Source organism: Dasypus novemcinctus, chromosome 24 (genome assembly GCF_030445035.2).
Source record: "Dasypus novemcinctus isolate mDasNov1 chromosome 24, mDasNov1.1.hap2, whole genome shotgun sequence".
Classification (NCBI taxonomy): Eukaryota; Metazoa; Chordata; class Mammalia; order Cingulata; family Dasypodidae; genus Dasypus; species Dasypus novemcinctus.
The window spans coordinates 48,812,492-48,954,390 of record NC_080696.1 but is presented as its reverse complement, the minus strand read 5'-3'; the positions used below and the strand labels follow the sequence as shown (position 1 = coordinate 48,954,390).

Here is a 141,899-nt window from a genome sequence, read left to right as displayed (position 1 = left end):
ATTTCATTGCATGTAAATTTATAGCAAAAGATAAAATGCAAACAAACATTGAGTGAGCACCAGTTTATGATAAGCATGCTGAAATATTTAAGGTAAATGTACTGACTTCTTAGTCTACTTTGAAGTGCATAAAAAGGTGACAGATTAATGGACATGTACAGACAGATAATAGATGGATAGATAAATGATAAAGCAATTGAAACATTGAAAACTGGTACCTCCTCTGCCAGTTCCACTGAGAGATTTCAAGCTGGAATGGACCTTCATAGTTTTCTCCAATCAAGGCAAGGGAGTCAGATCTTTTTATTCTGTTATGAACTAGTAATTGTATATGGGTGAAATAGTTCTCTTTGGCTGAGGGCTATTTCCATAGAAAAACTCAGCTGTGAGCCTTCAGCAACCAACTATTTTAGCAACTAGGGAACTGAATGCCTTAATCCTTAAAGAGCATGTTGGTGGTCCTCCATAAACTCATATGTCATTAGAGATCAAGTGTGAGATTTTGTAGGCAAAGACTTACATCCTCTTTGAGGGATTTCCAACTTATATACAAAACAAGAGTTGAATGTCGAAAAAAGTACTCTTTCCTGTATTATGCAATCTAAACTCCCTCATTCTATAAAATATATAGGCAAGCACTCAGCACTCAGCACTCTTCAATGCAAGATTTTCTCATTAAAATGGAGTTGGAGCAGATGACTTCGGTTCTCTGCCCCATCCCAAGTCCAAATTTTGAAAGAACATGTTGAGGCATAGTGGGGAAAGCAAGAGATTTGGCCATATCTTCAATATAGATGAGAATGACTATTTAAATTTATCATCCAAACAGGACACTTGTGAGAGTATAAGGAGGTGCTATTAATAATTATATCAGGACAACAGGTATAAACCAAAACTTTCTATGGAAAAAACAGGATGTATGGTCACTGTAGTTATTGTTAGCTAACTTACCCATTCAATTGCAAGCCATAGAGAAAACATTAAGAAAATAGCAACAAGTCTCTTCCTTGCTTTTAACACAGCTTAAGAGCAAAGGCTGCACATGAATAATAATCTTAAATCCAAAGTAAACCTGTGCACTAGTGAAACTTGGTCAATACATTTCCTAAGTTCTGAGCAATATAATTAGCATCTCATCTCATGAGGAGGGAGTAGCAGAAAAACAGAAGCATGGGGATAGAGGTTAATAGCATTCATTTGCACACATGCACACACAGGTACACTATGCCTACACAAATATGCATACAGAGGTATACATGGGCATTGCATCTTTATAAAGTGGTAGAATTACACACATTTGAATTAAAGGCTAATTGGAAAGTAAATGTTGTGTTCAAGTTATTACCCAAGTAATGGCAGCCTATAGACCTCAGGTGATTCCTCTCCACAGAAAACAAGTATAAAACTGGATAAAATTGTAAAAAACAAATCAAGACACTGGAGATCAATGAACATTAAACAACAAATTGAGAAAAGCATTTGTTCTTGAAAAACACTTAGAACTTCCGTTCCAAGAAGCATAATGAATCCCAAGTAGGATAAACACAGAGCAAACCACATTTAGACACATAAAAATGACTAAAGGAAAAAGACTCATCATAAACAGGTGACCAAAAATACAATTATTGACTCTCTCTCATCAAAAACAATTGAGAGGAAAGTGGATATGGCTCAAACCATTGAACTCCCGCCTACCACATGGGAGGTCCTGTGTTTGGTCCCAGTGTCTCCTGGAGAAGATGAGCAAGACAGTGAACTGGCATGTTGGGTAGGTGTGGTGAGCTGATATAACAAGATGATGCAACAAGGAGATAAAAAGAATAAAGACAATGAGAGACACAACAAAGCAGGGAGCTGAGATAGTCAAGCAATTGAGTGCCTCTTTCCCACATGGGAGGTCCCAGATTTGGTTCCTGGTGCTCCCTAAAGAGAAGATGAGCACACAGCAAATGGACACAATGAGTGCAAACAATAGTGGGGGGAGAAAAATAATAAAATAAGATAAAATAAAATAAATAAAAATTGAGGCCAGAGGCAGTGGAACAAAGTGCTTAAAGAGAAAATGATTTAAAAAGAACTCTGTATTCATAGAACTGTTCTTCAAAAATAAAGCTGAGATCCTGAGAGCCTCCATGTTGCTCAAATGTGGCCAGTCTCAAAGCCAAACTCAGCATGTAAATGTGTTGCCTTCCCCCCAGTGTGGGACATGACTCCCGGGGATGAGCCTCCCTGGTGCCAAGGGATTACTACCAATTACCAGCTGATGATGTAACTAGAAAATGACCATGAATAAAAGGGTCAACTCAGACCAGCAGAATATCACAGTCTACATATAATACCAGGAGTTAAAAATGCTTTTTGACCTGAATCAAAGGGGGAAATGGAAAGGACAAATGAGTTTATATGGCTATGAGTCTCCTAAAAGAGCTGGGAGGTTATCAGAGGGATTGCCCTTATGTACACCTCAGCAGAGTCCCAGAGACAGATAAAGTAGATACAACCCCAGCTATTGGTTCTTCTGAGGGCTACAGAGACCCACAGGTTCTATGGTCATGGCAGATGGAGTTCAGTGCCATGTCAGTTGGCCTTACTTTGGAGTTTGTGTTTCTGTGTGATGGAGCTGGACTCAGATGTGATCTTTGTCCACAAACCTCTCCAGTTACTTTTACCAGATCTGTAGTTGGTGCTAGGGCTTAGTGTATACCCAGGGGACCTGAATTTCTGGACTGGCCATGTGATAGCCAGGCCCTGAGCCTCAACAGACTTGCAGCTCCTACACTCTGGTTTATTGGACTTACCCCACTCAGCTACCATGGAGGTGAAGAAGGTCAACCACCACACCAGGGAGCCAAGAGTGCCTACAACTGAAAGCAAGAGAATTGCCTCCAGCATCCATGTGGAATCTAAGTCCCCTCTTGATATAGATGTGGAGTGGACACAACCATTCTAAGGTCCACAGGATGAAGGAATAGAGTATGGATTAGACTGTACTTACTGATATTCTATTCATGAACTATTGTGATTAGTAATTAAAGAAAATGTGGCATTGATGTGGAGAAAGTGGCCATGGTGGCTGCTGGGGGTAGGGAGTGGGAGGAAGAGATGTGATGTGGGGGCATTTTCGGGACTTGGAGTTGTCCTGGGTGGTGCTGCAGGGACAGTTACCAGACATTGTATGTCCTCCCATGGCCCACTGGGTGGACTGTGGGAGTGTGGGCTATGGTGTGGACCATTGACCATGAGGTGCAGTGGTGCTCAGAGATGTATTCACCAAGTGCAATGAATGTCTCATGATGATGGAGGAGGTTGTTGCTATGGGGGGAGGAGTGGGGTAAGGGGGGTGGGACTATACGGGGTCCTCATATTTTTTTAATGTAACATTAAAATAAATAAATAAAGACAAAAAAAAAAAGGTGAGAAACAATATACCCAACTAAGAATTATTATCTATAATATATAAAGAATTCTCAAATCTCAACAATCTAATTAGAAAATGGGCAAAAGACATGACTAGATATTTCACCTAAGAGCAGGGGTTCTTAATATTTTTTGTTCCAAAGACCCCTTTGCCAGTCAGGTGAAAACCACAAACCCCTTACTAAGTCTGCACCATACTGCATATTGTTTAATAAATATATCACACCCACATTAACATGACCCCACAAGAATAATGTTTTTTTGACGTTCAATTCAAGGTCAGGGACCCCTGGTTAAGAACCCTTCCCCTGTCTAAGACGACATACAGATGAAAAATAAACACATAAAAAGGTGTTAAAAAAAAATTCTACACCATTAGCCATCAGGGAAATACAAACTGAAACCACAGCAAGGTATCACTGCACACCTATCAAAATTAATAAAATTTTAAAAAAAATGACAACAGCAAGTGCTGTAGAAGATGCAGAGAAACTGAATCACTTATACATTACTGTTGAAGATTTAAAATGGTATAGCCTCTCTGGAAAACAATTTGGCGTTTCTTGTAAAACTAAGCAAAATGTTCTTTCGACATTTATCCCAAAGAAATGAAAACTTACATACACACCAAAACTTGTATAGGAATGTTCATAGCAGCTTTATTTGTAATAGATAAAAACTGATATCAGCTTAGATGTCTTCAACAGATGAGTGGTTAAACAAATAGTGATATATCCATGGACTCCTATACAGCAATAAAAAAGAACGAACAGGGAAACGGACTTGGCCCAGTGGTTAGGGCGTCCGTCTACCACATGGGAGGTCCGCAGTTCAAACCTGGGCCTCCTTGACCCGTGTAGAGCTGGCCCACGCAGTGCTGATGCACGCAAGGAGTGCCGTGCCACGCTGGGATGTCCCCCGCGTAGGGGAGCCCCACGCGCAAGGAGTGTGCCCCGTAAGGAAAGCCACCCAGTGGGAAAGAAAGTTCAGTCTGCCCAGGAATGGCGCCGTACACATGGAGAGCTGATACACAAGATGACGCAACAAAAAGAAACACAGATTCCCGTGCTGCTGACAACAGCAGAAACGGACAAAGAAGAACACGCAGCAAATGCACACAGAGAGCAGACAACGGGGGGGGGGGGGGGGAGAGAAATAAATAAAAAATAAATCTTTAAAAAAAAAAAAGAACGAACGATTGATACATGCAACAACCTGGATGACTCTCCAGGACATTATGCTGACTGAAAAAAGCCAACCCCAAAGGATTAAATACAGTGTGATCCCATTTACATAACACTTTTAAATGTAAAATTTTAGAAATGGAAAACAGATTAGTGGTCACCAATGGTCACAGACTGGGGGAGGAGTGGGAAGAAGAGAAGTGTGGTACCAAAGGATGACACAAGGCATCCACGTAACGATGGAACGTCAATATCTTACCTATGGTTGTGGATACACAAATCTACACATGTGATAAAACTGTGTAGTACTAAGTATATATGTATGTACACCCACAAACACATTGTTGACACAGGGTCAATAAGAATTGTTTGATGAGTATAAGTGCTAGATAACTAGCAATTACTGCTTGCTAGCTTCTCTAATGTACTTTATATTTTAACTTCTTTGACTTTGTTAAAATAACATGTTCACATATTTATTAGCGCTTTATTTGATTTTTAAAATAATATACTTTTTTATGTCTTTAAAACTACCGAGATTACATAAATGATACATAAAAAATATGGGGGATTCCCATATGCTCTGTCCCCTACCTGTCCCACAGTTTCCCACATTGACAATATCCTTCATTAGTGTGGTACATTTGTTACAATTGATGATTACATTTTGGAGTATTGCCACCAAGTGTGAATTATAGTTTACATTGTAGTTTACACTCTCTCTCTCATAGTTTTCTAAATTATGACAAGAATATATCTTATTTTATATATATATAAAGGCCTGTATCTGCCATTACAATGTCATTTAGGACAATTCCCAAGTCCCAAAAATGCCCCCATATTACACCTATTTTTCCCTTTCCTTCCCCTCAGAACCTCCAGTGTCTCCACATCAGTGATAACAATTCTTCCATTGCTAGAATCACAATTAGTCTATAGTAGAATAACAGTAAGTCTACTCTAGTCCATCATTCATTTCCCAATCCTGAGGATTCTGGGATGGTAATGCCCACTCTGCCTCTACTTGAGAGGGGGGAGGTTAAATCCCATGGGGTTGATGGATGGGATTATCTTGCTTGCAGTTGCAGACTCTCTCTCCCCTTTGGGATGGTCGTTGTCCATCACTATCTCCTTGTTAGTTGTCCAGTGAACTAGAGAGTAGGTCTAATGTGCTTTTAACAAATCTTATACTTGTTCTCCATCTTCTGGAATTACAGTAACACTGTCAAACAGATGTCCTGAGGAAGTGCCAAGTCACTGAGTCATGACGAAAACTCCCCAGAGCAAACCAGGTACAGAGTGCCTGCTTTTCAAAGTCCAGCTCTTCCCACATCCACCCACAAGACCTGTTCAAATAAATAAGTACAGGCACACCTCATCAAGCATTGCCGTCCACTGCACCAACTCTTTATCACACTGTTAATGTTGGAAATATTTTTATAGTAAATAAAGTATTTCTCTCCATTACTCTTCTGTAGGGTGTCTCCTCAGCACTGTTGACATTTGGGGCCTCACAGTTCTTTGTTATGGGAGCTGTCCTGTGCGTTGTAGGATGTTTTGCAGTATCCCTGGCCTCTACCCACTAGATGCCAGTAGGCGCCCCCAACCCTCCCCCCAAGCCATGACAACCAAAGATGTCTTTAGGCATTGCCAAATGTCCCTTGGAGGCAGAATCACGCCCTTCCCAAGCTGAGAGCTGCTGTACTCCTGCATAGTGCGCTGAAAGGCAGTTTCTCACTTTCCAGTCAGCTCCTTCAAGAGCTGGGGCAAGCTGGGGCAAGCTCTCAGCAAGGAGCGCGAATGTGCAGCCCTGGCTTTCTTCTGCCTGAATGGCAAAGGCCAGTCTGTTCTGCCATTATTTTTGGTTTTGGGACAGCAGGGTACCAGGGATAATTCTGGTAGACCCAGCAAAGTGCATAAGAAGCTGTATCACAGGCGTCTTCAAGGAAATAAGGGCAGGAGAAACAGTAAAAATCAGCTGGGGAAGCAATAGCCCAGGAATATATTGACTTCATGGCTCTGGGAGATTTGAAGAGAAGGGAGAACAGCACTTGAAGTGCAAAATTAGGTAACACATTTCTGTAAGGACCAAGTCTGGTGCACATTGACTTAAGTACTCCCGTTTCCAAAAAGGCACCCTGTCCCACACGCACTTCTGCAGATGGCATGTACTTGTGTAGGAAGCATTTGAATATTCATTGAACACTTTTGCCAATTCTAAAAAATATCCTAAAGCAGCATAATTAAGCCCAATTTATAATTGAGAAAGCCAAGGCTTAGCAAGGTTAAAGGACTCACCCAAGGCCACACAGGGTGTAACTGGACTCAAAAGCACAACTTAAAACTGCAAATCTGAGGCTCACTAAATCCCGTTAAAGCATGCCAGGGGAGCTGATGTGCTCAAAGAGTTGAGCTCCTCCCTTCCACATGGGAGGTCCCAGGTTCGGTTCCCGGGACTTCCTGAAAAGAAACAAAAATTAACAACAAGCAAAGCGAATGAAAAAACCAACTCAGGGAACCCGATGTGGCTCAGTGGTCAAGCACCAGCTTCCCACGTACAAGGGCCCAGTTTCAATCCCCCGCCCCCCATACCTAAAAAAAAAGAAAGAAAGCATGACAGCCTTGTCTTTCAAAAATAAGATTTCTGGAAGACCCAGGAAAGAAGGTGGATGAGGAACATGCTGGACGCTGGTGATTCCAAGAGGTTATGTCTCCATATGAAAGAATCTCTATGACAATGACCCTGTAAATGAGACAAAGCTGGGTCCTCGTTCTGTACTGTGCTTTTAACATTTCTATTTAAAAACACTTTAAGTGGATAGCTTTTTTCTGACCTGCTGAGTGTTTTTCCCATAACTCCCTGGGAGCCTCCAAGTGGGAGGGAAGCAGCACAAAAATCTAGGCCTGAGGCATTGTGGGAACCTGAACAATGTTTGTTGAATGACTCCAATAGGGAAAAGTGCAAGGGTTTGGGAGCTGAACAGATCCAGGGTTCCTAGCTCTGAAACTCGCCACCATTGGGTCAAGTTAGTTTAACATCTCCAGGCCTGGGTTCTTCAGATATAAAATGGGGGTTCTAAGAAACACTTTGTTGGATTCCTGTGGGGATTCAAGAGAGATAATGTGTGAAGGGTATTTTGTATGGTGCCTGGAAAAGAAAGAGCACTCAACAAATGGCACTGTTGCTTTATCACCCTGAAAGTGGCTTTGGTGGCCAGATCAGACCATAGCTGGACACTCTTTTCCAGGGGCAGTTCAGCCCTGTGGACAGCAGGACTTAGGGGTGAAAGAGCTGGATGTGGGGCCAGGCCCCTCCCCTTCATCCCCTTTCTCCCTAAATGCCACCCTAGGCTGGGCCCCCGCCTGGTTGGTACCATGCAGCTCTGGGTCTTTCTCCCACTTCTGCTTCTTGCCCTCTGCCGGGAGCTTCAATCAGAATTAGGACAAGATTGGTCTGGAATGTGGGACCTCAAAGAACAGACTGGAATAGGGTAAGGGGACCAGACTCACAGAGGGTCCATTTCTTATCTCATTGTTCAGGAACTTGATTCATCAAATATATATATATATAGAGAGAGAGAGTGCACACTTTGTGCCAGGCCCTGTCCTAAGTGCTGGGGTTAAAGCAGTGAATGAAATAAAGACTCTGACCTTGTAGAATTCACATGCCAGTGGGAGGGAGGAGGGCAATACATGGTACACAATAAAAATCAAGTTACATTTTTTGTAGTGGAAGAGGTGTTGTAGAAGTCGAACAGGGTAAGGGGGATTTTAAGTCTGGGAGTGGAGCTAGTGGTGGGCAAGGCGAGACTAAAAGGAGGAGATAGGAACCAAAACTTGAAGAAGGTGAGGGACTTGGCCAAACTAGACCTATAGGACAAAGGATCCTTCCTGGACTACTGTTTTTGTTGACTCAATATCTGCAAATGGAAGCAGGGAGATTAAGCGCGGTATATCCAGGATGTTCCACTGGAAATGAGAACAGTTAGTAGTTGTTCCCAATATTACAGCAGCCAGTAGGATTTCCTTTAAAAAGAATGCATATTATAATATATGATTATAAAAACAATACATAATTTTTTTTTGAAAATTCAAGCATAATATGTAAAATACGTAAAAGCATAAGGGAGATAGTGAAATTTGTCAAAATCTTAACCTTCTAGAGACTATCACTATGAACAGTCTGGTGAGCATCCTCGCACATAAACCTCTCTGCATTTATACATGGAGCTATAGATTATAGATTCTTATAGATCAGTGGACTCCTATATCTCCCAATATCCCAAGAGGCCAGTGGTTCTCAAAGCTTGCTTCCCAGTCTGGCAGCAGTAGCATCACCTGAGTAAGTATTAGTTCCCAGCCCTATTGAATCAGAAACTCTGGAGGTGAGTCTCAAAATCTCTGTTTTAACAAGCCCTCCAGATGATTCTGATGCCTACTCAAGTTTAAGAACCTCTGTTGTAGGAAGAAGGTAATGTTCAAAAGGGCAGGTACATATGGAATGAGACACACCTGGGTTCAAGTTCTGGCTCCACCACTTAAACACTTGTGCCTCTGGAACATCATTTACCCTTTCTGAGCCTCAGTTTCTTTTTCTGTAAAACAAGGCTAATGACGTTACCTATTTTATTGATGAAATGATCTGATGCATGTAAATTAAGTATAAATTTGCTCTTAATAAAGCCTTGTAAAGCACTTAGCACAGCTCCTGTCACACTCAAAACACACATACACACACACACACAGGTATCATAATCACCATTACATAAAAAAGGAAATAGGTTAAATGATTTTCCTTTGGTTTGACAGAATGGAGAAGCAGGTAAGAAGGACTGAAAAAATTTAAAAGCAGGTGGAGACCGCAGTCCCTACAGAGTCAGCTGTAAGGTTTCTGGGTTGGTGATGCTGTGACCAAAATGTCTCAGGAATATTCCAGCCTACTCCGGGCCCTCTCCCATCTTAATTGGATAAACAAACTGTGGTGTGTACACATGACAAAATATTATGCAGCCGTAAGAAGAAATGAAGTTGTAAAATATATGATAACTTGGATGAAACTGGAGGACATTAGGTTGAGTGAAGCAAGCCAGATACAAAAGGACAAATACGGTATGATTGTGCTATTATGAACTAAATATATTGTGGAATCTTATGGCGTTAATAACTTGAATATGGATCACCAGAAAATAGAATGAGGTTAGAGAATGGAAAGCTGAGGGTTAACAAGTGCAGGGTTAACACACAGAAAAGGATGTATGTTAATCTTTGGAAATGAATGGAAAAGGTGAAAGCGCAACATAATGTTTGAAACTAGCAATGCTAATATATGGGTACAACAGTGATTGAAAGGGAAAGTCTAAGGTCATGTAAATTGCTAAAAGGAAAGCTAAAAAAATGCAACATGAGACTGTATAGCATAGTAAACCTCATGTGAAATGTGAATATGGGTAAAACTGCATATATAAGACTTTCTTTGACACAGAAAAAAATGTATGTTAATACTACAAGATGTTAATATCACACAAAGATAACATTATGCTAACTGAAAGAAATCAGGCACAAACTGTGACATATTGTATGATTCCATTTATATAAAATGTAAATATAAATCAATTTATAAAGATGAATTTAGAGTAGTGGTTATGTAGAGCTTCGGGAAGGATAGAGGATTGAGAGGTGACTGCTAAGAGACATAGAGTTTTTCTTTTCGGAGTAATGAAATTGTTCTAAAATTTTTTTTGGGTCATGACTGCACAGCATTGTGATTATACTAAAAGCTATTGATGTACACTTTGGATAGATTGTATGGTATATGAATATATCTCTCAATAAAACTGCTTAATAACTAAATGAATAAATGTGCAAGAGTAGCCAGAAAGAGCAGCTATGTACAGCAGAGGAAGCATAGAGAGATTGAGAGGAGATGAATCTTTTGTCTGTTTTTTGTTTGTCATTACTATTATTGAAATATTGAAATAATGCTCTAATAATTATTGAAGAGATGAATGCACAACTATGTGATTATGTCAAATACCATTGATATTACATGTTGGATGGATTGTAAGCTTTACTAATATGTATCCATAAAATTGATTTGTTTAACAAAAAAAAGAATCATTTCAGGGATTAAAGCCGCTCACATGGTTACAGAAACAAAAGAGGAAAATACAAAGAAACTCAAACCCTGCCTCAGAGGAGCTCATGTTTTCCTCTGTTAGCAAATATTTCCTGAGAACTAAGAGAAAGGACTGTGTCAGGTACTAGGGCTGCAGAAATGAGTATGATGAGGTCCCTGTCCTCAAGAGTTTCTTGGTGAAGGAGGGGAAAGAGCAGTTAAGAGCAGTTTCTGTTTATTGAGCATCCATCAATGCTTTCCACTGGTTATTTCTAAACCTTTCAAAATGTAAAATGTGGAGATTGCATCCCCATTTCACAGCAAAGGAAACTGACTGTCAAAGAGATAGGTCATTTTCCCAAGGTCTCATAGCTGGAAACTGAGCAGGGCAAGTGTGACAGTCTGAATTTGGTGAATCCCCAAAAAGTAGGCTATGGTCTTGAACTAATCCACTTCTGTGGGTGTGAGGCTCTTTTGATTGGACTACATCACTGAGGCAAAACTCAGGTTGGGTGTCTACCCTCTTACTGGAACTTTATGTAAATGGAGACACAGAGAGAAAGAGAGACAGAGAAAGGAAGCCACCATTTTTGACCCTGCCCTGTGAGAGAGGACTTGAGGATCACTAGCAGCCAAAACTTAAGCACAAAGCCCCAAGAGGCCAGGCGCACAGAGCAGCTCAAGGCTGAAGAGAGAAGCTATATACCTGATAGCCCACAGGTGGGCTCCAGGAATGGCTGGGACCTCAGCAGAGATCGGCTGCCATCTTGCTTCCCCACGTGGCAGGACACCGGGATCACCAGTAGCTGGCTTTGGTGAGAAAGCATCTATGCTGTGCTTTGATTTGGACACTTCATGGGCTCAGAACTGTAAGCCTATATCCCAAATACATTTTCTATTATAAAAGTTGAACCATTTCTGGTACTTTGCATTGGTAGCCCTTCGGCAAACTAAGACAGCAAGTTTGAAACCAGCTCTTTGATTTCTCTCTCTCTTTTTTTTTTAAGATTTATTTATTTATTTATGTCCCTCCCTTCCCCCCCACCCCCGCCCCAGTTGTCTGTTCTCTGTGTCTGTTTGCTGCGTAGTCTTTGTCCGCTTCTGTTGTTGTCAGCAGCATGGGAATCTGTGTTTCTTTTTGTTGTGTCATCTTGTTGTATCAGCTCTCTGTGTGTGCGGCACCATTCTTGGGCAGGCTACACTTTCTTTTGCGTTGGGCGGCTCTCCTTACGGGGTACACTCCTTGCGCCTGGGGCTCCCCTACGCGGGGGACACCCCTGCATGGCAGGGTACTCCTTGCTTGCATCAGCACTGTGCATGGGCCAGCTGCACACGGGTCAAGGAGGCCCGGGGTTTGAACTGCGGCCCTCCCATGTGGTAGACAGACGCCCTAACCACTGGGCCAAGTCCACTTCCCCCAGCTCTTTGATTTCAGTCACTCCTCCGTTCCCTGCAGAATGCTGGCTCTAGAATTGACTATGAGACAGGAAGTGGAAGCCTGAGAGATAGTACTCATCAGATCCTAGAAAGTCAGACCCAGAAGGGTTCTTGGAGATGATGTAGTTCAATTCCTTCATTTTAAAAATGAAGAAACAGAGAGTTAGAGCAGTTAACTTAACACAATACCACGCAGTATTAAGTGGCATTTCACCACATCAGGCTACTCCCAGAAGTGGAAACCTCAGCTTCTCTTAAAATGAATAAAGTGATGATAGGTGGGCTCAGTGGGAGGAGGTACAGGGCTCACTACTGTGGGCAGCCTCAGAATTGTGCCCAGGCCCATCGCAGCACCTGGTATATGGGGCTAACAAGGGTAAGATGATGGGTTTGACCTCCCTTTCCCACTTCCTCTTTTCACCCCTCACCTGTATGCAGAGTTCCTGGGAAGAAAGCCACTTGTCGGGCCTCATTCCAGCAGTGGTTTTACAACCCACAAAACTCTTGAACAGATAAAGTAGATACAACCCCCAGATATTGGTTCCTTTGAGGGCTAAAGAGGCCCATGGGTGCTATGGTCATGGCCGATGGGGTTAACTGCCATGGCAGATGGCCCTTCTTTGGAGCTGGTGTTTATGCGTGATGAATCTGGACTCAGATGGGATCTCTCTTCTTAAGACTTTCATGCTACTGTGCTGGAGCTGTAGTTGGTGTCGGGGCTTAAGATATATTTAGGGGATCTGAATCTCTGGACTGACAATGTGATAGTCAGGCCCTGAGCCTCAACAGACTCTAGCACCTACAATCTGATTTATTGGACTCACCTCACTCAGCTAAGATGGAGTTGAAGAAGGACAACCACCACACCACGGAGCCTAGAGAGCCTACAACTGAAAGCGAGAGGATTGCATCCAGTATCCATGAGGAATCTGAGCCTCCTCTTGACATAGAGGTGCAATGGACACAACCAATCCAATGTCCACAGAGAAAAGGTGGCATTGGAGTGGGAAAAGTGGACATGGTGGCTAATGGGTATGGGGAATGGCAGGAAGAGACGATATGTGGAGGTGTCTTAGGGACTTGGAGCTGCCCTGGATGGTGCTTCAGGGGCAATCACCGGACATTGTAAATCCTCACAGGGCCCACTGGATGGAATGGGGGAGAGTATGGGCCATGATGTGGACCATTGACCATGAGGTGCAGAGGTGCCCAGAGACGTACTTACCAAATGCAATGGATGTGTCATGATGATGGGAATGAGTGTTGCTGGCGGGGGAGTGGTGGGGTGGGGGTGGTGGGGTTGAAGGGATCCTCATATATTTTTTTGTAATGTAATATTTTTACAAAATCAATTTAAAAAATTAAAAAAAAAACCTCTTGAATGTGAGCTGTTTCTCTATGTAGGCAGCAGGGATAAGTAATGCCAACAGCTTCTTAAAGAAAGAGATATGTGGGAAGCGGATGTGGCTCCCATCTACCAAATGGGAGGCCCTGGGTTCGATTTCCAGGGCCTCCTTGTGAAGGCAAGCTGGCCCACGCCTGCAGAGAGCTGACAGCCAGCACCCACAGAGAGCTGGTGCAGCAAGATGATGCAGCAAAGGGAGACACGCAGACACAGAAGAACGCACAGTGAATGGACACAGAGAGCAGACAGTGAAGCAACCGGGGGGGTAAGGTGGATAAATAAATAAAAAATAAATAAATGCAAAAAAAAGAGATGTGCAACAAAGTCTTCAAGGTCAAATGATTTCCTGGTCAGAACATGGCCCTCCCCGGAGTCAGAACTGCTCTAAGATAATTTTTGTGAACAAGAGATACATTTCTCCACTCAAAATTTATTTTCCCTGCTTATTTTAGTTTCCTTGCCACGCAAGCAAATACCATGCAAGGGTTCGACTTAAACAATGGGAATTTAGTCACTCACGGTTTTGAGGAATAAGTGCAAACCCTGTGCCGTCAAGGCAATGCTTTCTCCCTGAAGACCGCGGTGACTGGGGACTGGCTACTGGCGCTCCTTCGTCCTCAGCTTGTCACAGGGCAAGGCACATGGCGGGGCTCCTGGGCTCTCCCTCCTCTTTCAGGTTCCACAGATGTTCAATTTCTGGCTGCTCCCTCTGGCTTTCTCTCTCTGTATCTGAATTTCATTCTTCTTATAAAGGACCCCAGTAACAGGATTAAGACCCGTCCTGATTGGGCTGGGCCACACCTTACCTGAAGTAACTATATCAAAAGGTCCTACTTAACAACAGATGCATGCTCACAGGAATGGATTAAGTGTAAGACCATGTTTTCCTGGGGTACGTACAACACCAAATCATCACACTGCTGTATTCCTAAAACCACTTCATCTTTGTGAAATTCTACAAATGTGAACGTGTTCAAAATCTCAGTACCTTCTTTTTATTTTTTATTTTTTAATATCTTCTTTTTAAAAATACCTACATACATGCAAATATACTGGAGAACTTTAAAGCTAACAGCCATTTACACCTTAGCTCATTGGAAGATAAAGATTTTGAAAGAGCGGGAGATGAATCTGGGGATCTGGGATAAGGTATTAGAAGTGTCTAGTTTAAACCACGAAAGAATTCCTGGAGGCCTGTCAAACAGGAGACGAAGGAACAATAGAAACCAGGGAAAGAAAGGAGAATGGGAGGTGGGGTGAGCATTGAAGATGTTAAGTCCACTTTTTTTTTTTTAAGATTTATTTCTTTCTCTCCCCTCCCCCGCCACCCCAGTTGTCTGTTCTCTGTGTCCATTTGCTGCTGTTCTTTGTTGTTGTCAGTGGCACGGGAATCTGTGTTTCTTTTTTTTTTTTTTTTTTATGAGCTTTTTGGTTTTTTTTTTTTTAATTGACTTTGTAATAATATTACATTAAAAATATATATGTGAGGTCCCATTCAGCCCCACCCCCCAACCCCCTCTCCCCCCCCCCAACAACACTCGTTCCCATCATCATGACACATCCATTGGATTTGGTAAGTACATCTTTGGGCACCTCTGCACCTCATAGTCAATGGTCCACATCATGGCCCATACTCTCCTCCATTCCATCCAGTGGGCCCTGTGAGGATTTACAATGTCCGGTGTTGGGGTTTAAGAGATATTTAGGGGATTTGAATCTCTGGACTGACAATGTGATAGCCAGGTCCTGAATCTGTGTTTCTTTTTGTTGCGTCATCTTATTGTGTCAGCTCTCTGTGCATGCAGCGCCATTCCTTGGTAGGCTGAACTTTCTTTCACGCTGGGTGGCTCTCCTTATGGGGCGCACTCCTTGTGCGTGGGGCTCCCCTATGCGGGGGACACCCCTGCGTGGCACGGCACTCCTTGTGCGCATCAGCACTGAGTGTGGGCCAGCTGCACACGGGTCAAGGAGGCCCGGGGTTTGAACCGCGGATCTCCCATGTGGTAGATGGACGCCCTAACCACTGGGCCAAGTCCGCTTCCCTTAAGTCCACTTTTAATACAATGAATGAATAGGTTACACCACATCTTCCTGCCATAGGCCCTATGGTTCTGGAGTAGCTTGGTTTGCCTTAAGGAACAACAAGTAATACAAACTGGAGGTAGAGAAGACATGGGGCTCATCGGCCTCAATTGTCTCAGATCTCAGAGAGAAAAAGGGAAGCCCTAAAATGTGCAGGGATTTCTCTAAAATCACATGGTAAGAATGAAACAGAGGCATCCCAGATCCTAGAAAAAATGCCCTTTTCTCTGCATTCTAATGGCCTCCCCCATGATTTTCCCAGACTTCTGCACTCAAGGATGGAAGGCAGAATTGAAGATGGTTCATTTGGGCATTCCCTTTTATCTCCCATTCTGATTCAGGATCCTCCTCTCAGATCCAAGTCAGCTGCGCCGCATTGCCCAAAGGGAAATAACTATAATTCATTGTGCCAGGCACTACACTAAGCTTTTTATAAGCAGCATATAAACCTCAGAGTAACTCTGAAAATTATATGCTACTTAAATGTGTGGTCCAGGAACTAGCAGCCTCCAGGTCACCTGAGAACTTACTAGAAATACAGACTCTCAGCCCACCCCCCAGCCCCTGAGACCTTATGAATCATAATTTGCATTTGAACAAGATCCCCAAGGGATTCATAAGCATATTCAAGTTTAGGAAGCAATGGTAAATGAGAAACAGGGATAAAGCAAATGAGTAACGTTTCCAGCTACACAGGTGGAATGTGGTAGAGCTGATTACTGAGCCCATGAGGTCCACATCCAAAGTCCATGATTGTCACTGCTGTGCCGCGCTCTTTTATGGATCTCAGAATTTCCCCCATAGGGTTGATTTCCAGTCACAGGATTTATTCAAGGTGTTGCAAGACACCACAACCCCTAAGGCTTACTGCCAAGACAACAGACACATCACACTCTTTCCTCCTCTGGGCCAAAGAGGGATCAGACAGGGCCATTGTGTGTGATGCTGGCCCATTAGGGAATGCTGGGAAACATGACTGGATTTTTCCTGGGAAGACTCTGAGACAGAATCCCAAATGTTTCCCGTGGCCACTGCTTTCTTTTCTCAGGCTGGAGAGGCAAAGTCATGCCATAGGTGATGCCAGATAAGGATGAAACTTGGACCACAATCTCAGATATGCTCAAAATTAATTCTTTTCTTTTTTTAAAGATTTATTTATTTTATTTATTTCTCTCCCCTTCCCCACCTCCCCCCACCCCAGTTGTCTGCTCTCTGTGTCCATTTGCTGCATCATAGTCTTTGTCTGCTTCTGTTGTTGTTACCGGCACGGGAATCTGTGTTTCTTTTTTATGTGTCATCTTGTGTCAGCTCTCCATGTGTGCGGCGCCATTCCTGGTTAGGCTGCACTTTCTTTCACACTGGGCGGCTCTCCTTATGGGGCACACTCCTTGCGCATGGGGCTCCCCTACGCGGTGGACACCCCTGCATGGCAGGGCACTCCTTTTGTGCATCAGCAATGCGTGTGGGCCAGCTCCACATAGGTCAAGGAGGCCAGGGTTTGAACCACGGACCTCCCATGTGGTAGATGGACGCCCTAACCACAGGGCCAAGTCCACTTCCCTAATTCTTTTCTTAAAAATGATACTTGGCCTGATTTTCAATTTTGAGTTCCCTTTTGACCAGATAATGGAAACTGATCAATCTTTCATTGTTTTGGCTACCACTACCCAAAAGATTGCTTCCTCTTTCCTAAGGATTTACTTAATTTCAAGGCATCAGAGGGGAGGTCATCATACACATACACCTCTTCATTCCTGCTAGATCTTTAGATATTGTTCTAGCAGGAGGCTAGTGAATCCTTTTCATTTTGACAAGAGCTCACTAAATGACTTGCATGCTCTGCTTCCTTCTACTTAGTGCTCAAGAAATATCTGGCTACTCTGCACTGCCTGGTACTATAGAAAATTCATAGGGTCTTCTTTAAAGACCCCATGCTGCAGTGCCCCACATCCTCATTTTTGCTCTACCCTGCAGCTGTTGTCAGTTTCAAATTTCTCTAATTGTGGAAGTATAGCCTCACCATAGTTGTCTCTTCTCTCAATTCCTAAATATACTTGGTACTCTATTGTCCTAAAGGACTTGTTCTAGGGTCCCTTCTCAGGGTTCCAAACCACTATTTATTTCTTTTTCTTCTCTTGTAACTCTCTTCCTCACATCTCTAGACAGGAGAATTTTATACATTCACTGAAGGGAACAGAAAGGGAGCAGAAGTTAGTAAAACCTGGTTCTGATTTAGTATATATACTTCCAAATCTTTGTCTTAGATCTGCACCTCCACTTTTGAACTCCACAGTCCAAGAACTTAAATATTTTGTGAACTATGTTCTGCTGTGCCACCCCTTCCCAAGGCATGATGTAGAATAACCTAGCTGCCTGGGGTGGGGGATGGGGGCAGGGGGAAAGACCAAAATTAAGTAGATCTACAATGATAAAACTTCGATTAGCATCTCAGAATAATATTCCTCCACATCTGCCTTTATTCACATTTTTCTTTACATGAAAAAAATCATGTAATACTGTTTCCTACCAGGATTTTTAAAATATAGCATTATAGTAGAAACATTTTCCTAGGTCAGTAAATATTCTTTGGTTTTATTGTTAATAGTTGTATAATATTCTAACCTACAAAGCATCATAATTTATTTGGACAATCATCTGTGGTTGAATATTTACTTATTTTCAACTTTTCATTATTGTAAAATAACACAAGGATAACACAAACATAGTTTTTAAAGATTTTTCAAAAATAAAACCCTACGAGCCTGTGAAGGAACAATTCCATAACAAAAGGCAGTTCTGTTCCAATAGGTACAGTCAGAGTGCACTATTCTGTGCCACCAGAGCTGGAAACTTGGGGAACTCTGCCAAAGGCAGGTCACAAGGACAGAGAAGCTATCCTAATCTGATTCATTTTCATTTATGCCCATCTCCTTGGCTGGATATAATGAATTGGCTCTCCCTGGGACAAGCCCATTAAATCTTTCATCCCCATCCCCACATCCCCATCCCCACTGTACTGGGACAAAGAAGGGAGACTCTTCTCTTCCCAACTAGGTTCTTAAGGAGTGAATTGAGAGAGGGAGGGGAGATCAATACACTTAACTTAAGGGACTCCAAGAAAGGGCTTAAATGGGGATAACTAAGGAATTAAGGGTTGGAGGGATCTTAGAAATTATTACATCATTAGAGTCATAAACTTGATTTTGGGAAGAAAATGATTTGACTACCTTAAAGTGAATGCAGCCATTGAGAGGAAATATTGGAGATGGCGTATCATGATAGATTATGGTGGATCCATTGAGAGCCAGATTGGAAAGACTGGATTCCAAGGAGTGAATAAAAGGCAGCCATTTTTGGTGGTTTTACCAAAAGGGGAAAAGGTCTAAAGTAGGACTGCCAGATAAATTTCAGGATACCCAGTTAAATTTGAATTTCAAATCAACAATAAATAATTTTTTAGTGTAAGTATGTCCCAAATAACTGGGTGTCCTATATTTTTATTTTCTAAATCTGACAACCCTAGTCAAAGTGATATTTCAGGAAGATTGATACAGCCCATTAGGGTTGAAAAAGGTAAGGGTAGAGTGCTGAAGTTTGGAAGACCTATAGGAGGAGCATTTTGGGAAACTGAGTCAGATACACAGTTGTAACCAGAGTTCTATCCCTGCCCCATCACTACCATGCTATATATTCTTTGGCAAGTGCTTGTTCCTGGATGGGCCTGAGTTTCTCCATCTATGAAATAAGAGATTTGGAAGAGTTTATCTCTAAAATGCTAAATCTTCAGTGACTTAAATCACTCTAAAATCTCACAAGACCTGGGTTTACTCCATACTCTGTGCCAATAGAATCATTGGTTCCCTGAAGTGTTTTAAATTCCAAATGTGAACCATTAATTCAATGTCAGCACTTTAAGAGTTCATATAGTCCAAACTCCTCATTGTACATACAGAACAAGTGAAACCCAGAAAAGGGGAGTGTTTTAGCTGTCTATTGCTACATGTCTCTTACATGGTTCATGAATCTAGGCATAGCTTAGTTGAGTCCTCTGCCTCAAGGTCTTTCGGAAGGCTGCAATCAGGTTCTTGGTTGACTGGGGCTGCAGGCATCTCAAGGCTCACCTGGGGAAGGACCCACAGCCTAGCTCATGCACATGATTGCTGGCAGGCTTCAGTTCTTCAAGGCTGATGAACAGAGGGTCTCAGTTCCTCATTGGCTTTTGGGCAGAGGCTGCCTCGGTTCCTTGCCACACTGGCCTCTCCACAGGGCAGCTCACAACATGGCAGCTTGCTTCCTCAGAGCCAGCAAGTGAGAAGAACCAGAGAGGGTGCTATCAAGATAGAAGCCATATTCATTTGTAACCATATCTCAGAAGTGACATCCCATCAATTTTCATTACATCATTATTCATTAGAAGAGAGTTACTAGGTCCACCCTACACTCAAGAACGGGAATTACACAAGGGTGTGAATACCAGGAGGTGGAGATCATGGGGGACCATCTTAGAAGTCTAACCCCCCAGAAACACCTTACCCGCAATCATGCAGCATTGAGTGCTTAGAGCCTCAGTTCTTGGGTCCCTTCCCTTTCCTCTTCTTACTCCCTAACATTTGTTCAAAAGGAAAAGCTTGAGGCTCATAGTGCCTGGTCCATGTGAGTACAAATACCCAATGGTACTATATCACCAAGTCTGGATTCTGAGTGCTGTTATAAGAGTTGCTTGGATGGAAGACCAAAATTAACTTCCAGAAGCTATAACAGAAGGCCACTGGGTGCCAATTAAGCTACACTCTTGATATAGTATGGAGGTCTCATTAAATTTCTCAATCTACACATGCTGGAGGAAAATCTTCCAAATGCCCCTTTGGCCAGTGCAAGTTCTTCAAGGCCCTTAAAAACTTTCTGGGAAAAACAAATTGAATCCATAGGGTAGTTAGAGAACAATTTAGAAGCATACATCAATGAAGATTTATAACCTGTTTTTACCAGTTAACAACATCGGGTGAACATTTTCCTATATCATTAAATATTCTGCGACATAATTGCTAAAATCAATAATACTTTCTTTGCATGGCTAGAGCATAATTTATTTAAGCAAACTTCTATGTTAAATATTAAGGTTTTTTATGGTTTCTCAAAATAATAAATAATGTCATGAGGATAATAAATCACCATGGGCATTTCTGTTGTTACTTAGGATAGAGTCTAAGAAGTGGAATTTCTGGGTCAAAGAGGACATGCATTTTTAAGGCTTTTGATACACATCACCTTCCGTTAAAATGTTAACAACTACCACTTAGGAAGCACTTATGATATGTCAGGAACCAAGCTAAGTGCTCTATAGACATTATCTTATTTAATATTCCCAACAGTTCTAGAGGAAGTTTCTATTAAGATCTGTATTTTACAAATAAGAAAGTTAAAGGTCAGGAAGATAAATTACCTTCCAAAATAACAAATTGGCAAGAAATGAAGCTGACGTTTGAGTCCAAGTCTGACCCAAGGTTCCATGCTCTTTTTTTTTTTTCTTTTTCTTTATTTCTCTAGTTGTCTGTTCTCTGTGTCCATTTTGCTGCGTGTTGTCGGCTTCTGTTGTCAACGGCACAGGAATCTGTGTCTCTTTTTGTTGCATCATCTTGCTGCGTCAATTCTCTGTGTGGGCGGTGCCATTCCTGGGCAGGCTGCACTTTCTTTCGTGCTGGGCAGCTCTCCTTATGGGGCGCACTCCTTGCACGTGGGGCTCCCCTACGCGGGGGACACCCCTGCGTGGCAGGGCACTACTTACGTGCATCAGCACTGCAGGTGGGCCAGCTCCACACAGGTCAAGGAGGCCCGGGGTTTGAACCACGGACCTCCCATGTGGTAGACGGACGCCCTAACCACTGGGCCAAGTCCGCTTACCTGTCCCATGCTCGTAATCAGGCTGCTCTCAGTAAAATCCAGCTCTGCAATGACCGACCTCATGCTCACTTACCTCTCCAACCCATAGGCTCCCTGGACCTCTCCAAGTGAATCAGACAGAGATATTCTGGGCTTGGCTGTTTCTACCTTTTCCATGTTGTATAGCTAGTATGTTCTTGAACGCTTGTATGTTCTTGCCTTATACAGTTCTTCCCTCACCAAACCAAGCAAAATGCTGAACACAGAGCAAGTACTCAGCAAGCATTTGTTGCTTAGCTTTGTGGAAAGTATACTGTGGAGGAAAGGAGAGACTTAGGATTTATTTTTCAGAGTTCAAGTTTTAAACTATGAGTCAGTCTATGATACTCATGATCTCTGAATTATGGAAGTAAGGAAGGAGGGAGGGAGGAGAGAAAGAAGGAAGGAAAGGAGAGAAGGAGGGAGAGAGAGTGAGGCAGCTTAGGTCTTGCGGGAAGCAAAACTGCCACAATTTTGTTCGCACCAAGTCCATGCTTCCGCAGGCTGCTTTGAACCAACAATTGAGAATGGCAGAGATACCGTGGCTGACCCATTCCTGGAGAATATGGGACTCCTCTAGTGAGCAACTGTGGCTTGGGACTCCCCATCAGACCGGTCACACCTTCTCAGAACCACGCTGCCATCTGGGACTCTTCCTGCCCAAACCCCTCCCTCCCTCCTTTCACAGGTGTCAGCTCTGGGGTGGCCTGAAGTCTGTGCCCACCCCTTGGCCCCCTCCCCTTTATCCTTCGCAGACATTTCCCCAGCAGATCTCTGGCACATCTGACCCCCTCATGGCATTTGCTCCTCAGAGACCCAGACTAACGCAGGAGAAACAGTGCACCTTTGGAAGAAAAGGTACAAATCTGGAGAATCCTGACCCTGCACCAACACAGAGACAGTGCTGAGAAAGGTGAGGCACCTCACACCTGGGAATTCTCACTCACAGTTCCCAAATGGGAGAAATTTATCAAACCCAGAGCTGTGAGGAGGCAGCCCTGGAAAAGGCCATGAAAGAACCCTCCAGAACAAAGGCCTCTACCCACTGCTGAGGGACCTCAATACAAATGACTGAAGCCACCAGGGGCCATCATTTTATCTTTCTGAACTGGGAGAAAAGTGGAGAGGGAACTCAAAATGTACTTACTAGGAACTCATTGTCTCAAGCAATAACCTAAACTTAACCAATACTAAAGATAAAAAAAATTAATACCAAGATAAAGAAACCTCCTCTTCCATCCTTGAACTATGACTAAAGGACCCAATGTACAAAGGTACGTTTGTGTTTTTTTCTGACACAAAGGTGAGGAAACTGGTCCTGTGGAGAGATGGTGAATGGGATGAGTCCGGCTCGCTTCAGTGGACAGCAGCGCTCAAAGCTCTACTCAGAACAGGTGGATTAACCTAGAGCCTAAAGGTAACTCCTTCTTGGAAATAAGATACTTCCCTAACTGGTTGGCGTAAACTCTGACACCAGGCATTTAACCGAAACTCAGAGGAAAGAGTCAGAGCCCAAAACCTCCAAAAGAGTTTATCCTCCTATGCCCACGATGCCCCAGGCTCAGAAAAGTAGATAGAACACCAGATCCAACCCTCATGCTGTAGCTAGAGCCAGGAAGACAAAAAAGGTTACATAAAGGTAGAGAAGGATCAGGGATGGAAATAGAAAAATCATTATTTAGCAACTGTTAAGTAATCACTGATTCAGGCCAGAATATCGGTGGTGCAAAAACTAGTGAGTAGGGAAGCAAATGTGGCTCGAGCAGTTGGGCACCTGCCTACCACATGGGAGGCCCAGGTTCAGTTCCCAGTGTCTCCTAAAGAAAACGAGCAAGATAGAAAGCTGACACAACAGGTTGGCACAGTGAGCTCATGCAAACAATATGACATTGTGAGATGACACAACGAGGAGACAAAGGAGGAAACACAACAACAGACAAAACAAGCAGGGAGCAGATGTGTCTCAAGCGATTGGGCACCTCCTTCCCACATAGGAGGTCCTGGGTTCGGTTGCCGGTGCTTCCTAAAAAGAAGACAAGCAGACACAGAGAGTACGCAATGAATAGACACAGACAGAGAAAGCAGACAGCGAGCACAAACAACAGGGAGTGGGGGAAATAAATAAAATAAATCTTTAAAAAAAAACCAGTGGGTAAATTTTTGAAAAGTATTAGAATAGTTACATAATCTCAAGCTATGTTCCACATGGATACTTATTTGTTACAAAAGGAAAAATAGGAACTTTAGAGTGGAGAAACTTAACAAACAGCACCTCAGTCAAGCAATCAAAGTTAACATCACTGATAATGAAGCAAACCAACCTCATGTGCCTTCTGACATGACACACAGTGAAGAACACAACATCTTTTATGCAGTACTCCTGCCAAAAAAAAAGAATAACATGAATGTAATCATGAGGAAATATCTGACAAGCCCAACTGAGGAACATTCTGTAAAACAGCTGACCTGTAATCTAGAATGCAAATGTCAGGAACACAGAAAAGACTAAGGGACTTCGTAGATTAAAGGAAATTAAAGAGGAACTATTATATATAACACAATGAATCCTGTGGTGGGAGACAGGCTGTGGTTAATCGAACAAATACGAGAACATTCTCTGATGAACTATAACAAATATATAATACTAATACCAGGTGTCAATAACGGACTGTGTTGGGTGAAAAAATGCACCAAATCTAAGATATTGGCTATAGTTAGCAGTAATGTTTTGTCGATGCGCTTTCATAGCTTATAACAATTTTTCACAACAATGGAAGGTGTTGGTGATAGGGTGATGTATGGGAGCCCTGTATGATGACATGCATGTTTGTTTTATAAGTTCACAACTTTTACTATACACTTATAGCTTATGGATGTTTATGTATGAATGACAAACTTCAGTTTTTAAAAAGGAGATTAAAGATCTGTGACGACTGAATGCAATGCGGGATCCAGGATTTTCTTTTGCTATCAAGGACATTCTTGAAACATCCAAATAAAGTCTGCAGGCAGGCTTCATGGGTGTGCCGCCTGTGCCAGCACATGGCACTCAGAAGGACCCTGCACTTGGGGTTTAATGCTCTGGGGTCACTGCCTTGAAGTTCTTAATAATTTTGCCTTTGAATTTGTGTTTTATAAGTGAAGACCAATGGGACAATAGGACATGTTCATCGGGGTTGGAGCCTTGGCTCAAGTGCATTGCCATCACACTGCCTCCCCACCTCCCCAGGATGGGTTCTCAGCAGCCCACTGCCCACCCCCTAGCACCCTGGCCCTACCCAGCCTCCCCATCCTGGCCTCTGCTGCACTATGGCTGGGTGGCAACCAGGTCACATTGGAGGGGAAACCCCATATTCTTCCCTCTACTCCTGGTGGGGCCTGGCGGTGGACGCAGGCAGGATCGGAGTTAGGTATGCACGCCTCATGGCATTTTGGGGAAGGGCATAACAGCTGCCGTCCCTGTCCTGGGCCAGCAGTTCCACAGCGCATTCAGCAGGCAGCCGCAGAGACTAACCTCACACCCGCCCCTGATCCAGGTAGCAAGCATGTCTCAGCACAGAGGTTGCAATCCCTTGGGAGTCCCTCATCCATTGGGAAGGGAAGATTGACTTCCCCACCCCCAGCTGGGACACAAAGCTTCAGGCTCCAAGAGAACAGGCACAACTGGCTAAGAGCCCTAGCTGGCACCCTACCGGTAGATCGCAGTCAGCCCCCACCACTCTGCCTCAGTGGGCTCGTGAACAAAGCAACCACAGAGGCAGTGGTGGAGATTAATCCCGGGGCCAATAACATGGATCTCTGCTTCAACACTGTTGATCTGGCTACCACCGCTCAGAACTATGCCAGCAGAGAACTTGCCAGCCCTGGTGGCCAACCTGAGCCCTGATACAATGCCATTACCTGGAGGAAATGAACCAGCTACCTAGTGACAGGGACATTGGACCCCTGCATGGAGAAGGAAGTGATTTGCCCTCACTGGAGTAAGCATCCTGGATTCAGATTTTATTTCCTTGCCTGGCATACTCTACCAGCACCAATATCCATGTAGCTGCAGAATTCCTTAATATCCCATATGATATTGCTTCTAGCAAAGATCTCCTTTCCATTCATTCATTTATTTCTTCATTGAACACATATGAGTGCCTACTGTGTGCAGAGCCTAGAAATAAACAAAGCAAAGATCCTTTCCCTCAGAGAACTTGCATTCAGGATGGGGACAATAAATAATAAGCAAAAATTATTAGATAGATTGATAGAAGGTGAAAGATGCTGTGGAAAAAAGTAGAGTAGGGTTAGGGGGAGTAGAAGGGCAGGTGCTGCAGTTTTAATAAGGGTGGTCAGAGCAGGTCTCCTTGAGAAGAGGCTTGAATACGGTGAGAGAGGGTTACCCTTGCAGGTTTCCAAAGGAAGAGTGTAACAGTGGAAAAAACAAGCAAGGGACTGTTAAGTCTGGGTTTCACCAGTCTTACCACATTCTCTACTACCCAGAAGCCACTGGATTTATGGAAGGGTGAGACAGTCTGATAGGGTTAGTGTCCCAGGTTGGAACTAAAGTGATCAAGGGGCTATCTTGCAGGGTGTTGAACATGCTCTAAACCAGCAACCAACACATGGTACTTTTTCTCCCATAGGCAGAGTATACGGGGTATGGCAACCTGAGGGTATCTCTTTATTAACCATAATGATTATGTAGTTGGCCTCCTCCTTCTGCCCACACTCAAGGAACTTTGCAGTTTGTCCTACTTAAGGCAGAATACTTCTCCGCTCCTTGACTTTGGAATTAGCATGTGACTTATTTTGGCCAACAATGTGTTCACAGATATGATGAAAGCAGAGATTTGGAATGTGCTCTCACTATGGGAACATGCCTCAGATTGCCTGCTGTTCCAAGAAGGACCAACAGAGCTCAGCCTAGATCGGCTGAACCCAGCTGACCCTGAGTGGGAATAAAGGTTGTTTCTTTAAGCCACTGAGTTGCTAGTTTTTTTTCTTTTTAACATTAAAATCCTCTTTTTTAAAAAAATTTGTTTCCCCGCCTTCCCCTCCTCCCACCCTGCTGATTTTGCTCTCTCTGTTGTCTTCTCTTCTCATTTTCTCTCCTCTAGAATTCACTGGGATTCTATCCTAGAGACCTCTGATGGGGAGAGAGGTTCCCTGTCAATTGCACCACCTCAGTTCCTGGTTTCTGCTGCACTTCACCTTGACTCTCCCCTTGTCTCTCTTTTGATGCTTCATCATCTTGCCTTGTGATTCACTTGACCAGGGCACTAGCTCACCACACAGGTACTGGCTCACCACGCAGGCACTCATGCAGGCACTGGCTTGCCATGAGAGCATACTTTCTCTTCTTCTTTTTCACCAGGAGGTCCCAGAGATTGAACCGAGGTCCTCCCATTAGGTAGGCAGAAGCTCTGTCATTTGACCCACATCTGCTTCCCTAAAATCCTCCTAACACTCAACTCCAGACCTCTGCACAAAGACAGTAATGTGGGAAGCCTCAGAGATTTGAGATGGCTTGTTATGCAGCATTACTGTGGTGAGCACTAACTGATACAATGACCCTCTTAAATGTATGGTTCCCACTTGTGCATCTCAGGGCCAGTATTTAGTGTAGAAGAAGTCAAAGAGGGAACACTTCCACCAAGGGACACAATGAAGGTTCATTTAAGGAAGCTGAGACTTTCAGTTGGGGGCCCTCCTACACCTGCTGAAGAAGCAGCCCCACGGCTACACAAAAGAGAGTGGCACGTGGCTAATGCACTAGGTATTCCAATCAAATATTCTGACCTGGTTCATACTATACAAGATTGTGAGCCCTGTTCCCAGCTTCAGCCATGAATGGGGCTTGTATTAGTCAGCCAAAAGGGGTGCTGATACAAAGTACCAGAAATCTGTTGGTTTTTATAAAAAGTATTTATTCAGGGTAGCAGCTTACAGTTACAAGGCCCTAAAGAGTCAAACTCAAGGTTACTTCTTCACCCAAAGTCTGTTGCCACGTGGTGAAGCAAGATGGCAGGCAACCTCTGTGAGGGTTCACCTTCCTCTTCCTCTTAGGGCTCCGGGAGCCCAGCTTCTTCTGCTCTCAGCTATAGGCTGGAGGACTCATTTATTTTCTGGCCATCTCAGCTGTTCCCTTCTCTTCACAAGGTCAGCTGTAAACTATCAGTCAAATGGTTCATCTCTTCCCGGGGCTCCAGCATCAAAACCAAGTTCTCTCCTCTCCCGTATTTTTTTCTGTGTATCTTCTGTGTACACTTCTCTGTGTAAGAGTCTGTTTTTTCAGCCCACCAAGGCAGCATGGATTCAACCCTGCATGCCCTAATGACGTGGTCAAATCAAAACCGTAATCTTGATTTAATCAAATAAACATAAAGTCTTTGAATTTAAATCAAAGGATATCATGCCCAGAAGAACAGACCAGTTTACAAACATGATCAGATATCTTTTTTTTTTTTTTTGGAATTCATAAATAAAACCAAACTGCTACAGTGCCTTACAGCAGTGAGCAGGTACACAGAGCCAACATTCGCTTATAGGCTCGGCAAATAGATTATATAGGGCCGTTGTCCACCAGTGCCAGTAAACGCTATGTGTTAACCCATTTGGATACCTAACATGGACCTTCTACAAGCCTTTCTGGTAAAACAAGCTACCCAACAAAATAACATCAAAGGGATAAAATGGCTTAGTAGGCTGTATGGCATACCCCATTGCATAGAGAATGACCAAGGAACACATTTTACTGGGCATGATATACAACAATGAGCTAACGAAGAAGATATTGATTGGCGTTTTCACCAACCTTATAACCCCACAAGGGCAGAACTAATAGAGGGGGGAAATGGCTTGCTAAAACAATAAGGCAACTCACTAAAAAAATACACATTTTGGGGTTGGACCTCAGTGCCAACTGAATCTTGTGCATATTTGGACCAGGCTCCAACTACTGCACATGGTATATCTCCATTTGAATTATTGGCATGGCCAGTTAATACAGCCCCTAAAACAATAAAGGTATCTGCTACATCACCTGGCCATGCTCCCAAAGTGGATGGAAACACTGCTGCTGAAGATTTCCTGTGTCTTCATCACCCAGCAATGGCTCAGTCTCTTTAGCTCTACAGTGGATATTACCACCAGACTGGCTCTCTTTCATGGTGATGGAGAGTGATAGGCAACAGGACAGTGGGACAATGGATTCAACCTTCCTGTTCTCTTGAGGACTGCAATATGTCAACTACACAAAAGACATACCAACAGGGGCAATAATTTCCAGAGTGTTGTGATCAGAACCTCAAGAAACACAACTGGCATTACGGTCTGCTCCTGTGGAGGGTCAACATGTGTGATATTGTAATCCCAGATCTCCCAACCCTCAGCAAATGTCCTAGGGCCTATGGGAGAAAGTTGCAGCATTATTTTACTTGATGTCATCTAATGCCTTCCTTGACTGGGCCACCACCTTGGCAAAAATACACAATCAATCAGACTGTTAGGTGTGCATACGTGCCAGCATCCAATAGCTCCAGTCTCCCCTGGAATATTTTTCCCTTATCTTTGACAAATTGGAATAATTGGCTAAAGACTGCACATAAGAGCCACGTTTCTACATGGCAACTCTGGAAATCTATTGATCCTTCTAATTATTCTGCCCTTGTTCATGATGTCTCTTCTGTTGTCAGGGAACATATCAGTAAGACCTGTCCATCTCTCTTATCATTTTGGGACAGCCTCACTTGGATGGTGGCTGAATATGGCCTTTTACACTCCTGAACCTGCTTTCATATTGAACGGACCAACACCTCCAACCTAGAAGCCCACTGCCACATGGGATGGTTGCCATCGCAAATGTGAAATCGAGTTGCCACCGCCCAAGACACTGAATGAACTGAACAGCAAAATGCGTCGATTCACCATGGAGCTTACATACCTCCACCGGGAGCAGGTTGGTTATGTGGGACCCACTTATGGCCACATCTTCCTTATAATTGGACAGGGATATGTCGTTTAGGTTATCCATTCTTATTAGGACACATTCATAAAACTTTACCCAGTATTCCACAGAATTCCCGTTTTACAAGATAGTTTTAGTTTTAGACTAAAATGCTGCCTTTCCTGGTGGTAATGGCCCCTCAGCATTTTCCTTCCCAGAGCTGGAGCTTTAGATACATCAACACAAGTTACAGCCTTAGCAAATTTGACTGTCTGAGCCCTTAGAGACACTAAACGTGGCATCAGCCTCTTAAATGAAGAAACAGCCCGAATGAGAAAAGTGGTCTTACAAAATCAAATGGCTTTAGATCGTCTCACTGCCACACAAGGAGCACCTGTGTGATGATTGGTACCATGTGTTGTGCTTACATACCTGGTGAACCTGCTAATGTAATGACACTTTAAATCACCTACAAAACTCTATCCACCATATTGGACATCTAGGTCTATGGACTCCTTTTCCTTCTGGCTTATTAGCTAGCTCTTGCATTGGAACTACATTTTACTTTTCAGAATCCTCAGAGTACTCATCATTTGTTCACCTGCTGCTGTTTTTATTAGAGCTGCGGTCTCTTATCCCATTATCACCAGCTCTAAGATTTACCCACACACACACACTCAGGGATCCATGCAGAAGAGATGGTGGAAAGATTGTTAAGAGCTGTGGAGCGGGGGTATCATGGCATAGGTAACTTAGTATTCCCCAACTCTTACTGCTCTTCCTTAAATTAAACTGCCAGCTAGATTCAATTAGTCACATGACATACCTCAGGACACAAGGCCCTGAGAATGGGTAAATCCTAAAGTCAGTAAAACTCTAATTATATGACTTTTCCCTCCTTGTGTAAACAATGTGAACATCTGCTTCTTTGAAGGTAATCAAAGAAGCATTCTGTAAAAGTCATGCCTCATGTGCCTTCCCATCTGCACATAGACGTGTACTACAAAAGACCCCTCCCCTTTTACTGTGAGTACGGATGATGGAGCTCAAAACTGTCTCAAACTCCATTACAAGACTCTGCAGTCCCACTGCTTATGGAGCCTATTGTTCATTTTCTGGCCAGGGCAGGACATGGTAGCCTCTGAGCAGAACAAGACTTGGTCTCTTCTCCCACCACCGAGGACAAGGACCCCATGTGAGTCCCTAATAAAGGCTCATTTACTTGGCAAGCTGGACATATCGAGGCATTTTTTGGTCTGACGTAACCCTCTCAAGCTTGGAGGGAAGCTGTGGTTCTATAGAGCTTCTCGCTATACTCAGAACAAGGCTGTTCTGGGAGGTCTGAGTCACTGCCATCGCTTCCTTCATCTCTCTCCTCCCTCTGCCCCAATGGCTAAATCCACAACTGAGAGATTAGAGGGAGAAATCATTGTAGTGGAACAAGCATGGGTTCTGATGTTGAATAATGCAGGTTCAAATCTACGCTCTTGAAGGATTGAAAACAACCTAAAAAATCATCAGTAGAGTGTGGGGAAATAAATATTGATAACTACAAACAGTGGGCTACTATATAGCCATAAGAAAGAATGAAATTCTTTATGCTTTAAAATAGAGTGATCTCCAAGGTGTAAGTGAAAAGGGCAAGGTATAAGACAGTGTGTTTAATATGCTACCATTCATGTAGAAAGGGGGAATAGATAAGAATTTTATATTTACATCTCCCTAAATAGATGGAGATAGATAATAGAGAAGGATAGGGAGAGGGATAGAGATAAAAGGGAGAGAAAGAGAGATAAGGAATGGGTACAATAGGAAAGGGAGAGGGAGAAGGAGAGAGGGGGTAGAGAAGATAAGGAGAAAGAAAGAGTGGGGGAGATATAGACAGAGAGGAGGTAGTGAGAAAGGGGGATAGAGAAATAGAGAAAAAGAGAGGGGGGGCAAAGAAGGAGGTACAGAGAGAGAGGGGAGGAGAAAGGCAGGATATAGAAGAGGTGTATTTAGAGAGAGGGCTACAGAGAGAAGGGAGACACACAGAGAGAGAGGCAAAGGATAAAGAGAGAGGGAACAGAGAGAGGAAATAAATAGAGAGAGGTATAAAAGGGGATGAAGAGAGAAAAAGGGAAGAGGGTAATAGAGAGGGGGATTGAAAGAGGAGATAGAAAGTGGGGACAGAGAGAGAGAAAGACAGAAAGGATAGAGAGAGAAAGAGAGAAAATAGGGGAGAAGGAGGCTAGTGAGAGGAGGGGATAGAGAGAGCGGTGGAGATGTCTCTGAAAGGATACACCTGAAACTGGTAACATCAGTTGCCTCCACAGAGAACAACCAGGTGACTGGGGATCAAAGGTGGAGGTGGAGAGTCAAGTATAAAATATAAAGTATATTCTTTATATTTTAGAATTTGAATGTGAATATATTTTGAATGTAAAATAAAAGTTTGATTTATAAAATATAAAAAGAACTCTGGCTTTTTCACCTTTTTTCACTCAGGGAGTGGTTTGAGGACCCACAGTATGACAGTTTGAAGGTCTTTTATAAATCCCCAAAAGAGAAAGACTGTGTTCTTAAACTAATCTATTCCTGTGGGTATGGTTCGCATTAAATTTGGTCGAGGGTCCTTTGATTAGATTTCCTGATAAGATGGATTTAGGCTTTTGCCTGGACTACATCAGTGAGACGTGAGCCAACGTGGGCCTCCACCCTCTGGTTGGGTCTGATACAAAGACGGAGAGAGACAGACATGCAGAAAGAAAGGAAGCCGCCATATTGAGCCTGCCACATGAGAGAGAGGACTAAAGGCAAACAGAAGCCCCAAGAGGCTGAGAGAGGGCCCTGAGTCTGGAGCCAGTGGAGCATGGACAGAGGCCCGAGGGGCTGGGCACAAAGCTTCCAAAGAGGCTGGGCCCACAGAGCAGCTCAAGGCTGAAGGGACGAGCCCTAAGCTGAATACCTCACAGCTGAACTCAGGAAGAAAGTGGAGCAGCCAAGACTGAGAGAAAGAGACAAGCCCTACACCCGGTGCCCACAGCTGAACTCCAGAAGACGGTGGGATCTGGAAGGCAAACAAGGGGCCTCGGCAGAGATCAGCAGCCATCTTGCTTCACCACATGCCAGCACCCTTAGAAAGCATCTCCGATGGTTCCTTGATTTGGACATGTCACAGCTTCAGAACTTCAAGCTTCTACCTTAAATAAAATTTCCGTTATAAAAACTGACCCATTCCTGGTACTTTGCCACCCTTTGATAAACTAAGACCCATGGTATCCCATAAGAACTCTCCGGGCCCAGGGCCCGGCACATTGGAAACAGCTACTATTATCACCCCCTCCCATAGTGACTCCGAATGACATTGGAAGTGCCCCGTTCCCTTCTCTGAGCCTCAGTTTTCTCATCCATCTCCCTGGGAGAAGAATGACCCACCTCACAGGGCTGGTGCCAAGGTTCACCCAGGAAAGTGAAAACATGGAGACATGAGTCCTGAAGTGCTTCAGAGCCGCTCCCGCCCTGGACTTGGTGCCTGGATGATCAGGTCACTCCCCACCCACCCACCTACCTTAAACCAGGGCCAGAGAGTCAGGGACAATGTGACAAGAACAGAGGACACAGCCCCATCTGTGCTAGAAGTGGTTGCTTTATTGGTTAGGAAAGGAAGCCGCGGTGGTCAACCCCAGGGGGAGCGCAGAGACCAGAGAGAGAGAGGAAGGCGGCAGGGCTGCGGCCGGGTTCTGGGTAAGGCAGAAACTGCCCTGCCCTGCTCCTCAGTCTGGTCGCGTAGAGCTGGAGGAAGAAAACCATAACAATGTCAACAGCAATATCCGTAATAATAGCAGGAGTATTGCAACTCCAGTGCTGGACTGCCATCCGCACAGCAAAGCCTCACCTCCTCAGGCCGGGCCCGGCTTCTGGCTGCGCTGACCTGCCCGCTTTAGCCTCCCCTCTTCTGCCTCAGACCATGCCCAGGCCATACCTGGGTATATCATGGCCCCAACTCACCACGAATCCCTAAGATTCCCTCTGCCACCAGGAAGAGCCCTTCATCCCTTAGTTAAGCCAGGATTAGCTGTTCAAATAGATAGTATTTATCCCCATTTTGCAAGCAAAGCGACTGCAGTTCAGAGGGGCAAAAAGGCTAGTTAAAGGTCAGAGTTGAAATGTGAGCGTGGGTTTTCCTGAGTGCAAAGCCCACCCACACTGTTGCTGCTTGCAGAGGCCAGAGGCAATCAGGGAGAGCTGAGGCCCTGGGCCCGTCCCTCCCTCCCTCTGAGCTTCGGTTGTCTCACCTGTGCTGTACTGGAGCCTCCACATTCCTTTCTGAGATCATATCAAAGGTAGCACAAGTCCCAGTGGGATGTCCAGGAAAGGGCACTTCCAGGTTCCTGCACGTTCCATTCCCTCCTCCTGCAGCCCCCTCCCCACTTCTCCAGGCTACCTACCTTTTACTCACCGCTCCCCCAAGCACTCCCCACCCCCGCCTGGGTGAGGCTTCCCTCCTTGGTGCTCCCGCAATACTTGGCGCTTCCCTCCAGGGAGCACTGATGACCAAAGCTGAGGATGTCTGTCTATACATACGCCCACTGTCGCCCTCGGCCACCAGCCTGCAAGCTCCTATCCCAGCACCTGGCACAGAGCCGGGCCACAACCGGATCACCCAAAGGGCAGACTAAGCCTGCACTCTGAGGATTGTTCTTTAAAATTCTCTTTACTTCCTTATACTTACTTTACAACTTACTATCGCTTAATTTTTAATTATATGGGGGAAGGGAGGCTCCACTACCTTTTCCTTTCAGGGCCCAGAGTCACAAAGGCCCTGGATAAGCGTTCAGGCCACATTTGGTTAAGTGAACAAGTTCACCGACCCCTACCATGTTTGCCCTGATTAGCCAAGCTCATTGGTGAAAATAAAGGTCTACAGCTTTCCTGCCTCCCATTGCCCATGCAAAGAACTTCCAATCTCCCCAGCCCTCCAGCCACTGTCCCCGCTCCCAGGACACAGCTGTTCTCCTCCAGCTCCTGAGGTGCCTGGCACACAAACAAAGGAGCAAACCTCGTTCTCTCTCAGCCCATTCCATCGGCAAAGATGGCCCTATCTACCTTCCCATATATTCCAAACCCAACCACTAATCTCCCCCACTTCCATCCCCATTCGTCATCTCTCACCTGGCCTCTTGCAGGAGCCTCCTACCTGGTCTCCCTGCTTCTGCCTCTTCCCCGCTACAGTCTATTCCTTGCCCAGCAGCCAGAGCACGTCCTTTTAAATGGAGGCTGAGCATGGCCATCGACAGCTCAGCACCTCTGAATCAAGACTCCACGTGACCCGAGCACCTCCTTGCCTCTCTGTTCCTGTCCCCTTACTCTCCCCTCGCTCCCTAGGCTCCAGCCACACTGGTGATCCAGCTTTTTCTGAAATGTGTCTAGCCTAGTCCTGTGTGGGGCCTTGTGCACCTGCTGCTCCCTCTGCCTGTAACACTCTCCCCAGGTACCCCCACTCACCTCTTTCAAGGCTTTGTTCCAGGGTCCCTTTCTCTGACCTTGTTAAAACTCACAGCACTGCTCTCTGCCCATCCCCACCCCCCCACGCCCGGGATGCCCAACGCCCCTTCTTTGCTTAGCTTTTCTCCATGGCTATTACCTCCCTCTAACAGATACAGAATTTACTTGTTCATTTTATTCATTGTCTGCCTCCTCCCACTAAAATATAAATCCCACCAGACAAAAGTCTTTGTCTAATTTGTTCACTCATGGAGCATCCCCTGGAGCAGTGCAAGGCACAGGACAGAGGCTTGTTCAATGAACAAGAGAAAAAATTAAGTAAATGGGCAAATAAGTGAGCAGCAATATGCTGGCCCAGGCCTTGCTTCTCCACATCTGGCAGCCACGTGCCTCCTTCCCCCACCCACCTACCTCAGAAGACAGGTGTGACGCAGGACACTTTCCCACAGCCGTTGCGGCAGCACTTCGTTTGGCCCCAGCACTCGCTGTCCGTCTGGCACTCATCATAGCAGAGGCCGAGCATGGGGATGCCAGGGTTTATCTCAGGGCAGGAACCCACCTTTTCTGGGTAGAAAAAGGAGGAGCAGGAGGTTGCCAGAGCATGACTCGCCACGGCCCCCACCCTGGTTTCACCAACAGTGGAGCGCAGGAAGAGCACCTACTCCAGACAGCTCTGCAGTCAGTCTGAGTCCCAGCTCTGCCTATTTCTAACTTAGTAGGCTTGGGCAAGAAATCTTTCCAAGCCCCAATGTCTTTAAATATTGTAGGGGATCAGTGCCACCCACATCAGGGGGTTGCTGTGATATTATCAAGCTACATTGTAATAATAATAATAAGAAATTATAACAGCTAACATTTAATTAGCTCCTACTATATACCACGTATTCTTTATATACATATAGTAACCCATCTTTTTTTTTTTTTTTAAAGATTTATTTATTATTTAATTCCCCCTCTCCCCCCGGTTGTCTGTTCTCTCTGTCTATTTGCTGCGTCTTGTTTCTTTGTCCGCTTCTGTTGTCATCAGCGGCACGGGAAGTGTGGGCGGTGCCATTCCTGGGCAGGCTGCTCTTTCTTTCGTGCTGGGCGGCTCTCCTTACGGGTGCACTCCTTGCGCATGGGGCTCCCCTACGTGAGGAACACTCCTGCGTGGCCCGGCACTCCTTGCGCACATCAGCACTGCGCATGGCCAGCTCCACACGGGTCAAGGAGGCCCGGGGTTTGAACCGCGGACCTCCCATGTGGTAGACGGATGCCCTAACCACTGGGCCAAGTCTGTTTCCCTAGTAACCCATCTAACCCTCACAATAATCCTAAAAGGGGTGGGGGTTACTATTATTTCCTCATGTTACAGATGAGGAAACTGAGGCACAGAGAGGATAAGTAACTTGCCTATGATCATGCAGGGTAAAGGCAGGATATGAACCCCAGGAAATCTGGCTCCAGAGTCTGTACCCCAACCATTATGTACTATGCTGCTTTGTAAACTATAAAGGAAAGTGCACATGTGAAGGGCTACACACTCAAAGTCCACTCACTCCCATACACCCACAGGAACAAACACACAGCACCAAGGCCTCTGAATACACTCCCTCATCCACACACCGACAAACCACAGTCTTTCACTAACACACACACACAGAGCTAACAGTGATGTGCCATTTAAGTCCTTTATGTACATTCATTATCTCTCTAATTCTTTCATCAAGTATCTCCTTTGTAGAGGGTACTTTTAAACCTGTTCATGTCACAGACGAGGAAAACCAGGCACAGAGCAGTCACAAGACTGCCCAAGACCACACTGTAGGTGAGAAGCAAAACCAAGCCCCAGGCTTCCAGCAATCATCCCAACACGCGGCCCCAACAGATCTGACCCCATTCCTCCATCAGCCACCATGGGAGGCACAGGCGTGTGCACATGCACACGCGCGCACACACACACACCAGGTTTCACTTCCGTGGACAGAAGGAGCTGCATTCCCAGAAGCCCCAGGGGCAGCTCCAGCCAAATGTACTAAAATGCAGTCACCGTGACTGGGTGAATATCTCCAGGGGGCAAGAGTTACTGACAGAGTCCGGATTTCTAGACACAAAAGAAATTCACTCCCTTGAAAAGAGCAGGAGCTCCCAGTACTGGGCTGTCCTGGGACAAAGGGAATAGGGTTTACTGACAAAACCAGCTGCTGTGTATACAGCATCTACTCTTTAATTATATACTTCACCTGTATTATTCCATTTAGCCCTCATGCCAGTTCTGTCAAGTTTGGGATTGTGATTCCCATTTCACAGATGAGAAAGCAGAGGTTCAGAGAGGTAAAGTGGCTCATCTAGTATCACACAGCAAGGAAATGGCAGAACGAGGATTCAAACCTCCAGCCTCCCTCCCTGACTCAGGCTCTTCTCACCTTGCCTCTCTTCCTGCCTCATGTGTCCATCTGAGACAAGGTGAAGCTTTAAGAGTCACCCCCTTCTTCTGCCTCCTCTCCCTTGTGTCTGCCCGCCTTTTGCTTTGTCTCCCTCGTCTCTCTCTGGTCCAGATTAGGGGCTTCCAGATTGATGGCCCAGTCCTCCTTCCAACTCCCTGCTCAGAACCGCCTGGGATCTCTGAATCACGAACCCTCTCCAGCCCTCCTGGCACCTTGGGGAAATAGCAGAGAGGAAAAGATACAGGAGCTATATTCTCTGTAGAGGCAAGTAATTCCAATATCTTGATACCTTCCAGGTCTCTCCTGCCTCTACTCCTCAGTTTCCCACTCTGTAAAATGAGAAACTTGGATACTAAGCTGTCGGAGGCCACTCCCTGCTCAGACTGGAGTCCCCAGAGCCTCGTGGGGAGGGTGGCCCTCCAGCAAGAACCCTTCCAGGGCACACATTACTTGTCTCACCCAAGCTTTGCGGGGTGCGGGTAGGGGGATCTTAAAGATGAGGAAAGGAGAATGGGGTGCTCTGGGAGACCTGACTTGCTTCAAACCACCCCAGCAGTAAAGCGAAGATGCAAAAGTTGAACCCAGTCAACAGGACAGAGGCCGAGCTGGGGGGTGGCGGTGTGACCTTGGACTCTTCCTCTCAGGCACTCACTGCTACATCTTTAAGATGAGCTGGTCGACCTCCTTAATCCTTCCGAGTCCCTTTCCACCTGGACAGAGAAATCCTGCCAGGCCAGGTGCTCCAAGGCCCTTCCCCCAGAGGTGGGGGAAGCCCCAGGGGAGGGGTTCCGAAAGGGAAAAGGCTTTGGGCACTCAGCTCTGACGCCAGCCCGGGCTTCCCCGCAGGCTCCAGCAGGCCCCAGGAGGAAATTGTGGCTCCGAGTTCCCCAGCCTCCCGGGAACAATGTCCCAGCTGTGCGTGCCCGGAAGCTCGTCATGCACCAGAGAATAGAACCGAGCTCCGGGTGGGGGGGCCTTCCGCCCCCTCCGCTTCAAAGACGCTGTTGTCTCCCCCGGATCATGTGGGACTGGGGGTGGGGATATCTGCTTCCTTCCACCTCACTTTCCCAGGGGTCCCTAGGCCCCGGGGAAGCTCTCTTCCCCGAGCGCGGGCGCTCCCGCCTCCTGCCAGCCCACCCCAGCCCCGCCCCGTCCCCCCCGCGCGGGTCGCCCTGCAGTTACCATCCGGCATGAGGCATCTGGTGGCGCAGCCCGCCCAGCAGCACTTGAGGTTGTCCTCGCAGTCGCTATCCGAGTAGCAATCATCTGTGCAGTTCTGCTCCCCCTTTGGATTGGGGCACAGGCCGCCCTTCACCTCCAGCGCGGGGACGGGGGTTGTGGGAGGGGCTAGGCAGGGGAGCAGGGAAGCGTCAGTGGAACCGAGTCCCAGTCCCAGAGATGCCCACCTCGGGCTCCAAGGCCCCAGATCTCAGGCTCCAAGGAATCCTCGAATTCAAGCTTCCAGAGGGTCTCACCTCCAGGCAGAGCCCCGACCCCTGGAAATGCAGGGGTTCCCTAACCCCTGGCCTCAAGACCCTCAAACCTCAGCCCGCCGGGGACTCCTGCCTGGCTGAGCGTCTAGGAGCTCCCGAGGTCTAAGCTCCAGCAAGAGTCTCTCCCCTCAGTCCAGGCCCCCCCCCCCCCCGCGACTTGTTTCAGCCCTCAGTGGGCTCCCCAACTCCGGCACATTGGCGCACGCACCCCAAACTCCAAGGGCCTCCACCTTTAGAGCCCATGGGATGCCCCAAATGTCAGCCTTCACGGATCCCCCCACTTCTGCCCCAGGAATCCCCTCCCCTCCAGCACCAGGACAGCCTACGCCTGGGGCCAGCTGTGTCCTGCAGCTCCTGGCTCGGCCCCTCTGGGCACCAAGCCCCTCCCCGCCCCACTCACTCGTGTGGTTCCCGACGGCGGGGAGGCGGAGCGGCAGCAGGCCGAGGAGCAGGGCTGCGGCCAGCGGGCCCAGGCGGCAGGGAGGCATGGTGCTGCGCCGGGGCGGGGTGCAGGTGTGCGACGCCGCCCCGCCTGGGGGCTTTAACCCCGCGCGCAGGGGGCGTGGGGTGGAGGCGGGACCCAGCCCGTGTCGCTAGAGGTCTCCGCCGGCGCTGCGGGCAGGCTGCCACCTCAGGCCATTTCACAATCCCCCGGGATCAGATGTCACTCTTGGCCCCGGTGGGAACCAGGAACCTAAGCAGCTTCGAGATCAGGTGCAGCTCGGCCAGCTGCAGCCGGACCCTTGCCGGCTCCCTCCTCCCTCCTGAGTCTGAGGGCCGGGCGGCCGGAGACCCGGCTCAGGTCGGGACTCTTGAGTTCCTGCTCCAAGCCTCTGGGGTCTTCCGGTAATGCCCCGGGGTGGAGGAGGAAAGGGGCAAGGGGAAAGGCAGGGCCCACGGGGAGGCAACAGAGACTGGGGATTAAGATGGACTTGGGGTCAGCCAGGTGGGAGTGCCAACTCTCTTAGGGATCCGTGATGGGCACCTAATGTGGTGATACAGGGCACATTGTAGGGCCAGAAATAGCAAATGTTATTAATAAGTGAACCCATTTGACTGAAGAAACTGAGACCCAGGAAGGTGAAATCCTGTTAGTCTGCGGCCACTCTGGGTGTGTGCTCCTGTCTTCCTCTTTTCCACACCAAGGCGCTGTCAGGCCTGAGGGCCAGGCGCTGTGCGCCTCATGGAATCTTAGCAGCAAACCTCTGAGGAGACAGTGTCACCAGCTGTAAATGATAATGGGGAGTTCAGAGCTTGTCAGAGGTCTCAAAGCTGTAGAGACAAGGGTTTGGACCTGGGTCTCCTTCCCTCCAAGGTCTCTTTTTTTCCCATTCTGTTACAGTGAACGTTCACTAGGTGTGAATGTCACAAAGTGACATGTATAGGACAGGACACTTGATGTAGAGAAAGGAATCCAAAGGAGCCCACCAGCACTGGCCGTGGGGTGACAGTGCCTGGGTTTGACCCCCACCTCCACCACTTCCCAGCTGAGGGACCTTAAAGGATTCACTTCCCTGTTCTGAGCCGCCATTTTGTCATCTATAAAAATGATGATAATGTACAGATTCAATGAGGACATGAAGGCAACGTCCCGCTGTGGCATAGCTGAGCACTTACTGAGGGTTAGGACACACTGACCAAGGTAGGAGCCCCAGTCTGGCACATAAAAGGTACTAGGTAGATGGCTGTGGGTGCTGGATGAATGGTGTCTACTGTTGCTAAGGAAACTGATGAGTATACACCAAACTTTAGAATCCAGGGAGATAAATACTCAGAGCTATCCAGGGACTTAGATAAGAGGTGCCTTCAAAAATCCTTCCTGCTCCAACAATCTGAGGTTCTGTAAGCCCCAGGAGGTCTTTGCAGCTGGAAGCTAGAGGAGGTCTGGGGAAGTGCCCATTGAGGTGACAGGTGAGTACATCCAGCCACTGCCTCCACACAAGGATGCTGGAAAAAGAGGCTGAAAACACCTCCTCCAACGTCCCAGGCCCAACCCAGAGACTGGAGACATGCCGTTGTTGGGAGGGGCCAGGGCTATTTGCTCTGAGCTCAGAACTGTCAACAGCAGTGAAGGCAGGAGCCAGGTGGGAGCACAGCAGGAGCAGGCAGGCTCCTGAGACCCAGTCTAGGGCAAGCAGAGGACACTGGCCAGCAGCCGGTTTTAGCCTGTGGACCCCGCTGGCTACTGGACATGCAGCCCCAGGCACTGCTGCCCACAGCTTTCTCTTTGGGACCTATCCAGCTACCCCACCAGGAGACTGCCCAGCCTCACCCCTCTCCAGCTCTCACTGGCTCTCCTGCTGATTGGCTCTCTCTTACAGGAATGTGGATTAGTATGAGGTTGAAGGGGTGGGGTGGGGTAGAAGGATGGAGAAGAAAGGTTCATTGGTCAAAGGCATCAGAGCCCTTGGAATGTGAAAGTCTTAGTTTTTGTGTGCCAGGCCCCGTGCTAAGTACATTCATCTATTTTCTCTAATACAGAAGGACAAAGGGCGGAGGCTTTACAACCAAATACATCCGGGTCCGATTCAGGGTTTGGCTACTTCCTGGCTATACGGCACTTTGCTTTTTTGACCTACGTCTTCCTCCTTTATAAAATGATTATTATTGTAAGTGTCATGTAGGATTGTTAAAAAGATTAAAGGGAAAAGCATAAGCCAGAAGTTGCATAGCTTACCAGAGCACATATATTCTTAGCCTACAGAGAACATTTTTAAAAATTCAAATTAGTTGCCAAGATTTTAAAAGTGGGGAATTTCACATAAAAATAAATTCCTAATTTCTCTCAGAAAAAGTAAAAGATCTAGCAATATCAGCCTGCTATCTTGCATAGCAACCATCAACCAGAACAGTGGGCCTCAAACTTGAGCATGCCTCTGAACTACTTGGAGGGCTTGTTAAAACAGTAGTTTCTGGGGTAAAACCAAAGAATTTGCCTTCCTAACAAGTTCCCGGTGCTGCTGATGCTGCTGGTCTAGTTGAAAATCACCAACTAGAGCTAAGTAGTTTCCCTTTTAAAAGAGGAAAACAGTCTCTCCAGTTTCCCCCACAATCCCCACCATTCCTTATTGTCTCACATGCCCCCTCCCCCAGCTACTTGCCTGTTCCCAGAGGGCATTTAACCTTTTTACCTCTGGTTTGGGCACATAGTACATGCTCAGTAAAGGGTGTTGTTTGTTTAACAATCTTATGAATTAGGTATTAATATTACCACTTTACAGATAAAGAAACTGAGATTCATCTAAGGCAAAGTGACTTTCTAGAAGAAGCTCAGCTAGTAAATCAGAAGGAAGACACTTCTGAAACCTTTTACTCATGATGGTTACAGTTATTTCAATGTTACACACATGTAAACACACACAGACACATATCTAGCTGAGGCTAGCTTATGATGCATACAAACATTTGGACATGAATTCATAAGTGTAAAATCATGTTTATCGAGGAAGAAAAGGAAGGTAGGATGTAGAAAAGGAAAGAGAAGGGAAGGTGTGTTAGTCAACCAAAGAGGGGATGATGCAAAGCACCAGAAATCTGTTGGCTTTAAAAAGGTATTTATTTGGGGTAAAAGTTTACAGTTACAAGGCCCTAAAGAGTCCAACTCAAGGCTGCTTTGTCACCAAAGTCAGTTGTCACGTATTGAAGCAAGATGGCAGGTGATCTCAGCCTGGTCTCTCCCTCCTTCCTCCTCTTAGGCCTCCATGAGCCCAGCTTCTTTTGATCTCAGCTGTAGGCTGGCATGGGCTCGTCTCTCAGGGCTTCCTGTTTCAGTCTGGCAGAGGGCTCCTTTCTTTCCAGGCTTTCTCAGCTGCTCAGCTGCTCAGCTGCAACTTATTAGGCGAATGGCTCATCTCTCCCCGGGCTCCAGGATCAAAACTGACAAAGTTCTCTTTTCTTCATCTGGTGTCTTCTTGAGTGAGTGCCCATTTATATCAGCCCACCAAGGGGGTGGGGACTTAACCTGAGTCGCCTTACTGACATGGTCAAATCAAAGGCTCTAAATTGATTTAATCAAGTAAACTTAAAACCTTTGAATTTAATACAATCAAAGGGTATCCTACCCAGAGGAACAGACCAGTTAACAAACCTAATCCTTCTCTTTTGGGGGGTTCATAAATAATCTCAAACTGCCACAGAAGGAAAGCAAAGCAAAGGAGAGGAGAGAAAAGGAAAGGAAAGCAAAGGAAAAATGGAAGGACTCAGAATGGGAGGTGATAGTAGTCAGCTGCAGATGTGCCCACTCTAAGATGACTGTAAACACTGAAGACTTGAGAAATTCCCAGGAACAAACAAGGTGTCTTTGACCATACAATGGAGCCTTGTTCCTCTGAATAATCGGACCCAGTCAAACTTCTTCACTCCACAGAAATTTCTCTCTCTAGGTAAATTCCCTATTTTGTTGCTTTCTCACTTAGCCTCCGTTGTCCTTTTTCTGATAACAATACCCTGATTTTACTTTGGGGAAATGACTATTCAAGCCAATTTCTGCCCCTTGTTCCTGCTCTGAGCCTACAGCATTCAGCACCTTTTCCATTCTTCATCTCTCTCTTTCACCCTCCATTGCTGGCTTTGCTTATTGCTCGGGATAGGGCATTTCCACCTGGGTGTCTCATCTTCTCCAACTCAACACCTTCATCAGAAGACTGGCAAAAGCTCCTGAGTCATCTTTGAGGGCAAGAGGTTCACAATCTCAGCATCACTCGTGCCTCTTTTCTTCCCTGTCCAGTGTCACTAAGTCCATTTTTCCATCCGAACATCTTTCACATCCATCCTCTCCTCTTCCTTTCGTTGCCTCCTCTGCCAGGCAGGCTCTTAGTACCTCAAGCCTGGATGACCACATGCACCCCCATTTCCTCCTCCACTCCCTCCTATCACATATCTTCCCTTGGATGTTGTGGTGGATTGAATTGTGTACCCCAGTTTGGATATGTTCTTAGTCTGCATTCTGGTGGGTGTGGACCCATTGTAAATAAGGTCTCAAGACATTCCTTCAGTTAAGGCGTGGCCCCACTGAATCAGGTTGGGCTTTAACCCCGCGTACTAAAGTCTTTTATAGCAGAGTGAAAGTTAGACAGAGAAAGAAGCCACAGGGAGTAGCCAGAAGCTGCAAGTCACAGAAACCCAGAGGAGAAAGGAAAAGATGCCACCATGTGTGTTGTCATGTGATGGAAAGGCCACAGAACCCCAAAGATTGCCAGCCAGCCAGAAGATACTGACCCTGGGTGAAAGCAAGCCTTCTTGCCACTTAAACCATGAGCCAATAAATTCCTGTTGTTAAGCTAACCCATTGTATAGTATTTGTTTTAGTAACTAGGAAACTAAAACAGATGTCTAACACTTATCCCATATATAACATTTCCAAAACCAAATTCTTGAGCGCTACCACCTCCTTAACCTGCTTCTCCCATGGTATGCCCCACCTCAGTAAATGACATCGCTACTCTCCCAGGTTCTCAGGTCAAAGCCTTATAGTCATACACAACTCCTCTTTGTTCATAACTCACAGCAATCTATCAGCAAACCCCATTGGCTCTGCATTCAAATATATAAATACATAAAAATTTCACTCATCACCACCTCTACTGTTTGCACATGGTCTAAGTACTAACATCTTGCCCCCTTCCAGCCCATCCATCCATTCTCCACATGCACCCAGAGGGATCCTTTTAAAATTTAAGTCAGCCCATAGCACTGCTCTGCCCACAGACTCCAGGGCTTCCCATCTCATTCACAGAAAAAAGCCAGAGCCATACAATGGACTGCAAGGTCCCATCCCAACTGACGTGGCCCTGCCATGCCCTCTTGACATTACCTGCTGCCACTTTCCCTCTCCAAAATTGCACTCACCAAACTGGCCTCAGGGCTCTTTCCAGAACCCACCAAACACACTCCTGCCTCAGTGCTTATGTACGTGCTATTTCCTGAAATGCCTCTCTCCACCCCCCTATCCACCCCAAAAAAAGATGCCATGGCTTACTGCTTCAATACTTCTCCTTGAGGCCTTTTCTGACAGCTCTATTTAAAATTACAATCTCCCTGACCTCTGCACAACCATAGGTCATTTTCCTCCTTATTAATTAGTAATTAATTTATCACCATCCGATGTAACACGTATTTACTTGTTTCTTTGACTCCAATAATCCCACTCTAGAATAAAAGGTCCATGAGGGCAGAGAGTTTTTCATTGTTTTGTTCGTGGCTTTATCCCAGTTCTGAGAAAAGAGCATGGAGTAGGCACTCAATGACTCCAATGAGTGGATAAACGATCTCTCATGGAGACTATTGCAATGGGGTCCTGCCTGCTCTCCCTGCTCCCCCTCCTGTGCCCCAGAGCCTGTCTCTTCTTCACACAGCTGCTACAGGCTGCTGTCAGATCATGTCACTTCTCAAATCCTCCAATGGGAGAAACAGATGTGGTTCACACAATTGAGCTCCCACCTTCCACATGGGAGGTCCATGGCTTGATTCCTGACGCCTCCTAAAGATGACAGCGAGCTGGCGTGATGGACAGTCACAGCAAGCCAACAGAACAAGATGACACGACACAACAGGAGATTCAAGAAGAAAAACACGATGAGAGACACAACAAAGCAGGGAGCAGAGGTTCCCAGTGCCTCCTAGAGAAGACAGGCAGGACAGCGAGCAGACACCACAGGGCAGGCGTGGCAAGCTGACGTAACAAGATGACGCAACAAGAGACACAAGAGGAAGAACATAGTGAAAGACAAAACCGAGGAGGGAACGGAGGGCTTAAAAGCGGTTAGGCACCTCCCTCTCACATCAGAGGTCCCAGGTTCAGTTCCCAGTGCCTCCTAAAGAAACAAAGGTAGGCAAACAGACACAGCAAGTACAAACAGCAAGGGGGTGGGGAGAATAAATAAACCTTAAAAGAAAATTCTTCAATGGTTCTTCATCATGTGTAAAATAAAATTCTAAGTCCTAACCTTGGCCTACAAAACCCCACCTAACTTGGCCCCTGGAGACCCCTGGTTCTACAGTCCTTCATCCTCTCCCCACACTCACCCCCTCTGGCCTGGGTCTCTGCATCCACGCTCTTCCTCGACACTCCAAGCCCCGGCCAGTCCCAAGGCCTCTGCACTTGCTGTCTCCTCTGCCTGCAATTCTCTTCCACCAGAGAGTCCTTAGACTCACCTCCCACTCTGTTCAGGCCTCCACTTAAATGTCACTTCCTCCAAGAGGACTTCTGTATATCCAATAGCAGCAGTTCCTACCCCTCTGCTTCATGTCCCTGAAAAGCCCTTACCAGCCACCAGCTCCAGATTACACACTGGTCTATGTAATTGGGTTTATTGGTCTGTTAACTCTCTCTCCCTTCTAGAACCCCAGCTCTGTTGTTTGGTTCCCTGATTTATCCCCAGGGTCTAACAGTTCCTGTCACATCCTGATTGAAAGAGCTCAACAAATATTTGTTGAATGGAAGAATGAACTTGTTTTAACAGTAACTGCCGTTTTACCAAGTTCCGCCTCTAACTTGCTACTTTACAGATTCTAATCCTCAGACAACTCTTCCCTGTGGCTCTTATTATCTGCTTTATGAAGGCAAGGGATCCAGATTCAGAGAGATTGTATCACTTGCTCAAACTGTGAAGCCTGAAAGTGGCAGAGATGGGATGTAAACCTAGCGCTGTCTATATGCTTTTCCAAAGACCTCATGCTGATTTCAGCACCAAGCTAAGTGATCTTCCTAAAACACTGATCTCTCCGTATTAGTCCCTGATTGTAAGCTCTAAACTTTGCTGGCTCTCCACTGCCTGCAGAATAAACACGGAGCCCCTCCGCCTGCCTTTCTTACTGATGCCAACATGTATCTCCAGCCAATCCTTCCCTCTGTGCTGCTTGAACCTCCCTGAGGGACCACTGTCCCATCCAACACCCATGTATTAAGCTCACCTCAGAATCTTCCTCTCCGATGATGCCCTGTGCTTACAGTCAACTTCCCCCAGGATGTGTAAGGAAAGTCCATTTTAGAGAAGAATTTATGCAACATGTAGCTTTCACACTCTATTTTCTATTACCTAACTCTGAGAGGTAAGGAAAAAAGGTGTGAAACAAGCTTCATCCTACATACCTGGAATTTTCTTTTGCCAAAGATTTTTCTTCCCGTTTCACTTATTCACGGAACATACTCATTGTGTTCTATGACATATCTGACACTGTTGAGAATGCTGGGGCTATAGTGTTTAGGTTGAATTTTCTAAAGCTAGCCACAACAATATCTCCCATCCCACAAGCTCTGCTACAATATGACATCCACTCCCCCATCAGTAGATACAATTCCTCTTTCCACTCACTTGCATCTGGGCAGGCCTTCTGGAGTGCTTTGACCAATCAAATATGGTGGAAGTTGCATTGTGCCAGTTCTGGGAGTAGCCCTCACTAGCCTGCCAGCTTCCACCTCCTGTCTCTTGGGATACTTGCTCTTGGGACAGTCCTCCCCAGAACCCAGCCACCACGCTGTGAGATGCCCAAGCCACATGGAAAGGTTACATCTGGGTGCTCCAGTTGACAACCCTAGCCATGCTCCCAGCCAACAGCTAGTATCAAATGCCAGCCTTGTGAGTGGGGCACCTTGGACATCCAGCCCAATCAAGCCTTCAGGTGACTGCAGCCCCAGCTACCTGGCATCTGACTGCAACCTCATGAAAGAACCCAAGCTAGAACTGCCCAGCTGATCCAAGTCAACCACAGGACTGTGAGATAATAAAAATTTGTTTTAAACTATAAGTTTTGGGGTGGTTCATTATCCAGCAATATATAACCCAAACAATGGTAAATCAGCTGAATAAGATATCTCATGGGTATACTTTCTATTGAGGGTGAGAATTAGTAAATAAATGAGTAAATAGAAAATATCATTGCAGATATGGACAGTTGCTATAAAGAAAAAAAGGAAGGTCATGTATCGTAGGTCAGGGATAGAAGATGAGGGGAGGCTTTCCAAGGAGGTGGGATATTGGAACTGAGCTCTGAATAATGTGCAGAATCATCTGGGGACTGAGTATTCCAGGAAAAAGTCAGTATAAGTCCAAAGGTCCTAAGACAGGAAGAAGATTGATGAATGCCAAGAACAGTTAAGAAAGCCAGCGTCATTGGAGCAGAGTAAATGTCACAGGAGATGAAATCAAAGAACCAGAGAGGGACTAGACTATGTAGGGCCCTGAAGGCTGTACAAGCAATATGGGATGTTTATAATTACAAAGGGAAGTCATGGGCTGGTCGAAGCTGAGAGGCTGAAGGATGAAATAATCTGATTTAAAATTTTTGAAAACCACTTTTTTTTGCTCTCTGAAGAATGGACATTGTATGGGGCAACTATGAATACTGGAGTAGTTAGGGGGTTTTGCAGTCATCTGAGCAAAAGGTAAATATTTCATATATTGAGCAAAGGACTGCTGATGTTTGAACTTTAGAAGGTAGCATGCTTTGACTAAGAAAGTATCAGCATGAACTTGGTCCAGGTCAGTCCCTCATATCTGAAAGAGAGGTCTGAAAGATAAAGTCACAGAGAGGTTACTGATTCATCTGATGCCTGAGCAAGATGCTCAACCTTATTTGGCTGACCCTTCCTGAGATGGAAAAAGTAAGGATCCACACAACTGTCTTATACCAGGAGGATCCAAAAATACGATGCCCATGAAAGTCATATCCACCTCAAAGGGAAAGATGTTGGGGACCCCTGAGATTCTCCCAACCTGAGACCAAGAGTGATTTGGCAGTTTTTAAATGTGGCTGTGCAAATTTTTTGACATTCCTCTCCAGAAGTGGGGTCCATGTTCCCTCCCCTTGAATCAGGTTTGTGATTGCTTCAGTCAATAAAGTTTAGTAAAAGTAATGCTATGTGATTTCCAAGGCCAGGTCATAAAAGGTCATGCAGTTTCTGTCCTTTTCTCCAGAACACTAGTTCTTGGAGCCCTGCTCTGCCATGAAAGATGCCTGACTATGATGAGGCTGCCATGTTAAAAGGAACCTCAAAGCACATGGAGAGCTCATGGGCAGGTGCTCTGACTAGCAGAACCCACTCCTTTAGTAATACCTTCCCAAGTCCAAGGCATGTGTGAAGAAGCTACCAGATGATTCCAGCCCGAGACATTCAAGTTCCACCCACACCACCATCGAGGCCCAAGACAGAGACAAGCCATTCCCACTGTGTCTTGTCTAGAATATTGGCCCACAGAATTCATAAGCATAATAAAAATGATTACTGTTTCAACCAATTTTTGGAGTGGTTTGTTATACAGCAATAGGTAACTGGAACAGGTGGAAAATGATGGCAGGGATATTTATAAGCCTGTTGAAGCCATGGATGGACTATAGAATTAGAATAGGCTGCCTGTAAATGACTAAGGTTAACCCACAGAAATCATGCTGCAACAGAAATGAACAAGAAACACCCAGAAAGCAGTTTCATTATTAGCCAAATTGCCCCTCTCCATACCCCACAAGGATAGTTAAGAGCCTGAAATTTGGAGTTAAGAAGACCTGGTTTGAGTCCCAACTCTACCAATACTAGCTCTGTGACCCTGGGAAAGTTATTTAACCTCTCTGAGTTTCATTTTCCTCATTTATAACATGAAGATGATACTTCTAACCTTATCATGTCAACATAGATTAGGAGAATTTTTTGCAAAGTAATCAGGAAAGCACCTGGCAGGAAGTGGATGTGGCTCAAGTGATGGAGCTCCCGCCTACCACATGGGAAGGCCCAGGTTTGGTTCCTGGTACCTCCTCGAGAAGACGAGCAAGACAGCAAGCCGGCACAATGGGCAAGCGCGGCAAGCTGATGCAACAAGATGACACAACAAAGAGACACAAAGAGGAAAGACAATAAGAGACACAACAAAGCAGGGAGCTGAGGTGGCTCAAGTGATTTAGCACCTCTCTTACACATGAGAGGTCCCAGGTTCAGTTCCCAGTGCCTCCTAAAGAGAAGACTAGCAGACACAGAGAGCACATGGCAAATGGACACAGAGAGCAGACAGCGAGTACAGACAATGGGGCGGAGGGTAAATAAATAAAATAAATTAAAAATAAATAAAGAGGATGAGCAAGACAGTAAGCAGGTGCAACAGACTGGTGTGGAGAGCTTATTCAACAAGATGGTGTAAGAGGAGGAAAACATAATGAGAGACTCAACAAAGGAGGGAGTGGAGGTGACTCAAGCAATTAGGTGCTTCCCTCCCACATGAGAGGTCCCAGTTTCAGTTCCGGGTGCTTCCTAAAAGGAAGGTGAGCACACAACAAGCAGATAAAGCAAGCACAAACAATGAGCAGGGGGGAGAAATTAATTAATTTAATTAATCCTAAAAAAAAAACCTGGTCCTTGATCAAGAGCTGTTGTCAAAATGCCGTATTGATGCCCTGGACACTCTCTACTTGGCCCTGCTTTGTCCCAGTGGGGTCTAATGATGTCATCTAATGTCATGCTCAGACAGCCTCAGGTTCTGGACCAATGACACCTGGTGCACCCCAGCCCTACTAATTCATGATACTTAAAAATATTTTTTCCTGGCCTTTTAAAATAGAGCATGGTGGTTTCTCTGCCTGGTCTCCACAGGGAAAGAGACTGGCAGACACCCCCAAATACCTACTCAATAGCCACTCCCCTTTCTTCCTTACTTAAAAAGAAACTTCAACTTTGTGGCAAAAAGTACCCTGCAAGAACTCAGGATCTCCTTTGCAGCTCTATATATAGGTGAAGTTTCTAGTGGATATAGGTGAAATTCCTGAGGAGGATATCTGTTTCCAAATATGTAGACAAAGACTGAAATAAAGAAGGTTTGGAGCTCTTCCTCCTCCTTTTTACCTAGAATGAGAACAAGATGCCCGGAGGAACAGCAGCCATTTTGTAACCTTGAGGTGACAGCATGAAGATAAAGACCTGCATGAACTAGAAAGCTGGAAAGTCCTGTTGGCCTCAGTAAAAAGGATACCAGATAAGAACTACCTAGCCCAGACTGTTTCTTCCCTAAGACAATTAGATGCTTCATTTATTTAACCCACACTCAGTCAGGTTTTCTACTGTTCACAGCCAAATACTTCACTAACTCATACAGAGACCAAGAACATTGCTCTATGTTCTCTGCTTGAAATTATTCCACTAGTTTTCTTGCATTCCCTAGGGCTGCCCCACAACCTACTTTCCGCTCCTGACATTGGCCCTGAGCCTTTCTATAAATTCAAAGAAGGGTGTCCTTTGTCCCCATCCTGCTGGTCACATTCTCTTCTACCACATGGACCTTGCTTCTGGCCCTCTGCCTCTTACCAAATGGCTTACCCCACGCAACCACCCATCACGACGTTCAGCAATCAACTTACTTGTCCGTTTTCTCCACTGGTCTGTGAGCTCCCCCAAGAGTAGGGCCTGGGTTTGATTCACAGCCCTGAAAAAGTGAATCCAGCTGAATATCTCAGTCCAGTTTCTGCCACGATTTTCAACCCCAGACCCTCAAATCAGACTCCCTCAAGTACGACATTGGCCTGGATTGGCCTTCGTCTTTAGCACAAGCCTGCGTCTATGGAGCAGGCATTTATGAGTACCTGCTGTGTACCATAGGCTGCCGGGCACTGAAGGAGCTGCCTTTCTTGTGAAGGTAAGTGAGAAGGCAATGGCAACAGAGTTCTTGTGTTTTGCATCAAGATAAAGATAGAGCACACAGAACTGGGGGCACCCAGCCAGGGAAAGCTGGGGAGGGCTTTCAGGAGCTGGTGGTGTCCAGGTGAGAAGGGGAGAGGGCATCAAGCGGGAAACCAGTACAAACAGAGACCGGGAGCTGATCTTAAGGAAGTGCAGGTGGTTTTGTGTGGCTGGAAGAAGGGCCAGAGAAGGAGGGATGGGAGGGAGGGGTGTGGTGGGCGATGACGCAGGAGCTTGCTCTGGCTGGATCCCTCTGGCCGCAGGAGACTGGAAGTAGGGAGGGCACGAGACAGGCTGTTACAATGATCCAAGAAGAGCTGGTGAGGAGGCCTGGGCTAAGTTCACGGCCGTGGGAACGGAGCAGGATGGACCCAGTTTAAGAGAAGTTGAAGAGCGAGTGGACAAACCTTTTCTGCCTGTTTGCCCTCCTTCCCGTGGGTTCCCAAACACACTTATCCCCAGCAAGCCTCGTGGCTGATGCCCATGTCAGTTGTAGCTGGACAGGTGAAAAACATACATGTCCCATAAAGGACACCAGAGTGTAATGTGTGACCTGGAATCTAACTTTAAACAGGAGAAACCAATTCCCTATGTGTGAGTGACTCAGGAGGTGTGGGCAGTGGATTTGGCATCCATTCAGCAGGCACATATGGCACTATGGAGTGCCAGGCATTGGAGACACGGTACCACCTGAGAAAAGGCATACTCAACCACAAAAAGGCAAAAGACCCCATTCGAAAATGAGCAAAAGACTTGAAGAGACATTTCTCCAAAGAAGATAGGCAAATGGCCAAAGAGCACATGAAAATATGCTCAGCACCACTAGCCATTAGGGAAATGCAAATCAAAACCACAGTGAGATACCATTTCCCAGCCCCTAGAATGGCTACTGTTAATATTTTTAAAATGGAAAGCTACAAGTGTTGGAGAGGATGTGGAGAAATAAGAACACCCATTGACTGCTGGTGGAAATGTGAAACGGAGCAGCTTCTATGGTAGACAGTTTGGCCATTCTTCAGAAAGTTAAGTATAGAATTACCATATGGCCTGGCAATCCTACTTCTAGGTCTATACCTGTGACAGTTGGAATTTGGTGACTGGACTATGTCAGTGAGGCATAACTCAGGTTGGGTGTCCACCGTCTTACTGGACCTTTATATAATGGAGACACAGAGAGAAAGAGACCGAAAAAGGAAGCCGCTATTTTTGACCCTGCCATGTGACAGAGGATTTGAGGATCACTAGAGCCAAAGCTTAAACATGAAGCCCCAAGAGGCTGGGCCCACGGAGCAGCTCAAGGCTGCAGAGAGGAGCCATATGCCTGGTAGCCCTCAGTAGAACTCATGAGGAAAGCAGAGCAGCCGAGACTGAGAGAGGAGGCTCAGAAAGAGACAAGCCCTAAGCCCGGCTGCCCACAGCTGAGCTCTGGGTGACGGTAGATTCTGGAGGGGAAGGGAGGACATTGGCAGAGATCCACTGCCATCTTCACCTGGCAGGACACCAGGATCAGCAGTAGCTGACTTTGGTGAGAAAGTATCCCTGATGGTGCTTTAATTTGGACATTTCATGGCCTTGGAACTGTAAGGTTTTACCCTAAATAAAATCCCCATTATAAAATAAAATAAAAAATCCCATTATAAAAGCCAACCCAGAAGAGCGAATGTAGTTCAGCCCATTGGGCACTCACCTCTCATGTGGGGGGTCCTGGGTTCAGGTTCTGGTGCCTCCTGGAGAAGGTGAGCAAACAAAACAATGAGCAGACAGACGAGCAAACCATCTGAGGTAAGGGGAGGAAAATAAAGTAAAAAAAATAAAATTTTTTAAAAAAGTAAACCCATTTCTGGTACTTTGCATCAGCAGCCTTGTGACAAACTAAGACAATATCCAAAAGAATTGAAAGCAGGAACTCGAACAGATATTTGCACACCAATGTTCAGATAGGCATTATTCACAATTCCCAAGAGATAGAAGCAATTCAAGCGTCCATCAACATATGAATGGATAAGCAAAATGTGGCATACAGTATACAATGGAATATTCCTCAGCTGCGAAAAGGAAGGCAGTTCACTGAACCTTGAAGACATCATGTTGCATGAAATAAGACAGACACAAAAGGACAAATATTGTATGCTCTCGCTGATATGAAACAATTAGAAGAGGCAATCTCATAGAGCCAGAATCTAGAATATTTCTAGAATATAGGTTATTGGGGATAGGATGTGGGTCAGGAATAAGGAGCTAAGGCTTAAAGTGTAGAGTTTCTATTTGGGATGCTGGAAAGGTTTTGGAAATGGATGGTGGTGATGGTAATACAGCATTGTGAACATAATTAACAACACTGTAGCTCTTTGATATGGTTATGAATTCCAAAAATAGATATTGATTATGTTTGTAATCCGGTCTGTATCTGGATGTGGTTAAATTATGATTAGGGCTTTGATTGGGCCACGTCATTAGGGTGTTGGGTCCCCACCCCTTGGTGGGTGGGGACTCACAGATAAAAGACATGGCAAAGGACAGAGTTGGGGGGTTCTTAAAGTTGGAGTTTTGGTGTTGAAGTTTGATGCTGAAGTCTTAAGCTGGCGCCCTGGGGAAAGAGACAGAGCCATTCGCCTGACAATCTACAGCTGACCTTGTGAAGAAAACAGAGGAGCTGAGCCCAGAGGAACCCAGGAAGCCTGAACCCTCACATGTCAGCAACCATCTTGCTCCAACATGTGGAAATAGACTTTGGTGAGGGAAGTAACCTATGCTTTTGGCCTGGTATCTGTAAGCTCCTACCCCAAATAAGTACCTTTATAAAAGCCAACAGGCTTCTGGTATTTTGCATCGGCACCCCTTTGGCTGACTAATACAAACACTAAGTAATATATTAGAATGTGGTTAAAAGGGGGAAATTTTGGGTTGCATATATGGTACTAGAATCATTTTTTTTTCCAAGTTAAGAAAAGACATAACCCCTGCCCTTGGGATCAGATGGTCCAGTGAAGAAGAGAAACAAGGGAACAGGCTCTTCAATGAGAGTTAGGTGACAACATTCTCTAGGAGCCCAGCAAGGGGCTAGCGAAATAGGGCAGAGCAGGCACCATCTAAAGTCACCCATTGCATGTGAGGAAGTGTTCTCCATGGGAAGAAGGACTGGAGAGCAGGTGGACACCCTCAAACAAACAATGAAAAGCAACCAGCCCCAGCTACATTTTTAAACATTTTATTAAACAGCAGGCAGCAAACCTAATGTTTATTAGATAAGATACGTAGAAAGTACAAAGAGTAGCAAAACAGCAAACCCTTGTGAAATTATTTGTGGAAGGTAGCTGCATGGGTGTCTGCCATAAGAACATTAATATTATCTCGAATGTTCCTTGTACTCCTTATGCCATTTCCCTTTCCTATCCTTTGGACAGAACCAACAACTTGAACTGTGTGTCTCTCAGTTCCTTGTTTTGCTTTATAGTTTAATCACACACATGTTTATCCCTGAACAATATGTAACATACTTATCTGACATACTTATATTCCCATTTGCCATCTGATAATTACAAAATCTGAAGTCTCTGGAAGACCTGATTACATTCGCTGTCATTTCTACCAATCCTAGGTTATCATGTCCTGCTTCCCTGTCTGTTCTGTGATTTTGACGGTGCACTCAGCTACCTTAGAAGCTTATCCATGGGAAATCTTTGGAGCCTAGCTAGAAGGTAAATTCCTCCAGACACTCCTCAATTCTTCCAAGTTTCTGGAGACACGACTAACCCCGGACATCTTTACATCAAATTTGCAGCTTGAGGTTTTGCAGATCATGCATTGAGCACTGGAGCGCAGACCCACAAGTGAGTCAGCATGTGGTTTCTAGTTTGCAAGGACGTTTTTTCCCTCAGCTCAGTGGCAAAATTCAAACTAGGTAATTTTTCCCTAAGGCAGCTGGTTGATATTTACTTCGTTTCTATTTCAACCTTGTAGCCCTTTGAAACCCCAGCTTTTTGGGGAGAGGGAAGAATTTTATTTTGTTTTCTGACCCCTGCGTTCCACCAGGCAAAATCCCTCAAGGTAAAGAGCTGGCTTCACTGCTCTGCTTACTTCTCTGGGTTCTACTCTTACTAATGTTTTGGCTTCTACATGCTTCTTAATTTCTTTGTCATCCTACCAATGCAATTTCGACATTCGTAGTTTTAACCAGAAGTTTTTCGTTCTTTTTTTTTTACACGGGAGAGTCAGTCACCCATACTCCCTCCTCTGAAAACAAGTGGCTCTCTCTCCCCCCTTTCCTCCCCCCTCCCCCTCTCCCTCCCTCTCTCCCCCACTTCCCCTTCTCTCCTCCTCTCTTCCTCTCTTTTGTCCTCTGGCGCCCCCTGCTGTGGAGAGGGGGCTACAGCACTTAGTTTGCATCTGCCAGGGCCTTGAAGAGAAGGCTAAGAGGTGCCTAGGGTAACTGAGTCTCGCCCCGTGTACCTGGTGAGGCCCAGCCAGCTATGACACTCTGGCAGCCAGCCCAGGAAGAAGGAGAGTTTCTGGGCTACATGGCTTGGGCCTTGAGCTCCACCTCCTTTGCTCTTCCCCAAACCCTGCAAAAGTTAGATGGGCGGACCCTTGGGAGGAAACCTGCCCCTGCTTGTGTTCCTGTATGACTTGGGCAAGTCGCTGAACCACTCTGAACCCCTGATTTTCCTCTGCAGCATGAGAACATGGAGCGAGTGTGGTGGGAAAAGAAATGAGATTGTGCCCTGTGCCAACTGGGTTGTCGCACAACAAAAGTTCTTTTCCTTGCAGGATGGAGCAGATAAAAGCTGATTTTTACTGATCAGTCCCCATGTGTGGGAGGCAAAATAATACCCCCCAAAAAAGATGTCCACATCCTAGTCCCTGGAACCTGTGACCATGTCACATTACATGGCAAAGTGTCGCATGGCAAGGCAAGAGCAGAGCTTCCTCTTCCCAGTTGTTGTTCCTCTACGCATTCTCCCTGGGCACATCATCCTCCTCTGGTGTCATTTTCCTTCTAGACCTCAGATCTCTATCTCCAACCCCGACCTATTTCTATTCTTAGTATGTTACAGACCTAGAGTCCATTCCGTTCATGGCAGCCGGTGACGTTTTTAAAACTAAACAGGTCATCTTACTCCCATGTTAAACCCTTCTGTGGTTTCCCACTGTACCTTGAATATAATCCAGAAGTCTTCCCACGACCTGGGATGGAGCTTCTGGCTATGTCCCCGGGTCTTCTCCCACCGTGCCGGCCTCTCCATTCCTCGACCACCCCGAGTTTGCGTGTGCCGTGGTGGCGTCCTTTACTCTTATTCTTCTTCTATACCCTCCCCCCCCCCCGACAGTCACATGGCTCCTGCCCTCCAGGAGCCCCTCTTCATCCTTTCCTCTCTTCATTGCAGTTTTCATGGTCTGAAATTACCTTGTTCGATACCGTCTCCTTGGGCGTTCCCTCCCGCTAGAATGGCCGCGCCAGCAGAGCAGGGAGCTCGTCTGCTTTGCTCACACATAGCAGGCACTTAATTGTGGCATGGTTACTGAGTCCTGCCTGTGTGCCAGGTACTGTTCAAAACTCGTTACCTGGATTAGCCCCCTCGATACTCACGAAAATCAGGTAGAGTCTGTTATTATCACCCCCATTTTACAGATGAGTGAATTGAATACGGAGCAGTTAAAGGACTTGCCCACATAACTAATCAGTTGGCAGAGCCAGAGCTTGAATCCACAGGGACTGGCCTGCGTTTTCCATGGCGGCACATGCTAGCCCTAATAAACATCTGCTGACTGAGCGGGAGCGGATAGATGAACAGTGGCTACTCAACAGCTCCGCTAGATGGTTTACAGGCACCACAGACTTCACAAAACTGACTTTGTCATTCTTACCCCAAAGACTTATTCCTCCTCCACCTCTTGCTTCTCCCTTTTCATCCTTGGTTCGCCCTTTTCCTCACCACCCCCTCCCATGAGCAATCCCGCAGCAAAGCCTGCTGATTCTACCTCCCCACAATCTCCTCTCTAGAGCTAAGCCTGCTATCCTCGCCCACCTGGACCCCTGCCATGGACGAGCTACCTCAGGCCCCCTACTCTCCATGCATCAGCCAGAGAGATTCTTCTAAGATTTATCTGCCCTTCAGATAAAGCTGAGGACTCTTTTTTTTTTTTTAAAGATTTATTTGATTTATTTCTCTCCCCTCACCCTGTTGTCTGTTCTCTGTGGCCATTCGCTGTGTGATCTTCTGTGTCCGTTTGCATGCTTGTCATGTGGCACTGGGAAACTGTTGCTTTGTTGTTGTTGCATCATCTTGCTGCATCAGCTCTCCGTGTGTGTGGCACCACCCCTGGGCAAGCTGCACTTTTTTCACGCGGGGCAGCTCTCCTTGCAGGGTGCAGATCTTGCGCATGGGGCTCCCCTACGCGGGGGTGTCCCTGCATGGCAGGGCACTCCTTGCGTGCAGCAGCACTGCACGTGGGCCAGCTCACCACACGGGTCAGGAGGCCCTGGGGATCGAGCCCTGGACCCTCCATATGGTAGGTGGATGCTCTATCAGTTGAGCCACATCCGCTTCCCAAAAGCCGGAGACTCTTAGCTTGTCTTCAAGCTCCTCATATCTGGTCCCTGCCACCCACATTCAGTATCATCTCATTCCACTCATTGTCCCAGACCTTCTTCATCTTCATTAAATCATCTCTTTAGCTTTTCTGTCTACTCAGAATGTTCTTCCCCTTCTACCTTCTTCTAGGTACTCATCCGTCAGGTCTCAGCTGCACCTTCACTTCCTCGGGGCAGCCTTCCCGGTCCATCACCACCACTGACACCTCCACATCTGGCAAAGTCCCCATAGCATCCTGCACCTTCCCTTCATGAACAGTCACCACGCTCCTTTTTTCTTCCTCTCCCCTTCTCCACCCACCCCCCAATTGTCTGCTCTCTGTGTCCCTTTGCTGCGTGTTCTTCTGTATCCACTTTTATTCTTGTCAGCGGCACTGGGAATCTGTGTCTCTTTTTGTTGCATCATCTTGCTGCGTCAGCTCTCTGTGTGTGCAGTGCCACTCCTGGGCAGGCTGCACTTTTTTTTTTTTTTTTGCACTGGGTGGCTCTCTTTATGTGGCGCACTCTTGCACGTGGGGCTCCTCTAAGTGGGGGACACCCCTGCGTGGCACGGCACTCCTTGTGCACATCAGCACTGCATGTGGGCCAGCTCCACACGGGTCAAGGAGGCCCTGGGTTTGAACCCTGGACCTCCCATGTGGTAGGTGGGTGCTCTATCCATTGAGCCAAATCTGCTTCCCATCATACTCCTTATTAACTACTTGTTCAGTTGCTGCCTTTCCTGCTAGAAAGTGAATTCCACAAGAGCAGAGACTGTTTCTGTCCTGTTTACTATAGGTACTATTTCACATTAATTCATTATTTATAACTCATTCTCTCTACCAAAAAAATAGCTGGTACCAAAAGAGTTAAATTTTCTGGCATCCCCAGGCAGGAGGATTTGTGCTCTTTAGAGGTGAGGCCACACTTCCTCCTGCTGCCACCAGGCGGGCGGAGGCAGTATCTCCCTTAGAGAGCGGTTCCTAAGGCGAAAGAAGAGGCAGCTGGTTCCAAAGAGAAGCAGATGTCCCTCTCACTCACCCTTTGGAGAGATCAGAGGGTCAAATAAAGGGCAGGTTAGAATGGGCAGGTTCTTGGGGGGGGGGGGATATATGGGTGAGGGCTTCTAGAAAGCAGCATTACAAAAAAATGCTATTTGCTCATTTCTTCAGTGCAGGAGACAATGTATTGAAAAAGCAGTTGGGTGCTAAAGAAACCAAAATCTGTGTGTTTTTAAACAAGTTGCTTTGGTCTAGGTTTTTCAAAGCATTTCAGCACCATAATCAATGTAGACCTCAAATATACCCAAACCTGTGAATTTCTTAGGGTGGCCACCATCATCTTTATTTTATAGAGAAGGAAGCTGAGACGCAGAGAGCTGAAGTGACTTGCTCAAGATCACACAGCAACATTCGAGCTATTGAAGCCAAATTCTTCTAATTAGTACCAAGCTTGTTTCCATTACATTCTTATAACCTTATTAATATTATTATTTATTTATTTATTTATAATATTGCTATTATTGTTATCAGAGTTATCATTCATTGAGTGGTTACACTGCCAGGCATTTGTATGAAGCACTTTACAAATATCGTATCCTCACTATAATTTCATGAGATTGGTATGAGAAAGAGAAAAGCAGTCCTTGACTTCTGAGAGCTGAGCTGGCACTCTCTTGTTGAATATGAACAATTTCATGAAACGTCAGCATTGGACAAGGCCCCTCTGTGTCCATGATGGAGCAAGACAAAAACATGATCTCTTTATGACGAATTCACAACACTGTGATTATACTAATAGCCATTGATTATACACTTTAGATAGATCATATGGTATGTGAATACATCTCAATAAAACTGCTTAATAAATAAATAAATAAATTTTCAAGAACAGCCAGAAATAGCAGCTACGTACAGCAGAGGAAGCATAGAGAGCTAGAGAGGTGAAGAATTTTCTGGTTTGTCTGTTTTTTTGTTTACTATCATTATTTTTGAAATAATGATGATGCTCTAATAACGATTGAAGTGATGAATGTACAGCTATGTGATTATACCAAATACCATTGAGTGTATACTTTGGATGAATTGCATGCTTTATTAATACATATCAATAAAATCGGTTTGTTTAAAAGAAAAAACATGATCACTTTGTAATCGTGTCTGAACACAGACAAAACCTGACTGACCCCTCAGCCTCCTAACCTGGCTAACACGAGTGACTGCTGCTTTGCCAACCACAGCTTTAAGCTCTACCCAGTCTTCCCCTCTTACAGTCAAGATCTATTAAGAAAGCCAGGAATAGAACGGTGCCCCCTTCCTGGCGGATCCAGTCCAGTGCCTGGACGGAAGGTGACACCAGAGCCCTGGGCAGGGAAGTGTCAGTAAAGAGAGGGCTGTGGATTCAGAGACAGCCTTGCCTACCCGGAAGCTGGCTCTTCACCTTTCGATAAGCAAATCAGTTAGTTCATGCCCCTCGAGAGCTTTCAAGAGGAGTGATTTCTCTGTTATCCTTGGGTAGCAGGATTTGGAGATCTTTATTTCTTCATACATTTTTCTTTATTTTCTAGATTTTCTCTAATGAGCCATGTTACTGGGCTTAGATATCAAAAAACCACAAAGACGTTTAATGATTTAAATAATAGGATCATCCTCAGCAAAGCGAGGCATTCAGGCTATTCAGGAGAACTGGGACACTCCATCCTTGTTCGCAGACCCAGTCTGCTCCCTGGTCCTGCTGCCACCACCCTTGGTCCCTACAGGCCACTCTCCACCCTGCAGCCAGAGGGATCTAGTTAAAACTCGGGTCTGTTCCTCTGCTCAGCGCCTCCAGGGAGGCTCCATCTCTCAGAGCCACGATCTAAGTTCTCACAGAGGCCTACGAGGCTCCGAGAGGGTCCTGTACGCATCTCTGATGTCCACACCTCCCCCCTCCCTCCCACACGGGCTCCGCCGCTCCTCAGAGGCACCGGGCACGACCTTCCCGCAGGCCCTTTGCACTTGCCACCGCCTCTTCCTGCACCACTCTTCCCCCAGCTAGCCACTTCCTACAGACTCTGCTCCAGCGTCACCTTATCCAGGAGGCTTTCCCTGATGGTCAGTATAAAAACAGCTCCTCTCCCTAGCCCCCTTCCATTGCTGTGTCTTCAAAACACCTGCCAGGACCCGGACTATTTTTCCCTCACGTGTCTGCTATGTCCACTCTTGCTATGCTTTGTTTATGGCTGTGTCCCCATGCCTAGAGCAATGCCTTGTAGGTGCTCGGGAAATATTTGTCAGAGGGATTAATCTCCCATCCCGCACTCACACTGGGGAACACAGGTGCTGAATAGAGGAAGTGTGATTAAGTCCACGTTAGCGAAATGTGTATTTGTTAATGGACACCTCTCTAGCTACGACATTCTGTAAATGGTCTCTAAATGGGAGGTCAGAATAAGAAGTGATGATTTCCAAGTCGGGAATCAGGAGCATCTTCTCTGGGCCGTGGCCCTAGATGGGAGCCCTGAAGCCTGGGAGGATCTGAACAGAAGAGGGTGGGAGGGCAGACTGAGGGCTCAGCATGCGCCAAAGCAGGGTGGTAAGAGGGGCGTGCTGCTTGGAGGCTTAGGGCACGACTCCAGCTGGGAATCTTTCAGGTGGGGTGCTCTCCCCTGAGTCACTGGCTGTGGAGAGGGAAGGGGCAATGCCGGGGGCTTGGGGAGGGAGGTGGCAATCGAGATGTGCAACTAAGAAGCAGCCCACAGGACTCTGGAAAACTCCAGCCTCCACCACACTTCCCTCATTCCAGATGTCTTCATTTCAGCCCCAGAACCAAAGCCAGAAGGGACTTTCTAAACTTAGCAAACTCGGGAGGGGCTCTGTGAGCTCGACCAACCTGTAAGGACACTCAGAAATCCCCAGAGGATAAGAATAGTCAAGCCAGAGGGGCGAGGGGAAGGGCCTTGAGACGTTCCTGATTCTCTAAGGACCTGGCAGCAAATCTCCAGCCAACGCAAGGAGGTGTTGAGTTCCTTGTTCTGCCTGCGGTTACCTCCACCGGAGCAGAGCTCTGTTCCGCTGCTCCAGACCTTTCTGATGAATATTTATAATGGGAAAATAAAACCCTCTTTTGACCCCGGAAATTTTTTTCTTGGGAGGATAGAGAGAGATAGACAAAGGCCTTCCGAACAAGATGTCTTAAGGGAAATGAGTGTGGTGCCACACAAAGTGTGATGAAACTCTACTTCTTTACCTGTAATCCTTCCAAGATCGTCGGTGGCAGGCACCCCCTCTTCACAGGTGAGGAAACTGAGAATAAACGTCTTGTCCGAGGTCACACACCTAGGAAGAGGTGAAGCAAGACGCGCCTGCATTTAGCCACGCTCCAGTGGATAAGCATCTGGCCTCTACGGGAACCTCTTTGCAGCTAACTGTTGGCAGCGGAAAGGGGTATGGTCTCATCCTACTGGGTGCCGGCCACCAGAGCTCCCTGCAGAGAGCAGAGCCCTGCTCCCCCTCATCGCCCCAAAGGGAGGGAAATTGTGGGAACCTAGAGGTTTCCTGGGGTAGGGAGAGGGGACAGGGAGAGCTGGGGTCAGTGTCCATCACCGTCCACTGCATAATCCTCCCTCTCCCCAGTCTTCCTGCTTTCGCCTGCAAGGCCAGGACGCTCAGGAAGAGCTTCTCCAACGTTCCTGTGCCTGAGGGTCTCCTGGAGATCCTCGGGGGATGCAGAGCCTGCTTCTGCAGGTCTGCAGTGAGGCCTGAGCCTCCAGTGTCTCACAGGCTTGCCCAGGTGCTTCCCCAGCCCCAGTTCCCTCTTCTGTAAAATGACCCCAATAACCACACTTTTAGCAGTAAGGCTGGGGGACCATCAGGGATGGACAAAGGAGAAGGCGGGGTTGAGGAAAACTGCATTTCCCACGCACTTTGGGGACGCTGTGGGACCTTGGAGGAGCAGAGGGAAAGAAAGCAGCAAAGGAAATAAGATCTGGAAAAGGTGAGACTCAGAGAACCCCAATATCTCTCTCCTGCCAGTCTGCCACTCTGCCTGAACTTTCACCATTGTGTCACTTTTTGGAAGTACAGCAACGCCCACCAAATGATCAGTGCAAGCCATTCCACTTCTTTGAGTAAAACTGTACTTCTGCGGAGTGGGTGGAGCTCAGGGGTTGAGCGCCGGGCTTGGCATGTTCGAGGTCCGGGTTGAATCCCCGGTACAGCCTAAAAAAAAAATCCCTCAGGGGACTAAGTGGGAGCGGATTTCAGCACACTTGAGCCTCCCCAGGCTGAGCGCACCAGCTCCAGAGCATCGTCATTACAATGCCCCCCCCCCCCACCCAGCTTCCACAGAGACGACTGAAATGCCAGAACCCACTAACACGTCGCAAATAGCCTTGCGAAAGGAAACACCTTAATTCCTGTCTTGCGCCCAAGGGGAGCCCTCCACAGCGCGCGCTGGGCACCGCGGTGCTTAAGGCTGCACGTCCGTTCCGGAGTCAGGGTCACCTGGGCGGGGCAAATGACTTAGAGATCCTGAAGCCTCGGGTTCCTTCTCTGTGAAACGGGGTTGATAAAATCACCATCCATTTCTTAGGGTTGCTGTGAGGAGTGTGGGAAATTAACGAACGCCGAGTGCGCAGCTCTGGGCGGGGCGAGTAGACGCGATCGGTAACTCACGGTTGCGGTTGCCATCGTGGTAGAGGCAAGACCAAGATGGTCTCGGGAAGGCTGATCCCCTGAGGACCCCCGCCCCGTCGTGGCCCCCTCTCCCCCCCCCCCGCCCCCACTCCCGGGGCGCGCCGCCGGGGGCTTCAGAAGCTGCAGTTCCCGCGTCCAACCACGCGGGGGCGGCAAATACCGGGAGGGGCCGGGACGCGCGGCCCCAGGGCCTCCCGTCGCGCGGTGCCGCCCACGTGGCGAAGTTCGGACTTCCCGGTGCTGCCCTGAGGCCGCTGACGAAGAGCCTGTGCCCCCGGGGCTGGGCCACATTCCCAGGGGACGAAAGCTTGCCCTGGGCGGGGCGGGGGGTCCTTTGTCCGCAGAGCCTGCCGCGCGCCTGACCTGAAAGCCGGTTTCCCAGGGGCCAGAATGAGGGCAGCTGTGGCGGATTAGGACAAGTTCCCAGAAGAGGTGCAGGGAAATGAGGAAATAAATGCAAGCATCCTGGGAATTCTCACGAATTGTTCCAGTTGCTCTTGTTGCCTAACAGGACCCTGAGCTCAGTGGCATAAAACAAGAACTGTTCCGTGGTGCTCATGGATCCTGCCGGTCGGGAGGTCAGGAAGGGTTCAGCTGGGCAATTCTTCTGCTCTCGGGGGCGTTGTCTGTGGTCACTTAGTGGTACTTAGCTGGTGGCCGGGCCGGAGCTCCCAGGATGGCTTCACTCGCATGTCTAGTGCCTTGGTGGAGTGGATGAGAGGCTGAACTCAGCTGATCCTGTTGACAGAGCATCTAATGCATGTGTCCTCTCCAGCACGGTGGTTTCAGGGTAGGTGACTTCTCACATGGCAACCAGCGTCCCCCAGAGGCGCATCCCAAGCAAACCAGATGTGAGCTGTGTGGCCTTTTTTTTACCTAGTCTCAAAAGTCACTTAGCATCCTCGCACTGCATTCCATTGATAGAGATCAAGTCATCAAGTCCAACCTGGATTCGAGGGGAGGGCACAGAGGCCCCAATTCTCAGTGGGATGAGTGTCAGAGAATTTGCAAACATATTTTTAACTGCAACAAGTTAATTTTTTCCTAACTGCAAAATACTGTCATGCCCTTCCAAGACCCGCCTCCCTCCCTCCCCCAATTCATCCTATTTTTGGTGTCAGGCTCAAGCTCCAAGTCCAGGATCTCCTCATCTAACTCAAATCCAAAAGCAGACAGGTTCTTGGGTTCTATGCATGGGCAGACTTCCTCGTGATCTGAAGACCTGTAAAACTAAAGGAACGTGTCATCTGCCTCTCACACACCCAACCTGGTAGGACAGGCACAGACAGGAGACCATTGAAGACACTGCTGTTGTAAAAGAGGAAGTGGGAAGCTCAGAGCAGGTATTGCTTCATGGCAATTCTGAAATCCAGGTGAGCACCTGTTGCCAGAAGCCTCTTTTTACTTTGCACTCTCTGTCCCTTTTAGTCCAAGCTGCCAGTGCTTCCAAGAATACAATTCTTTTCAAAACCTCTGTGAGTTTTCCATGAATCTTCTGAGGACCCCTCCCATCTGACAGAAGCCACAGCCATAAATCTCTTCAAGACAGGCCCTTCTCTACCTTGGGCCCTCTGTGAGTCTGCTGAGGGACTCTTGAGGGTCTTACCACCCTCTTCTTTAACATGGTTTGTCAGGGTCTAAAAACATGCCCTGAAGATTCCTAGAAGGCCCAGAGCATCTGCAAACAGCCTCTCCACAGCCTCGGGGAGGTCAGCCTTCCTACCTGTCAGCACAGGCTCCAAGCAGAAAGGTTGGCCCAGTACAAAGCCTCTGCACGAAAAGCTCCTAAGCTTGTATTGATGTATTGATAAGCTGCACATAGAAATTCAAGATGAACCTCTGGAAAATGCAAGTCTCTATTTGTTGCCCAAGCTCTTAGGAAGGATCTCAGCAAAGAAAGACCCATAGAGCTTGCCATTACCAAAGGCTCAATTAAAAAAAAAAAAAAAAGTTATAGTGATAACATATATATGACCCAAAAGCTCACATTTTAACCTTTCTTAAGTATACAATTCAGTGCTATCAATTACATTCACAGTGTTGTGTTACCATCACCACCATCCATTACCAAAACTTTTTCATCACCCCAGACAGAAACTCTATAGCCATTAACTAAGCCTCGGAACTTGAACTGATGAACTGATCCAAAGCTCCAGGAAAACTCCTATGAAAAGAGGTTAGAAGAGGTGAACTGTGGCCTTGGGAATTTATGAAGATCTCCAGAGAGCTGAGCCCATGTGGCCCACCACAGTCAGACCAGCACTCCAACCAAGCCCACTTCCTCCCTCCACCCCAGCCCTGCAGGCGACATAAAAGTGGACAGAAGCAAACTTCACACTGCAATTTAGGACTGAGAATAACAACAGACCTCAGATATGGTGAGAAGAAAATGTCCTGACATTGAAGGGAGTAAGTGAAAGGGTGGGGCTGCTCCCAGCAGGAGGGAAGGCCGGCTGGGTAGCTCTGCACCAGCTGTCCTTAGAAGGGGGGGGGCAGAGGGAGAAGAAAGCCGGAGGGATGCTGTAAGGTAAAACACCCATCAGATTTCCAAGACTTGGCACATAAAAATAATGTACAACATGGCATTAATTTTTTTATTATATGTTGAAGAACTATTTTGGATATATTGAGTTGAATAAGCTAGAGCATTGAAATTAATTTGACCTGTTTTTTTTTTCACTTTTTTTTTTTAATGTGGCAACTAGAAAATGTAAAATTATATTTGTAGCTTGCGTTACATTTTCATTGCACAGCACCATGATAGAATCTGGGGAGAGATTCTGCTTCTTGTTTGTATTATTCAGTATAGCTTAATCTTTTTAAATAAGCATGATTATTTCTATGAAACAATAAACTCATTATTCCAAAATTGAATAAATAAGCCAGCGAACAAAGAGCTCTGCTTTCTCTCGTGGGATGTTGAGACAACTAGAGGGGAGGCTCTGGCAGGGAACCAAGAATAATAGAATGGAGAACAGCTGTGCTGGGTCCTTAGGGACCATTTGATCCAGGCCACTAGTTTTAAGACAGGGAAACTGAAGCTCCCAGGGGCCACTTAACAGTCCAAGGTCACATGGACTCAAGTCTGCATAGATGAGACGGGACTCGCATTCCAGAGGTAGCAGAAGTCCCCAGTTGGGGACTTAGTTCCCAAGAGTCCTTCAAAAGTAAGTACCACTGCCTCCCCTGCCCAGGGTGCTTCCTCTTCCAAGCAATTCAAAGCAAGACACATCCCTCAGCCCAGAACAAGCCCCACTTCCTCTGGGTGCAGAGGTGAAGGCCCAGCCCCCTGGTCTGGCCCAGAACTCTTGGACATTGGCCCCATGAAGCTCAGCAGGCTCCTTGCCCTCTGCCTTGCCCTCTACCTGGTGGACCTGGCCAGCTTGAAAAGGACTTCAGGTGAGCTGAGGGGTTGGCAAGGACCCAGTGGGGAAGGGGCTGCTGTGCCAGGCCACCTGGCCATCACTTCCAACTCAGTGGAAAGGCCCAGGTACCAGAGGGGCCCACCTGCGGCACCATCCAGTCTGTGGCAGGCCTGGGGCCAGGATTCCCCAATGTCTATTTGGTTTATTCAAATCCTCACCAAATTTTTATTCTGATTACAAAAGCAATACGTACCTTTTGTTTTGAAAAGGCAAACCATGCATAAATGTGTTAACTTAAAAAGTGGGTGCCCTGTTTTTACACGCCTCCAATAATCCAATTCCCCAAATGTATCCAGTGTTAGCAAAATTCTTGAGAGAAAAAATGTTTTCACACTGTTTTAAAAAATAAGACCCAGTCCTCAAACTTGGGTGCCCCCTGGAGTTACCAGGGAACTCTCTGAGTCCCACCCTCAGAAATTCTGGTTGAACAGGTCTGGGGTAAAGCCTGGGCATCAGGATTTTTTAAAGTTCCCCAGGTGATGCTAATGTACCACCAGGGCTGAGAACTGCTGCCCTAACAGAAGATCTTGGATTTCCTTCCTTCAATGGACTCTTCATTCTAGAACTGGGATTTTTTCCCAGTATATCCAGCATGGCAGGTTCACCTCCATTGAGGATTCACCAAATGATAAGATGAAGCCGTGTCAACCCATGTCTTTATTTTAAACTGAGGAATGCTGTCCTTGTCATGTCAAAATTGTGTATGTGGCATTCCACGAAGGAATACACTGGGCTCCTCAGGGCCCAAGGCTAATGATAAGGAGCATGTGTGCAGACATGCACCTTTGATAAGCCACTTTAGTGATAGCCAGGTCCAGGTGTGAAAGGAATTAAAACTAAGCCATTCAGTGAAAGAAGTCAGTTTCCTTATCTGTTGATGACCTATGGATAGTAAGGATTTTTTAAATGCAAATACCTTTTACCTAGTTTGAAAAAATGAGACTTGTTCAATGTGGTTCAGCTGTACAGAAAAAGGATTTTTAGAAAATTAAAACCAGCTGAATTTCCACCACCCAGAGATAACCACTCTAAACAGTTTGGTGAACAACCTTCACATCACCTGTGGGTCAATACATATACATTTTACGTCAGCGGGACCAGATTATAGCTCCTCTTTTGTGATTTGCTTTTTTAATCAACAAAATATGTGGGCATCTCTCCATGTTGCTGCATCCAGATCAACACTGTGCTTTTTAGTGACTGCAGGGTATGCCTTGGAGCCCTTGTTGGTAAACATTTACATATTTCCCTTTTTTTTTTTTTTGGAAGCAAGGCAACCACAAGCCTCTTGATGCTAGGTTATAAGAGGGAGTAGGATGCAAATCTTATGACTTTGGGAGAATTTCTGAACCTCTGTGAGCTTCAGTTTCCTCATTCATGAAATGGGGAAAGCATTACTGTCTTCATGCAGTCATTTAAATACTGTAAAGGTGGCCAAAACCTAGCAAGGAGGAAGCAGATATGGTGCAAGCCCACCTACGATATGGGAGGACCCAGGTTCAGTTCCCAGTGTCCCCTAAAGAGGATGAGCAGGACAGCAAGCTGGTGCTATGGGCTGGCATGGTGCGCTGATGCAACAGGATGACACAGCAAGATAATGCACAAAGAGACACAGCGAGGGAACATGAGAGACACAACAATCAGGGAATGGAGGTGTCTGAAGTGATTGGGTGCCTCTCTCCTACATGGGAGGTCCCGGGTTTGGTTCCCAGTGCCTCCTGAAAAAAAAAAGAAAAGACGACGAACAAAGAGCAGACTGTGAGCATGAACAGCAACAGCAAGGGGGGGGCGGGGGAATAAATAAATAAAAATAAATCTTTAAAAAACTAGCAAGGTGCTTGGTGAAGCATAGGTGCTTTGAAAAAACCATGTTCATAAAAAGGATGCCTAGGAAAGTTGTTAAAATAGGAAATGTTGTGTATGTTACCACAATAAAAATTAAATTTAAAAATGCTGTGGTTATAAAAAAAGCTTTGTGCAAAAAAAAAAAAAAAAAAAGACATGTAAATGACAGCTTTTTCTTTCTTACCCTGCACCAAACTCAACAAGAGGCCCCCCAGGAAACATCTCAAAGAATCCCTGTTCAGCTGTGCTGGCTCCCCCCAGCAAGGGGCCACTGCAAAGTCTGTGTCAGCTGATACTTCTACAACTGTCTCCAATAAATACGAACACTTTGTCTATGCTGGTTATCGGGGCAATGCCAACAATTCTGAGACCACCAAGATCTGCTTGAGGGTCTGCCACCCCCGTTGAGTCCTGTCATAGACACGGGGACAGTGATGGTGGTTCTAAGATGATGCACCTGTGATGGGAGGGTGCTGGTGATGATGGTGGCGAAGCAGCTGATGGGGAGTTGGTGATGACAGTGATAATGGGAATGAGGGACACGCTACCGAGGGGTGGTGGCAACGGTGGTAATGAGGGTGCCTGAGGTGTAGGTGGCAAGGGTGGGGCTGACGGTGGTGGAGATGGGAAAGCTGCAACTAATGTTGCTTATGGCTGGAACACCAAGATGGGAGCTGTCGTCTCTACCACCAGGCCAAGGTGAACACAGCTGAAGACCAGCCCTGCCCAGCCCTAGACTTGCTGAAACCTGCCTCTGCCTCCATTCCTGCACTGACCTGGGCCCATCCTGTCTCCTTCTGGGACAGGTCAGCAGCCTTCAAAGCCGCTGCCGGCTGAAGTCACCGCACAAGGGCCAGGACCTGCCCTGGAAACCTGCTCAGGCCACCCCAGCGCCCAGGCCTGGTTCCCTCTGAACCTCAGGGTCAGCAGTGGAATCAAACCTGCCTCGCCCTCCTCCCACCTCCTGCGGCCCTCATTCCCCCAGGGTTGCCAACAGAAGGGCAAGGGCAAAGGGCGGCAGCTCCCCGAGTGCCAGCAGGTCCTCGTAGAGCCAGGCTGAGCTGGCCTTTGGGGAAGCCCATGCGCCTGACCCACTGCTGCTTCCCTCCTGGGACTCCACACAGAGCCCTGGGAGGCTCTTCCTGTCCTGCAGGAACTGTGTGCTTGAGGAGTGCGGGAGGGGGAGAAATCCAGGGGATCCTGGTCAGTCCCCTCCCAGTGATCCTGCACGGATGAGGACTTCAGGGAATTTTCTGGCACCGTATCCACCCCCTCCCACCTCTCTGTTCTCCCTCCAGTCCAACTCCTCTCCTTACAGAATGGGAAACTGCAGCCCAAGACCAAATAGCAAAACCTGAACCCAGAAGCCAGGATGCCCCACACCCACATCAGAACTCTGCGCCTTCTCCAACTCTATTCTTGGTGGCAGGGGACTGGTTCTCAGGCAGGGGATGACTCATTTTCACAGATTATGCTTACATAAACACTGAGGAGGCTTTTTCCCAGCCAAACCCAGGGAGTCTGGGGAATTAGTCAGATGAGGACGGTGGGGGAGTAGGAGATGGGATGGAATTTCTGGCAGGAGTGGGAGGAGGTAAGGGGTTTTATTTGCTTGGTTTTTTGGTGGGGGAAGGGGAAAGACCTACTCAAGCACCCAGCAAGGCCCCAGGGGCAATAAGCCAAGAGCCCAGGAAGCAGCCTTCTTTATTCCCCCGCCAGTAAGTTCCACCTGTCACAGTGCTCCGCATTCTCAAGCACACCCCACTCTCTAGATCTGCAGTGATGGAAATGCCTTTCTGTGCTGTCCACGACAGCAGCTACTAGGCACATGTGGCTTGAAATGTGGCTCCTGTAGCTGAGGAAATGACTTTTTACATTAAATGATTTCACTCCCATCAGCCCCAAGTGGCTCGTGGTGACTGTCCTGGGCGGCACGGCTCAGGACCCTGGCCTCGTCCAGGGGTAATTTGGCTCAAAAGGCAACTCTAGGCTCTGGCAGGGAGAGCAAGTGGCCACTCCTCCCCACCCCTCCCCACCGCCACCCCCAAGCCAAGAGAAAGAGCAGCAATCGCCGCTAACGGGGGCACGCCTCAGAGCGGGGGGGACACCACGGGCGCGCCGGAGCAGGTTGGCAAGCCGCTTGGCCAGGCCACCCGTGCTGGGCTCCTCGATGTGGAAGGTGCGGGTGAGGAGGTTGTAGAAGGAGCCGTAGCACACGGCCACCACGGTGCAGGTGAGGCAGATCACGTTGTAGGGCATGCTGAAGTCCGGCGTCGGCAGGCTCACTAGCAGCGGCTCGGTGTAGAGTCGCACGAAGTAGGTTGAGTCATCGGAGACTGGGAACCTGCGGGTCAAGGGAGGAGTGGGAAGGTGGGGCCGGGCTGCGCGCCCTGGTCTCCCCGATTCCTCCCTTGCGGGCTGCACGGGGCCGACGTGCCATGATAAGGGTTTTCAAAGTCTTTTTGGCAGAAGACATAAGAAAGCTCAACATGTAAGCCTTATCAAAGGAGAGCATCTTGGTTGCACTGGAGGAACGGGGCCCTGTCCCTTTCCTAGCCTTCTGCTGTGAGCCTAAATGTCACCTCCTTGGAAAAGCCTGCATGGATAATCCACTAGATTACCCCCAACGCCCCCACAGCCCCATTATGCTCTAGACAAGAATCTCTCTCTAGACTGTAAGCATCAGGAGGCAAGTCACAAGTCTGTTTTGTTTACTCTTGTACATCCAGTGCTTCTAGAAGTACCTGGCATTTGCTAAGTGCCCAATTAAATATTTGGTAAGAAAATAAAGGAATAAATATAAACTATAAGTACTGCTAGTCTCATCTACTTATTCTTCCTGCATCATTCAATCAATCAAAGTTTTCAGAAAGATTGACCCCTAGAAATTGTATTAGGATTGAGTTGAGCCTGCACATTATTTCAGAAGAGGCAGGGGCTTGATCATGTGCCTTAAAGCCCCACCCGAAGAACGTAAGTGCAGGTAGTGGTCACACTTACAGGGTGCTGAACAGGGGGCTCTCTTCCAGGTCGACTGGCTTGGCTGCCACCATGCTGGGCACAAGGGCACTGAGGACAGACGGGCTGTAGAGACGGAGACAGATGGCTCATGCTCCTCACTGGCTTCCCCACCAAGGAGTAAGTGGCTGAGAGGGTGGGTAGAGGGGGAGGTTGGGAGGCCAGGGGGAAGGCATGGGGGTGGGGCACACCTGACATAGAAGCCGTGGTTGGGGTCTGGGGTGTATTCAGTCCACTTGAGCAGGGCCCGCTCAAACTGGATGGACACTTTGGTGACTGAACTGGCCGGCAGCTGAATCAACATCTCCAGGAAGTGGGGCTGCAGCCGGTCCTGGGCAGGCTGGTAGTGAATGTAACCTGGGGAGACAGGCAAGGGTCACCCATACCTCTTACCTGGGGTCAGACCACCTACACCTCCTGTCCCTACCGCTGGCCTTGGGGCCTAGAAGGTGGGGGGCAGCAGGCTCCGGGAAGGGAGCAGGGTCTTGTGCTTCCAGGACAGCCATCCGGGAGCCTGTTCACAAACTTCACATCGCTAAACCTGGAGCACCAGACATCAGGAGCCCTGATGGGATGCAACAGGAAGTTCACAGAACCCCCTGTGGAGCTTACCTGACAAAAATATGGGATCTGATTCTAATCAGTTTCTAACTCTAACCACCAATATACAAGAATTACAGTGGATGGAAGAACATGTTAAAACACCAGCAAAAGGCCAAACCCAGAATCTAGAACATTCGGTACAATAAACCATCCAGTTTCTCCAACAAATAACTGGCATTAAAAATAATAATAAAAGAGTAGAAAAGGTATACAGATTTTTTATTTTTAAGACTTAAGAGACATATCGAGCAAATGTAATGTGAGGACTTATAGATTTCAATTCAAACAAACCAACAGTAAAATGGTTATTTTTAAGACCACTGGGGAAAACAGAACTGATAATGATATGGTTGGGTTTTTTTAAAGTCCTTTATCTGTTAGAGATATAGACTGAAGTATTTAAAGGTGAATTGATATAATGTCTGGGATTTGCTTTTATATTACTCTAGCAGAAGAATAAACAAAAAAAAAAAGTGAAGGGGCAAATGGAAACAAGAATAAGCAGAAGTTGGAGGCTGTTGAAGCTGGGTGATAAGTATGTGCAAATTATATTATTATATTTGGGTATGTGTTTGAAATTTTCCAGGGTAAAAAGTTAAAAAAAAAAAGATACAGAAAAACCTAGAGAACACACAGGTAGGTCCTTTGAAGTAGAAATTCTCAAGGTGGGACAAACAGTGGTACTGAAAATAAGTAAAACTATTAGCCACAGACTCGAAAATATGGGAAACAACAGGGGTATTTAAAGATTTTTGAATGTTTGGGATGGGATAGAACCTCTTCTAGGAAGTCTTTTCCTTTATTATTAGCCCTCCCTCTCCCCCCGTCCTCAAAGAAAAACAAAGGCTTTAGTGCTATGCCTGGCCCCTAATAGAAACCCTCAGTAAATACTAACTCTCCTAAAAATATAGATTTTAAGCTGTACTTCCTTACCTCTCTCAAGGCAGCAAAAACTCTCCACCCCAGCTCTGTTATCTTCTTTGCTCCCCAAACCCTAGTTTTTTTGCCAACCCTTTCTCTACCTTAAAGGTCCATGAATCATCACAAAACACAAGGATGTGCCCAAGACTTCAGAAAGGAGAAAATGGAAAAGATAGAAAAGCTGCTACCCTCCTACAGTCCTATTAAAAATCATCAGTACTATGTGTTCTAATTGTTTTTGCTTTATAAATTACTTTCAAATCTGGCACAGCAAAGCCACTCTTTTTTTTTTTTTAAATCAAACTGCTCCAAACTCTTTAAAAAGCCTGTATGTCTTCAGATATACTCCCGGGTCTGGGGCACCTGTAGAGAGAGCAAGCTGGCGGGTGGGGGGGGGGTTGCCCCAGACTCGGCTCCTCACTTGGTTTGTTCTCCTTGCCCCTGGAGGTGATGGTGAGGGTGTGCACATACAGCCGCAGGTACCAGGGCACGGTGTCCAGCAGCAGCACGGGGAAGGCCCGGTACGGGTGGGTGTTGTAGAGCAGCGTGCTCAGCTCCCCCTTCTGCAGCCCATAGCCGCTCACGTACCGCTGGGCATGCAGGAAGGGCACCGGTGGGGCCTCTGCGGGGGGGAAAGTTGGCAGTTAACAGCTCCTCCCCATCCCTTCCCCACACATTGTTCTGGGTTCCAAAGCCAGGGAGTAGATGGAGAAATGCTCAGCCACCAGTACTGGGAACCCGGCTCTGGAATTATCCTTGTCTTCCCCACCCACAAGCAATGATCAAAAAATTACTGTCATTTTCTGAGTACCTATCATGTGCCAAGCTCTGTGCCCCTAATGCAAGCCAGGTGCTCTCAGGAGAGCCTGCGTGTTTCCTCAACTAGCAGACAATACCCGTCCTGAATGCAGACTGTCCTGTCTCATTTGCCCCTCGATGCCTGGCACAAGGTACAAATGCCAGAGTATTGTTGATTAAATGAATGCATGAACAAACTCCATGTTCTACATTAATTCATCAGTCCACTAGGCATTATGGTCCCCATTCTCCAGCTGAGGACACTAAGGCTCACAGGGGCCAGGGGCCTGCCCCAGGTCCCAGGGCTTGGAAGAGGCAGAGGCAGAACTGGGAGCACCCGGCTCCAGACAGCTGGCTCTAAACACAGCCCAACTATCTGATGGCGAAGAGGTGGGACTCTGGGCCTTTTCCTCAAGAGAAGGAATCTCCGTGGCCCACTGGGGCCGGCCCAGCCTCTCACCATTCTCTGGGCGCCTCTTCCACTTGAGCTGGAGGTTGAGGCTGCGGGAGTTGTTGATCAGGGCCGTGTCAAACAAGTCATAGACGGCGTAGGTCTTTCGGGAGCCCAGGATGACGCCCTCGTAGGCGGTGGTGGGGGGCGGATTCACCTCCACTGTCTCGTTGTCCTGCGGGCAGCGGGGGACAGATGCCAGGCTGACAGGTGAGCAGAGGAATGAGCTGGTTTTGGGGGGTGGGGAGGGGGACGTGTGGCCAGAGACCTCTGTTACCTGGTTGTAGTTGGTGACATCCACGTAGACTCGGCTCTCCGAAGCCAGGGGGCAGGGCTCCGTAAGAGTTCGGGAGAACATCCGGAAAAGGGACCAGTCTGAGGAAGCGGAGAGGCTGGAGGGAGCCCGGTCCACACAGACAGGGCAGGGCCAGGGCTGGCTGGGTAGTGATGCGCTACCAAGGCCGCTTACCTTTCTTCCCTTGCCCCGTAATGAAGGCGCCAAACACAACCGTCAGGGTCTGCCGCAGCTCCCAGGAGACGCGGGTACAGCGTGCATTCTACCACGGGCCAGAAGGCAGCAGTGAGGGTGCACCACTCCCACCCGACCACCCTGCCCGAGGACGCCCCCTGGACTCCAGCCCTGTCTCTTTATTATCTTCCCATCCACTGATGTGCTACAATTACTGCTGAGCACTTCACTCTGTGCCAAAAGCTTTACATGCATCAGTTCAATGAACCATCACAAGACCCTAAGAAGTCGCTACCCCTCTTCTTCTCATTTGGCAGATGAGGAGTCCAAGGCTCGGGGAAATGAAGTGACTCACTCGCCAGCTGGTGAGTGCCCGGGTCAGGAGTTGCACCGCACACTCTTAACCGCTATGCTCCAAGACATGTATTTGAGTGGCCACCAGGCAACCACTTGGTTCCCTTGGTGTATGGCCAATGCCCAAATAATCCTCAACCCCACTCGCTCGGCCCACGCCAGACCCTGGGCTCCACGCTTTACCTGCACCTCCTCTCAGAGCCCCTGACGGTACGCACCCCCGTTGCCCATGACTCACTCTGCAAATAGGGCGGATATGCACTGCCTGGGAGTGGTAGCTGGTGTGGAATAAGCGATCAGCCTTCAGCAGCACCGAGAGGCCTGCCTGGAGGAGGCGTGAAACAGGGAAAGTTCAATGCTCTGTGGGGAGCACCTGGGTGTAGGGCAGAGGTGACCTCCAGACGCACCCTGGCGGTGCGGCGGTGAAGGGGCATCTGCCGCTCCCTTCATTCTCAGGGGCCTCACCTTGGAACTACAGGGCAGGAGCTTCTTCCACGGGGTGAGGTTCTCGGTGCAGACGACCTCCCGCGGCAGCACGGCATAGCGCAGGAAGTAGTGATCCGTGTCTGAGGAAGGCAGAGCCCCACTCCTCAGGACCCACACTCCCGCGATGCGGATGACCCCCTCCTGCTTCCCAGCCAGCTCTCCAGCACCCTGACGGTCCCAGCCAAGGGTGGGGCTCCCTCGACCCTTTGGGGAAGGCAATGCGGAGAGAGCACTGTCTCCGGAAGCCTTCTTCTCCGGCCCACAAACCAGGGGATTAAGATCTGGCCCCGTCTGAGGAAGGAAGCTGAGCAGACAGGACACAAAAGGGAGGGCAGGAGGAAAGAGAAGGAAGGGGCTGCAGGGGCTATCTCACCATTGGCCAGCCCCAGGGGTTTGAAGGAGGCAGTGGGAGTGACCGTGTTGGTGGAGTCGATGAAGTTGAGGGAGGCGCAGAAGATCCCCGAGAGGACGTTACTGAGCTCCTTCCAGGATTTATCCACACTGGATAGAGACACAAACCCACTCACTGTCCCGAGGCTGCTCGAGTCTCTCTCCCCAAGCCTGAGCTGACTGCCAAACCCACGGTGGGAGAAGGCAATAAGCGTCACCGTTAGAAAGGCCAGTTGATGGAGGTGGGGAGAGCATCGTCGCCCGCCCCACCCCCTAGCCTGCTTCCTTCGGCTCACACTATTCAGCCTCTTCTTCCTCACTGTCCTCTGGACACCCCTGCAGCTCCCCAGTCTTTGCTCAGGCAATCCCTCCAGCTTGGGAATGCCATGCTCAAGCCTCTCTGGCTACCTTCAAGGTACAGCTCCAGGGCTGGGTTCCTCCTCCAGAAAGTTTCCTGCCCCCTCAAACACAGCTGTGGCTCCCACCATCCAAGCCTCTCACTGGGCTCCTCTCAGGCATTGTTAGGTGATAGCGTCTTTTTTCCCCAACTAGGCTAAGAGCAACTTCGGAACTGGGACTAAGTCTGGGTCATGCATGTAGCTCCCACAACACCATGTAATGTGTCTGAAACAATCAAGCATTCCCACCCTCTGAATACTGTGGACATGAAGGGAAGTCCTGTTTCTACCCTCAAGGTGGGAAGTCTTCTATCAATCGAGTCTCACTGAACAAGGAGGAAAAAAACCATTCTAGGACCCCACAAAAGCATCAAGTTAAACTAAGTGCTCTTTTCTTAGAGAAATGTCAAAGCAGATTTGTTCTCTATGTTAATAAATAGGAAGCAGGTTTAATTTAATAAGCGCCAGAATTCTAAACATCAGCTCTACATTATAGCCAGCTATGGGCTGAGGGGAGACAGTGCCAGCAGGGAGGAGGGAAAAAGGCAAGTAAGTCAGAGCTCAGGCAAGAGAGGAAGGTTTGGCTAGGTTGAGGGTCACGGCTTGCTCCTCACTTGGCATCACCTCTTAAAGCTGTCCTGTTTTTTGTTGTTTGTTTGATAATTCACTGTTCACAGCTCTTCAACTAAAGATTGCACACCTGAAGGCTGAGAACGCTACCAAACCACCACCACATTTCATTTGGTGTGCACAAGTATTTCTTATATTTCAAATTCCTTGCCGATATTTAAATTTGCCAATTTTCACAATATAATCCAGATATCTGGTATCTCTTTAAAAAATGAAAATATCTGATGACATTAGGCCTCTACTCCTATATGGCAACAATCAGTGAGAGCTGAGTCACAGCTGTTCTCTTTAGACTGGTGAACAAGCCTGCCATAGACCCCACCATTCCCTATTATACCCTAAAATGTTTTTTATCACATTTGCACTATTGCTTTTTAAAGTCGGATTAAGAAGAAAATTGGATATATTTCTCATACCTGCGTCTCTATCAATGCTTTTACACCTTCGCTCCCTAATGTTATTTCCCTGGTCTTTGAAGATATGAGTTTGCAACCTCTGCATATAGAAGTTCTGCTCTAAATAGGACAGCCAGAACAGCCACTGGGAAATAGTTTTCTAGTGACAAGATCTCCTCCCCACCTCAAACAAAGGCAATTCATCTAATATGACCATAAATTAGTAACCTGTGGAACAATTCTAGCCCACTAATACATTGTGCCTGGCCTTCATGCTATTTATTATTATTACTAAATCTGAATACCTTTTAAATGGCTCTCCAGTTTGCCAGTTTTTTACTACCTTATGCCCAAGTAAGCTTCAATTATGTGTTATCTGCCTCTGAAGGGACATGCATGTGCTACTCTATACCTGGGAGTTTTAGGAGAGGAATATATTCAGGAAATTAAAGAATGCCACTCAGAGGTAATATATATATTTTTATTTCTAATGCCATCCTTGCTCCCATGGAATTGCTCTCTGCTGGACCTGCTGTCCCACGTTCCCCACATGCCCTGTAACAGGACCCAAGGTGGGCACTCACTCAGTGACAGTGTCTTGGAACCAGACCCAGAGCTCGGCACCTGACGGGGCCTGCAGGAAGGGTGGCCCCCAGTATCGGGTCCTCCAGAAGCCTTGTGTGAGGGAAAGGTGCAGCTCCCGGAGAGAGTACTTGGAAATCAGCTGTCCCAGGGCTTTGGGGAAGAGCCTGTAATGAGACACTGGGGGAGGGAGAACAGGTGAGTTATGATGCTAGAGGAAAGGTTCTCAGACCCCCAGCACCACTCCAAAAAATAAAGAAGTAGTATATCCCAGGCTCTGAGGTCAGAGATATCTGGATTCCAGGCTGTTACTAGCTTTGTAATCTTGGACAAGTCCCTTTGCCTCTCTCTAAACTTCAATTTCTTCCTTGTAACCATTTACAGCACTTAGCGTTGTGCCTAGCACCCAGGACAAATAATAACTGCCAATAGCAACATCACCATCACTGCTCATGACAATGGGCTCTAACTAAAGGTTCAGAGTGGCTGCCTGGAGCTGCGGAAAGAGCACTGGACTTCAACTCAGGAGTCACTGACCCTCTCCTGGCCTCAGTTTATCATAAGTAAAACGGGGCTCTTTAATAACTACCTACCCCATGCTTCCCCCAATAAACCAACTCATAGGGCCTCGAGCCCGGGGCCAGGACCCCACCAGGGATCAGGCTCCAACCCCAAGATTTCCCTCCACCTTACGCCCAGCAGGTGCCACCGAAATCTTTCTCGGGTCAGATCTCGAGTCCCCTCACCTCCTTCCCGCTGCAACTCCGAATCCCACCGCGTTCGGAATTGGAAAGTGGCAGCTACGTCCCCGGAAGGCAAGGGCGTGATCACGAGCTCCTCCCGTAGGCTGTCGCGTGGGGCCTCTGCACGGCTCCAGCCACCCAGCCCCAGGAGAAGCAGAACAGTGAGAACTAGCCGCACTGCCGCCGCCATGCCTGCGGCTTCTTCCGCCCTCCCAGTAGTGCCCGCCCCCACGAAAGGCCAGCATCCAATAGGAAGAGAGAATGAGAAGTGACTTCCGGTGCCATCCTGGAAACCCGGGTGTAAGGCTAGAGCTTTGGTCTGGGCTCGCAGGGAGTGGGTCGCGGAGATTCATTTCAGGGCTGGTGGGTTACTGCGGTCGCCGGGAAGGGATGTCGGGGAGTGGGCGCCTGGGCATGGGGTGCGGCTCGAGGTATCATCACCCACCAGGAAGTGCTTAATTATGGAAAGCGCCACTACTCCTATTGTACTCATTTGATAGTTGAGGAAACAGACTGAAATGGTTGATTACTCTTGAGAGGTTACACAGCCGGACTCGTGCCTCCTGCTCCTACTCTCTCCATTTGTTGGGTCGTAAGCTCAACCAGCTCCTTTGGTGGTGAAAGCCCCAAATCACTGGCCCTTTTATTATGAAAGTTTTCAAACGTACAGCAGAGTTGAAAGAATCTTAAGTGAACATGTTGCCCCACCACCTAGATTGCACCATTAACATTTTACTATACTTGGCTATACAGCCATCATCTTATGTTCTGTTCCATTTCAGAGCGAATTGTAGACGCTAGCTCACTTCCCCCAATTTTATAACTTACGTACATATATCAGCTACAGTTTATATGTTAGCCTTTTTGCTGATGTAAAATTACAATGAAATTCTCAAATCTGAAGTGCAGTCTCTGCGTTTTAACAAATGAATATACCAGTGTAGTCCAAACCCTTATCAAGATAAACATTACTAAAACCCCAGAAAGTTCACTAATGCTCCTTCCCAGTCAATTTCTGCCTCCATCCCACCTTCCAGAGGCAATCATTGTTCTGATTTTTTCCCACCATATATTAGTTTAGCTTGTTCTATAACTTCATTTAAACGAAATCATACTGTGTATGCTGTGTATGGTACTTTTTTCACTGGGCAAAATGTGTTTGAGTATCATCCGTATTATTAACATATATTAGTAGTTTTCTTTGTATTGCTGTGTACTATTAAACTGTGTTAATATACTATAGTTTATCCATTCTCCTGTTGATGGAAACCCAAGTTCTTTCAAGTTTTTGGTTTTTATGAACGAAGCTGTTGTACCATTTACTTTGTAGACTTATGTTTTTCATTTCTCCTGTATAAATATTTAGGAGTGGAATTGTTGGGTCAAAAAGTAGGTATATGCTTAATTTTATAAGAAACTTCCAGACCTTTTTCCAAAATTTTATACTCTCACAAACAACATATGAGAGTTCTGGTTGCTCCATATTCTTATCAACATTTGTTGATGGTATTGTTGGTCTTCAGTTTTACCCATTTGGGCATATATGTGGAAGTATCTTTGTGTTTTAAATTTGCGTTTCCCTGGTGACTAATGATGTTGAGCATCTATTCATGTTATTGGCCATCTGTGTATTTTTTTGTGAAGGGTCTGTTCAAATCTTTTGCTGCTAACAACACCCCCTCTCCCCATTTTTTCCTGGCTTGTTTTTTCAAGTTTAGGAGTTCCAATGTCAAATTCCTTGCTTTGGTTTTCCCACCTGCCATATGGGGAAGACATTCAGAAGGAGTTTGTGGACAGTCTTTTGGTAAAACTCACAACCCTACTTCCATGAAGAGCTACATTTGGTTACAGGCAAGTCTAAGTTAGACCCCAAACAACCAAAGAAAAAGTGCCAAAAAGATGTCTGTTTCATTATGCCCTCATTCTACCTACTTCCAGTGCTCCTGCTTCTTTAGATATGGGATGTTAAGAAGGCCATGAACTTAGAGGTCAGACAGACCTGAGTTCAAATCCCCACCCCAGCCTTGAATCCTTATGGGCATGTGCAACCTGAGTGTCACTTTTCCTCATCTGTAAATTGGAAGAATCTATTTTCAGACTTGTTGTAAGGATTAGCTGTATATGTAGGATTGGGAATATAGTAAGGGCTTAATAATAACATTTACCAACACATACTCAAATGATTCTATGAGGTAAGATACTATTGTTATCTCTACTTTCCAAATGAAGAAACTGAGATACAGAACTGAGATAACTTGTCTAAAATCACAGAGAGTGATGGACCCAGGACTAGGGGAAAAAAAAGTAGCTGTCAGCATCATGATTATGATTATTTTGTATTTCTATGCTTTCTTTTTCTTTTAAAGACTTATTTTACTTATTTCTCCCCCCCCCCCCCCCATTGTTTGCATTTGTTGTGTCTGTCTGTTGTGTGCTGGTCTTCTCTTTTTTCAGGAGGCATTGAATCTGGGACCTCCCATGTGAGAGGGTGGGGCCCACTCAATCACCTGAGCCACCTCTGCTCCCTGCTCTGTTGCATCTCCCATTTTGTTTCCTCACTGTATCTCTTGGTTGTGTCATCTCACTGCATCACCTTGTGTCAGCTCACTGCGCCAGCCTGTTACATCAGCTTGCTGTCTTGCTTGTCTTCTCCAGGAGGCACCAGGAACGGAACCTGGACTTCCCATGCTATAGGTGGGAGCCCAGCTGCTTGAACCACATCTGCTTCCCTGCTTTTTTTCTTTTTGAAATTGCCTGTCCCCATCATTCAAGAGGCAGTTCCAGGGAAGCGGACTTGGCCCAATGGATAGGGCGTCTGCCTACCACATGGGAGGTCCACGGTTCAAACCGCGGGCCTCCTTGACCCGTGTGGAGCTGGCCCATGCGCAGTTCTGATGTGCACAAGGAGTGCCATGCCACGCAGGGGTGTCTGCCGCGTAGGGGAGCCCCATGCGCAAGGAGTGCGCCCCGTAAGGAGAGCTGCCCAGCATGAAAGAAAGTGCAGCCTGCCCAGGAATGGCACCGCATACATGGAGAACTGACACAACAAGATGACGCAACAAAAAGAAACACAGATTCCCAGGCTGCTGACAACAACAGAAGGGGACAAAGAAGAACACACAGCAAATAGACACAGAGAGCAGACGACTGGGGGGAGGTGGGGGGGGGGGAAGGGGAGAGAAATAAATAAAAAAAATAAATCTTAAAAAAAAAAAAATCCAGTTCCAGTGAAGACATACCTTCTCTTACTCCAGTGTGTTACAGTCCTTTATGCTCTACTGCTACAAGCCTTCTCATACTATATTTCATTTATCTGTGCCATGTCTGTTCTTGGAAGAGCTCCATTATCTCTTGCCCAAGCAAGGTGACAAACATAAAGTAGGTGCTCCATAATGTCTGAACAATAAAACACATAGCAGTTCCATGAGGCCCCATACTGCCAAGCAAGTTCTGTGTACCCCTGGAGATTGCTGCAGTTGTGTGCCTTCCAGGAATCCTTTCCCCAGCTATGGTTCCTTCTATTTCCTCCAGAGCATAAGGTTCTACAAGGATGAGTTTGTCTTCTTTATCTTATGTCCTCTCCAGAGCCTGTCAGGATTTCCATCCTATGACAGATGTATGCTAAAGACAGAAGTCACACTGTGGCTCCGAGACTGAAAGCTGGGCTCCTTGCCAAGGAGTTGGCATCAAACCATCCTCCCATTTCCAAGGGCACTGTGTGGCCTCAAAAACCAGTCAGCTGGAGATGCTGGCTCTGAAGATGAGCCAAGCTCCTGTGGTTTGGCAGGAGGAGAGGTCATTGTCCAAGCCAGGAAGTGGTCCTGGGGTCTGGGCTCACTCTAGACTTTTCCAAGTAGGGGCTGGGGCTCATGGCTGCTGAACTGAAGGCTCCCCATAGGCCCAGAAACAATTCTACATCTTATCTTGAAAGGGCTATAGATCCCTCTCCCTAGGCAGGCTCCCTGCCCCAAACCGCTGATCTTAGCACTGTGTGCCTGGGGTACTAAAGCATTTACTAACATGTTGATGACAGCGATCAAGCTAGTCCAGCTTCCTGTCATTCACCCAAGAAGTAAGGGGGGAAGGTAGGCTCAGGAGCTGGAAATCCCTGCAGAGCAGAACCGCAGAGTCATGGGCTGTAGCCCAGAAGGCTCAGCCACAGACAGGTGGTAGAACCTTGCTACTCCCAAGAAAAAAGTGTCTGCCAAAGTCAGAAGAAAGACCAAATTGCCCCAAAGGTCAACATGAGACTGGCCCTGGCCCAACTTAGTGGATGCTCTCAACTGGACGCAGATGCTCGAGAACAAAAGATATTCACTGCACAGCTTCCTGGAGACAAGGAATACTTCCACTTCCCTGGCGTTTCTAATACTAGGAAGAGCGCTTAGGGGCACTCACTTACACTGGCCTCCGGTGAGGGTGAAAGCAGGATGGAACCATGAGAAGACTGCAGTCCTGCCACTCAGCCGGGGTGGCACAAAGAGCTTTGGGATTTAGGGTGAAGATCACTGATCCCAAGGGTGGTGTTTGATATGTAAAGGAAGGTGATTTTTTTTTTTTCCAATATGAGAAATGAGTTGTTGTTCCTTAAACTCCTTCTTTCATCCCACACTCTCTCTTCTTTGGAAACTCATTCACACCAATGGCTTCAGTTACCACCTATACTTTGATGACTCACCTGTTTCCCAGCCTAAATCCCACACCCCTGGGTTGAAGTACCTACACAACATGTCCTCTTGGGTGTCTCAAAGGCATTTCACATTCCACAAGTCCAAAATCAGATTTTTCACCTTCCCAAACCTGGTTGTCTCCTTGTATTCCCCATCTGGGTGAGCAGCCCTCCAAATCATCCTGTAGCGATGGCAGAAGTGGTGGCACCCTTAACCCCTTCCTCTCTCACACCCACTCATCAAATATTTTGGAATTTGCCTCCTAAGAATCTCTTCATTCCTTTTCTCCATCTCCCCTTCCTCCACCCCAGTCCACTGTTTATTATCTAGACTGCTGCCATCATCTGGTTGCCAGGCATCCACTGTGGCTCCCTCCAGCCAGTACTCCACAGGGAACCCTTCCAGCCATTCTTCTAGTTTACTCATCCTTCAGAGCTCAGCTCCAATGCCACTTCCTCAAGGGCAACGCCCGTGACCTCTCTGAGTAGGCTATTAACTCCTTCTTAGCACTTGTCATATGTCATAGCTGCAATTTTATATTTGAATTCCCACTAGACTATAAACTTCCTAAGAGCAGGAACCACGTCTTTTTTTTTAAAACTACAACTGCACCCCCAAGGCCACACTCAGTATTTGAATGTAAGACACTGACATTTAACATTATCAAATGAGTAATGCCATTTATTTGTTTATACCCTCCCTTGACACAATTACACTAATCATTACCACTGTCTTCTGGCTATCATTCTCTCTTGCATGGATTACTGTGCTCTGTGGCTGTTTTCAGTCTGTCCTCCTCCAGAATATTCTCTACACTGAGGCCAGACTTACCTGTTTAACAAGCAAATCCAATCACTTTGTAACCTTTCACTACTTCCAATCAAGTTTAAACTCTTTAATGTGGCCTTTAATGTATCAACTGCTAGTTACCTACTCAAAGACTACTATCCTCTTTTTCCTTAGTAAAAGAACCTTGATTCTATTTAAGACTGCAGTATGCCCTTCTAAAGGAGGATCCTGGCTTTCCCAGTAGACAGGATGCTCCTGAGAGGTTTGGTAGGTAGGACAGAAATCAGATGCATTGGTAATTTTATGACCTAAAAGGGTAGTCTTTACAAAGGCCAGAATTTCCCTTTTTTCCTAGATAATGCTGTGTCCACATGTCTATAAAATGTCTGCAAATGAACGATTTGCTGTTACTAAGCTCTAGCCAATGAGATGAAAGTGGGTGCTATTGTTAGAACTTCCAAAAATAAGCTTCTTACAGTAGGAAAAAAAATGACCTTTTTGCCCATCCCCAATCTCTTCTGCTTTCTGCCAGGTTCAAGGGCATGATGGCTGGGGCTCTGACAGCCATCTTAGATATGAGGTATCAGTGAGAATGCCAGCCATGTGCCATGATGACTGAGCAAAAAGTTCTGAAATGAAGCCCAGGTGCCCAATAACTACAGAACTGCTTTATGAGAAAATAAATTTGTATTTGAAGTCACTGATATTCCTAATCCCTCTTATTAGCAGCCAAACTGAAACCTAATACAGGTTTCAAACTATTTCACAACCTGACCTTTGTCAGCCATACCTCTCCCTTCACTCTTACTATTCTCCTCCTCAAATTCAACAATTCAGCTGCTGAATGTTTTCCCATTCTCCAGGGCTATGCTCTCTCCTTTGAAAGTCTTTTGACAGGCAGTTTTCTACCTAACTCCTACAATAGCTCAGCTTAAAAATGAGCCCTTCTGTGATCATACAGGCTGTTCTCTGGCACCACAGAGGTTCCTCCTCTAATACTGATAGTGCCATGAACTGTGGCATTTACTTGATTTTCTCCTCCATGGAGAGTAAACTTCCTGAGGGCAGGGATACAGCCTGTCTTGTTCAAAACTGTATTTCAAATGCCCAGCACACAGTAGCTGTTCAACAAATATTTCGTGAACAAATGGAGTAAGTATGTGATGAGGATATCTCTGCAATGTAAAAAAATGAAGTGGCATGGTTGGTGTATTATTGTTTATTATTTATATCGTGCCCTGTTTGAAAAAGGATGTAAGTTGTCAGGATGGCTGGAGTACCATCTCCCTGGGAATGCTAAGGAGTTAATGTCCATTTAGAGACAAAGCTTTATGAGAGCTTATTAAAAGACTACAGGATAGCCTGGGGAAGAGAGGAGTACAGAGAAAAGCAGGGGCAGCTTGTCCTAACTCATCTTTCATCTCTTTGCTTGCAAGCCCTACCTCAGGAGTAAGCCAAAAACCAGTGGGAAGGTTGCAGTAAGAAACAGTTAGCAACAAAGCAGGAGAGGGTTAATTCCCAGAGAGGCACACCATCCCAGCAGCCCTCCCTTCCTCCAGTGCCTCCTGCAAGTAAAGAGTCTGGTGTCTCCCCAAGGGCCCCAGCTGGGCCTAGGGTCTCAATGTGGAGCATGCCAGTTCCACCCAGTCAGTCTGTAGGTAGGGGCCCACTGTTAGCTGCAGATCCTGGGCTCTGCCCCTCCATCACTCCCATCTTCCTCCTCATCAGACTGTGCCAAGGGTGTGTCTGCTCCACCGTCACTCGGGTTTGGGCTGTGCAGGCTGATGGAGGAGTCAGAGGACGAGGAGGACGTCCTGGATGTGGTCCTGTCTGACAGGTTCGGCTCCTCTGTATGGCCGTCTCCCCCTGCCCAGAGAGAAGAGCTGTCAGGGCCACAGTCAGCACTTCAAAGAGCGAAGCAGCTCAGAGGACTCTTAAAAGATTATCTGGCCAGCATCCTCACTTTGCAGATGGGGTAACTGAGGCCCAGCATGGGGCAGGGACCTGTCTGAGGTTATTTAGCCAGCCCAGCAAAAAAAAAAAACAAAAAAAACCAGGATTAAGATTTTAAGATTAAGCTCTCCTGCCTCCCAGCTCCTTCCACTTCACTACACCATGCCTGGGCTCTGAAGTCAGGCCAGTCAATCCAAGAGATGGAAGTGCTACCTACAGTGCTTACTGGTGCTGAGAGTAGCTTTGGGGAAGTCACTTTCCCTCTCAAGGCCTCTGTTTCTTCTCTGTAAAGAAAAAAAAAGGGGGGGGGGGAGGGGACCTACATTTTGGAGTTGTGGAGATGAAATCTAAGAATGCTTATGAAATATCTGGCATATAGCAAGTTGTCAATAAACAGTAGCTATTGTAAATGAGGGAATATCTATATTATAAGTTAAGCACATGGACTTCAGAATCTGATAGGCATGGTTTGAATCCCAGCTTTTCTACTTCCTGGTTGTGACTTCACTTCTCTGAGACCAATTTCCTTTTCATAAAATGGGAATAATTCCACCTACCTGATAGGACGTTGTAAGGATGGTGACAATATATGCAAAATACTTAGCAGAGTATTAGGAACCTAGTAAGTACCCAATAAATATTAGCATTATTATGACAACTAGAACTGTTTAACCTGTCAAATGTAAATATTAAATTTTATGTTATTTTAACTGCGTTAATTTTCACAAATATAAAATTAACAATGGCTAAAGAGGTTGCCCATTTGTAGAATTTGAGATTGAGGATCTGTAACCCAGTTCTTCTCATGGTCAGCCTCCCTTAAAATCAGAACAGGCAGTTGTTTTGTTGGTAGAAACACCAACTTCCACCCCCTACTTGTGTCTCCCCAGCCTTGCAGCCTCACTTCAGAGCCCCTGACATCCGGTTCTGGCTGACTGGTGCCCAAGTCCCCAAAGTAGAGGGGCATACCAGACATCTGGGGGGTTGGTGGAGGATCTTCACAAGGCAAGAACACATCTGCACCATCCTGATCTCCAAGGTCAATAAGTTCCACTTGCTCCAGCGTGTCCACATTCACTTCCATGGATGAGATACTACCTATGGGGGCTTCAGATAAAAAAGGGGAGAGTTAGGAAGACCAAGGCTGGATCTGACAGGACAATCAGAGATAGAGAGCAGGTCCTGACATAGCAGTTTAGAGGGCCAAAAAAGCAAGAGGGAAGGGGGCCTTTGAGAATCCGGATCCGTAAGACTTCCTTCTCACCATCCCAGTCCCAGTCCTTCCCTCCCCTAGGACTTACGTCTCTGCGACTCAAGATGCAGGTGGGACAGGGGGAAGACAAACTCCGTCTCTGGTTGTAAAATGTCCTCAAAGAATTTCTGTCGCTCCCGAAGGCGGAGCTGCTGGCGCTCCAGGGCTGCGCGAGGATTTGGGTCCATGTCAGCTTCTGGAGGGTGGAGGAGGGAGACAAATAGCTGTGAAGTTGAGAGTGAATGCAGTGGAGACCAGGGCTTGGGGAGCTCTGCTGCAGCCAGCATTCCAGCAGTAAGGCCCCTGTTCCTGCCTGGATACCTCTGGGCTTGCCTACCTCCTTTCCCCTCCCTGAAACCAAGCACATCCCACAAACTTCAAGTTTCCTGCAGTAACGGGGCTGGTTGTATCTCCACAAAGGGGATGCCAGTTCCAGGCACAGCAAGAGAGGCTCCTCTGTATTCAGGGAACACAGCCAATGGCCCAGTTTCAATATCATGCCCTTCTGGGAAGAGATGGCCCAGTCCAAATGGGGGAGGTACTTTCTCCACTTAGTGGTTCCAGCCTTCCCATGGAAGGCTGGGGAAGAGGGTCGGAGAGAGGTTCCAGGTGGGCAGTGCTGTTCCTCCAGCATTGCAACTCTGGTTCCTGCCCATCCTTCAAAAATCAAAGCCACTAATGACACTCCTTCCCTTCCTCTCTCTCCAAACACATTCATCTTTTTGCCACCATCCCCTCCCAACCCTTGCTCTGAAGTCACAAAAGCTGACTTCCAGACTTGCCTCTACTCCTAGGCAAATCATCTTTCTAGCCCTGGTCTCCTATATGAAAATGGCATAATCACCCTACTGACTTCAAATCAAGACACTGCTTGGGAAGGTGTTGTGTAAACTAAAAAGCTCTGAAGCACGTGCTACCTAAGGGAACAGGACCTCTTCTCTGAACTCCCACTCCACTTTCTTTGTTCCTCTCCTGACACATCTCACGGGGTCTTAGCTCCACTCTGGTCAGGGAATAGCAGCTGGAAGGTTGGATTCTGGGTCCAGCGATGAACAGGCCTCCTGACCGCCAATGCTAAGAGCTTTCCGGAACACCAGAGCTTTGGACCAGCCCAGGCTCTGTGATTCACTCCCATCCACTCCTTCTGTTGTGAGCCCATCACCAGAGGCGGCCTTGAGTTTGTTGCTTAAGGACCAGACCGTTAACCTCAGCAGACTGCCTTCCCTGCCCCGTCTGGGTTCCGCATACCCGAAATCCTGGCTCCACAGGCGCCAAGGATGGTTGAGAGGGACCCAAACCTGGGCAGGCCAAGGAGGGCAACGGAAGTGTGGGGGGACCTTGTGGCCGCGAGCGCGTCGGGCCGGCGGAGGAGGGAGGCGCTGACGCTGATTCCTGGGAAAAGCTTTTAGAGCTGCCGCCCAGGTCACGCCGCTAAAAATACTCGGGGCCCCAGAGGCCGTCCGCTCTGGCAGCCGGGCGGGGACGAGGGGGATGGGAGAAGGGATGGACAGGGTCCAAGGCTCCGGACGCCCCTCCCTTATCCCCTCCCTCTAATCCCACCAGACTCACGAGATTGAAGGGGCTGCCCCCGGGGGTGGGGGTGGGGGATGCAGAGCCGAGAACTGGAGAAGAGAGTTGTTTACACGACTGAGGGTGCTGGGGACCGGGTGGAGAGATTTGGGGGTGAGGGGGCGGGCGCGGCCCCGAATGGGAGCCAGTGAAATGGAGAACTCCCTCTCGATCTCGGCCCCACCCGCACTGGACTAGGAAAGAGCGAAAGAATTCCCTAAAAAGGGACGCGCTGCGTCCGTGGGGGAAGGGAGGAGAGGAGGAGAGGGAGCCCCCACTCCCGCCCCGCCTGCTCCCGGCCCCCCGCCCCTGGCCGCGCCCGCGGCACCTGCGCCCGCCGCCGCCCCTACCTGCAGCGCCCGGCGCGCCCGCTGACTCAGCTGCCGGCTCCGGCGAGACAGCGGTGGGGGCGTGCGAGCGAGTGAGCCGCGCCGGCCGGGGTGGGGCCGCGCCGCCGGGTCTCCCCCGGGACGGACGGGCCCTGGGAGCCGGGGACGAGGAAGAGGCGGGAGGCGGAAGTGGAGGAGGGGCGGCGACGGGCGTGCTCGCCCGAGTCTCGCCCGGCGGCCGAAAGGAGTCCCGGCAGGCGCGGCCACTTGCACCGCCAGGACCTGCAAAAAGTTACCCGCACGCATCCCGCCTCCCTGGAACCAGCCGGACCCCTCCGCACGCCGCCCTGGCCGCGGACGCCGGGCGCGCGTCTCCCCACGCTCCCGCACACTTGCTGCGCCCCCGCCGGCGCCGCCCGCGCAGACCCGCTGGGGGGACACGCGCGGGCTCTCTGCTGCGCACACCTGGAGCTCTCCAACTCCTGGGCCGCCCGGCGCCACCAATACGCACCCGCACCCTGACTCCCGGGCGCCTTCGGCCACACTTGCCACGCTTTTGCGCGCACATCTCGAAGAGGCGCACTCTCGGGAAGGGAGGGTGGGAGCGCGCCGGCGGAGGGGTGGGGCACCGGCTCGGAGCCGCCGGTCAGGGCAGGTGCACAGCGGCCGAGGGCTCACCGCGCAGGGACTCACCCGGCAGCCCCCTTGTCCCTGGTGGCCGCGCTGGATTCCGCCGCTGCCCAGGCTTCCAGCGCCCTGGGCGGGGTGGGCGCCAGGACGGGGTGGGTCAGAGGTGGTGGGGTGGACCGCTGCGCCGCACCCCCAGGCGCCGGCAAGAAGCCAGCTCCTCGGTGATGAGGGAGGTGCTACAGGTCCGGGCTGGCAAGGTGAAGGGGCGAGAGGGGAAACGCTTGCCCCCTTCGCAGAGCCTCTTGGCTCAGACCAGCGCCAGAAGTTACCTATCTAGTAGATTGCTCCCGGGCTGGGACTCGGTGTCCATTCTCTTCCTCCTCCCTTCTACGGATACCCTTGTGCTCATAGCTCTGGAACTCGTGGGAGGGTGGAGGTAGGGTGGGGTGGTCCATTCCAGACACCTCTGCGTGGGGTCACCCTGTCATCCATTCATTCAACAAACATCCGCAAGCAAGCCAAGACTTTGGAGTCATCTTTGGCACCTGCCTCTTCCTTGCGGATCACATTAAAATGAACCTCCTCTTGCTGTCCATCCTCTTTTCTGAATCTTTCCAGTCCATCTTTCCTCTTCATTTCCACCACCATCTCTCTTTCTTGGGCTCCTACAGTAGCCTTATATTTATTTTTCCTGTACTAACTCGGGCTCTGCTACACGCCTTTTCCACACAGCAGTCAGTAACCACTTAAACAGCAAGTCTAATATGCCGCCTCCTGCTTCAATCTCTCCATTTTTGGAATAAAATCCAGGCGAGGATATCTAGTTGAGTCTTTTTTTTTTTTTTTTTTTTTTTTTTTTATTTGCATAGTCCCCCATCGTCGTCCCCCTTGCCGCCTGCGCTCGCTGTCTACTTTCTTCTGTGTCTGTTTGTCTTCTTTTTTACTCCTTAGAGGGCACCGGGAACCCATCCCAGGGCCTTCTGAACTGGGAGAGAGGCACCCAATCACTGAAGCCACCTCAGCTCCCTGGTCTGCTGTGTCTCTCACTGTCTCTCCTCTACGTCTCCCTTTCTTGAGTCATTTGGCTGCGCCAGTTCTCCTCTCCACTGCACTATGCCAGCAGTCAGCTCACCAGGAGGCCCTGGAAATTGAACCCCGGGCCTATCCATATGGTAGATGGGAGCCCAATTGCTTGAGGCACATCTGCTTCCCTCTGAGTCTTGAAGAAAAGAGTTGAACAAGCAGGGAGAAGGGTAAGGGCATGTGGATGGAGGTGTGAAAACTCATGACACATTCAGGTTCCCTGTCAAGAAACCAACACTACACACACACTGAAAGCACTGCCTCTTTTATTATATTACCCAAATCTCAAAACAACTCTGTGGAATAAATACAGCAAGCAGCTTTCCCACTATTTTACAGGTATGGAAACTAGTTTATGGGAGGCAACAAATAAATGCACAGGCATTGTAGTGAGACCTTCTTGGGTTGTAAACCTAGCTGCCTCACACCAGCTGTGGAAACACTTAACTTCCGAGCCTTAACTTTGTCTATTAAACAGGTATAATTAATCCCTATTTCTTATGAGGTAATTCATATAAAATGCTCGAGCACTTTGGAGATGCTCAATAAACATGAGCTGGTTTGATTGCTCTCTTCCACAATTTTCTGAAATTAAGGGAGTGTGCCTTAATTATCAAAATTCCTACAGAGCTTATTGTGTGCCAGTCACTAGTATAAGTGCTTTACATAATATTAATTCTTTTACTCCTCAACAATCCTGTGAGGTAAGTACTATTATTCCCATTTTATAGATATAGAAACTGAAATACAGAGAAGTGAAGGAATAAGGTCATATGGCTAGTAGTGGTAAGCCAGAATTTGAACCCAGGTAGTCTACCTCCAAAGACCATAAAACTACTCCCAACCTCTTACCTTTTATCTTCTTGCAGTTATTATCTTCAAAGAAATGTTCCAATCACTTTTATTTTTATTTCTCACTAATGGATGAATTAGATACTCGGCCCCACTTCCTAGTCTAGAGGGCCAAGGCCAAGTCAGAAGTGCACTGGATAAGAGCTCAGCTCCCAAAGTCACTTCCTTCATTTCAGGCTTATCCCTGGGAATGGGATTTCATGGATCATTGTGAGCTATCCCCAGGATGACTGCAGATCAGGACCCTCTGTCCCTTCTCTGCCAGATATTTGCCTCCAGAAGTGCTATACCAGGGAGAAGCATTCTAAGCTGGAAATAATTCAGGGGCTAAGTTAGAAAAGAGTTAGTCAAGAGAAAAATAAAGCAGCAGGACACAGGTGGAGAACCTAAGGAGTCAAAAGGAACAGTACAAAAAGTAGATAACTTGATACTTTGGCTTTCATCTATGTAGCAAACTAGGAAATGCATAATCTCAAAACACCAACAACTGAAAAAAAAACAAAAAACACCGAAGTAAAGTAATGTACAAAATCATAACTTTTTAAAAAGCCATCAGAGAGCTGAATTCCAAGGAAAGGCCCAGGCCTCCAAGGAAAGATGGAATACAGGCACTGGCTCACTTGTGGAATAGGAGGAAGATGAGGTTTTCATGCAAGTGGGTAAGAAAAGTTCAACTAAAATTTGTATTGAATTGCTAATATCCCAGTGCATCTAGCATGAGAGTATAGCATTCTTGGGAGACACAGACAGAGAAAGCAGTCATAGAAACAACAAAACCCAAACATAGTTCAACTTCTGAAAAGATTGACTCAACTCTCTCCTATACTAATGGTCTAGCAGAAGAAGAGGTGTGCTGACTGACCTCAGTCCCTACTGTTCTACATATTATGTCCAGAAATCAATTTAAAAATTACACACTTTGAATAGATTGTATGGTATGTGAATATATCTCAATAAAACTTTTTAAAAATATTACAAAACACACAAAAAGCAATTAAAAAAATAAAAACTACTGTTAAGAGACAAAGCAATCAAAAGAACAAGACAAAGAGATGACCCAGAGGTTCTATCTGGCAGTAAATTTTAAAGAACTGTGATTGGGGAAGTGGATGTGGCTCAAGCAGCTGGGTGCCCACCTTCTACATGAGAGGTCCCAGGTTTGGTTCCTGGAGCCTCCTAAAAAAGATAAGTGGACACAGTGAGCAGACACAGTGATAAAACACAGCTAGCAGACAACAAGCAGGCAGACAAGGGAGGGGGAGAGGGGACAACAGTATGATTAATATGTTAAAAGTTCTGGTGAAAATGGTGGACAAATGCATAAACAGAAGGAGAATTCTAGCAGAGAGAGAAAGACTATAAGAAATAGTCATATGGCTAAAGTAAGGGGGAAATGGAAAGGAGAAATGAGTTTATATGGCTACGAGTTTCTAAAAAAGAGTCTGGAGGCTGGCAGAAGGTTTGCCCTCATGCACAACTGAGCAGAGTCAGAGAGACAGATAAAGCAGATACAACCCCCAGATATTGGTTCCTTTGAGGGCTAAAGAGACCCATGGGAGTTATGGTCATGGCCGATGGGGTTAACTACCAGGGCAGATGGCCCCTCTTTGGAAATGGTGTTTATGTGTGATGAATCTGGACTCAGATGGGATCTCCCTTCATAAGACTTTCATGCTAATGTGCTGGAGGTGCAGTTAATGTTGGGGTTTAAGATATATTTAGGGGATTTGAATCTCTGGACTGACAATGTGATAGCCAGATCCTGAGCCTCAACAGACTCCAGCACCTACAATCTGATTTATTGGACTTACCACACTCAGCTAAGATGGAGGTGAAGAAGGACAACCACCACACCATGGAGCCTAGAGTGATTACAACTGAAAATGGGAGGATTGCATCCAGCATCCAGGTGGAATCTGAGCCTCCTCTTGACATAAAGGTGCAATGGACACAACCAATCCAGTGTCCACATAGAAGAGGTGGCATTGGATTGGGAAAAGGGGACATAATGGACAAAGGGTATGGGGAAAGGCAGGAAGAGATGAGAGGTGGAGGCGTCTTCGGGACATGGAGCTGCCCTGGATGGTGCTTCAGAGGTAATCACCGGACATTGTAAATCCTCACAGGGCCTACATGATGGAATAGAGGAGAGTATGGGCCATGACGTGAACCAATGTATATGAGGTGCAGAGGTGCCCAAAGATGTACTTACCAAATCCAATGGATGTGTCATGATGATGGGAACGAGTGTTGTTGGGGGGGGGGAGAGGGGGGGTGGGGGGGTGGGGTTGAATGGGACCTCACATATATATTTTTAATGTAATATTATTACAAAGTCAATAAAAAATTAAAAAATTAAAAAAAAAAAAAAAAAAGAAATAGTCATATGGAAATGTTAAAATTAAAAATACCTAATAGAGATGAAGAATACCTGCAACGTGCTCATCAGTAAACACATCATAGCCAAGGAAACAGTGCACTTGAAGATAAGTTAAGAGAGATTACCCAAGCTGAAACAGAAAAATGGTGAAACAAAACAAAAGAACAAACAGAACATTCAAAAGCTAATATATGTTGTGGCAATTTGATATTATTTATGAATTCCAAAAAGAGATATTGATTATGTTTGTAAACTGGTCTGTTCCTCTGGCCATGATACTCCTTTGATTGTATTAAATTCAGCGGTTTCACTTTTACTTTATTAAATCAAGATTAGGGCTTTGATTCAACCACATCATTAAGGAATGCAAGGTTGAGTCCCTGCCCCCTTGGTGGGCTATCTAAACGGATGCTCAGTCAAAAACACAGAAGTAGATATGCAGAGAATAAAGAGGAAGAGAGACAGTACCAGAGGCCCCTGAAAGAGAAATGAGCCTGATAGTTTGCAGCTGAGAAGTCCTGAGAAGCTGTATGCCAGCCTACAGCTGAACTAGGAAAAAGCTGGGACCACAGAACCTTAAGATGAAGGAGGAAGGCTGAACCCTCGTGGACAGTGCCCACCATCTTGCTTCAAAACATGGCAAATGACTTTGGGTGATAAAGTACCTCTTATGGTATCTTGAGTTGGACTCTTTAGGGCCTTGTGATTATAAGCTTTTACCCCAAGTAAACACCCTTTATAAAAGCCAACAGATTTCTAGTACTCTGCATCAATACCTCTTTTGGCTAACTAATACTCATGTGTAATTGGAATTCCAGAAGGAGAAGAGATAAAAAATTAGCCCCCCACCCCAATATATAGGTATATATGCATACCAATGATTTTCTTTAAAGTAACAAAAGGTATCAAACCACCAAGCCAAGCAGTTAAAATCCCAAAAGATTAAATATCAATAAACAAACATAAATGCACACAGACACAATTAGATATTTCATATTCAAAATGCTAAAAATCAAAGGTAAGGAGGAAATTTTGAAGACATCTGGAGAAAAAAAGACACAAGACCTGCAGGAGAACAAAGATAAGAATTATAGCAGAATTCTCAGCAGAAATTATATGACCAGAAGACAGTAAATTGATCACTTTAAAATGCTAAAAGAAAAAATTCTTATACAGAATTCTATATCCAATATTCCTTACTAGCAAAAATATCCTTCAAATATGAAGAAGGCACAAATGCTTTTCTCAGGTAAATAAAAAGAATTTTTTTTTTTTACCAGCAGACCGTCACTACAAGAAATGATAAAGGAAGTTCTATATGCAGAAAGAATATGATATCAGAGAGAAACTGGGATCTATATATATAAAGAAATAAAGATCTTTGGAAATGGATAAAATAAATAAAAAGTGTTTCTGTTTTTAATCACCAAAATAGATCTTTGATTGTCTAAAGCAAAAGAGTAGCAAAGTATTGTGGGTTTATAGCAAATATAAAAGTAAAATGTAGAGCATAAACAGTGAACTTTATGTAAACAATTAATAGAACAATTATAACCATATTGTTTTATCAACTGTAACAAATGTACCACACTAATGCAAAGCATAAAATAAGGAAAAACTGTGTGTGAGGGGGATATATTAGAACTCTGTACTTTCTGCAAGATTTTTTCTGTAAACCTACAACTTCTCTAATAAAAAAAAAGACAAAAATATATAGCAAATATAAAAGTAAAATACATAATAAAAGCAAAAAGAATGACAGAATAAACTGTTAAAGGGAACTTATAGGGAAACGGACTTTGGCCCAGTGGTTAGGGCGTCCGTCTACCATATGGGAGGTCCGCGGTTCAAACCCCGGGCCTCCTTGACCCGTGTGGAGCTGGCCATGCGCAGCGCTGATGCGCGCAAGAAGTGCCGTGCCACACAAGGGTGTCCCCCACGTGGGCCGCCCAGCGTGAAAAGAAAGAGCAGCCTGCCCAGGAATGGCGCCGCCCATACTTCCTGTGCCGCTGACGACAACAGAAGCGGACAAAGAAACAAGACGCAGCAAATAGACACCAAGAACAGACAACCAGGGGAGGGGGGGGGAAATTAAATAAATAAATAAATCTTTAAAAAAATAAAAAAATAAAGGGAACTTATACTATACAAGAAATGGTATGCTATTATTTGAAGATAGACAGTAATAAATTTAAAAAGTATATATTATAAATGCAACGGCAACTGCTAAAAGTTTTTTAAAGAGGTATAAATGATAATACAAGTCAATAGTGGGGATAAAATGGAATAAAAAAATGTTGGGAGGCATCTCCCTGGGCCTCTTACGTTCAACATGTCTTGCTGAGTATATCAAGACTGTAAGGCCCTGACCTCTTTTTCACCTGGACCCTTGTTTAGTATCATTCATAAAAGCTGGCAGTCTTGAGAGATGAGGTAATGTCTTTCTCCAGACAAAGGCAGACTTGCTCACTGTTCACTACAAAAAGCACAGAGTCTGCATTCCTCAGGTACAATGCAAGACCACTGTGTACAGCACACATCAGGGCTCACTGCATTACCTGTTGGACTTAGGGTCAGGGAAACCACACAACTATGCTGATGTTCATGCTGTTTGTTGTGCCATACTGTCTTGCTCTGATGCAATAAATCTCACTGCCTACTTTTGACACTTAGGGAGTAGCAAAAGGTTACTACTTGCCCCAACGGAATATGAAATTGGGGTTTTTCTCTGACAAAACATAATTATTTCAAATAAAGTACTAAAAGAACAAAGCACAGATGGAAAACAGAAAATAACTAGCAAGATGGAAATTTTCAATCCAATCATATTAATAAAAAGACAATTAAAAGACAGAGATTAGCAGATTGGGGGAGAGAAGCAAGATGCAATAATATTCTGCCCATAAGAAAGCTGTTTAATACAAATAGAGAGGTTAAAAGTAAACATATGGAACACGATATCATACAAACACTAATCATAGAAAGTTGGAGTAGCAATATTAGTATCTTTTTAAAAGTCTATCAAGAGTAGACTTTAGAAAAGGAATATTAGCAGGGATGAAGAGAAGGACAATACATAATGGTAAAAGGTTCAATTCATCAAAAAGACATAACAGACATAAATGTATACACACCTAATAACAGAGCTCCAAAATATATGAAGTAAAAGCCAACAGACCTGAAGGAAGAAATGGAAAAATCTATATTATACTTGGAGAATTCAATACCTCTCTCAGTAACCAATAAAACAAGAAGACAGGGGGGAAAAGTATGGATATAGCTAACTTAGCACTATCAACTAACTTGTCCTAATTGACATTTTTGTAATACTCAATCCAACAACTAAAGAATACAGATTCTTCTCAATGACACATGAAACATTCACCAAAATACGCTGTCTTCTGGGCCATAAAATAAATATCAACAAATTTAAAAGATTTAGAATTGCACAAAATATTTTATGACCATAACAGAATTAAACTAGAAACCAGTAACAGAAGGATACCGGGAAACACCCCAATACTTGGAAACTAAAAGCAACACTTCAAAATAAACCATGGGTCAAAAAGAAATTCCAAAGGGAAATTTTTAAAAGTATTCTGAACTGAAGTGAGAGTACTGCAACTTCAGTCTTCTTTTTAAAGACAATTTTGGCTATTCAGGGCCCCTCAACCTTCCAAACAAATTTGATAATTGGCTTTTCCATTTCTGCCAAAAAAGAATGTTGGGATTTTTATTGGGATTGCAATAAATCTGTAAATCAGTTTGGGTAGAATTGACATCTTAACAATATTTAGTCTTCCAAACCATGAACACGGAATGTCCTTCTATTTATTTGAGTCTTCTTCAGTTTCTTTTAGCAATGTTTTATAGTTTTATGAATATAGGTCCTTTATGTCCTTGGTTAACTTTATTCCTAAATATTTTATTCTTTCAGTTGCTATTATAAATGGAAATTTTTTCTGATTTCCTCCTCAGATTCTACATCAATAGTGTATAAAAACACTATAAAAACAACCTGGTATCCCACCACTTTGCTGAACTCAGCTATTAGTTCTAGGAGCTTTGTTGTGGATTTTTCAGGATTTTCTAGATATCGGATCATGTCATCAGTGAATAGTGAAAGTTTGACTTCTTCTTTTCCTATTTGGATGCCTTTTATTTCTTTACATAACCTAATTTTGCTCTACTAGAACTTCTAGCACAATATTGAATAACAGTGGTGACAGTGGGCATCCTTGTCTTGTTCCCAATCTTAGCAGGAAGCTTTCAGTCTTTCACCATTGAATACAATGCTAGCTATAGGTTTTTCATTTATGCATTTTACCATATTGAAAAAGATCCTTCTATTCCTATCTTTTGGAGTGTTTTTGTAATCAAGAAAGTGTGCTGGGAAACGGACTTTGGCCCAGTGGTTAGGGTGTCCGTCTACCACATGGGAGGTCCGCGGTTCAAGCCCCGGGCCTCCTTGACCCGTTTGGAGCTGGCCCATGCGCAGTGCTGATGCGCGCAAGGAGTGCCCTGCCACACAGGGGTGTCCCCTGCGTAGGGGAGCCCCACACGCAAGGAGTGCAAGGAGTGCACCCATAAGGAGAGCGAAGGAGGGAGCAGCCTGCCGAGTCATGGCACCGCCCACACTTCCCGTGCCGCTGATGACAACAGAAGTGGACAAAGAAACAAGACGCAGCAAAAAGACACAGAAAACAGACAACCGGGGGAGGGGAGGGGAATTAAATAAATAAAAATAAATCTTTAAAAAAAAAAAAAGTGTGCTGTATTTTGTCAAATGCCTTTCCTGCATCAATTGAGAGGATCATGTGATTTTTCTTCAATTTATCTATGTGGTTTATTACACAAATTGATTTTCTTGAGTTGAAACACCCTTGCATACCTGGGATAGAACCAATTTAATAGTGCTATATAATTCTTTTTTTTCCCCGTCTTCTTTTTTTTAACTTTATTTTATACATTTAATAATTGAAAATATAAACAATTAAAAACTATAAAGAAATCATACTTGAATAAAAACATACATTTCTCAATTAAATATATGGGATACCTATAAAAAGTTTTTAATCATACAATATCTTACACAATATATTTGGTTCATAGTAATGCAATCATACAGTATTTGTCTCCTTTGTATCTTGCTTGTTCCACTCAACATAATGTCCTCCAGGTTCATCCATGTTGTCATAAGTTAAAGACTTCATTTCTTCTTACAGCTGCATAATATTCCACTGGGTGAATAGACCACAGTTTGTTTATGTGTTCATCTGTTGATGGACACCTGGGTTGTTTCCAACTTATGGCAATCATGAATAATGTTGCTATGAACATTGGTGTGCAGATGTCTGTTTGTGTCACTGTTCTTAGTTCTTCTGGGTATATACCCACTAGTGATATGGCAGGGTCACGAGGAACTGACAAACAGTCCTTCACAGTGGCTGTACCATTCTGCATTCCCACCAACACTGAGTAAGTGTTCCTGTCTCTCCACATCCTCTCCAACACTTGTAGTTCTGTCTTTTTAGGAGTGTCAAATCTGATAGGTGTGAAATGATATCTCATTGTAGTTTTGATTTGCATTTTCACAATCATTAGTGATGTTGAGCATTTCTTCATGTGCTTTTTTGCCATTTGTATTTCTTCTTTGGACAAACTTCTTTGTCTTTTGGCCATTTCTAAACAAATTTATTGAACTATATCACTCATACATAAACATACATAAACAAGTGTATAATAATAGTTGTGAATTTACAAAACAAACATATATAACATCATACAGGATTCTCATAACTCACTCTACCACCAACTTGCATTGTTGTTAAGCCTTTTTAATGATTAAAGAGCACTGTCAAAATTTAACTACTACACAAAGTATTTTTCCCCCAACCAATCCTATTATTATTATCTTTATATCATTTATAGATGAACATATATAAACAATTAATTGTATAGTAAAAGCTGTGAACTTAGAAAGCAAACATGCATAACATCATACAGGGGTCCCATACATCAAGCCTCCACTGACACCTTGTATTGTCATGAGACATTTGTTACAAATTATGAAAGAATATTGTCAAAATCTTACTATTAATCATAGTCCTTATCTTACATTTGGTGTGTTTTTCCCCCAACCCACCCTATTATTATTTTTTACGTTTTTAGTTTTATGACAGAGGTTGTAAACTTATAAGACAATCATGCCCATCTGCAGAATTCCCAAACAACACCCTCCATCAACACACCACAATATGGTGTGTCATTTGCTACAGAGAAAACAATATCATCTGATTGTTACCATGTCCATAGAGTACATTTGGCTCACATTTCCCATACTGCCTCAGTACCTACATCTTTCACATCTTTCGCATAGATGCAAGAATATTAGATTATTACTACTAGCCACAGTCCATAGGTCACTCCAGCTGTATTTTTCCCATGCTTCTCCACATTCCCAACACCCTGCAGTAGTGATATACATTTGCTCTAGCTAACAAAGGACACTCTTGCATCTGTACCATCAAACACAATTCTCGTCCACCTCTTGGTTTACTGTGCTACCCAGTTCCTAGATTATTCTCTAGCGTTCTGTCAATTGGCATTTACATAATTAGATTACCATTTTTAGTCACATCCCCATTTATAAACTAGATGTTACTCACTGTGTGTTACCATCCACGCTATACATTTCCACACTTTTACAGTAAAGCTACTTAAAACTTCTACATACATTAAACATCAGTAGTCCTCTAAGTCCTCCTCTTATCTCCTTTAAGAATCCACCACCTACCACCAGTTCTTGAAGATATTTTCCAATAATTTCTTCTAGAAGTTTTATGGTTCTTTTATTTTTAGTTTTTTGATCCATTTTAAGTTAATTTTTGGAGAAGGTGTGAGATAGGGGTCCTCTTTCCTTCTTTCAGCTATGGATATCCAATTCTTGGGCAGAATGGACTGTTCTGCCCAAGCTGTCTGAATTTGACAGGCTAGTCAAAAATCACTTGACCATACCTGTGAGGGTCTGTTTCTGAATCATAAATTTGGTTCCATTGGTCTATTGTGTTTGTCTTTAGACCAGTACTATGCTGTTTTTACCACTATAGGTAGGTATTATAATTTAAAGTCTGGAGATGAGGTTTCACATTTCCTTTTTATGATGTTTCTGGCTGTTCAGGACCCCTTACCCTTCCAAATAAATTTAATGATTGTGTTTTCAATTTTTTCTTTAATGCTGGTGGAATTTTTATCAGGATTGCATTAAATCTGTATAAAAACATGCACAGAATTGACATCTTAATGATATTTAGTCTTCCAATCCATGAGCATGGAATGTTCTTCCAATTATTTAGGGCTTTTTTAATTTGTTTTAATATTAAGTTGCAATTTTCTGAAAACAAGTGCTTTACGTCATTGGTTAAGTTTATTCCTGATTATGTGAATTTTATGTCATTTTTTTTAAGATTTTTTAAAAAATTTATTGAAATGTCATATATTTTTTTCCACCACTCTTTTGACACTTTTACTTTTATTGATATAATCTTCATTTCAAGAGTCTCTTGCAGGCCCCTCTCTACTGTGTTTTCTTTTCAGGCACTAGCACACCCTTTAATATTTCCTGAAAATCTGGTCTCTTGCTTAGAAATTCTGTTTCTATTTATCTGTGAATATTATAATCTCACCTCATTTTTGAAAGACAGTCTTGCTGGATATAAGATTCTTGGCTGGAAGTTTTTCTCTTGTAGTATCTTAAATATATCAGACCACTGTCTTCTTGCCTCCATGGCTTCTGGTGAGAAATCAGCACTGAGTCTTATTGGATATCCCTTACATGTTATGCATTGCTTTTCTCTTGCTGCTCTCAGAATTCTCTCTTTGTCGTTGGCATTTGACATTCTGATGAGTATGTGTCTTGGAGTTGATATTTGGATATTTTTGGATCGGAGTATGTTGTGCTTCTTGGCCAGGGATATTTACATCCTTGAATAGGGTTGGGAAATTTTCTACCATTATTTCTTTAAATATTCCTTCTGCCCCCTTTTCCTTTTCTTGTCCTCCTGGGACTCTGAAGACACATATGTTTTGCACATCTCTTGCTGTCATAGTTCCCTGGGACCTTGTTCAATTTTTCCACTCTTTTCATCTGTTCTTTTGTGTGTTCACTTTCAGAGACCATTTCTTCAAGCTCACCAATCCTTTCTTCTGCCTCCTCAAATCTCCTATTATATGATTCCAATGTTTTTTTAAATTTCATTGATTGCACCTTTCTTTCCCATAAGATCTGCTATTTTTCTATGCATGCTTTCACATTCTTCTTTGTGTTCATCCAATGTCTTTTTAATAGCCTTAATTTCTTTAGCCATCTCATTGAATTTATTAAGGAGATTTGTTTGAACATCTATGATTAGTTGTTTTAACTCCTTTATGTCATCTGGAGACTTATCTTGTTCCTTTAACTGGGCCATAGCTTCCTGTTTCTTGGTGTAGATTGTAATTTTTTGTTGGTGTCTTCGCATCTGGCTTACTAGAGTATTTATTCTGGGTGCAGTTTTTCCCTTTCGATTAGGGTTTCCTATCCTCTCTCCCTTGCTAGTTGTGCAGTAGGAGTCAATCATGCATTTGGTCCTGTAAGACGTGGAGGCTAAAGCTGCCCTCATTGTGCCAGGGATCAATGAAGCTTCTTCCAACTTTCTCCTTTGCCAGGGGTAGTCAGAGCTGTGTGGAATAATCCAAGTGTAGGCCTAGACTGTAATTGCCCAGAGAAACTGAAGAAACTTCACATTCCTTTCTCCTCTGCCTGGGGCAGGGATGGAGCTGCAGGTGTGGGCAGCAATCTATGCAGTGCAGGTCCAAGATGACTGCAGTTGCCCTGGTAGACTTCTGATTTTTAGTCTATGCCAGCCAAAGTTACCTGTATAGGCTGGTGCAGGGCTCCTCAGCCTCCTCCCTGCCAGAGGCTGGGCTGAAGCCTAGGCTAGGGCTGCAGGCTGATCTGCGTGAAAGAAACTGGTTCCTGCTGACCAGGCTTCCCCTCAGGCTGGCGTGGGGTAAAAATGGCGGCTACTGGCCTCTTTCTGATTTGGGCTGGTTCACACCCCCCTGTTCCCAGGGTTATCTCTTAGCCAGCAGAGTCTACCAATCAGTAGCCGAAATCGGCAGCCAACTGTCTCCTCCGCTGATTCTGGGAAATGGAGCTTCCAATTCCAGCCACAGAACAGCTCCTGAGGTGGCTCGTGCCGCCAGAGTAAGATAATCACCGGCCTCCAGAGCCTGGCTGGTAGTTTCCCGGATAGGCTGGTGCAGGTCCCCGCAGCTTCCTCCCTGCCTAAATTGGCACTGGGGCTTAGGCCACGCTGCAATATGATCTGGATGGAAAGAAGCCGGTCCCCACCAGCAATGTGATTTTCAGTCCACCTTGTTTCCCCTCACACCAGGTGCAGAGTTAAGATGGCGGCTCCCTACCTCTTTCTGACTTGGACAGGCTCAAACTTTAGCTGTTCTCAGGATTATACTGTAGCCCTCAGAATTTACTCATCAGTAGCTGAAGTGGGTGCTCAAGCGTCTTTTCTATGCCCTGTTTTGGGGAAGTGGAGCTTTCAATTCTTGCAGCAGAACAGCTCCTGAGGCGGCTTGTGCCTCCAGTGGAGGATGAGCACAGGCCTCCTCGGTGTGGAGCGCTCTATTTATGAGTCTTCTCTGCAGATGGGCAGTCTTCTCCTTCCACTCCTTCAAGGATGTTGCAAGATGCTCTTCTGGTCTCCTGGAACCCCCAAACAGGTGCTTCAGCTAGCTCTAGAGAGCTCTGGGTGTTTGCTAACTGCCCTGTAAGCAGGAGCTAACTCTAGGAGCTCCTTACTCTGCCACCATCTTGCTGGTTCTTTGGTCATTTTTTAATTGGGTCATTTATCTTCTCATTTTTGAGTTGTAACTTCTCTTTATATATCCTGGATATTAAACCCTTATTAGATATGTGATTTACAAATATTTTCTCCCATTGAGTTGGCTGCCTTTTTACCCATTTGACAAAGTCTGGTGAGGTACAAAAGTGATTAATTTTGAGAAGGTCCCATTTATCTATTTTTTCTTTTGTTGCACATTTGAGTGTAAGGTCAAAAAAACCACCACCTACTACAAGGTTTTGAAGATGTTTCCCTACATTTTCTTTCAGTAGTTTTATGGTCCTGACTATTATATATAGGTCTTTGATCCATTTGGAGTTGATTCTTGTATAGGGAGTGAGATAGGGGTCCTCTTTCATTCTTTTGGTTATAGATATCCAGTTGTCCCAGAACTGTTTGTTAAAGAAACTGTTTTGTCTCATTAACTTTGAGTTGGTAGGTTAATCAAAAACCAGTTGGCTGTATAGGTGAGGGTTTATTTCTGGGTTCTCAGTTCCATTCCACTGATCACTGTGTTTATCTTTATGCCAGTACCATGCTGTTTTGACCACTCTAGCTTTGTAATATGTTTCAAGGTCAGGCAGTGAAATTCCTCCCACGTTGCTTTTCTTTTTTAAAACGCTTTTGGCTATTTGGGTGTACTTTCCCTTCCAAATGAATTTGGTAGTTGCTTTTTTTAATTCTGTAAAGTAAGCTCTTGGGATTTTGATTGGTAGTTGATAGAATCTACAGATCAGTTTGGGTAAGACTGACATCTTCACAATATTTATTCTTCTAATCCATGAACATGGAATGTTTTTCCATTTGTTCAGGTCTTTTAAAATTTCTTTAAGCACTGTTCTGCAGTTTCTGCATATAGGTCCTGTACTTCTTTGGTTAAATTAATTCCTAGGTATTTGTGTCTTTTTGGTGCTATTTGTAACAGTTTGATATGGTTATGAACTCCAAAAATAGATATTGGATTATGTTTGTAATCTGGTCTGAACCTGGGCGTGATTGAGTTATGATTAGGGTTTTGTTTGGGCCATGTCATTAGGGGTGGGGACTCACAGATAAAAGACATGACAAAGGACAGAGTTGGGGGGTTCTTAAATTTGGAGTTTTGATGGAGTTTGATGCTGAAGTCTTAAACTGGAGCCCCGGGGAAAGACACAGAGTCATTCGTCTGATAGTCTACAGCTGACCTTATGGACAGAGGCAAAGCCTAGAGGGCCTCATAGTCTATAGCTGACCTTGTGGAGGAAACAGAGGAGCTGAGCCCACAGGAACCCAGGAAGCCTGAACCCTCACAGATGTCAGCAGCCATCTTGCTCCAAAACGTGGGAACAGACTTTGGTGAGGGAATTAACTTATGCTTTATGGCCTGGTAACTGTATGCTCCTACCTCAAATACCTTTTATAATGCCCAGCAGATTTCTGGTATTTTGCATTAGCACCCGTTTGGCTGACTAATACATTATTTAAAATGGAATTTTCCCCCTGATTTCCTCCTCAGATTGTTCAGTACTAGTGTACAAAAACATTACTGATTGTGTGTTGACCTTGTATCCTGCCACTTTGCTGACCTAACTCATTTATTACCTCAAGTAGCTTTGTCATGGATACTACAGAATTTTCTAAGTACAGGGTCATGGCATGGCATTGTAAACAGGGAGAGTTTTACTTCCTCTTTACTTATTTGAATGCCTTTAATTTTTTTTTTTCTTTTCTAAGTTTTCAACCTTTCCCCATCGAGTATAATGTTGGCTGTGGGTTTTTCATATATGCCTTTTATCATATTGAGGAATTTTCCTTCTATTCCTATCTTTTGAAGTGTTTTTATCAAAAAAGGATGCTGGATTTTGTCAAATGCCTTTCTGCATCAATTGAGACAATCATGTGATTTTTTTTTCCTTCAGTTTGTTAATGTGGTGTATTACGTTGATTGTTTTTCTTATGCTGAACCAGCCTTGCATACCAGGGATAAATCCCACTTAGTTGTGATGTATAAGTCTTTTGATATGCTGTTGGATTTGATTTGCAATTATTTTGTTGAGAATTTTTGCATCTATGTTCATTAGAGAGATTGGTCTGTCTTTTTTTTTTTCTTGTAGTATCTTTATCTGGCCTTGGTATTAGGGTGATGTTGGCTTCATAAAATGTGTTGGGTAATTTTCCCTTCTCTTCAATTTTTCAGAAGAGTTTAAACAGGAATGGTGTTAATTCTTTTTGAAATGCTTGGTAGAATTCACCTGCAAAGCCATCTAGCCCTGGACTTTCCTTGGCTGGGAGATTTTTGATGACAGATTCAATCTCCTTAAATGTGATTGGTTAAGTTCTTGTATTTCTTGTAGCATCAGTATAGGTTGGTTGTGTATTTCTAGGAATTTGTCCATTTCATCTAGGTTGCCTAGTTTGTTGGCATACAGTTTCTCATTATATCCTCTTACGATTTTTAAAAAAGATTTATCTTTTATTTATCTCCCCCCCACCCCCACCCCCCGGTTATCTGCTCTCTGTGCCCATTTGATGTGCATTCTTCTGTGTCTGTTTGTCTTCTCTTTAAGCAGCACCAGGAACTGATCATGGGACCTTCCGGATTGGGAGAGAGCTATTTACTCTCTTGTGCCACCTCAGCTCCCTGGTCTGCTGCATCTCTTTTTGTTTCTCCTCTGTTTCTCTTTTTGTTGTGTCGTCTTGCTGTGCCATCTCTCCACATGGGCCAACTTGCTGCACAGGCCAGCACTCCTGCACAGGCCAGCTCACCACATGGGCCAGCTTGCCTTCAGCAGGAGGCCCCAGGAATTAAACCCTGGACCTCCCATATGGTAGACAGGAGCCCACTTGCTTGAGTCACATCCACTTCCCTTATGATTCTTTTTTATTTCTGTGGGATCAGATGTAACTTCCCCATTTCATTTCTGATTGTACCTCTTATTTGCATCATCTCTCCTTTTTTCTTTGTTAGTTTAGCTAGGAGTTTGTCAATTTTATTGATCTTCTCAAAGAACCAGCTGTTGGTTTTCTCTATTTTTTTTCTCAATTTCATTTATTTCTGCTCTAATCCTTATTATTTCTTTCCTTCTGCTTGCTTTGGGATTGGTCTGCTGTTCTTTTTCTAGTTTCTCTAGTAGTTTATTTAAATCCTTGAGTTTAGCTCTTTCTTCTTTTTTAATATAGGCATTTAGGGCTATAAATTTCCCTCTCAAGACTGCCTTTGCTGTATCCTGTTAAGTTTTGCTAAGTTGTGTTCTTGTTTTCATTTGTCTCAATATATTTACTGATTTCACTTGCAATTTTTTCCTTGATCCTCTGACAATTTAGAAGTATGTTGTTCAAACACCCACACATTTGCAAATTTTTTTCCTGTCTATTATTGATTTCCAGTTTCATTCCATTATGCTCTGAGAAGGTGCTTTGTATAATTTCAAATCTTTTTCTATTTATTGAGAGTTGCACTATGCCCTTACATGTGGCCTACCCTGGAGAAAGATCCATAGGCACTTGAGAAGAATGTATAACCCACTGAGTTTGGATGCAGTGTTCTGTATATGTCTGTTAGATCTAACTCCTTTATCATATTGTTCAAGTTCTCTGTTTCCTTGTTGATCTTCTGTCTAGTTGCTCTATCTAATAATGTGAGTGGGGTATTGAAGTCTCCAATGATTATTGTAGAGATGTTTATTTCTCCCTTCAGTTTTGCCAGAGTTTTTCTCATGTATTTTGAGGTACCCTAGTTAGGTACATAGATATAGATACTCATGACTATTATATCTTTGTCCCTTTTATTAATATACAATGGCCTTCTGTATCTCCTATACCTTTTCTGCATTTAAAGTCTGTTTTGTTGATATTAACATAGCTACCCCTGCTCTTTTCTGGTTACTATTCACATGGAGTAACTTTTTCCAACCTTTCACTTTAAGCTGGTTTGTATCCCTCAGTCTAAGGTAAGTTTCTTATAAGCAGGATATGGATGACTCATGTTTTTTTATCCATTCTGTCAACCTTTATCTTTTGACTGGAGAGTTTAATCCATTCACATTCAATGTTATTACTGTAAATGCACTATTTACTTTCTCCATTTTATTCTTTGGTTTTCATATGTCATATTTTTGTCCATCTTTTTACTCTTTTGATTATTCTTTCTGCTATTTTTTTTTCTACACTCTCCCCCAAGCCTCTCTCTCCTGTCTTTTTCTTTCAGATTTAAGGCTTCCTTTAATAATTCCTGCATGGTGGATTCTTTTTTGCAAACTCTTAGTTTCCATTTGTTTGTGAATATTTTATACTCACCTTCATATCTGAAGGACCATTTTTCTGGATAAAGAATGCTCAGCTGGCAGTTTTTCTCTCTCAGTATCCTAATTGTATCATACCTCTGTCTTCTTGCCTCTATGGTTTCTGAAGAGAAATCTGCACTAAGTCTTACTGGACTTCCCTTATACATGATAGTTTGCTTCTTCCTTGTTGCTCTGAGAATTTTCTCTTTATCTTTGACATCTGACATTCTGAATAGTATGTCTTGGAGTAGGTCTATTTGGATTTATTCTGATTGGGGTATGGGATGCTTCTTGCACATGTAAATTCATTTCTTTCATGAGTTGGGAAATTTTCAGCTATGGCTTCCTCAAATATTCTTTCTGCCCCTTTTCCCTTCTCTTCTCCTTCTGCAACTCCCATGACATGTATGTTGTTATATTTTGTGTTGCCATGCAACTCTCTGAGCCCCTGCTCAATTTTTTCCATTCTTTTTTCTCTTTTCTTTTCTCCCTTCAATTTTAGCTGTTCTATCTTCAGTTCATTTTTCTTTCTATCATTTCTAGTCTGCTGTTGTATGCCTCAAACGTGTTTTTGATCTCACATATTGTGTCTTTCATTCCCATGAGCTCTGTTACTTTTCTGTTCAGGATTTCAAATTCTTTGCACTTGCTCAATGTCTTCTTTACTTCATTTATCTCTGACCATATTGTTTTGCAACTCATTAATTTGATTTTGGAAATTTGTGCACATCTTACTGATTAGTTCTCGCAAATTCTGCATCTCTTCTGGGAGTTTGATATATTCCTTTTCTTGGGCCATGTCTTCTATTTTTCTAGTATGGCTCATAATTTTGCTGATATCTAGGCATCTGATTAGGATGTAGTTTACTCAGATGCTCAATTTCTTTCTCTTTTGTAGGGATTTAGTGGCAGTAGGCAATGTATTACCACTGCTCTTTGATTCTTGGCTTGGCCTGGATTGTTAGGATTGTTCTGCTGGTTGCTCAAAACTGGGCATTGGACCGAGTAATTGGTTGTAGAGTCACTTCCTAAGGCCTTGGGGAGGGCAGCTATAAAGCCCAGAAAAACCATCTCCTACTTATTTTTTATTTTCTTGCATGCACTTCCTTGATCTGCCAGCAGATGATGCTCTTTGGCAGCTCTCAGTTCAATGCCTGGTCAGAGAATATTTGTTGCAACACAGACCAGATCAATATAATAGAGATTCCTGTCTGGAGGCTGGGAGCCTTGTAATTCAAACTTTCCCTGCGACAGTTCTCCAGCCTCCTCTGGCAGCCCTTTTCCCAGGTCGGAAGTATTTCCACTCCCCTCTGAGTCCTCAGCAATCAGTCCCTATTAGTAGAAGAGAAAATTGGGAGGATTGTATATCTTTAGCCTCTTGCTGGCTTCAAGGCAAAAAACAGCACAGCCCCTCCTGGTATAGAAGGGCTCCTGGGACACAGTAGAGCAAATCTGTGAGTCAAAAGCTGAGTCAGCCTTAGGCTGTTTCCCTCCCTCTCCTCTTTCCTGGGGTGTCATCAACAATTGGTCCCATTTAGAAGAGAGGGAGGTTGCTGTGAGGCGTAGATTTCTCCAGTCCTTCCCCAGCTCCCAGGGCAAACCAAGTGTATGGTCCCACCTGGCCTGGAAGGGCTTGTGGGGCACAGCAGACCAAATTTGTGGGTCAGAAACAGAATCAGCCTTAGGCTGTGTCCCTTTCTCTCCATTTTCCTGGGATAGTAGATCCCTGGAGCCCCCTTTGTCTGTAGTTGCAGGCCTAGAGGCCTGAGAATTCTAAAGTATCTTTAGTGTGGGGGATGGTGCTAGCAGCAGTTGCCACTGGTTTCAACCCACAGTTCTGTGGTCGCCATTTCTCTCCTTTGTCCCTCTCTCCTCTGGGTGGTGTTCAGCCTTTGCCTGGTGTCCTAAACCCTAGATCTTTTTCTAGGCTGTTTCAGACTGTCTTCTAGTTATTTTTCTGGAGGAGAAGAGAGTCCCATATTGTTCTAGTCTGCCATCTTCCTGCAGGTTTTTTTTGTGTGTGTGTAATTCTTGTAATGTGCTTTGGATTTGGTTTGTAAGTATTTTCTTGAGGATTTCTGCATCTATATTCATTAGCGATACTGGTCTGTAATTTTCTTTTTCTTTTTCGTAGTACTGTTATCTAGATTTGGTATGATGGTAGAATGAGTTTGGTAGCATTCTTTCCCGTTCAATTTTTTTGAAGAGCTTGAGCAAGACTGATATTAGATCTTCTTTCAGTGACTGGTGGAATTCACCTGTGAAGTCATCTGGTCCTGGGTTTTCATCTTTGGGAGGTTTTTAGTTTCTGTTTTTGTTGTTGTTGTTGTTTTTTAAAGGCTTTTGAACTGACCAGCAATTTATTCAATAAGATCATACATAAGTTTTTTTTTTTTTAAGGTTTATTTTTATTTTTATTTATCCCCCCACCTTGTGCCTTGCTTGCTGTCTGCTCTCTGTGTCCATTCACTGCATGTTCCTCTGCTTGCTCCCTTTGTTGTGTCATCTTGGTGTGCCAGCTCTCTGCAGGCGTGGGCCATCAGCTCTCTGCAGGCGTGGACCAGTTTGCCTTCACAAGGAGGCCCTGGGACGTGAACTCAGGTCTCCCATATGGTAGGCAGGAGCCCAATTGATTGAGCCACAGCTGCTTCCCCTTTGGGAGGTTTGTTTTTTGTTTTCATTCTAGGAGGTACAGGGCATTGGTCCTGGGACCTCGTACATGAGAACAGGCACTCAACCACTGAGCTACATCCACTCCTCTTTGGGAGTTGTTTGATGACTGCTTCAGTCTCTTCACTTGTGATTGATTTGTTGAGTTCTTTTTCTTCTAGGATCAGTGGAGGTGGTTCATGTTTCTAAGAATTTGTCCGTCTCATCTACATTGTCTAGTTTTATGGTGTACAGTTGTTTATAGTATTCTCTTATGAGCTATTACTTCTCTGGGGTCATTGGTCATGTCCCCCCTCTCTTTTCTGTTTTTTTTGTGTCTTCTCTTTTTCCTTTGTCACTCTAGCTAAGTGTTTTCCAATTTTGCTAATCTTCTTAAAGAACCAACTTGTGTATTTGTTGATTCTCTCTATTGTTTTTCTGTTCTCAGTTTCATTTATTTCTGCTCTGATCTTTACTATTTCCTACCTTCAACTTGATTTGGAATTCATTTGCTGCTCTTTCCTAGTTCCTCCAGGTGTGCAATTAGATTTTCAATTTTAGCTTTCTTCTTTTTAAATGTAAGCATTGCGGACTATAAATTTCCCTCTTGGCACTGCCTTTGAGGTGTCCCATGGGTTTGTTTTGTTTTTATTTTTAAAAGATTTTATTTATTCCCCCCCCCCCCCCCCCCCCCCGCCACACACACACAACATTATTTGCTGTGTCCATTTGCTGTGTGCTATGTCTGCTCCTCTTCTCTTTATGGGGCACTGGGAACTGAACATGGGACCTCCCATGTGGGAGAGAGGCACTCAATTGCTTGAGCCACCTCCACTCCCTGCTTTGTTGTGTGTCTCATTGTGTTTCCTCTTTGTGTTTCCTCATTGCAACATCTTGTTGTGTCATCTTGTTCCATCAGCTTACCATGTCAGCTCACTGTCTTCTCCATCTTCTCCAAGAGGCACTGGGAACCAAATTTGGGACCTCCCATGTGGTATGCAGGAGCTCAATCACTTGAGCCACTTCTGCTTCCTGTCCCAAAGGTTTTGATATGTTGTGTTATTTTCATTTGTTTCAAGACATTTTCTGAATTCTCTTGCAATTTCTTCTTTGGCCCACTGATTAAGAGTGTGTTGTTTAATCTCCATATATTTATGAATTTTCCCTTTTTCCATCCATTATTGATTTCCAGCTTCATTCTTTTATGATCAGAGAAAGTGTTTTGTATTATTTCAATCTTTTTAAATTTATTGAGTCATATTGAGTCACATATCCTTGTGACCCAACATATGATCTATCCTGGAGAAGGATCCATGAGCACTTAAAAAGAATGTATATCCTGCTGTTTTGTGGTGCAGTGCTCTATAGATGTCTTTAAGTCTAGTTCATTTTTCATATTATTCAGTCTATTTATCCTCTGTTCAGATGTTCTCTCCAATACTGAGAGTGGTGTATTGAAGTCTCCAACTATTATTGTAGAGGCATCTATTTCTCCCTTCAGTTTTGCCAGTGTGTGTCTCATATATCTTGGGGCACTCAAGTTAGGTACATAAATATTTAGTATAGTTATTTCTTCTAGGTGAATTGCCCCTTTTATTAATATACAATGACCTTTTTCATCTAACAGTTTTGCATTTAAAATCTATTTTGTCCAATATTAGTATTGCTACTCCAGCTATTTTTTGGATACTATTTGCATGGAATATCTCCAGCCTTTCACTTTTAACCTGGTTGCGTCCTTATGTCTGAGGTCTCTTGTAGACAGCAGATAGATGGCTCGTATTTTAAAATCCATTCTATCAGTCTATGTTTTTTGATTGGGGAGTTTAAGCCATTAACATTCAATGTTATCACTGTTAAGACCTTAATTATTTCATCCATTTTATCCTTTGGTTCTCAGTTGTCATATAGCTCTATTGTCTGTCTTCTTATCCTCTTGTTTACCCTTCCTAATAATCTTCATTTCTAAATTCTTCTCCAAATCTCTTGCCCTTGTTCTTTTCCTTTCAGGATGTGGCACCCCATTCAGTACTTCCTGCAAATCTGAACTTTTGGTAACATATTCTATCAGTTTTTCTTTGTTTTTTGAAGACTTTGAACTCACCCTCATTTCTGAATGACAGTTTTGATGAATGCAGAATTCTTGGCTGGCAGTTTTTCTCTCTCAGTACCTTAAATACATTATACCACTTTCTTTTCATCTTCACGTTTTCTGATGAGAGACAAGCACTTAATCTTATTGAAGTTCCCTTGTATGTGATGCTTTGCTTTTCTCTTGCTGCTTTCAAAGAATCCTATCTCTGATATTTGTCATTTTGAATGTAGAAGAACTCTGGTGGCATTCTTCCTGTTTGATCTTTTAGAAGAGCTTGAGCAAGATTGGTATTAGGCAGCAGACTTGGCCCAGTGGTTAGGGCATCCGTCTGCCACACGGAAGGTCCGCAGTTCAAACCCCGGGCCTCCTTGACCCGTGTGGAGCTGGCCCATGCACAGTGCTGATGCACGCAGGGAGTGCCCTGCCACGCAGGGGTGTCCCCTGCGTAGGGGAGCCCCACCCGCAAGGAGTGCACCCCATGGGGAGAGCCGCCCAGCAGGAAAGAAAATGCAGCCTGCCTAAGAATGGCACCGCCCACACGGAGAAATGACACAATAAGATGATGCAGCAAAAAGAAATACAGATTCCCGTGCTGTTGACAACAACAGAAGTGGACAAAGAAGACGCAGCAAATAGACACAGAGAACAGACAACCAGGGTGGGGGGGGAGGGGAGAGAAATAAATAAATCTTAAAAAAAAAGATTGCTATTAATCATCTTTCAGTGACTGACAGAATTCACCTGTGAAGACATCTGGTCCTGGGCTTTTCATCTTTGGGAGGTTGTTGATGACTGTTTCAATCTCTTGTGATTGGTTTCTTGAGAACTTCTATTTCTCCTAGGGTATAGCCACTACAGTGGACTTTTTGGCAGTTCCTAAGGAAGTTGCATAGAGATTTGCCATATGACCTGGCAATACCACTACTCCACTATACCTAGATTAATTGAAAGCTGTGACATGAACGGATATCTGCACACCAATGTTCATAGCTTTCTTATCCAAAGTTGCCAAAAGATGAAAACAACCCAGTTGTTCATCAACCAATGAATGGATAAACAAATTATGGTGTGTATATACAATGGAATATTATTCAGCTTTAAGAAGAAATGGAATCACTAAGTATGTAACATGGATGAATCTGGAAGACAATATGTTGAGTGAAGAAAGCCAGACACAAAAGGACAAATACTGTATGATTGTGCTATTATGAACTAAATATATTCTATAAACTCATGAAGTTAATTGGAGAATGGAAAGATGAGTGTTAACCTGTGCAGAATTAATAAAACAATTGTTTATTAATCTCTGGAAATGAATAGAAAAGGTGGAAGAACAACATAGTGTTTGTAACTAAGAGTGCTATTATATGGACAGTAATTGAAAGGGAAAGTCTACAGTCATGTATATTACTAGAAGGAAAGCTGAAAACTGTAACATGGACTGTATGGCATAGTAAAACCTCATGTGAAATAAGAATATGGGTAATATTGCATATATGACTGTTTTTCTTTGAAACTGAACAAATGAATGTTAATGTTATAAGATGTTAATATTAGGCAAAAAAAAATAACACATTATACTAACTGAAAGAAACCAAACACAAAGTACTACATATTGTATATTTATATAAAATGTAAATATAAATCAATTTATAAATATGGAATTAGATTAGTGCTTATGTAGGGCTGAGGAATGGTGACTGCTCAGGGGTGTGGAGTTTTTCTTTTTGGAGTAATGAAATTGTCCTAAAATCTTTTGTGGTGATGAATGCACAACACTGTGATTATACTTAAAGCCAGTGATTACATACTTTGGATAGATTGTATGGTATGTGACTATATCTCAATAAAACAGTTTTTAAAAATATTCTGATTTGAATAAAATTGAAACATAGCAGCCAGTCAAGATGCTCCCTTCTGTTATTCAAGCCCTTGTGTGCAGTCCCCTCCTACATGGTATCAAGGTTAATGAATCTATGTGACCAACAAGATGTGGCATAAATGACAGCAGTCACTCTCAATATTGGGTTTAAAAAAAGACTGCACAATAAGAGATGCAGCAGACCAGGGAGCTGAGGTGGCATAGGAGAACAATCGCCTCTTTCCCACTCCAAAAGATTCCAGGAGCTGCCTAAGGAGAATATAAGCAGACACAGAAGAACACATAGAGAATGGACACAGAGAGTAGACAATGGAAGGAGGGGGGAGGAAAAATAAATCTGAAAAAAAAAAAAAAAGACTGCAGCTTCTGTTTCGGGTGTGTACTCTCTTGCTTGGATCACTCGCTGTGAGGAAAACAAGCTGCCATGTTGTGACAGCCCCATAGAGAGGCCCACAGGACAAGGAACGGAAGCTTCCAGCCAATGGCCATTGAGGAAGAGAGGCCTGTAGCATCCTCGTGAGCGAGTGCAGAGGCAGTCACCCCAGCCCTGAAGGAGCCTCGCAATGAAGGCAGCCCTGATCAGTAGCTTGCCTGAGACCTCAAAACCATGCAGCTAAGCCACCCTTGGATTCCTGACCTTCAAAAACTCTGAGATAATAAACGTGGCTTGTTTCAAGCTGCTAGTTTATTATGCTGCAATAGAGAACATACAGAGATTTTGGGACAGCACTCTAAAATGTGCGAGTGGCTTTACAACTGGACAGTGGGCCTTGAGAAGAGCAGGGGAACGCTTACAATGCCTTGAAGAAACTGTTAATAGAAACCTTATGGCCATTTATAAGGCTGTGGCCTGTGGGCAGATAAAGACAAGCTGCAAAGTAAAGTAAATGTTATTGGAAACTGGATGACTAGGAAATCTTTGCTATGCTGTGGCACAAAATTTAGCAACCCTGCTGCCTATGATGAAATGGAATGTAGAAAACGTACCTAGTGACTTGACACATTTCATGTATGTTTCCAAAAGGAGTGTTGAAGGTGCCACCTTGTTTCTTCTTATTTGTAGTAAAATATATGAGAAAGAAAAAGAAAAAAAAGAAAAAACAATAAAAAAAGAATCAAAGAAATAAAAATAAAGAAAAAAGAAAAAATGAAAAAAGAAATTTAAAAAAAAACAAGAGAATTTAACTAGAAAAAAATATATATGAGGAGAGAAAAATGAAAGCAGTGGTTGTCAAATGAGAGTGATACTGCCTCCCAGGGGACATTTGGCAATGTCTAGAGACATGTTTGTCAGAACTGGGAGGCTGCTACTGGTATCTAGTGAGAACAGGCCAGAGATGCTGCTAAACAATCCTATAGTGCACAGGACAGACTTCCACCCCCACACCCTGACAAATAATTATCCAAAAGGTCAACGGTGCTGAAGTTGAAAAATCCTGAGCTAAAAGAAAGGACTGTTAAACAAGGAGTCAGCTCTATCCAAAAATTCCCAGTCTATTCAAATGACAAATATTGCTAAAAGTAAGAAATGGCTTCTGAGAAAAGTTCAAATTCAAGGCACTGCCAGGAAAATATGGTTTAAAAATGGTTCTGAGAATGATTGTAAAATCTTTTGTTAACATCTAAGACAGATTTAAGGGCAGTGCCTCTGAGCTTATTCAGTCAGATGAAAGACTTCTAAAGAAATTATGGTGGGGAAGTGGATGTGACTCAAGCAACTGAGCTCCCACCTACCATATGAGAGGTCCTGGATTCAGTTATCAGTGCCTCCTAAAGAAGAAGGGCAAAGCAGCGAACTGACGCAATGGGCTGGTGCGGCAGGTTGACACAAGATGATGCAACAAGAGACACAAGGAGGAAAATGTAATGAGAGACACAACAAAGTAGGGCGTGGAGGTGGTACAAGCGATTAGGTGCCTCCCTCCCACATGGGAGGTCCCAGGTTCGGTTCCCAGTCCCTCCTAAAAATAAAAAAGGAAGACAAGCACACAACAAACAGACACAGCAAATGCAAACAATGAGGGGCAGGGAGGAATAAATAAATTAATCTTTTTGAAAAATAAATTATGGTGGAATGGGTGTAGCTCAGTGGTTGAGTACCTGCCTTCCCATGTATAAGGTCCTGGTTTCAATCCCTCGTATCTCCTCAAAAAAAAAAACAAAAAAACAAAAGAAGAGGTTGTGCCTCATATATCCTCTGAATCAAACAAAAAGGATTCTAGAAAGCTTAAGGGTGCTGTACTTTACCATCAGAGCAGAAGGCAATGGAAGAGATTTCAAAGAAATGTATGGCATGGCTTTTGTCTAATAGAGTTTTTGTTTCTTTATTTACTTACTTTTTTAAAGAGCAGGTGTAAGTCCACCAACCCACCAGTTTTGAAAGGATCATATATGCAGAAACATCACTAGCTTGGACCTAGAGGGATAAAAGAGAGTACAAAATGAAAAAAGGATTTCTGGTTCTGGACAAGATGGAGTATATGCTTTCCTCTTTATCCTTCCCACTAGGTAGAGCTTCAAATGCTATATATAAATAAAACTTAAGATTCTGAAAGGTAGAGGGAAGTGGGTCTCTTAGGACTCCGGTACTCAAGGAATGATACAGCAGTGAGTCCCCTGGGCTTTCTTTTACTAGTGTGCAGGAGAAACATGCAACCTGAAAATGCTGAAGAGGTATAGACAAAATTGCCCGCATGTGAAACCTATTCTGTCTTGCCAAAGGACTGGGAAAGGGATACCATTAGCAAGCCAGAAAACTTTTTGACACCAAAATGCCAGAGAGAAAAACTACCCCCAACATTCATCTGCAAGGCAGAGGGGAAAGCCTAGACTTCAACCTTTGCCTGGCAGTAACAAGGCTCCTCTGGCCCTAACTGCCAGCATGGTGTCAGAGAAGGCCAAGTGGGGACCCTGGGATTTCATCAATACCCAGCAGTAACAAAATGCCCCTCTCCACAATCTCCATGTTGTCAGCGGAGGCCACGTGGGAAGCCTGGGCTTCCATCCACATCCGGCAGTAACAAGGCACCCCTCCCCTCCCTACAATGTAAAAAAGGCCAAGTGGGGAGCCTGGATTTTCACCCCTGCCCAATAGTAACAAGGCAACCCTTCTGGTGCCAGAGCCAGTCGCTCCAGGTTCTTGGTCACGTCATAAGAAAGAATCCAACGCGCACCACAGGTATAAGAAAGTTAGAAAAATGAGAAGAGTGTACACACTCAAGGACGTGAGTGCAGGCATGCTCAAGGCAGAGACACGTGCCCCCTTCTCCAGGGTTTTCTGATTTTATAGGCTATCATAGGGGGTTAGTGTCTGCCTTGATGGGTGTATTTAAGATAAAGTGGGGGAAACTCATTGGGTATGGTTTCTAGGGTATGTTATTTGGTAATGGTTAGCTTCTGGTTGCTGTCCATGAGCTCTACAGGGCATGTTGACCAGCAGTGATTGGCCTCTGGGGACTGTCCATAAGTCCTGCTGTGTGTTTACTGTGCAAGTGTTTATGAAAGTAGGTGAGAGGTGGGGGCCCTTCCTGTTTTTCTTTCTTTCTGCTATGTGAAAATGTTTCAAGTTGCCTTCCAATAAGATATTTGTGTTCTGGGTATTGGTGGTAGGGGGTTTCTGCCTTTTCTCCTCAGTCCCTATTCTATCCTGCCTTGTTTCCTTTCCCTACATCCTCCTGTCAGTGGAGAACACGTGGGGAGCCTGGGCTTTAACTCCCACCTGGCAGTAAAGAGCTGGTGCTTGCTCTCCCAGCTTTCTGGCCCAATTTCAGCAGAGGCCTACTAAAATAGATTGAAATGGGATCGATATTCTTAAAATACAAAAAAATGTCTATGTTACAAATGAAGAAAAATTCTCCACACCAAAAACCAGGAAAATTTCAACTTGAACAAGAAAAGAAAATCAACAGATGCCAATACTGAGATCATAGTGATGTTGGAATTATCTGACAAGGATTTTAAGACAGGCATTATAAAAATCATTCAACGAGCAACTACAAACATTCATGAAATAAATGAAAAAAATAGAAAATTCAGCAAAGAGGTGGAAGGTATAAAGAAGTAGGGGAGCAGATGTGGCTCAAGTAGTTGGGCGCCCACCTCCCACGTGGGAGGTCCCAGGTTCGGTTCCTGATGCTGTTGAGAAATAAAAGTGTAACCTTACAAAATACCTAACAAATCACTCCTGCCCCTGCTTCAGTAAATCAGCCTGTGAAAGTATAACCTTGTAGAAAGATATCAAGTGAATGACTCCTGCCCCTGCTCTTGTAAATCAGCCTGTGAAAGCATGGCCGGGCAAGAAGATATCAAACAAGTGATGTCCCCTGCTTCTGTAAATCAGCCCACAACCTTGCAGCTGCATTCTGCCTCTGTAACCTCCCCTGCTTGGAAAATTTCACCTAGCAATGTGTTAGCCAATGAACAAAAGTTATGTTGATTGCACCTGAAATCCTATATAAACCTATGAAAACTGAAAAACAGGGCTCAGAATTTGGAGATTGACTCTCCTCTGGGCCCACGCATAATAAAACTGTTTATCCACCTTTCTGGAGTGCCAGTTGTGAGTCTCTATGGTTCAGAACTCCTGGCTTTGTTGCAACAGAGCCTCCTGAAGAAGATAAGCAAGACAGTGAGCTGACACAACAGGCTGGCACAGCAAGCTGACGCAACAAGATAATGCAATGAGGAGCCATAGCAAGAGACAGAACAAGCAGGAAGTGGATGTGGTTCAAGCAATAGGGTGCCTCCCTCCCAGACAGGAGGTCCCAGGTTGTTTCTGGTGCCTCCTAAAAAAGAAGGTGAGCAGACACAGAGAGCACACAACAGACACAGAGAACAGACAGGAAGCAGAAAAATGAGGGGGCAGGGAAGAAAGAAAAGAAAAAAAGAAAAGAGAAGAGAAGAAAAGAAAGGAAAAGAAATCTTTAAAAAAAAAAGAAGCAGCAAACAAAAATCTTAGGACTGAAGATTAAAGTAATAACAACAACAACAAAAAAACAAACCTTACTAGATGGGCTCAATAGAAGAATGGAAATTTACAAAGGAAAAAAATTGGTGAACTTGAAGATAAAACAATAGAAATTACCCCACCTGAACAACAAAAAGAAATAAGCCTAAAAAACAAGAACAACAAAATTAAGCAAACAAACAGAAAAATAGAGCCTCAGTATCCTGTGAGACAATTAAAAAAGATGTAATATTTGTGTCATTAGACACAATATCCTTGGAAAAAATATTTGAAGAAATAATGACTGGAATTTTCCCAATTTTGGAGAAAGAAACCTACAGATTCAAGAGAATGACCCAAAATATAAACCTAAAGAAATCCATGACAAACCATATCTTAATTAGATTTTTGAACACTAAAGTCAAAGAACTGTGAGAAATTATAGCTTATCTATAGGAAAACAATAACTCAAATTACATATTTTTTTACTAGAAACCATGGAGGCCAGAAAGAAGGGAATGACATTTTTAAGTACTGAAAGAAAAAAATGTTAGTCCCAGAATGTTATATACAACCAAAGAATACTTCAGGATGAAGGTAGACTCAATACATTCTCAGATGAAGGAAAAAGTAAGAGACTGGTGCCAGCAGACCTACCCTACAAGAATGGCTAAAGGAATTTACTCAACCATAAAATAAATGGTAAAAGAAGGAAACTTGAAACTCACAAGGAATGAAGAAAGAACAGTGAAAAGAATAAAACTATGGGTAAATATAAGACTCTTTCCTTTCTTAAGGTTTCTCAATTATGTTTGATGGTTGAAGCAAAAATTCTAACATTGTTAGATGTGGTTCTCAACATACATTGAGGAAATATTTAAAACAATTACATTATAAAAGGGGGAGAGTAAAGGAACCTAAATAGATGTAAGGTTTCTACACTTGAATCAAAGTAGCTAAATGTCAATACCAGTTGACCGTGATAATTTATGTATGTATGTTATAATACCTAGAGTAACTACTAAAAAATCTATACATTTGAATGTGGTTTAAAGGGGAAATTTTAGGTTTATACGTAACTAGAATAAAAAGTTTTTAAAAACCACATAGGACAGTACAACACAAACAGTGAACCCTATATAAATGGTGGACTATAGTTAATAGTACAATTATATAATGTGCTTTCATGCATTGTAGCAAATGTACCTCACTAATGCAAAGTACTAATAACAGGATGGTATAGGGGAACTCTGTATTTTATGCATGATTTTTCTGTAAGCCTACAACTCCTCTAATTAAAAGCAAAACAAAACCGGGAAGCAGATGTGGCTCAAGTGATTGGGCTCCCGTCTAACATATAGGAGGTCCAGGGTTTGATTCCTGGGGCCTTTTGGTGAAGGTGAGCTGGCCCCAATGGAGAGCTGGCCCATGTGGAGTGCTGGCCCACAAGGAGTAATGACCCATGCAGCATGCTGGCCCATGCAGGAGTGCTGGCCTGCACAGCAAGATGATGCAACACAAAAAAGACACAGAGGAGAGACAATAAGAGACACAGCAGACCAGGGAGCTGAGGTGGCACAAGAGATTGAGCACCTCTTGCCCACTCTAGAAGGTCCCAGGATTGGTTCCCAATGCCGCCTAAAGAGAAGACAAGCAGACACAGAAGAACATACAGCAAGTGGACACAGAAAGCAGACAGCAAGAACAAAACAATGAAGGAGGGAGAAATAAATCTTTTAAAAAAACTATACAAAGAGATATACTCAAAAACAGACAAATACAAATGGAATTTTTTAAAATGTTCAAGTAAACTACAAGAAGATTGGAAAAATGAAACAGGAGTGAAAGATGAAGGGAACAAGCAGATTTAAGCCCTAACATATCAATAATTGCATAATGGTCTAAATGTATCAGTTAAAAGTCAGAGACTTGTGGAATGGATAAAAAACATGACCCAACTATATGCTGTCTACAAGAGCTCACTTCACATATCATGATATAGGTAGGTTTACAGTAAAAGGATGGAAACATATACCATTTAATCATTAGTCCAAAAAATGCAGAATTGGCTATATTTTTATACTATTTTTTAAAAAGATTTATTTATTTTATTTCATTTATTTATTCTCCACTCCCCCCCCCACCCTTGTTGTTTGCACTCACTGTCTGCGGTCAGCTCTCCACGGTATTGCAGGACAGCTTGCCTTCCCCAGGAGGCCCAGGAAATTAAAACCTGGGCCTCCTATATGGTAGATAGGAGCCCAATCATATGAGCCACGTCTGCCTCCAGAGTCAGATAAAGTAGACTTTGAGGCAAAGTAAATCACAAGGACAAATAGGAACATTATATATTGATAACAAACCATGAAGAAGACATAGCAATCCTAAATACATATGTACCAAACAAAAGATCATCAAAATACATAAAGCAAAACCAATGAACTGGAAAAAAGAAATTGACAAATCCACAATCATAGCTGGAGACTTCAACATACCTCTCTCTTACCAGTTATAGAAATTCTAGACAGAAAAGCAGTAAAGACATGTGCGAACTTAACAAATATATCAACAAAAGGATCTAACTGACATTTAGAGAATAATCCATCCAACAATACAAAGATACACATTCTATTCAAATACCCATGGAACATTCAGCAAGACAAACTATATCCTAGGGTATAAAATAAATATCAAGAAATTGAAAAGAATCAAAATCATATAGCCTGAATTCCCTGACCATAATTGAACCAAACCAGAAACCTGTACACTAATGTTCTTAGTAACTTTATTCATAATTCCTGAAACTGGAAACCAATCCAGATGTCCTTTGACTGATGATTAGATAAACAAAGAGTAGAATGTTTACACAATAAAATATTACTTAGCAATGAAAAAAAAAGAAACTACAGAAAACTCAAATGCATTTGTTAAGTAAAAGAAAACCAGATTTCAAAAGGCTACATACTGGGAAACAGATATGGCCCAACAGATAGAGCGTCCGCCTACCATATATGATGTCCAAGGGTTCGATACCCAAGGCCTCCTGGCTCGTGTGGTGAGCTGGCCCACATGCAGTCCTGCTGCACACAAGGACTGCTGCCCCATGCAGGGTTGCCCCCGCATAAGGGTGCCCCGCATGCAAGGAGTGGCCCCTGCACAAGGAGAGCTGCCCCACGTGAAACCGCAGCCTGCCGGAGTGGTGCCACACACATGGAGAGCCGATGCAGCAAGATGACACAACAACAACAAAAAAGAGACACAGATCCCCAGTAACGCCTGATGAGAATACAAGTGGACACAGACACCGAGGGATTACTACCAAGTACCAGCTGATGATGATGTGACTGGAGAATGACCTTGAATAAAAGGGTCAACTCAGACCAGCAGAATATCTCAGCCTACATGTAATATCAGGAGTTAAAAATGCTTTTGACCCTGAATAAAAGGGGGAAATGGAAAGGACAAATGAGTTTATATGGCTATGAGTCTCCAAAAAAGAGCCGGGAGGTCATCAGTGGGGTTGCCCTTATGCACACCTCAGCAGAGTCCCAGAGACAAATAAAGTAGATACAACCCCAGGTATTGATTCTTCTGAGGGCTACAGAGACCCACAAGTCCTATGGTCATGGCAGATGGAGTTCAGTGCCATGTCAGTTGGCCCTACTTTGGAGTTTGTGGTCCTGAGTATGATGGAGTTGGACTCAGGTGTGATCTTTGTTCACAAGCCTCTCCTGTCACTTTTACCAGACCTGTGGTTGGTGCTGGGGTTTAGTGTATACTCAGGGGACCTGAATCTCTGGACTCCCCATGTGATAGCCAGGCCCTGAGCCTCAACAGACTTGCAACTCCTACCCTCTGGTTTATTGGACTTACCCCAGCCAGCTAACAGGGAGGTGAAGAAGGTCAACCACCACACCAGGGAGCCAAGAGTGCCTGCAGCTGCAAACAGGAGAATTGCATCCATCATCCAAGTGGTATCGAAGCACCCTCTCGATACAGAGGTGGAGTGGACATAGCCATCCCAGGGTTCACAGAATGGAGGAATAGAGTATAGATTAGAGTGGACTTACTGATACTCTATTCTGGAACTACTGTGATTAATAATGGAAGTAAATGTAGCACTGAGATGGAGAAAGTGGCCATGGTAGCTGCTGAGGGTGGGAATGGGAACAAGAGATGTGATGTGGGGGCATTTTCAGGACTTAGAGGTGTCCTGGGTGGTACTGCAGGGACAGTTTCTAGACATTGTATGTCCTCCCATGGCCCACTGGGTGGACTGGGGGAGAGTGTAAACTGTAATGTGGACCATTGACCATGTGGTGCAGCAGTGCTCAGAGATGTATTCACCAAGCGCAATGACTGTCCCATGATGATGGAGGAGGTTGTGGTTATGGGAGGAGTGGGGTGAGGGGGGTGGGAGGGTCATATTTTTTTAATGTAACATTAACAATAAATTAATTTTAAAAAATTAAATTAAATTAAAAAAACACAAGTGGACACAGAAGAACACACACAGCGAGTGGACAGAGAGAGCAGATAACTGCGGGGGTGGGGGGGCAGGGCAGGGGAGAGAGAAATAAATAAATCTTTTTTAAAAAGGCTACATACTGTAGGAGTCAATTTATATGACGTTTTGGAAAAGCAAAGCTAAACGAACAGAAAACACATGAGTTGTTGCCGTAGGCTGAGAGTGGGAGGAGGGGTTAGGGGTTCACAACAGAGTAGTGCAAGGGAACTTAGACAGATTATGAAACTAACTGTTCTATATCTTGCTTGTGGTGGTTACACAGCAGTATGTGTTTGACAAGTACATAAAATTGTACACCAAAAAGGATGAATTTTTGTGTAAAAATATACCTTGATATAGCTCAGTGGTTGAGTGCCTGCTTCCCATGTCTGAGGTCCGGGGTTCAATCCCTAGTACCTTCTAAAAAAAAAGCAGAGAGAGAAAAGAGAAAATAAGAGTAGAGGTTTCTCACCCAAGAGCCTTGGCTTAGTCCATGCGGCTTACCAGCAGTATGTCAATGGGCCAGGCTCTCTCTCCATGGATGCTGGGGTTTCCTGTGTAAATGGGAGGATCAATTGAGCTAGAATGTGGAAAATTGCTCTGTGAGCCTCTGCTGGTGTATAAAGTCTGGTCATGGAGAACCCCTAGGCCCCTTGGGGATGAACTGCTTAGGGGGCCATGGCTTCAGAAAGGAGGAAGCAAGTGAACAGTGAAAAGTCTGAGCTAGAACAGAATGGCAGAGGAAGCCCGGCAGGCACTTGCCTCAGTTGACTGAGTCCTTCCAGTGTTCTCCAGGACCTTGAGGACAATTGCCACACTCCTCAGCTGGGTTTCCCAGTCCTTGGCAATTTAAATCGCTTCTCCAGCTTCAGCTCACGCCACACTTGGCCCCTACTTTCTATTCCAGCTACATATGACTATTCATGAGTCCCTTCCACACCTACCTTCTTTCACTCCTCTCTTCTGGAAATGCCCTGCCTACCTCACACCTCTTCACTCCTCATCACCATCTCTAGGAAGACTTTCCTAACCTCCTCAGTCTGGACTGGGGGCTCCTTCTCTATGCTCCCACAATCCCTAGGATTATCCTTAATAGATAAAGCTATTTATTTCATTTTTCAACAAATGTGTACTGGGCTGCCTGTTACATGCTAGATTCTTTTATTCTAGCTCTTAGAATAGTGCCTGAGATGGAGCAGGTACCCAATAAGTGACATGAATAAATAGATAAACATAGTCTGGGAACCCCTGGTTTCTTGGGTTGAACTGGCAGGCCTGGGTTAGGTTTCCAGCTCCACCATTATCCAGCTGTGTGGCTTTGAGTCTTGGCCTCCTCATTTAAAAAGAGGGAACAATCCTCTTACCTCACAGGGAGGTCGTGACAATGTATGCTGCTGCCTGGAATCTACAAGGTTTCTTCAAAGATGGGAGTTTCCTCCTTACCCTCCACCCCTGCCACACATATGCTCCTTGGAGACCCAGCCCTGCTGCTGTCACACATTTCAGTGATGTCACAGGTCCCCTCCCTGGGAGCTTTGGCACAACCATCCTGATGCCCAGCCTGAGCGCTGGCTAAACTGAGACAGGCAGGGTGTAGGAAGTGCCTGGTACCAGTCTTGCTCCATCTGTCTTTGAGGCTTTACAGCCCCAGCATGAGACCATCGGTAAAGAAGAGGCCCAAGAATCGAGTGATTTCCAAGGTTGGACTTTGAACTTGGACCTGGGAGGGGGGGGGCGGCTGAGGGATGAGCCCCCTAGTGGGGACCTTAACAAGAAATCAAACTTTAACAAAGGCAGGGACTTTTCAGCCTGGGGAGAAAGAGAAAGGCGAAGGGTGAAGGGAGGTCCCAAAAGTTAAGAACGGTCTCCCCATTTCTGCCCCCCAAATCAAGGTGACAGGAACTCTTCAATCTAGGGCTGATCACTCCATTCAGAGCCAAAAGAGAGGCATATGGAGGCATTCGGGGGTTCCTCCTGTGCTAGCTCTTTCTCTGTCCCACAGATACATTATGAGGAACCACAGGACACGATACATCATTCTGTCAGCAAAGTAATTCAGCGGAACCGACTTAAAATGGTGAGATGCCCCACTGTGGCCCACATTAGGGGAGCCTGAGCACCCACACAGTGCTGATCCTGCTTGCCAGGCTGAATGACCTAGAAGGAGTCACCAGAATCAGCCCTGAGCTGAGCTGAATCAGAGGCAGGGTGGGGAGTGGGAGGCTATCCCAGGACAGCCACAGAGTCTTTCTCTGGTTGTCTACTCTGGCAGGTATTAAAAAACTTGTCGCTCTTGAGGCTACTCAAGAGCTGGAACCCCAGGATCCAAGAACTGCACAAGCTGGCTAAAAGGTGTTGGAATTCACTGTTCAGAGTTCCAAAGAACCTCCACATCTCCAGGTGAGCTTGGCCCATCCATGGGCCCCTATATTGAATCCAATGATGACAATGATATATATCTTTACCGGCACTGTGCTAAAGGACTTAGAAAACAGGTCTAATTTTCTAGAGACTTTAGGAGGAAGGTATTACTAACTCTCTAACCCTATTTTGCTGATGAGGAGACTGAGGCTCAAAGAGGTAAAGTGACTTGTCCCAGCTAACCGACTGGTCAGTGGCAAAGCTAGGATTTGAAGCCATTGCTGTCTGCCACCATGGTCATAATCATCCAGGTAAGGGACTGAACCCACAACCTGGGGCACTGAGCAAGAGGGGTCTCTCCAGTCCCCTCACAGCAACACAACCTGTAGGCTGGCCTCTGAGGTCTGAGTACTACTTAATCTTGGGAGACTCCGTTTCCTCCTCTGTCAATCACATCAGGACAGTAAAAAAGCTGACATTTACTAGGCAGCTGCTAAATTCCAAGTATTGTGCTAAAGCACTCGACAGGCATTTTCCTGTCGCATTTATTCTCCACAACAATCCTATTAGGTAAACAGAATTATCCCAGTTTTACAGGCAAGGAAATTAAGGCTCCGAGAGGTTAAACTTCTTGCCCCAAATCATACAGATGGTTAAGATGTGGAAGCAGAATTTGAGTCCCAGTTTGTCTATCCGCAAAGCCTGTGGCTGGGACCCGCTCTGCTGCCGCCCTGCCTCCTACTTTACAGAGCCCTCGTGAGGCCCCCCGTGTCTGCCTATAGGGGCACTTGCGGCCACTGTTATCATCTTACTGTCTTCAGCTTGAGTCTGAGGCCTCACCTCACTCAGCACACCCTCAGGCAGGCCAGTGCTGCCCCAGGGGCTCTGCAGGGGGCGCATTCTCTTACCTACGCCTTTTGGGCCAGTCTTGCTTCTGCACTTGTACCTCTGGTTAACTCCACCTCTTGGGCTCCCTCTTGGATTTGGCCTTCTAGACTCAGGCCATGAGGAAACACTGTGCTGAAAGGAGCAGGGTCACCTGTCTCACAGCTTCCCAATGTCTTAATAGCAGCCAAACCTCTTCAAATCTCTGTCCCCAGGCTACCAGTTGTATTGCTGGTGGGGTACCTTGCTCTTATTCTGAGCCTCCCAGGGCAGGGGTTTGGGGTGGGAATTTGAGGCACCTCTTCAGAGCCCTAAGGTTTCTCAGAACACAATTTTGGAAACAAAGCAAAACAAAACAACCTGGGATAGTTCACCCTCTCAAATGAAGTCCAGAGGGGCAGAACCCTGACCGAGTGGCAGATGCAGACGACAGGTATCCTGTTCCTGTCTACTAGTTGCTGCCTCCCACCTCCCAGACCTCTCACATCTCTTCCATCCATATTTATCACATCCCCTACCACCAGGCACACAGCCTCTGGGTAGAGAGGAACTTTCTTTTCAGGCTCTCTCTAGCTCTCTTAACAGGCACCGTTGAGCAACTGTCTCAGGGCTAGAGGACCGGGGCCTTAGTTCTGATCTGCTGACTGCCTTTCCTCTCCCTGCTAGGCATGATGTCTGCAATAAAGGGAAACAAAATGATGAAGAGCTCCAAGAGGCTGAGTGTCCCAAGGAGAAACTGGAGTCCATTATGTTAGAGTTCACAGGGGAGCCTAAGGAAATGAAGCCCAAGGTGGGGAGGAGGGTGAGGGACAAGGCAAAGAGGTCACCCAAAATGCTGCCACAGCAAGAAGAGCAGGTAGAGCCTGAGTTCCCAAGGACATCGACAAGTCATAGCCTGACTGATTACTCTGAGGCTCTGGGGCACCAACTACCCACTGAGAACCGCAAGGTCATCTTCCTGAAGACCCACTACCACAGAACTCCCATGGGGGACATGATGCAGCTGGATGTAGCTGACCAGTGGATCTGGTCTGAGGGTCTGCCCACACGAGTCCATCTCCCAGGGCCCCGGGTGATGTGCAGATCCTCTACCCTGCGCTGGGTCAAGCGCTGCTGCACCCGCTTCTGCTCTGCCTCGCTGGAGCAGCCTATGTGCCATCCTTACACGGTGTGACCACAGCCGCTGTCGGGCCAGGGTGAGATGCAGGCCCCGACCTGGGCCCCAGAGTCAGAGGGCTCAGGATCCCGGAGTCTTGAGGGCTATGGCTGGCAGTGCTGGGGGGCACCACCTTCATGCTCAGAATGAAAACTCAGAAAGGGGGAGGTCAATGACCAAGGCCACGAAGCAGGGCAGTGCTAGGCTGGGGTCTCAGGATCTAACCAGGGGCTCTGGGAAAAGAGGAACACTGGAAGAGTGGCTAAAGGCGGGTCATCCCATTGCCTGGAGGCCTTGGAATCTCACAGTCTGAGGTCAAAGTAGCAGGTTCAACAAATCCCAGAATGGGAGAAGTGAGGCGCAGGGTGGTCAAGTAGGGCCCTGGCCTATCCCATTCCCCCTTCGACCAAATCAGTTCTCATTTATGTTTTATTTATTCATGCTTCAAATAAGATTTACTCTAATCGGAAAGCTCCTTAGCAAAACAAATAAAAGAAAAATACTTGAGCCGCCTTACGGGAGAATTGAGGTCCCAACAAAAGAAGGGGCGGTTGGCCTGGGTGTAGCGCTGTAAGGGAGGCTTCCCCTTCAGCAGAGCCAGCGAAGCCAACCTGTCAGACACCGCCGAACCCTGGTCGATGCTGCTTCCCCGCGCGGCAGCGCCCCCTGGGGACGGTCTTAGCGCCTAACATCGAGGTCTCTGTGCTGGCAGGTGGTGTGACCCTAGATGGGTGCCAGAGGTGCAAGGAGAGGGCAGAGATCGCACAAACAGCTGACGCGAGGGATGGGCGGGGAAATTCACAGTCTACAAATAAAATCTCCCATATGGTAATGATGAACACTACCGTTGGCCTCTGCTTGTTTGTCTGGGACTGGGCAGGAGGGGGGAAAGAGGACCTCACCCCCAGGTCCCGAGGGTCAGCCTAGAACTCCGAACCAAGAGTTGTACCCTCCCCCACCTCCGTGAGCTGGCCTCCTGAGTGGCTCACTCTTCTCTATGAGGTCAGAGAAGGGGGGCGTTTGTCATGTGCTTCCTGGGTGTCAGGCGATGCAGGGACGGAAGTGACTTGCTCACACTCACACAGGAAGTGGCTGAGACAGAAAAAGGGCGGGAAGACACAAGAGCTTGCCCAGAAGTCGCCTGGCAGAGCCCGGAGCGAGCATTCAACCCTCCATGCATATTGATTGCTCCCTGATTACTGCGGTGTCAGGTGTCAGTAAATGGGGTCAGCTGGGCCTTCAAATGTGCCCCGCCCGAGTCACAGATCCCAGCAAGCACCATGTCAGGGGGGAGACTGGTACTGCGTCCACTGCCCCACTCTAACACAGCACATTCACCCTCCAAGCCCTGGCGGACCCCTCCTGTCCTCCGAGGGCGCGGGCGGGGCGGGCGTCTTTTCTTGGAAGGACCGGGATCTTCCTCTGTCGGGAGCAACCACAGGCCCTCCACAGAAAAGAGGAAAACCGAGTGGCCCCGGGTTTCTCCGGTTACAATTCTCCATAGTCCTCCTCGAGGCAGGCAGCGCCGGGTGGACGCTTCAGGGGTACAGCGAAGCCCCCGTGGGACGCCGAGCTCTCCAGGTGGAAGTCCAAGTAGTGAGGAAAGAACCCCAGATTCGTGGGAAGAACCCGCCCCTCTCCACTGGGATCCCCACTGGTGCCGATGGTGAGTGCGCATCGGCCGGGCGGGGCCGGCAGAAAAGCGAGTGCCAGCCGGCAGGGTGCTGTGCGACGCAGCCTGAGCCACCCCGGGTGCAGAGACTGACTGTTCGGCGCGGCACCGCTGCTGCTCAGTCTCCGTAGGGCAACTGGGTGCTCCCAGCCCCTTGCTTGGCACATCCAAGGCCGTGCGGGGGCGGGGGCGGGGGTGCTCCGCGCAATTTGCGCGCGGCGTGCTTCTTCGGTGTACTCTCCCCTGCCACCTCCCCCGCAATCTCTACTCGAGCAGATACCACCTGCGCTCATGTCCGGTGCAATCTCTGCCCCAGTAACCGCCACTTCATGCTGTCTTCCGGCTCAGCTTGCTCTCCAGCCCATTTCCTGACAAGTCGCCACTTCAGTGCCCCTCCTAGGTATCACTGTACCCATCAACCATGGGAAATAATCTCTACGCGATCTTCCTTCGCAGACATTTTCCACTTCATCAGCCTTCCCGTGAGCTTCAGTCCTGCGCATGCTATCAGTGGGCGATCAGGGCAGCATGTCATGTCCCCACGCAAAAACTGAAATTTCTGGGGGGTCCCCAGCACTAGTCGTATTGGGAAACCGCCAGGGGAGCCAAGAGTGGGGGATGGAGAGGCGTGGGCCTGAGCGAGGTTGGCACCTCTCCACTTTGCCCCACAGGGAGCCCGAGCTGGGCAGGGGCTGTCCACCCGGAATGCTTTGAGTATATGGGGACCTCTCTGCCTGTGCTGAGGCTGGAATCCAGCGTGGCCAGGGTAGGAGCCTGGGCAGCCTCCTCACTGCTCAGGCAGGGTGTGGTGAGTGACTCCCAGTAGCGCACTCCTAGACTTATCCCCAAATGCAGTGGCACTTGTGCCTGGGAGACCCTTGAAGCTCTGGGGCCCCTGTGCTGCCGACATTGGGAGGGGTTCCACACTTGCGCACTGATGGCCCTCAGGGACTGGCAGGAGGAAACTACCCTGATCTGGGAGTCACTTAGGCTAGAGTCCAGGAAACTCCACTTCCAGGAAAGCCTGGTTAAACTGTGCACCCTCCATGACTCAGGACCTGGAGCTTTCCACTTCACCCCTGGTGCTGTTGGCTGCTAGCCATCCATGCTTCCTTTGGCTCTGACTTGGGCTGCACTGCCTAGAAGCTGGGGTGAGAAGCACCATCTGAGCCAGACATCTTTATCCTTTCTTGTCCTCCTTCCAGGTTATGAGCTATTTTGAGCACCAACTATGCACTAGTCTCCACTTCTTTCTCCAAATGGCCCCAGTTCAAGTGGTAGGTGGGATGAGGGGAGGTCCAATTTCAGACCACTAAAAAGCCAAGAGAGGCGGCAGACTTGGCCCAGTGGTTAGGCCATCCGTGTACCACATGGGAGGTCCGCGGTTCAAACCCCGGGCCTCCTTGACCCGTGTGGAGCTGGCCCATGAGCAGTACTGATGCGCACAAGGAGTGCCATGCCACGCAGGGGTATCCAAGTAGGGGAGTCCCACGCGCAAGGCGTGTGCCCCATGAGGAGAGCCGCCCAGCGCAAGAGAAAGTGCAGCCTGCCCAGGAATGATGCCGCCCACATGGAGAAGTGACACAAGATGATGCAACAAAAAGAAACAGATTCCCGTGCTGCTGACAACAGAAGCAGACAAAGACGACACAGCAAATAGACACAGAGAACAGACAACCGGGGTGGGGGGAGGAAAGGGAGACAAATAAATAAATAAATAAATCTTAAAAAAAAAAAAAAAGCCAAGAGAGACACCAACTTAACAGTAGGCTGGAGAGAGCTCTCTGACCTAGGTATCATCCTTCATCCTTCGGAAATTTCCTCCATTCTTATCTTCACTTGGAAACCTGTGGCCATGTTAATGTACTGCGTATCAATTTTTCTTAGGCCAGTAATGTTATAAAGTGCCAAATATTCTCAGTATTTAAAACAATAAAGTGGTAAAGATTGTTTAACCAATCCAACTTTATACATCCTTCATTATTGTTTTCTTCAGAATAATGAGTTAATCAATGCCATGACCAGAGTTCATATCCTGGCTCTGCCATGTTCTAACATGCAACCAGTTTCCTCATCTGTAAGGTACAGATAATATTTCCTATTTCAGAAGGCTTTTGTGAGGATTAAATGAGAAAGGAGATAATAAAGCACTTTTCCCAGTGCTGGATACTTATTAAGCACACAATAGCTATAATTTATTAATATTAAAATGACAAATATATGTCACTGCTCTTGCCCAGTCCTCTATGGAACTCTCCTCTAGAAACTGTCTTCAATATCACTTTAGAAGTTGTAAAAATCTCATTAAGGTCACATTTTTTATGCCCAAGTGTCACTCAGCTCAGTCACTATATTGTTGAAAAAAATTTGGTTCCCCTAACTTTTGGCAGTTTCCAAAATCAAATTAAATTAACACTCAAAGAACAGAGAATTGCCATCACAGATGATATGTAAAAGAATGTGTACAAGTTCCTGAAGGAAACTCCCAAAGGTATTCCAACCACAGCTGGAGCAGCCATCATAGCTGATCAAGGAAGACCACAGCCACAAGATGTGACTGTTCTGATGCCTTTCTCAAAATAAAGTCGGTCATGCCTTTAGATTTTGTGGTGTCTGGGAGGAAATCCTCTGACCCAGGGGAAGTCATCACAGCTGGTCTTATCTCCTGGGTCCTACAACCAGAATTGTAAAGTCCCTTTAACAAGCTGCTTACTTCCAGCTTCACCAGAGCACCCTTAATTACTAAGGTGCCTCATGCTAGCATTTTCCCAGCCTCCTCCCAAGCATGTTCATTCTCAAGCCTTCATCCCATCACCCTCAACTCCCTGCTCTGCAGTGCTGAGAGCCAAGAGGCTAGAAAAACTCATCTGTGTGATCGTAATAAAACCAAAAGCTGAAAGCTATCAGCTATCCTGGGCAGTTCTAGAGAAACCAAAGAGGAACAATAATGGTTTCAATGCAGAAGTGAGTCTAGACGAGAGTGTTCTGTGGACAAATGTTCACCCAAGGGGTAACAGAAAAGGCTATAGGTAGAAGACATGGAACTGAAGTATTCCTGCACTTACAGTATTTTAACCAAATGAAGGTCTAACTCTGGAGCCCAGGAAAGGAGAAGGTGGCAGTAATTCTTTTCAGCTCTCTTGCCTGGGTGTTCTGATCTCTTATTACAAATTAAGTACAAGCAGACCCGTGGAAAATAGTGTATTTATGTACATAGGGAGGACAGCTACAAGCCCCTCACAGAGTAAATTCCACCCCAAAGGAAAATCTTAGTGGCAAATTCCTTTGTCCCTCGGCAAATCAGCACAGCCTGGACTGGAAGGTTGGGTTTCTTATCTTTCAGTCCCCATATTCCCTTTGTAAATATGAGAAAGAAATTGATGCCAGAACTGGAGTCCAGTGGGAGCTGGGGTGCCTATTCATTCCCAGGGAATAGGCAGTGACACTTTTATGACGATTAAACTGGGAGCAACGCTGGGATTCTTCTCTGGATCCTATGGCCTGCTAGGTTGAGCTGGTAGCGGGTGGAGAACTGGAAGAAAATCAGTCATGGGTCCATGGGTGTGCACACACATACATGTGGTAGGGCACAGGTTGTGCATTTTCCTTGTGCTTGATGACTCCATCTGCCATCCTCTCCCTAACAGCAGCCTATTACTTTGCACCTACATCACTTTCTGTGGCTATGGATCCAGAAACCAAGTATTTCTCCAAACAATTGATGTGGTTCAGCCACTTGGTGAAGGTAATAGGTGTCCCAGGGAGGTAAGACAGATGACTAGAAGAGTGATTTGCTCCAATCAGAAATCCTTGATTTTTTTCTTTTTTAAAAATAACAGGCTGGTGACAGGTACAGTGGCTCAAAAGCGACATAGTTCCAACTCTGCTAGTACCTTCAAAGAGGTCCCCTTTCTGGCCTTCCTGACACCAAGGGCTTCAGCAGACAGAGGCCATTCTTGCAGCTGTGATCCTGACTGCTACTTGCCTTCTTGGTGGGACCTCACTACCTCTCTCATACCAACTGAGACGTCACATTTCCAGGGTTCCTCTCAAACCTGGTTTGGACCTCATCTGGAGGGTCTGAGCACCCAGCAGGGTGTCCAAAGAGCCCAATTCTAGACATTGGATTTAGGGGCTGAGTTGAGGGGGATCTCCTTGAGCTCCGTCCGCATGCACAGGTACTCCCCGATGACAGCCATGAGTGCAATGCACACAGCTTGGACAAGCCACCAGGTCAGCGCCGAGGGAAAACGGGAGCTGTAGAACCAGCAGCCCAGAAGGTGAAAGAAATGGACAGTGACAGTGAAATCCAGACACTGCTTCCCTCGCCGGATGAAGTACAGCAAGCCCAGGGCACTGTGGGGAGAGGACAGCAGCGAGTTGTCACTGGGATGTCCTGGCTTTAGATTATTTGGGGAAGGGATAAATATGATGATCATGTAGTGGTCAGAAGCCAGCAAGATAAATGTGAAGCAAGGTTACAATATTACGTGCCTAGAGGAAACTAGCAGGAAATATTGAGAGTTCATCAGACTAGACAGAAGAAAAATAGAAGTACAAGCTTGACAATAAATGATAATTGTCACTCAGGGGGATCCTAGGGATTGATAGGGATTGTGGCACCCTGAAGCATACATGTTTCATTTAAAGTGAAGGGAGTAATAGCTACTTGCTTCTAGGCAAATGTTGTCTTACTAGAAGGTTGGCCTAGAATCAACAGATCTTCCCATTTTTCAAGGGAAGCCAGGAAACTGGATTCTTTTATATGAAATATCCTGATTTTCAACTAAGTAAAAAAAAATGTTTCAAATACCATATGTGGGCTATGTGAGCCAAAGAGAACATATTTGGAGCCAAACTTAGGCCAAAGTTAGCCCACCAGTTTTCAACCTCCAGTAGAGGACAGGAATAGTAATGATGTAACACGACATTCTTCTAAGTACTTACTGTATATTAAACTCATTTAATCCTTACAACTATGAGATGGGTAATATTGTTAGCTCCATTTTACTGATGAGGAAACCATAATGTAGACATTAACTTGTCCAAGGTCACTAGACTGGTGGTAAAGCTGAGAGTCAAAGCCTCTTAAGCCTGCCTCCAGAAACCAAGATCTTAATCACTGTGCTAAACTGTCTTCAAGAAATAGGCAATGATTGTGAATGATCTTAGAGATTATATGGTCCAACCCCTCAGCGTACAGAGGAGGACCTCAAGGCTCAGAAAAGAGGGAGGTAATTTGGCCACTGACATATGGACCGAGAATAGGACCCGGTTCTCCCAACTCCTGGTCCAATTCCCTTTCAGGGAAGTGATCTGAGATGGAAGCTGTCCCACAGGCAGCACATAGTGACGTAAGAACTTTCCAGTCAAGTCAAAACAGCTATGGAGGGAGCCCCATAATGGAGCTGGTCCCAGAATTGGCCTCTGCCACCCACTTTAATTCACCACTCCTCAAGAACAAGCGCCCAGCCATGTCCAGATTTAAGAAGTCAGTCCCAGTGCTAAGACCCAAAAAGCCAGAGAACAAAACCTATGATACTCACCAGGTGAGGGCATTGAGGATGAAGGACATCATGGAGAGCCGTCCTGGAGGGGTGGAGAAGCCCAGGATCTGAGGGGGAATCACAAATGGAAATATGCTGGAGAAGTGACTTGGCAGAGGCCCAGGCTCCAGGATCCCAGCAGGCCTCCTAAGGAACAAGCATTCTTTCCAAAGCACAGAAGACAATGGCCAACAAGCTATTTTCACAGACATCCATTAAGGAATCACATTTGACCCTCATAGCAGGAGGGAAGGGATTATTATCTTCACTTTACAGCAGAGGAAACAAGAGCTCAGAGAAGTGAAGTAACCTGCCCAAAGTGATAAAGTAACAAGAGTAAGGTGTAGAACAGGAGTCAGCAAACTATAGCCCAGCAGGCAATACATGTATTTTTGTAAATAATGTTTTACTGAAACACAGCCATGCCCATTTGATTACATATTGTCTATGGCTGATCTTGTGCTACCAACGCTCAGTTGAATAGACCTGACTTAAAATCTTTACTATCTCGCCCTTTAAGAAAAGGTTTACGAGACGTCAGGTTGTATGCATCGGATGCTCAGATGGCTCTTCCACAAAGCCCAGTATTCCTACATGCCCTTCCCAAGAGAACAGACACACCTAGGAGGCTACTACTGGGTACCCGGTGGATGTGCAATCCCACACCACCCCTGACACAAGACTATTGAATGCCAAACATCCCTGCACAACACTTTCAGCTACAAAGCTCTGAAATCCATTATCATTTTTTCCTCACAACCAATTTTATTATTGTTGTTGTTATTCCTTTTTGGATAATAACTTACCCAAGGGCTACACAGAGAATAAGCAGCAGGAGCAAGACTTCATCCCAGGACTCCTGACTCCAACAACTGTGCTAATTACTATACACTACAGCTGCCCCTCAGCTACAACTTCTTAGGCCTCCGTTACTATATAAATCACTTTAATATTCCTAGGATCCTCTTGGCCTTATAACATGGAAGAGTTATTCTGACCAGTTTCAGAAGAGGAAATAGGTTCAGAAAAGTAAAGCAACTTGCTCCAAGGTCCCAAAGCTAGTATGTCTGAGCCTAGATGGTACCCTACACCTTTCTGAATCCAAAGTACAGGCTCTTTGTACTGAAGCCCATGACTCCCGTGATACCAGTTTAACGATTCTGCAGATGGGAAAACAGGTCCAAAGAGGGGACAACACTTGCCCCATGTCACACAGCAAGTAAATAGAACTGCAACTGAGCCCTGCCTGACTCCAAAGTCCAGGCTGTTTCCATTATACCTCCATGAATTCTCTTTTATACACCCCTCCCTAATTTGGCAGCCAAGAATCCGAGGCTCAGGAAAGTGAAGACACTGTATCAGAGTTGTCTGGAACGCAGGCTTGTCTTATTATAACATCCTGGCCCCTTCCTTTGTACTAATCTGCCTCTCTGCTGTCAGTCATCCCATTTAACGGATGGGGTAGCTGAGGCTCAGAAAGGTGGCATCACTTTCGAAGGGCCACAAAGCAATAAGCCCAACTAGGAGTGGGCCCGGTAATGTCGGACCACAAAGCCCACTCAGTGAAGCCGAGCCCTGCCCGCTCCGGCCCGGGGACCCTACCTCAGCGTCGAACATCTGGTCCAGCGAAGGGCTGCTGCGCACCAGCCCGTCCACCAGCGCCAGCCACAGACCCAGCGAGCCGTAATAGACGGTCTGCATGAGGACGATCTGCGACATGATCAGCAACGGATCCCACACGTAGCTGCGGAACTGGCCCGCCATGCCGGCCCGCGGGGCCCAGCCGCGGCCCGGGCTTCCGTCAGTGCCACCGCGCCATGAGCCTCAGGCCGCCCCGGCACCTGCAGGGGCAAGCACCGAGCCTCAGCCAGCCGGCCGTCACCATGACAACGCCGCCCAGCCCCGGAGGAGGGACTGCCACCGACTGGACGAACCCATTCCGGGAGCGGAGGGGAGGGACGAGACGGACAGACCCATTCCCAAGGTGAGGGGAAATCATGCGCGTTCCAACTGCTCCGCCTCCGCCCTAACTCAATCTCCTCTGGGGTGCACTCACCAGTGACGGACTCGAGGACCGAAGCGGCCGCGCGCGTTCAGGACTCACCCGCAAGCCCCAGGAACAGTGCTGACAGACAGGACCATGGAGGAGAGGCCGTCCCAGCCTAGAGAGGCAAGGCTAGGGCAACGGCTGCAGCAGCAGCAGCAACTGCGTAGGAAGGTAGCATTTCCGGACGCGGTGGAGGGGTGGAACCCATACTGCGCAGGCGTGATGGGTGCAACCTTTGGCTAAACCAACTGAACGAGGGTACAGGCAGCCGGGGAAAGAAGTGAGCACATGCGCAGAAAGAAGACTGAAGACGAACGGAAGTGAGGCAGTAAAGTGGTAGAACGTGTGTGCCCTCTAGAGGCCAATCTTGAAGGAAAGGACAACGGAAAAGAAGGGCGGCCATAGGAGAGGGTTCAATGTTTGGGAAGTAATGAGGTTGGTGTTATTTGCAGCTTAGTTAGATTCTGCGATAACTTGAAATGAACCTATTAGCTGTTTTGTATACATATATATGCATTACTTTATTACTACTTTTGTCATGACTACTTTTTTGGGGAGGTACCGGGGCTTGAACACAGGACCAGCTACACTCACTCCTTTGAACTATTAGCTCTTTCACGTATATGATTCTACAACCGTTCCTCTTTTATAGGTGATTAAACTAAGGGCTACAGAAGGAAAGCCACATACTCCCTCACAGGCATAAAGTTGGTAGCAATGCTCGTACTGAAATGCCGGTGTTTCCAACACCGCAGGAGTTTTTACAGCATTGATTTGTGCCGGAAGGGTTAGGACACATAAAAATGAAATCTTGTCCCCAGACACCCACAGTCTAACTGTATCAGAAAGGCAGCGTGGTAGGTGTTTTGTAAAGTGTATCCAATGGAAAAAAGCACAGGTTCTGAAGTCATACTTGGGTGCAAATCCTGACTCTGCCTGCGGTCGTGACTGTTTTCTCTCTGCCTTTCCTGAGTCTGTATAGTGTGGCCAAGCAGTAAATATTTGCTGAATGAATCAAGAACAGAAAAAGGACAACAAATTAATGAGTCACTTTCATTCTTGCCCCAGCAAACCAAAGCCCCTCAAATTCATTGATCCTAGGTTCTCCCTTTCTGGAATAGAGAGGGAGTAACTGGTTCTACAAAAACCTGGGTTTTAGAGTCAGCTCTACAATTCTTTGGCTGTATTTCAAGCAAGCCACTTCCTTCTTTAAGCCTCAACTTCCCTGTTTAAGAAATGAGGAGGTGGCCAAGATTAGCATTTTCCAATATTTAATCTGCCCTCAGCTAATTATTTTCCCATTTAAAAAAACTTAGCAAAGACATGTAACTGCCAGTCAGAACTTCTGAATAGCATGTGATACTGCGTTGATACAATTCCAGACAAAAGTAAAGAAACTGGAACTTTATCAGGGGTAAGTATGTGAGTTCCCTTATCATTTGGAAATACTGTAAACAGTTTGCTTGGATTCCAGTTTGGAAGTCATGAGGGACCAAAGGTGCTTTCCAGTTCAACTGTTCTTTTGGACTTCTCAATGCAGAACAACAAATAGATTTTCAAAGCCCTCTGGTCCACTGATTACTCACATGATATAGTGTTTCTGAGAAAAAAAATCTGTTTATTAAGTGCCTACATGATATTGTTAAATCCTCTAAATCCCAGAAAGTAGATATTATCCCCTTTTTAAGGTATGAAAACGGAGTTCAGAGGGTTGTATGACTCTGCCTAGGTCAGAGAGCTCATAAGAAGCTGAGCTGGGAGTCAGACCGAGGCCATCTGACTCCAAACACCAACATGCCCCTAGAGGAGGAAAAGAAAAGAAAGAAAGGAAGGAGACAGTGAGTTAGTCAGGTGGTGGGGTAATGGGAAGAGAAATAGAAACAGTGAATCCCTCTGCCTAGGGTAGCCTGGGGTGAAGGATTAGGGAGAGATAGGCGAGAAGCTCAGGAAAAAGCACTTCAGCCGTCTGACCTAATTCCTACAAGCAGCAGTTCCGCCTTCCGGGTAGGTGCTGGAATGTGTGGCTCTTCCTGGAGTTTGCCGATTGATTCTCCTCATGGCTGGGCCCTGTCCTGCTCTTCCCCAACAGGGAAGGCCTTCTCTACTTATTCCCCTGAAATGGAAAACTAAGGTAGTGTGAGGCCTAAACGCTTTTGGCCCAGCTGGCAGGATAGCTAGTGTCTGATGTCATCCCTGGAGCCTAGAGCTGGCCTCTTGGAAAACCCCACCAGGCCAGCAGATCAGCCTCCTGCTGTTTCCTTTTCCCTTTGGGTTTTCAGCTCTTGGGTTCTCATAAGAGTGAGCCCCGGAAATGGACACCATCCTCTGTCTCAATTTGGGTCCAATAAGGAAACCAGGAGTTTGGGAAAACCACAGCAATTCTTCCAACCCCCTTTGTCCGTTTTGGAAATTTGGCTGTGGGTAGCCTGGAGAATGATAATGAATCACAAAGCCTGGGATAGAGCCCCACTGGCTTGCTGTGTGACCTTGAAGAAGTCACACAGCTTTAGTATCCCTAACTTTAAAATGAAAGCGGGGACTTGAACTCCCGATTTCCAAATGCAGGTGGCTCCGTGCCATCTAAATCTGAGGGACATTTTACATATTCGGATTCCCAGGCCTTATTGCAAATCAGTCTGAATCTCGGGAAGCAGAGAGTAAAATTCCTGTATTTAAAGAGCTTCCCAAGTGATTCAAAGATGCAGCCACATTTGGTAACTATGGAACAAGATGATCTGTAATTGACCCCAAACCAACTCCTCTGTCTAACAGAAAATTGCCCTGCGACCTTGGTATATCCATGGCTTTCTCTGGGCTTCGGGGAATTTTTCCACCCGTAATATGAGGGGGTTGGACTAGAATAGCAGGTCTCCAAGGGCCCTTCCCACACTGCCAAGTCTGTGGTTCCAAACTTATGAATGAAATTTTAAACTTTAGGTTAGCAGCAGAGTGATGAACAGCCACAGGCTAGAACAAACTGTCCTCTGAGTGGAGGGGGAGGGAGATGTTTCTGGTCACTGGGTCACAAGCATCACTCCTACGCTGGACCCCTGCTGTGACCATGTAAAGACAAGCCCTGCTGGGGTCACTTTCAGGGTCCACCCCATAAGTCCCTTGAGAAATGTCCTAGGACACACACACACACACAAAGAAATGCCCTAGCACAGGTCCTTGGT

General features: G+C 45.8%; 5 protein-coding genes and 2 long non-coding RNA genes across 21 annotated transcripts; 2 read left to right on the top strand and 5 right to left on the bottom strand.

The window, feature by feature from the left end:
• Positions 1 to 22,252: 22,252 nt before the first annotated feature.
• On the top strand, positions 22,253 to 26,520 carry LOC131275790 (uncharacterized). The gene is made up of 3 exons (XR_009183246.1): positions 22,253 to 22,472; positions 22,863 to 22,976; positions 26,379 to 26,520. It is a non-coding gene; the product is annotated as an uncharacterized lncRNA (long non-coding RNA).
• Positions 26,521 to 33,102: 6,582 nt separating this feature from the next.
• On the bottom strand, positions 33,103 to 39,453 carry WFDC2 (WAP four-disulfide core domain 2). The gene is made up of 4 exons (XM_004469848.3): positions 39,299 to 39,453; positions 38,588 to 38,752; positions 35,391 to 35,543; positions 33,103 to 33,266 (listed from the first exon to the last, which is right to left on the bottom strand). The coding sequence occupies exons 1-3, from the start codon at positions 39,384 to 39,386 to the stop codon at positions 35,392 to 35,394; spliced, it is 405 nt and encodes a 134-aa protein (XP_004469905.3). The 5' UTR covers positions 39,387 to 39,453; the 3' UTR covers positions 33,103 to 33,266; position 35,391.
• Positions 39,454 to 51,226: 11,773 nt separating this feature from the next.
• LOC131275789 (uncharacterized) lies at positions 51,227 to 64,271 on the bottom strand. Of its 2 annotated transcripts, none has more exons than XR_009183244.1 (4): positions 64,163 to 64,271; positions 62,352 to 62,440; positions 53,241 to 53,280; positions 51,227 to 51,299 (listed from the first exon to the last, which is right to left on the bottom strand). It is a non-coding gene; the product is annotated as an uncharacterized lncRNA (long non-coding RNA). The 2 variants fall into 2 exon arrangements; XR_009183245.1 differs by lacking the exon at positions 64,163 to 64,271 and adding an exon at positions 63,512 to 63,808.
• A 6,383-nt stretch (positions 64,272 to 70,654) lies between these two features.
• On the bottom strand, positions 70,655 to 79,541 carry PIGT (phosphatidylinositol glycan anchor biosynthesis class T). Its single transcript, XM_004469844.5, has 12 exons — positions 79,311 to 79,541; positions 78,567 to 78,744; positions 76,543 to 76,670; positions 76,149 to 76,249; positions 75,922 to 76,008; positions 75,330 to 75,417; positions 75,138 to 75,235; positions 74,870 to 75,035; positions 74,033 to 74,233; positions 72,279 to 72,444; positions 72,070 to 72,153; positions 70,655 to 71,413 (listed from the first exon to the last, which is right to left on the bottom strand). The coding sequence occupies exons 1-12, from the start codon at positions 79,495 to 79,497 to the stop codon at positions 71,008 to 71,010; spliced, it is 1,890 nt and encodes a 629-aa protein (XP_004469901.2). The 5' UTR covers positions 79,498 to 79,541; the 3' UTR covers positions 70,655 to 71,007.
• A 6,429-nt stretch (positions 79,542 to 85,970) lies between these two features.
• Positions 85,971 to 91,680, bottom strand: DBNDD2 (dysbindin domain containing 2). Of its 8 annotated transcripts, none has more exons than XM_012529592.4 (4): positions 89,891 to 91,680; positions 88,021 to 88,167; positions 87,689 to 87,826; positions 85,971 to 86,632 (listed from the first exon to the last, which is right to left on the bottom strand). In XM_012529592.4, the coding sequence occupies exons 2-4, from the start codon at positions 88,157 to 88,159 to the stop codon at positions 86,439 to 86,441; spliced, it is 471 nt and encodes a 156-aa protein (XP_012385046.2). In that variant the 5' UTR covers positions 88,160 to 88,167; positions 89,891 to 91,680; the 3' UTR covers positions 85,971 to 86,438. The 8 variants fall into 8 exon arrangements, with proteins under 8 accessions (XP_012385046.2, XP_071067839.1, XP_012385040.3 ...); XM_071211738.1 differs by having other exon boundaries at positions 90,563 to 90,818; XM_012529586.4 differs by having other exon boundaries at positions 90,335 to 90,492.
• A 151-nt stretch (positions 91,681 to 91,831) lies between these two features.
• Positions 91,832 to 139,064, bottom strand: SYS1 (SYS1 golgi trafficking protein). 7 transcript variants are annotated; one of them, XR_011647340.1, is made up of 7 exons: positions 138,733 to 139,064; positions 138,279 to 138,517; positions 136,677 to 136,744; positions 117,941 to 118,020; positions 116,592 to 116,656; positions 114,464 to 114,598; positions 99,739 to 100,498 (listed from the first exon to the last, which is right to left on the bottom strand). XR_011647340.1 is itself a non-coding variant. In XM_058287142.2 (5 exons), exons 2-4 carry the CDS (start codon positions 138,438 to 138,440, stop codon positions 117,990 to 117,992), a joined length of 261 nt encoding a protein of 86 aa, XP_058143125.1. In that variant the 5' UTR covers positions 138,441 to 138,517; positions 138,733 to 139,064; the 3' UTR covers positions 99,739 to 100,498; positions 117,941 to 117,989. The 7 variants fall into 7 exon arrangements, 3 of the variants coding, with proteins under 3 accessions (XP_058143125.1, XP_004469898.1, XP_004469899.1); XR_011647342.1 differs by having other exon boundaries at positions 138,781 to 139,064; XR_011647341.1 differs by lacking the exons at positions 99,739 to 100,498; positions 114,464 to 114,598; positions 116,592 to 116,656 and adding exons at positions 91,832 to 94,944; positions 97,949 to 97,992.
• TP53TG5 (TP53 target 5) lies at positions 126,569 to 130,297 on the top strand. The gene is made up of 5 exons (XM_058287138.2): positions 126,569 to 126,756; positions 127,059 to 127,133; positions 127,329 to 127,456; positions 128,969 to 129,498; positions 130,171 to 130,297. Exons 1-4 carry the CDS (start codon positions 126,709 to 126,711, stop codon positions 129,474 to 129,476), a joined length of 759 nt encoding a protein of 252 aa, XP_058143121.1. The 5' UTR covers positions 126,569 to 126,708; the 3' UTR covers positions 129,477 to 129,498; positions 130,171 to 130,297.
• Positions 139,065 to 141,899: the final 2,835 nt, after the last annotated feature.

Coding starts and splice junctions, on each gene's coding strand:
- WFDC2 (XM_004469848.3), bottom strand. CDS start 39,386: ATGCCTCCCTGCCGCCTGGGCCCGCTGGCCGCAGCCCTGCTCCTCGGC. Junction 38,753..39,298: donor CGCCGTCGGGAACCACACGA/GTGAGTGGGGCG, acceptor TCCCCTGCCTAG/CCCCTCCCACAACCCCCGTC. Junction 35,544..38,587: donor CAGATGCCTCATGCCGGATG/GTAACTGCAGGG, acceptor TTTTCTACCCAG/AAAAGGTGGGTTCCTGCCCT.
- PIGT (XM_004469844.5), bottom strand. CDS start 79,497: ATGGCGGCGGCAGTGCGGCTAGTTCTCACTGTTCTGCTTCTCCTGGGG. Junction 78,745..79,310: donor GGAGTTGCAGCGGGAAGGAG/GTGAGGGGACTC, acceptor TCCCTCCCCCAG/TGTCTCATTACAGGCTCTTC. Junction 72,445..74,032: donor GGGCAAGGAGAACAAACCAA/GTGAGGAGCCGA, acceptor CTGTCTCCCCAG/GTTACATTCACTACCAGCCT.
- DBNDD2 (XM_012529586.4), bottom strand. CDS start 90,437: ATGTGCGCGCAAAAGCGTGGCAAGTGTGGCCGAAGGCGCCCGGGAGTC. Junction 88,168..90,334: donor CAGGAGTTGGAGAGCTCCAG/GTGTGCGCAGCA, acceptor TCCACCCTCCAG/AAGCTGACATGGACCCAAAT. Junction 86,633..87,688: donor ACCAACCCCCCAGATGTCTG/GTATGCCCCTCT, acceptor CTCTCTGGGCAG/GGGGAGACGGCCATACAGAG.
- TP53TG5 (XM_058287138.2), top strand. CDS start 126,709: ATGAGACCATCGGTAAAGAAGAGGCCCAAGAATCGAGTGATTTCCAAG. Junction 126,757..127,058: donor AGAATCGAGTGATTTCCAAG/GTTGGACTTTGA, acceptor TCTGTCCCACAG/ATACATTATGAGGAACCACA. Junction 127,134..127,328: donor AGCGGAACCGACTTAAAATG/GTGAGATGCCCC, acceptor CTACTCTGGCAG/GTATTAAAAAACTTGTCGCT.
- SYS1 (XM_004469841.5), bottom strand. CDS start 138,440: ATGGCGGGCCAGTTCCGCAGCTACGTGTGGGATCCGTTGCTGATCATG. Junction 136,745..138,278: donor ACCAGATGTTCGACGCTGAG/GTAGGGTCCCCG, acceptor ATTCCCCCTCAG/ATCCTGGGCTTCTCCACCCC. Junction 135,487..136,676: donor ATCCTCAATGCCCTCACCTG/GTGAGTATCATA, acceptor CTCTCCCCACAG/TGCCCTGGGCTTGCTGTACT.